General features: G+C 43.5%; 3 protein-coding genes across 7 annotated transcripts; 2 read left to right on the forward strand and 1 right to left on the reverse strand.

Moving 5' to 3' along the window:
- Positions 1 to 286: 286 nt before the first annotated feature.
- Positions 287 to 44,207, forward strand: PRKCD (protein kinase C delta). Of its 3 annotated transcripts, none has more exons than XM_072129097.1 (18): positions 287 to 466; positions 24,126 to 24,248; positions 27,328 to 27,527; positions 27,629 to 27,689; positions 29,734 to 29,893; positions 29,988 to 30,019; positions 30,894 to 30,979; positions 34,911 to 35,040; positions 37,582 to 37,682; positions 37,780 to 37,876; positions 37,981 to 38,114; positions 38,195 to 38,368; positions 38,904 to 38,995; positions 39,962 to 40,024; positions 42,345 to 42,483; positions 42,623 to 42,811; positions 42,899 to 43,027; positions 43,652 to 44,207. In XM_072129097.1, the coding sequence occupies exons 2-18, from the start codon at positions 24,134 to 24,136 to the stop codon at positions 43,808 to 43,810; spliced, it is 2,061 nt and encodes a 686-aa protein (XP_071985198.1). In that variant the 5' UTR covers positions 287 to 466; positions 24,126 to 24,133; the 3' UTR covers positions 43,811 to 44,207. The 3 variants fall into 3 exon arrangements, with proteins under 3 accessions (XP_071985198.1, XP_071985199.1, XP_071985200.1); XM_072129098.1 differs by having other exon boundaries at positions 37,984 to 38,114; XM_072129099.1 differs by lacking the exons at positions 287 to 466; positions 24,126 to 24,248; positions 27,328 to 27,527; positions 27,629 to 27,689 and adding an exon at positions 28,944 to 29,082.
- Positions 44,208 to 49,748: 5,541 nt separating this feature from the next.
- LOC140104876 (germ cell nuclear acidic protein-like) lies at positions 49,749 to 52,195 on the forward strand. Its single transcript, XM_072128629.1, has 8 exons — positions 49,749 to 49,867; positions 50,277 to 50,348; positions 50,473 to 50,554; positions 50,655 to 50,697; positions 50,880 to 51,030; positions 51,125 to 51,254; positions 51,344 to 51,551; positions 51,772 to 52,195. Exons 1-8 carry the CDS (start codon positions 49,796 to 49,798, stop codon positions 51,857 to 51,859), a joined length of 846 nt encoding a protein of 281 aa, XP_071984730.1. The 5' UTR covers positions 49,749 to 49,795; the 3' UTR covers positions 51,860 to 52,195.
- Positions 52,196 to 54,630: 2,435 nt separating this feature from the next.
- On the reverse strand, positions 54,631 to 113,018 carry PFKFB4 (6-phosphofructo-2-kinase/fructose-2,6-biphosphatase 4). 3 transcript variants are annotated; one of them, XM_072128628.1, is made up of 15 exons: positions 112,809 to 113,018; positions 81,176 to 81,292; positions 79,922 to 80,018; positions 78,923 to 78,989; positions 77,005 to 77,079; positions 75,612 to 75,668; positions 73,680 to 73,801; positions 73,278 to 73,485; positions 69,121 to 69,267; positions 68,820 to 68,924; positions 66,436 to 66,565; positions 65,249 to 65,311; positions 64,127 to 64,191; positions 61,242 to 61,311; positions 54,631 to 58,419 (listed from the first exon to the last, which is right to left on the reverse strand). In XM_072128628.1, the coding sequence occupies exons 1-15, from the start codon at positions 112,855 to 112,857 to the stop codon at positions 58,412 to 58,414; spliced, it is 1,380 nt and encodes a 459-aa protein (XP_071984729.1). In that variant the 5' UTR covers positions 112,858 to 113,018; the 3' UTR covers positions 54,631 to 58,411. The 3 variants fall into 3 exon arrangements, with proteins under 3 accessions (XP_071984729.1, XP_071984727.1, XP_071984728.1); XM_072128626.1 differs by lacking the exon at positions 112,809 to 113,018 and adding an exon at positions 83,896 to 84,103; XM_072128627.1 differs by lacking the exons at positions 61,242 to 61,311; positions 112,809 to 113,018 and adding an exon at positions 83,896 to 84,101.
- Between the last annotated feature and the right edge of the window lie 31,161 nt (positions 113,019 to 144,179).

The following is a 144,179-nucleotide window of genomic DNA, read 5'->3' on the forward strand; positions in this document are numbered from 1 at the left end:
GTAGTCACTGTTCACACCTGGAGGACACAGTCTGGAGGGTACTATCACTTATGTGGCGCCTTCCTCAGGTAGCACAAGGTGGTTACAGGGGAATGAGGAAGGACGGTGAGAAAGTAAAGTAGGAGGAGGGAGGAGAAGGGAGGAGGGGAGGTAAGTTTCTAGGAAACACATATGAGGAAATAGAGTTTGTAATAGTTTGTACAGTATAAAGAAAGAGGTGACGGGATCATTACACTGCGGTATCAGAGGCAGCAGCGAGGGGCAGACACCGGGGGGCGCTGTACAGCGGGTGAGCGGCCCGGGACACGGGGAGGTGCCGGGGGAGGAGGAGGAGGTGCAGCCGGCGGCGGCGGCGGGAGGAGGAGGAGGGCTCAGCCCGGACACTGCTCACACACAGCGGAATAAGGAAGCGCCGTCACCCCGGGGTCCCCCGACAAGGACTGGACCCCGACACCTGACACAGCAGGTAAGAGACCGGAGACATCCAGCAAACTACAGACGTGTTCACACAGTGCGGTGCCGGGACAGGAGACGGGAGGGACCGGTGCAGGTGATGGCAGGCTGCAAGCAAGGAGAGAATATAGACAGAAAGTGACGGGAGAGGGATCAGAAGAGGGGGAAGTGTAGGATCAGGTGTGCAGGGAGGAGTAGTGAAGAAGAGTCCCAGGGGAGAGTATGGAGGAGACGGACGATCAGAGAGGGGGTCAGTATGGAGGAGACGGACGATCAGAGAGAGGGTCAGTATGGAGGAGACGGACGATCAGAGAGAGGGTCAGTATGGAGGAGACGGACGATCAGAGAGAGGGTCAGTATGGAGGAGACGGACGATCAGAGAGAGGGTCAGTATGGAGGAGACGGACGATCAGAGAGAGGGTCAGTATGGAGGAGACGGACGATCAGAGAGGGAGTCAGTATGGAGGAGACGGATGATCAGAGAGGGGGTCAGTATGGAGGAGAAAGACGATCAGAGAGAGGGTCAGTATGGAGGAGACGGACGATCAGAGAGAGGGAGTCAGTATGGAGGAGGCGGACGATCAGAGAGAGGGAGTCAGTATGGAGGAGGCGGACGATCAGAGAGGGGGTCAGTATGGAGGAGACGGACGATCAGAGAGAGGGTCAGTATGGAGGAGACGGACGATCAGAGAGAGGGAGTCAGTATGGAGGAGGCGGACGATCAGAGAGAGGGAGTCAGTATGGAGGAGGCGGACGATCAGAGAGAGGGAGTCAGTATGGAGGAGGCGGACGATCAGAGAGAGGGTCAGTATGGAGGAGGCGGACGATCAGAGAGAGGGTCAGTATGGAGGAGACGGACGATCAGAGAGAGGGTCAGTATGGAGGAGGCGGACGATCAGAGAGGGAGTCAGTATGGAGGAGACGGACGATCAGAGAGAGGGAGTCAGTATGGAGGAGGCGGACGATCAGAGAGAGGGAGTCAGTATGGAGGAGGCGGACGATCAGAGAGAGGGTCAGTATGGAGGAGGCGGACGATCAGAGAGAGGGTCAGTATGGAGGAGGCGGACGATCAGAGAGAGGGTCAGTATGGAGGAGGCGGACGATCAGAGAGAGGGTCAGTATGGAGGAGGCGGACGATCAGAGAGAGGGTCAGTATGGAGGAGACGGACGATCAGAGAGGGGGTCAGTATGGAGGAGGCGGACGATCAGAGAGGGGGTCAGTATGGAGGAGGCGGACGATCAGAGAGGGGGTCAGTATGGAGGAGGCGGACGATCAGAGAGGGGGTCAGTATGGAGGAGGCGGACGATCAGAGAGGGGGTCAGTATGGAGGAGACGGACGATCAGAGAGAGGGTCAGTATGGAGGAGATGGATGATCAGAGAGAGGGTCAGTATGGAGGAGATGGATGATCAGAGAGAGGGTCAGTATGGAGGAGGCAGACGATCAGAGAGAGGGTCAGTATGGAGGAGACGGACGATCAGAGAGAGGGTCAGTATGGAGGAGACGGACGATCAGAGAGGGAGTCAGTATGGAGGAGACGGACGATCAGAGAGAGGGAGTCAGTATGGAGGAGGCGGACGATCAGAGAGAGGGAGTCAGTATGGAGGAGGCGGACGATCAGAGAGAGGGTCAGTATGGAGGAGGCGGACGATCAGAGAGAGGGTCAGTATGGAGGAGGCGGACGATCAGAGAGAGGGTCAGTATGGAGGAGGCGGACGATCAGAGAGAGGGTCAGTATGGAGGAGGCGGACGATCAGAGAGGGGGTCAGTATGGAGGAGACGGACGATCAGAGAGGGGGTCAGTATGGAGGAGGCGGACGATCAGAGAGGGGGTCAGTATGGAGGAGGCGGACGATCAGAGAGGGGGTCAGTATGGAGGAGGCGGACGATCAGAGAGAGGGTCAGTATGGAGGAGACGGACGATCAGAGAGAGGGTCAGTATGGAGGAGATGGATGATCAGAGAGAGGGTCAGTATGGAGGAGATGGATGATCAGAGAGAGGGTCAGTATGGAGGAGGCAGACGATCAGAGAGAGGGTCAGTATGGAGGAGGCAGACGATCAGAGAGAGGGTCAGTATGGAGGAGGCAGACGATCAGAGAGAGGGTCAGTATGGAGGAGGCAGACGATCAGAGAGAGGGTCAGTATGGAGGAGACGGACGATCAGAGAGAGGGTCAGTATGGAGGAGGCGGACGATCAGAGAGAGGGTCAGTATGGACGATCAGAGAGAGGGTCAGTATGGAGGAGACGGACGATCAGAGAGGGGGTAGGTAGAAAAATGAATAAACAAGGTGAATAGTAGTAAGTAACAAGTGGGATGAATCTTGACCGCATGGGGTAATAAATTCCTGAATAGTCGCCCCCACTGGCTGCAGTGTGGTAGAGGTGAAGCAGACCTATCTGATCGCAGGATCGGGGAGGGTATGGTGTGCTGTTGGGGTTCAGCAGTTTCTGTATGACCCCTTTGCCCTGTGTGATGTTGTCTTCCTGGGTCTGGCTTGTGTCTGCATGATCTGTACACGGTTACATTTTCCATTGCTGGCTTGTATAGTACAGTACAGTCCCGGAAGAGTTTATCTTGGGTAGAAGATCAGGTCTGGGACCAGAGTAGATTCTCTGTACAGAAGCGTCCGTGTGTCCTACAGACTATACAGCACAGCCTACTTTATATTGGAGGTCAAGAAAAATGTTTGTCATATAATAGTAAGAAATTGTACCCATGGACCCCACACAGAACTTCATATGAATGGAACACAGGTTTTTGCAGATGCAATATGGACACCTTCACCTGAAAGCACCCTCAGGCCACTTTGACACGCTTCATTCACAGTCAATGCTTACTTCAAAGTCATGGAAAACTTTAGCATTTGCTGCACATTTTTCTATCTTCCCTACAACACAAGTCAGATGGTGAGGGTTATGAAGTTTGTATCCTTGAGAGTCTGTATGACTTGATGGATGTTATGGTGAAGTGTCACTTCTACTTTTTGCTTCCTGTCTTTGCGGTGCGTAATGTTGTCATCTGTAAATGGTGACATATAACACACTAGTCACTTTGTGACGATCCTCAGGCTCCGGATCAATGTGTCACATTCTTGTAACTACTTTACTATTCCATGTCCCCGATGATATAACGTGCTGTATGTTTGCTTGATTCTTGTACGACCCATGTTGTGTAAAGTGCAATGGAAAATCCTGTAGAAAGACTCCTATGTTCTCGGCTCTTCCTGTTTTGAGTATTTTTCATTGCTAACAAGGTTTCTATTGTTATAATGAATTCCTGGATTTTTGTGTGTTTGATATTGGTTACGGCAGGCTGGACATGGCATGCGAGGAGAGTGACACCGATGTAGTGACATGGTCCTACTGCACAGGTTTACAATATCAATGGTAAATCCTTTTTTTTAGGTCATCAATATAACATGAATGTAGTTTGGGGACTTCTGCTAGCTGTTATTTCAATGGCTAGAAAATGTCCCCAAGCATTTGCAACAACCCTGCCGGTGCATATTCTCGGTAGTTGTTGCGAAATAGTCCCTCTTCTTGTCAGGAGCCTGCGCAACTCACTCAGAGGCTACTGCCCTGGTAAACTTTGTAATTGCAGCTAAAAGAGTTAAGATGTCGATTTAAAATGTTAAGAGTTAAGATGTTGATTGTCCTTAACCAATGATATCCTTTGTCTTATTGTAAAGGACACTGGTAGGACAGTGCTGTCACCTGACTAGGAGTTTATGTGCCCCCCACCTGACTTGTGGTTGGGGGCACATGGTCAGAGTATTGCAGAAGCTTCCTGACAACTTGGGCAGTCAGGGTACTAAGCCTAGAACAAAATCAGAACCCTGTTCCTACACAACCAGCCCAGCCTGAAGATACTTTACCAGGCTGTGAGCAACCACCTTCCTGCGGAGCTGCTCCAACCAGCTACCTCTGAGCACCTGAAGTCTGCTTATGTTTAAGGCATCAGGAGAAACCTATTCCATGAGGCTCTGGACAAGGCCTCTGTTCCCCTATACCAGTGATGGCGAACCTTTTAGGGACCGAGTGCCCAAACTGAAACCCCCAAGCCCCCTCGTGTATCGCAAGTTGCCAACCAAAAGTAAAGCAATAACTTATTGCTCCCTGTTCTTCAACAATGTTCAATCATACAGGCCTCCTGAGGACACCAACATATTAGAAAAAAGATGTAATTTGCATCATTGTAGCTTCTTTCCAGTGTCCCTCTGTACACAGAGAATCATGGGGCCAGTAGGAGGTCCTCCAAAGATAATTCGGCCCTGTCTACACATTCCCCTCTTCCTACAGCCCTATGTAGCCAAGTACGTATCACTTTAAAATATGATGGAAAGCAGCATCTTTTAAGTTGTTTGGAACTGCAGGAAAATTCTTTGAGTTCTGTCTGGAGTGCTGGAGCGATGGCCCGGGTGCCCACAGAAAGGGTTCTGAGTGCCACCTCTTGCACCCGTGCCATAGGTTCGCCACCACTGCCCTATACCAAGCACTGTGACCATCGCGTGCCTAAGGCCACAACAGCCAGCCACTCTGAGCCTGGGACTGGTATTTGTGGCCTAGGATTGTGGTATCTAACTCTGGACAGCACATCCCATCATCTGATCAGGGCCACATCATGGTAAATGGACCAAAGTCAACATCAGTACACCCAATATACAGGTGGTTGTTCAAGGTCAAGTGCCTATCCACATGAAATCAAAGACCTATCAGTAGCTTGATTCCTTAAAAGGGTTGTCCCAAGTTTAGAAGTTATCACCTATCCGCAGGTAATCAGTGTGGGTACTTCTGCAGGGACCCCAACATCATGATTATGGGATCACTGGAATCAAGAAAATGGGGATCCCGTTCTCACTAATGGATGGAGCAGCTGGACGATCATGTGCTCTGTCGCTCCATTCTATTTTATGGGAATGCAGGAGATAGCCGAGCGCTGTGCTCAGTGAATGGAGCGGCAGGGCACCTTGCCATTAGTGGGGGCATCAGAAAACGTACACACTCCCTTTAATCCCCTATCTACTTCTAAACTTGGGACAGCCCCTTTAAAGGCTTAGTTATATGGCGTAAAATTAACACTACAGGTTTTTTGTGCAGTTTTTGCATGAGCTTTGTCTACACCACATCCACTTTTCTTCTACTTTACATCGCAGCAGATTAGTAAATCTGCTGCGAGTACATATGAGGGATTTCATGAGTGTTTTGTTTGTTTCATCTAGTGTCCCCTAGAAGCCATATTTTGTTGTATTTCAAGTTTTTTTGTTCCACTTCTGTTTCTCTTATAAATATTGTTACTGAATAACAGTGTCAATGGAACAGTTAATAAAGAAATGCGAGAAAAATGAACCAGTTATTATTGGCATGTAAGTGGTGTATACAAGTAGTCATGGAGTTTTATAGAGGATCTCTGTGTCTGAAGTCTGTTTAATGTATTGTTAGGACTGTATATATGTGTACTGATCTCTAAATGTCACATCTCTGGGTGTCATGACTGGATACGTGGCTACTGATCTCTGGGTGCTATGACTGGATACGTGGCTACTGATCTCTGGGTGCCATGACTGGATACGTGGCTACTGATCTCTGGGTACCATGACTGGATACGTGGCTACTGATCTCTGGGTGCCATGACTGGATACGTGGCTACTGATCTCTGGGTGCCATGACTGGATACGTGGCTACTGATCTCTGGGTGCCATGACTGGATACGTGGCTACTGATCTCTGGGTGCCATGACTGGATACGTGGCTACTGATCTCTGGGTGCCATGACTGGATACGTGGCTACTGATCTCTGGGTGCCATGGCTGGATACGTGGCTTCTGATCTCTGGGTGCCATGGCTGGATACGTGGCTTCTGATCTCTGGGTGCCATGGCTGGATACGTGGCTTCTGATCTCTAGGTGCCATGACTGGATACGTGGCTTCTGATCTCTGGGTGCCATGACTGGATACGTGGCTACTGATCTCTGGGTGCCATGACTGGATACGTGGCTACTGATCTCTGGGTGCCATGACTGGATACGTGGCTATTGATCTCTGGGTGCCATGACTGGATACGTGGCTATTGATCTCTGGGTGCCATGACTGGATACGTGGCTATTGATCTCTGGGTGCCATGACTGGATACGTGGCCACTGATCTCTGGGTGTCATGACTGGATACGTGGCTATTGATCTCTGGGTGCCATGACTGGATACGTGGCTATTGATCTCTGGGTGCCATGACTGGATACGTGGCTATTGATCTCTGGGTGCCATGACTGGATACGTGGCTATTGATCTCTGGGTGCCATGACTGGATACGTGGCTATTGATCTCTGGGTGCCATGACTGGATACGTGGCTATTGATCTCTGGGTGCCATGACTGGATACGTGGCTACTGATCTCTGGGTGCCATGACTGGATACGTGGCTATTGATCTCTGGGTGCCATGACTGGATACGTGGCTTCTGATCTCTGGGTGCCATGACTGGATACGTGGCTACTGATCTCTGGGTGTCATGACTGGATACGTGGCTACTGATCTCTGGGTGTCATGACTGGATACGTGGCTACTGATCTCTGGGTGTCATGACTGGATACGTGGCTTCTGATCTCTGGGTGCCATGACTGGATACGTGGCTACTGATCTCTGGGTGTCATGACTGGATACGTGGCCACTGATCTCTGGGTGTCATGACTGGATACGTGGCTACTGATCTCTGGGTGCCATGACTGGATACGTGGCTTCTGATCTCTGGGTGCCATGACTGGATATGTGGCTACTGATCTCTGGATATATTCTTTGTACTGAATTGTCTGCACTGTGGAGAGAATAATAATAATAATAATAATAATTCTTGCATATGTAGAATTAAGGACTATCCTTAGGGCTTAGTTGTGAGCTGTAATTTCACGGTGGAGATTATTGCCTTCACAAAGCTCCCTGATGAGTGCACACAACTGGTTAAACCTGCGTATTTGAAGGTTACTATGCTAGTAAAGACTACGCTTTTGTTTGTGCCTTTGGCATACATTCACACAACATCAAAGCCACAGGCCATAGTATATATCCTTGGAAGCAGCAGGTTGTAAAAAAAGGAATCTCCTCTGCAGTCGCCAACTCGTATCTGGTGCTCCTGTGCCAGCTGTGCCACCCACTGTAACAGTATACCAGCTTCTGCAGGTGGTGCTATTCATACTGCGTATCATTATTAGTCAGATTAGTAACACGAGTTTAGCCAATGTAAACCTTCCTATGGAACAAAGATCTTGCCTTACATTTGAGATGAGGGTAGGAGAAGTGTTGTCACCATGTGGCACCTTTCTAGATGCCCCTCACAGACATATGTTTATATAGTGTAAATTGGCACAGTTAAAGGGCTTCACGACTTGCTTATTTATTCCTAGGAATCTGCTAGAATTTGATGCTTTCCTCTTGGTGTGTACTGATGGCTACTGGCTGTGAACAATGCTCATCACATTGTGTGTGTGTGTGTGTATAGTGTCCTATCTGTGGATAGCATGTTATAGAGCAAGAGTTGAACGGATTGAAGTAATCATTTTGTGAGACATTATGTAGTAAAACTTGTCATTTATCCATTTAAATCTGTGCTCTTTCTATGAAGTCCATGAGGTAGTCCTAGCAGTGGTAAACTTTATATGTTCTCCTGCTCTATAACATACTGCCTACCGATAGGATACTATGCATTATCTTCTCTTCTCCTCCTGCTCTATAACCTGCTGCCTGTAGGTAGGACACTATAATAATAATAATAATTCTTTATTTATATAGCGCACACAGATTACGCAGCGCTGCACAAAGCTTGACAAATTGGACTCTGTCCCCATGGGGCTCACAATCTAAACAACCTACCAGTATGTTTTGGAGTGTGGGAGGAAACTGAAGGACCCAGAGGAAACCCACACAAACACGGAGAGAACATACAAACTCTTTGCAGATGTTGACCTGGGTAGATTAGAACCCCAGCGTTGCAAGGCAGAAGTGCTACCCACTCAGCCACCGTGCCGCCCATATGTACAACAGCTGCTACATACAACACTGTCCTATAGGGCACTATAAAAAAAACTTTCTATTAAAAAAACTTAATTCAAACTTACTGGGAATATGGATGCTGGGCCTAGAGACATCATACCACCTGTACCATTTGGGTCATATGGATGTTATCAGTACCAAAATACATAAAATAGTAATTGGTTTTAAATATATATATATATCACATAATGAATGTGTTGCTGTGTGCTTGTGGTATGGATTATATACTGTCATCAAAATTGATCATTGATACAAAAACCAGTAAGGAGGGGGAGACATTTTTTTGGCAAATGTGATGGGTTTTTTGCATATCCCGAAACACCCTGCACTGTTTATATTAAACTTTCTTTTGATACCCTTTAATCTAAAATTAAGAAAGATCTTCTAGATTTAAGACGGGCCCTAAATATTACATTATGGAGTACGATCAACAATATTAAGGGGCAGTGGCACTTATGTGAGACGGCGATGGTGGGGACGGCTGGTGTACAGTGTATTCTTTCCACAGCTCCAGATGACAGGAAAGGAAATTTAGGAGCTGTTTATGTTTCTTACCACTGGCGAACATCAAAGAGCCAGTATCGGGGTGGAATGAAACATATGGATAAGGGGATGGTGGGCGGAGAGGCGGCTGACATGAGGCCTATGCTGTCTATTTCTATAGTAGGGATAGGAAAGTCTTTATCCCGGATCTTCCTTACTGATCATTAAGTCCCTACATGCGTGTGCTACATAACTGATAACAGTTATTATATTTTTATAGATCGGACATTTTGGGACAGGGTGATACTTAACATTTATGATTTTTACTGTTAATTTTTAGATCCGTTTTGGGGAAAGGGTGATTTGAATTTTTATTTCTTAACTATTTTTCAGGCCCCCACTAGTGTACTTTAATTCTAGGTTATGTGATTGATACTCATACGCATATGGGGATTCTACTGATCATCTATTACAACATGCCACTGACACATTGTAACAAATGATCAGAAAACATACAGCCTCGGGTCTTACAAAGGCCCAATGTTGTCATGGAGACAGATCATGGCTCCCCGATGACATCACGGGGAACGACGATCTAAGCCAAGGTGTCTTTTTTACCACAGTTGGCAGCTTTGCCGGCACTGATCACAGGGTTAATTGGTGGGTGTTTCTGCAAAATGCCCGTGAGCCTCCTCCATACACCCGCAGCCGACGTGTGACTTATTAGTAAGGGGTTTTAGGAAACATACCATAAAATCCATCATGATAAACCAGGGACACTCCCTCATAGATTCAGGCACTGTGACTGTGGTAATTATATTTGTTATCCACGGCCTTCCTCCTTCTTAAATCAATTTGTAAAATTATGCTAAAGAGCCAAAAGGTCTCCGGTGTGCTGTAACTTCACGGGTTGTTACACTGCCGGAGTATTGCCCCCTCCCCTGTGTGCTAGAACGTCCTCTACTGCAGTGAGATTACTTCAGGCAGAGGGAGGGGGAATTGCTGAGGTAGCTGGGGGAGGGTGAGACAGTATGTGAATCAGCAGCACAGAAGGGCTCAGGGAAACACCCCAAAAGCTTTTTCATCTCATTAAGATAAATTTAAAAGTTGATTTTAGAAGGAAAGAGGCCATGAATAACAAATACAAAGAAGATGATCTATGAGGAAGTGTCCCTGGTTTATCCATGCTTAATTTTGATGAAAGATATCCTTTAAGGAGTTTTCCAGGAAACTATACATTTGGAGGAATATGATGGGAATAGCAGAGGGCCCTATTATGGCTCCATAATACATCTATCTATATGAGAGCACATAGGGGCACGGTTGTGTCCTCCAGTATCTTGACACTCTGTGTTATATGCTTCTACTTTATTGTCACATGAGAATTTCTTCAAATTTCCTCTTAAAGTTTGCTTCATTTTGATTTCGGAATAGTCTCTTAGCAATCCCATTCCCCAACTTCCCCCTTGTTTCCCTCTTCTGAAGTTTGTTTGACTTTCATCAAGCGAGTGGAGACATGACATGATCTGTTGTGCACGGCACTTCCTTCACCAGCACCGTTCTGGTTTAACCAGTTTCGTCTCCATTTCTGTAATTGTTTGTGGCAGTGATTGTCAGAACTGAGATTTTGTTACAGTAGCATTGACTTTTATGTCACGTGCAGACTCTTTCAGTAAACTTATTTTGGTTGAAGTGAAGCACAGATAATTTTTGTTCTCTGAATATTGGATTGTGGATCCCAATTGGTTTTAAAGCAGTTAAAGCAGCATCAACAAATACGCCCTTACGGTGGCTCCTCTATGATCTTATGACAAGCAGCTTGATAGTAAATGCTCATCCAAATATATGGATTTGATACAAAGCCTAGTAAGATTGGCGGAAGAGCAGGGAAGTATCGGCACAGAAGCGGCAGGGGATGGTTAGGCGAGAAGAACACGAGAGGGCTGTTATACAGCAGTGATGTACAGACTATTCACTCTTCTGTCAGTATTGGAGCCACTGGTTGACCACAGAGGTTACCAGAACGCAGACACTTCTGGTGAAGCTGGGGGTGTAGTCAAGGCACCAGAGGATCACAACGCAACCATGATAATGTACCTAACCATCGAACAACAAATATAAATCAATAGTCCTTTCGGAGATGAAAAATATTACTGAACATCATATAAAGGGAATTATGCATTTTAGCAGTTTTCAACTCCCTAATCCTCAGTTGTCTCTGAGCTGGTGGATGGAAACCAGCTGCTATGTTGTCTCCCATACACTGCACATTTCACTGAAATATAGAACTCGGGGAGCAATAGAACGGTATTTTCTCTGTCTTCTCTCTCTCTCTGTCAGATGTCAGATGTGAATGCCAATTGACAACCCTAGGAGCCTCTCTGAGATTGCTGTGTTAGTGGCATTGATCCGTGCCAGCTTTGATTGCAGTTTTAGTAGCAGGTATTTGCTGTATAATACAGCAGACACCTGCCTTTTACAGAGTGGGCTTAGCCTTGAGCCCCCTCCATACAGCCTTAAAGGACATTTACCACCAGGATGAAAGACTGTATGCAAATGAGCTTGAGGGACTCCAGGCTCCATTAACACCTATATAGCCTGGAGCCCCTCAAGCTCATTTGCATACAGTCCTTCATCCTGGTAGATGCCCTTTAACCTCTCTGTAACGCACATGTAGTATGAGTGTTCACCAAGAGGTTAAAATATTTCTGTGCTAGTAAAGCTGTTGTACAATATATGTATTAGTGTATCAATGTAAAAGGCCTATGTACTGTATATTGCGTGGAGGTTAATACTAGACTACTCTTGCATTCCTCCCATGAAATAAAATTGTTCCATTCACACTGCCAGACTAATTGGTTATTTATTATAAATCTCCTTAAGTCGACACTTGGACCTTGGAATTTTGAGACACTGGGAAGACTTGCAGCTTTTCTGCATACACAATTATTTTCATGTGTATGAACTTGCATATAGTCGAAATTCTACAGACCACAGGATATGTTCATGTAGTAATTAAGGAAGAACCTTGTTACCACCTCCAACACCTCAAATGCTTTGGATTTGGATCCTTTACTAAGGGTCATTGCAGTTGTAATTCTATTCTATCTCCTTAAAGCTCCATGACAGGGGCGTAACGAGGCGAGACATGGCCACACATTTCTATGCTCATGCACATGTACAATGTATATGTAAATAATGGTGCACATCATCCATTCTTTACTGTGTCAGGTCGGATGTTGGGGTCCCCTGACACTGCGGGCCCCATAGCACCTACTAATGGCTGCTACCCCTGTAGTTATGCCCCTGCTCCATGATGTATACATGTGTCATGTAGCATTAAAAAAATATGAAGGGGGCTCACAAAGTGTCGGCGCCATCTTTGTTTCGATCGTCACTCCCTGTGAAGTCATCGCGGGGGGGGGGGGGGGGGGGGAGAGACAATCTGTCGTCATGACAGCCTTGAGCCTTTAAAAGGTCCAAGGCTGTCTTGTTCCAGTACGTCTATTACAATGTGCAATTTGCACATTGTAATAGATAATTTGGAAAATCCCTGTATACTGCCGAACTGTAGTATGGTAGGATCAATCAGACAACCTACGGTTAAAGTACCCTAGGGGGTCTGAAAATATAGTAAAAAAAAGTTCAAAAATTCAAAATTAATAAAACCTAAAGGTTCAAATCACCCCCCTTTCCCTAGAACTGATATAAAAATAAACAGGTAATCAAAAAATCATAATCATATCACTGCATCCCAAAATCTATCAAAATATAATAACGGTTATATCTGTAATGGAAAATATTTGCCAATTTCGTTGCATTTGGAATTTGTAAGGCAGAATAGAGTCCTCATACAGCTCTGTACACAGAAAAATTAAACAAGTTGTAGATTTTTGAAGGTGGGGTGCTAAAAATTAACAAAAAAAAGTGGCTATAGTCTCCTACATCCCCAAGCAATCGGCGTTCATTTCAGAACTTTAATATGCTGATTAAGCTACCTACTGTCAAATGGGCAGTCCTTCTCCAGTCTGGGACCACCCACCTGGTATTAGAGTGTCTAGTTAACACATTTGGTGCCAAAACTGATGGTTGGGGGCAAGAGAACTGCATTGGAATAAGTGAGCAACACCTATCAAAGGATGTAAAGAGTTGTCATTCACAGAGGTGGCAATAGGTTCTCTTTTAACGGGTTGTATCAACTTTGTTATCTGATTTCTGAGACCCCCACAGTTTATGAGAACAGGTGGTCCTGGATGGAATCAAAAGGACAAAAACTCAACCTTCTGTTACATTGAGTTCCATTCTTGTGAGCGAGATTAGATTTTTATTTGTCTAAAAAACACTTTAAGAGAAACAGATGAATTCAAGCAACGTAATCGCATCAACATATTGAATTGATGTACATCCACATTCTGCACTGATATGCAGATCTGAGAATACTATATAGTACTTCAGTTCTTTCCTTTTCATCTGAGATATCCCGAGATGGATGCTGTGAGATTACCAACTTTGGAAGGAACATTTGTTTTTTCCATTCCGATGTGTTCTCCGATGTGTACACTTTGGTTTCCACATTACAGATGGAAATCACTGATTTCTAATCCTGTATTGAACATTTTATGCTACAGCAGTCATTCAAATCTTGCAGTTTATTATATTGTTTTTTTTTTTTTGTTGATGATGATGTCCCCACTGATTGAGTATGGGTGGAATTGGGCACCCACACTTTCACTGACGGAGCCAGTACCCGCTGCTCATCACTCCCAGAAACAGTTGAATGTCTCCTACCTTATCAATACAGAGGTGGGGACCCTGGGGCACGCGCCCCTAGAGCCCTCCCTATAATCTGTCCCTGCTTACAGAGCTTACATGTGTATGATACAGCTCAAAGAGTATTTGCCTAAGGTGTATGACCACCTTGAGCTCCTTACATAAATACATACTAGTAACCTGCAGATAGGGTTGTCCTCTCCCGGACCTCTGGGGTCCAGTATGGGGGCCCGCTGGAAGAGTCTCTGCTTCCCTAGTGGTCCAGTCCAACTCTGTTTATGTGCCTTGGCCTTAGGTTTAGATTTTTCTTGTTTGTTATAGATAAGATACTATAGGTCCTTTATCGCAGATATCACAGGTACTCGCTGAGGCTGTGCCTGAAAATGACATCATGGTTTCTCTTAGTCATGAACTAGTTTCTCATCTCTCCCAGATGCGTAGACTTAGTTACAGTACATCTACTTGTGAAATCATTTACTTTAGAGCTTCCGGCTTTGTGTCCAAGTATATCCTTGGAGGACAATCCAGGAAGGAAAATCTCGGCTAATTGCCTTCAACTTGGAAGGAGAGGAAGCTTGTGCGACTGTAGAGCACGCTCCATGTATATAAAGTGTTCAACTACTGCAGAGAGCAGATGCCAGTCTAATGTGTTATTATTCACACGCAAGAAAAAGTCTCCAAAGTTTTCCCAAATTAAAGACACGTCATTTTCACTGACCTCAGATTTTTAGGTTTCTATCTCCTGTCACCCCCAGCGATCGGCAGCTTCTTCGTTGTTTACCAGGCACCACGCCATGCACTTAGTAGTGGTTGAGCTTGATACTGCAGCTCAACCCCTCTATTGTTAAATGGGTTGTTGGTGGTTAAAACAACATGGCTGCTTCCTTCCAAAAACAGCACCACACCTGACCTTGGTTTGTGCCAATATTGCAGCTCTGCTCCTTAGACATGGAAGGTCCTGAGTTGCAATACTGGCATAAGCCATGGTCAGATGTGGCGCTGTTTGTGGAAGAAAGCAGTTGTTTTTCAACCTCTAGACAACACCTTTAAAATGAAATTTTTTTTTTGCTGGATGAAAGGGGTTGTCCAGAATTGCGTACTTTTTTCGTTACTGGTTACAGGAGACAGGATCGCTAAAGCAGAGGCAAGTATAAGCTATTGATTATTTTTACACCACCTAAAAATGATATCAGTGATCCCGAACAACCCCTTTAAGCTGTGCATGAAGATTTTGTGCTGAGAAACGCCTATCGTGTAATCCTGGATAGTTTCCTATGCAGATAGGAGGGAGAGGAGTGAGTCACAGCAGCTATGTCTCTACCCACCAGCTCAGAGGGGACTGCACATTGCAGGGAGATGCTACAGATATAAGATAAGCTGCTAGAAAATGGAGATTACCTCTCACATAATGGCCAAGGAACACTCAATAAACGACTGTTTTCTCCAAAGTCTGTTGAAACATATGCTTGAAATGAAGTGTCCGAAAAATGACTGATAAATAAAACCTAATAAAAAATAAAGTAGGTGTTGGTTATGCAGTCAATTCTCTAATAGATACTGTCAGTGCTGTAGTCCGGTAGAACAAGGCCGGGTATCTGTTTGCTCACTCCCAGCACCTAGATATATTTATAAATGCTTTGTGTGACGTTAAAGTTTTTTTTTTTTTTTTTATTATGCCGTGGGTCTGTGTATTTTTCCAGAAAATAATCTTTTCTTTACATCTGGCCGCGCAAACAATGGAAGTCTGAGGCCTGAGTTTGCATAACACAATAGAAGTTGTATTGTTTGAGTCAGCGGAAAGATATTTCATGCTCTACGGGGAATTTGTATTCACTGGCTGGTGTTCACTGTAATGTTTTTGTGAGTGTAACTTCAGATGTCACACTCCAGTGTTTGCTTTGTTCTCGAGAGTGGATGTAAGACAATTTGTCGCTTCTATGACTTTTTAGGACAACTCTTCATTGTTTCTGTTCCATAAGTGTAAGGTCAGGCTTACGTAACAGATTTGTATGTCTTGTATGAGGCTGTCATTTTTATTTATTTTTTGACGTGGGAAAAAGAATTTAAAACACATTGGTGGATATCTCCCGTTAAAAATCTGTATTTAGTTTCTGGCTGCAATGTCCATACATGCATTTTTGACCAATATTGCTGCGATTACCGCCTCTCTCCCCCTGTAGTCTCTCTTTTTTTTATAGCTTCTATCGAATGATACAGTCTATGTTTGCCAGGAGAATACTAATCTGTCCTGGGGTTACGCCAGAATTCTGGCTTCAGTGGATTGAAACTAGAGTATTTGTAACATTTTAGGCAGACTATTATGTTGCTACATTTTATATTCCTACTTCCTCCATCATTGGGGAAACGCCCACACTTTAGGCACGGTGGAGGTTGGGGATGGATACCATACAGTGGAGTCCGTTCCCCACACCTTATAATGGCCTCTGCTGAGTGCATATTGGGGGTCATTTACTAAGGGCCCGATTCGCGTTTTCCCCACGTGTTACCCAAATATTTCCGATTTGCGCCGATTTCCCCTGAATTGGCCCGGGATTTTGGTGCACGCGACCGGATTGTGGCGTATCGGCGCTGGCATGCACGCGACGGAAATCGGGGGGCATGGCCGAGCGAAAACCCGACGGATTCGGAAAAACCGCCGCATTTAAAAAAGAAAAAATGTGTTGCAAAAATTGCACTTACCTTCACTCAGCCCAGCTCGGTGTATTCCAGTGTGTTCCGATGCTCTTCAGCGCAGCTGCGCCACCTGGTGGACGGCGGAGGAACTGCCTTAATAAATCCAGGCCGGACCCGAATCCAGCGCAGAGAACGCGCCGCTGGATTGCGAATGGACCAGGTAAGTAAATCTGCCCCATTGTGTTTACCAGCAGAAAGAAGAATCACGGTCTACTGCGCTTTTTCATCCAGTGCTTCCTGCTCTATGTGACGTTTACTGTGATACATAGGCAGAAAGGAGGCGTCAGTCTGCAAGTACAAGTCTATAGACACATTCAGAGTGGTTGGACATGTCATCAGATTTTACTTGATGACCCATAGATTCTATTCCCTTCCATGAGCCGCATCCGTGAAAAAAGTAGAGCGCTTTTCACATTTTTTTTTTCCATGGACAATGAATCGGTGAGAACAGCTGATATGTGAAAGCACCCATAGAAAACAATGGGTCAGGCATTCGTGAAAATCACTGAAAAACAGATGTGGGAACCAACGCCAGTGTGAATGAGCCCTTAGACTGCACCAAGTTTATCGATTATTTGATTGATTTACATCACTAAAGATATTTATCTAGTATCCTCATGATAAAGACCTGTATTTCTGATCTTCGGAGGTCCGAATGTTCTGCTGCTTTCCTGGAGGTTCAATGGGATTTAGTGGACACAGTTCGTTCTGCACTTCCTTGGGTTCTATGCGGCTCCTGGGATGCCTTACTGGATGGGATGTCCTTGATCTCCTGTGCATTTTCATGGAGTAATGCAGAATTTGTAGCCGGCCATTGTGTCCATTGCTAGGTTTCCCAGGGGTCAGGTCCTCAAGTGATCAGAACTTTAACCCTTCTCCTGGGGATAAAGGTCTATAAGTACAGAACTATTTCATTTAGCACAAATGAAAGAAATCCTGACTTCAGTAAAACGGACTTAAAAAAGTCTGCTAATATTAACGCCACCCCCATAGTGTATACCACCCCTATTTTTGTGGGTGCTTTATTAATGCATCTCCTTCAAGTTGCTGTGACTATTTTTCCTTCACCTTTTTTTGTTGATGCCATTATCACAGGTCAGTCTTCCTCCTGATTCTCTTATCTAGTTTGATTTTTTTAATAAAAAGAGCTCCGGCATATTATTCCGGATGCCAAAGATGCCTAAGTGTGGGTGGTAAAAGGCTGTAAACGTGTTTTTTTTTTTTTTTTTATTTGGAATTTTTTTACACAATATTAACAGTAGACACATCAGTGTAGTAAACAATATTACTCTCATAAAAGCATCAAATAACTGTCATACATATACAATATAACAACAGTAAATTGGAATAGTAAAAGAGACATCGCTGAGACCTTCAGAACCTGCACATTAGGAAAATAGCTTGTACCATAGGCAATAGCTGCACCCTGGAGATAAAGATCAGAATTTTTGTCTATAGAGATCACCACTTTGTTCTGATGGGATGCAACAAAGTCAAAGTACAGTATTTTTCAGACTATAAGGCGCACCATCAAATGCCTGCTAAAACGTCTAGGTTAACATATAAGGCGCACCGGATTATAAGGGTGAATGACCAGCAGGTGGCAGACCTGTGCACAGTTCAAGGTCTGTAAGTACGGTTCATATATAAGGCGCACTGGACTATAAGGCGCACCTTTGATTTCTGAGAAAATCAAAGTATTTTTTGTGCACCTTTATAGTCCGAAATATACGGTAGTGTTAAAATGTCTGGGACTCGCTACACTAGGGACACATAAAAGTATATTTGCCCCTATAAGTCAGTGGGGAAGGCCTTCACACAGCAGGGAGAGAGATAAGCAGGGGCGGGAGTATGTAATGACTGTGCTCTGCAGCAGCCAATAGCGGCTCCTCCTTTCTGTGGCTCCTCCTACAAAGTTCCTTCTCTTGTTTTGTGCTTTGATGTAACCACTAAGATGTACTGGAAATACCTCTGACGTATGTGAGACGTAAGGCTCCGATAAGATGTGACTTCAGCTATTGGATATTGGATATTGCTGCAGTTCTTGACCTTTTTCCTCCAGATGAGATTAGATATAAGTATTATCTAAGCAGCGATAAGAGAATTGTGGAAATCCTGACACACGTGTCATGTGCTAACACGCCCGAATCTTGCAGCTTATTTCTTATGCTGGTGTCTTCTACGTTCTTCCTCTACAACATGTATAATGCTCGGAACGCTTAGTGTAACCTTTGCGCGGCTGCATATAGACAGGATAGACAGCATGGACATTTGTTAACATAAATAGATTTTTAGAAACAAATATAGTGGTTGGAGCTTTAGGGTTAGTTTATTTCTATGCTGAAAAGTGTCATTGGACAACAAGGTGCAGGTAGCGCTTAAGCCCAAATTTATAATGTAAATTGACAACTGGGTGTTATCATTCCTCGTGTGTAATGGGTGTGTCACCGTCTGTTGTAGTACTGAATGGACAATGTTAAAGGACATCTACCACTAGGATGAAGGACAGTATGCAAATGAGCCTGGGGGGCTCCAGGCTCCATTAACACTTACCTATGGAGCCTGGAGCCCCTTGGGCTCATTTGCATACTGTTCTTCATCCTGGGGGTAGATGCCCTTTAAGCCTTTTGCATATGACTGCACTTCCTCTGTGACAGATTTCACAGCCAGACCACGGTCCAGAGGAAGGGACTCTGAACATCATAGTGATATATGATACAAGGAGTCTCTGACAATGTGTAATAATGATGCACGGGACTGTGATCGGTCCGAGAAATATGGCCAGCACATGATCCGTTATTCATGGACTGATCACGGTTGTCTGCAAGGGACCTTACACTGTGCTGGGACACCCCCCCCCACCCTCCCCCCGAAACTAGTAACACCCAGTTTACGCATTTACGCATACATTGATCAGATATACGCATACCTTTCTAGAAGGAATAATAAAATAACTGCACAATGCAGAAAAGATGATCAGACTAATAGTATCTACTAAAAGAGACAGTAACAGGTTTTATATAGATTTGGGTTTGGGCAATCCCCTTCTCATCATTGATATGGAACCCAGACATTAGACTCCCAGTAATGAGTCACTTATCCCGTATCCGAAAACCTCTATTCCCAGCAGGTGACATTGCAGGTTACAATTATTGTTTTGGTGTAATTTACTGTGTGTTACTGTCCCTAAATGTACACACCACACCATAGTGAAGCCCAACCCAGAAAGCAAATATTGACTACTGCGCACCATCTGTGATCAACCAGTGGCCAAACAGCGGAATAAACCCGTGACAACCCTGAGAATAATATGCAGTATTATGGCGGAGGCTGAGAAACCTAATAGTATGGTGTAATATTATAGAGCTGTAATCACTGGACTGATTGTCCATTACTAGAGTAGAAAGAAAATTCCTTTCATTCAATTTCTGCAAGCAGAGATCTTGAAAACTCACAATTTGATTTGCAAAGGATATAACATATGAATATGTTTTATTAGCCGAAAGCAAAATACCCATTGCTGGTAGGAAATAATTTGTGTAGTTACTTGACAAGAGATGTCACCCTCTTCTGCTAAGATTTGCATTGCAGGTCACACAGTATGTATGTGTGTGTATCTGTACACTATGTATGAATGTGTGTATGTATATGTGTGTGTTTTATCTCTTCACTTTGTGTGTGTGTGTGTGTGTGTATCTGTTCACTATGTATGTATGTATGTACAGTATATGTGTGTGTTTATCTCTTCACTATGTATGCATGTATGTATGTATGTGTGTTTGCATTTTACACCTTATCCTACAAAATATCTTGTACAACAAATTATACTAAGTGCTGTTACTGTACATTACTGCTGCAGTGAAATACGGTATACTTCTGCTGCCACCTACTGTAGAAATCCTATATCCAGACACTGATGCACAATACCAGCGGAGAGCAAACCGTAAGTATTTATTCAAGGTCTGACTAAACTTATCTTTTAATATGTGTTACCATAGATAAGATTGAGAAAAGGAAAAAAAAATAGTGAAACAAATAATTTAAAGTAAGAATTCTTTGAAAAATAGAAGTAATAATAGTTTATTTTAAAAAAATTCTCAAAATCCAGAGTATATAAATAAAACTGAAATCTAAAGCAAATCAGTCGTGACCACTTTTTGCCTTCAAAACCACATAATTTCTTCTAGGTACACACACAGTTGTAGAAGGAACTCATCGGGGAGGTTGTTGCAAACATCTTGGAGAAGTAACCACACACCTTCTGTGGATGTTAGATAATTCAAACCCTATAATCCCAGACAAACTCAATGATGTTGAGATCAGGTCTCTGGGGGTTCTATCATCATTTCAGCTTCTTCTTTATGCTAAAAACCGTTATAGAACCTGTCAGGCAAAATAACCCCCCTAAACTAAATATGTTTTCATAAACTGCCATTAGAGAACATTGCCTCTATCCCTTCATTGTCCCTCTACATACCTGTAAATTTAAGCAATGAGGTCCTAAAGCTGTATGCAGATAACCTGTGAGATGTCCAATGAGTCATTATCATATTCAAACTGTCCAGCTTATTCATGAGTGGGAGGCACAGCCACACCCCCAGTGCTTGACTGACAGCCTGTATAATGGTGTAATGGCTCCTCCATGTGCTTCCTGCTGCTGGCGGCACCCTGCAGCCTGTGTGTGTATGAGATACTCCTATACTGCTCCAACAGGTAGTAGTGACAGAGACCTGATGTTACTATGGTGTCCTTTAATATGGTGACGCCTGGTGTCCTTCAATATTCTATTCACTCCAAGGGTACTTGACTTGAATAGTAAGATTCACTATTGGAGTAATTGACTGGCCTAAGTTAAGTCCAAGGTTTAGTTTTAATAAAGAAGCAATGACATACATGTTCTAACCTTACTAACCAAAATAATTGCTAACTGGCAAAACTACCTATGCATTGGTAATAAACATGTAAACCTAATGCTGTATGTAAGGTTTTATTTTTTTTTTCCTATAAAAAAATGTAAAAACTCAAAAAAAAAATTCACTTTATGTTTGGGGTTTACCTGCTGCATTAAAAAAATGTAACACTTCTGTTTTAGAGAGCTTTCTTACTTTGCAACATTAACTTCAACTACCTAAAACAAGAGATTGTGCCCCGCATTTGTTAAAGCGCTTGCGCCAGTTTTTTGTCAGATTTTGCACTAGAAAGAATGTGCAAAATTATTGCACGTGTATTTATAAAGTTTCTGCCCAAATTTTGTGTTGCGTCTGCTCTTTGTCCGACAAGACAGAAAAAATGTGCAGCAAAAGGGGCTGTTACCGCTTAGTTGGACCGTGCGCCACAATTCTGCAACATGAACAGAGTGCACCATAAAAAAAATGGTGCGCACTTCCAGAACAGATTTATGGAGACTGCGTTCCGCACATAGTACAGTTGGCGCTGTTTTGGATAAATGTGGGCCTGTAAAAGCTTCTCGTTCCCAGGGGTGTCTATGTCCTGTTGGTCAGAGAGATTGGATCCTCACTGATAAAACACTGATATGAGGATACATTTAGTACAGTAAAAACATTCTGTACAGTAAAAACAGAGCTGCAAGTGTCTGAACGTCAATTCTTTTGTGTCAATATCCGTAACATCCTGGGATTTGCATCCTAGGAAGTCTTGTATCTACACTGGACACCATGATGAGTTGTAGGGAAAAACCTCTTTTGTTGCATGTTTGTTTCTTTTGTCTGAAATGTGCAACTTTGTAACTTTGTATCTTTGTGTCATGTTACAACTTGCACATTCCTAATGTTTGGAATTTTTCCGTTTATTGCATTGTAGCCACGAGTGAGTTGCAGTGCACGTTGTGCTCATTGTCATTAGCTGGAATAAATGCATTGATACCTTGTAAGCTTTTGGGCCATGCAGAAGTCGTGATAGGGTGGGATTTTATCATCCGTATTGTGATTATTTCAGTGCTTCCACGCCAGAAATTTGCTTAGGAGCACTGATAAATTTCCCCCATAGTGACCACAGTTTTACTAACTTAGTTTGCAGGATAACTCCTATAGGCCAAGGACACGGGTATATGAATGGCTGAGTAATGTCGGTATCAGACATCCTGCAGTGATTCTATATGCAGCAGGACATATACTGCACCTCTAAGCAGTGATTTTCTTGCGGCAGGGAGGAGGAGTTCACAATTAATATCTGCAGCAGTAACTGATATTCTGCAGATGGCAACCATCAGTGTAAATCGTGCTGTAGATTTTGGTGTAGCGCATGGATACGATTTGTTCAAATCATCATTCATGGGATGGATTTTCTCAAAATGTGTCCAAAATAAGATAGGGAACACTCTGTAAGTTGTGTTACAATTGTGTTGCAGTTGCACAGGCTGCTACAGTGTGCAGGAGCACCTCCCACTCCTGCTGTTAGATTACATCATGCAGAATGAGGGGGGAAATGCTGAAGGAGCAGGGGGCCAGCAGTGTTGCAGCCTGTCTGCTGCTGAAAAATATGTCCATTTCCAATATCTTCCAATATCTTACTACAATGCAAAAACCTAATATGTATACATTAAAGGGAACCTGTCGTCAGAAATTGGCCTAATAAACCACTACTAGTTTGTTGTCAGGCAGTTGAACATCTTTTAGATCATGTTACTTTCATGACCCAGCTTGGTGGTATCATCCAGAAAATCAACTTTGAAATTACATGTATTCAGGGAGGCGGAGAGTTTAACATTGAAGTCAAGCTCTCCCTGCCTCTAAACACCTCCTCCCCTGTGATTGACATCATGCTCCGGACTTCAGGAGATCTGATCAATTATGTCCCTGGCATAGGACCATCAATTACAGTGAAGGGGGGTTTTTAAGGCAGGGAAAGCTTGACTTTAGTGTTAAACTCTCCGCCTCCTTGACTTCATAAAACCAATTTACATCCCACAGTTAATTTTTATAGATGATGCCATCACACCAGGTCATGAAAGAAACATCTAGCAGCTTCTCAGCTGCTTGAGACGCTGCTGCTGCTGCTTTTAGTAAGTGTTGTAAGTTTACAGTAACGCTATCTAGTACTGCTATAAAATATACTCAATGCTGCTGCCACCTATGAGGGTGTTCCAAAAAAACACTCCTCTCTGCTTGATATAGGAGACATCATATAGCTTTTCCCTACCTCCTTTGAACTTGAACTGAATCTAAAATTACTCAACGGCCATTGGGTATAACTGGTATTTAATACAGAATACAAGCTTAACATCTGTCAGGTGGTATGGTCCACCACTAATATTTTACTAGTATGGTCCTTGCTATTGTGTACGATGTCCTCTATGACCTAGAGGATGTGACTAGTATAGGACAGTGGTGTGGAAGATGCTCGTGTGGCTTTTACCGTTCTGTTTATGTAGCTGTAATATAAACGGTGAACATTTTATTTCAATAGGTGTAAAGCAGGCGCTCATCTATCCATTAGGAATACATCCAGAGTAAACCTTCTCTCCGCCAGTGTCATTCACCTGATGCACCCCTGGTCACAGGAGACAAACTGTGTGGCCAAAAATGTGTGAAATAGAAGATCTTCCTGTTTTAGTAAGGGGAAGGGAAAGCCTCAGAAAACAGCAACTTCAGTTCCAGCTATTTATAGATGTGCCTTTCCCTTGAGAACCAAAATTGACCTTCATTGGAGTGTCTGTTTCCGTTGCAGGGTGCACCATGGCTCCTTTCCTGCGGATCGCCTTTAACTCATTTGAGTTGGGACCTATGCCAGGACAGTCTGAACAATGCCAGCCATTCTGTGCCATCAAGGTGAAGGAATCCCTCACTACAGGTAAGAAGAGACTTGTTATTGAATGTGCTTTAACACCTACAATGCCAGGCTCTCTCTGTTTTGTTTTGTGCTATGCCAGGCTGTCTGATGGGTTCCAAGGAGGTTTTTTTTCCAAACCTTTTAGGTCTGTGCCTTGTGTTCGGAGCTGCGATTTATCAGACTGCTCTTGGCAGGAGTTCCCTAATAAAGGAACTAAGGTATCAGGCCTGATCCGCAGCACCCCTTTACCCCATAAGGGCACAGATAATTGAGGAGTAGTGCAGGCTTGGATTGATACCAGTGGATTCTTGATGCATGATATATACCTCAATATGCACATTAGTATACACCAGGCTGCAGGCTCAAACCTTTGGCCCTGGTAATCAACAGTGGACCCTTCACCATCCTTTATTAAGGGGTTGCAAAGTATTCGTCCATGGGGACAGATCCCACAGATAAAGTAAAGGGGTTTTCCTACAGGATGGATCATTACTATGTGGTCTATAGAGGTTCTAGTCATTACAACATAGACAATGGACAGTACCACAAGCAGAATGCCAGGTTCCTGGTTCCGGCAGCATTGCGGTAGTTCTAGGACCTGCTTTAGTTAGAGAGTGGCCTCCACAAACCTGGCGACAACAAAGGATGTGAGGTCCTGTTGTCCATAGAGAGCACTCATTGGCCAAAATAATTCCTGAGAAACCTATAATTTTTCACTTGGGTGTAGCGGGGAAAACCAAGGTACTGGAGAAGAATAAGGCCCAGATCACACTTGACTTCCATTGTTCTGTTATTATCATTTACCTGACACAACATAAGTCATTAAAGGACATCTACCACTAGGAGCAAGATATGTAAACTAAGCAAACTGGTCTACAGGTGTGCGCCCCCCCCTGGCAGGATCCGCTCTTCTTATAGCTTCTTATGCTCATGTTTTTTGAGAATAAAAGGCTGTAAAACTATGTAAATGAGCATGAGGAGCTACTGGCTCCATTAAAATCTATGAAGCCTGGAGCCCATCAACTCATTTGCATAGTTTCAAAAATGTTTATGGTAAAAAATAGGATTTTTAAGAAGCTAAAAGAACAGTAGACCCTGCCAGATGTGATGCTGGGGAGATCTCAGACCTATAATTCATATGGATTTTATTTTGACGTATACCACCGACCTAATAATTGTACATACACCTCTTCATAAAGGCGATGCTCCCTCTATAAGAAAGGGGACATGTCCTAACAAACTGCAAAAATCATTCAGGAAAAATGTAAAGAACATGACCAAGTGTTTATGATGCAGACTTGGTCTCCAAATTACCCAGATCTTGCTAATATTGGTTTCTTAAAGATGAGCGGCAGATTCATGTGAAATTGTATCTATATCTCAATATATCATATATGATCTAGAAGTGCCATTAATGGAGGGAATGGCCGACCCTTCCGAAAAGAACAAGTGATTTGTTTAGAATCAAGATCAATTCATTAGAATATAATGTTAGGATGATAAGAAGCTAGACAGAGGCACGTTCCACTGTGCTAATGAGGCATTTACTAATTGAATTGATGAGTGAACAATTTCTATTAAACACATAAAGGCAGATAAGTGGACAATAATTTTTTCGGACAAATTCCAATTTATCTCATGATTTTCGGAAAATCTCTGTTTATACCTATGCAAGCCCACACTGGGGCTCATTTACTAAGGGTCGGCGGACTAAACTATCATTGGAATATCCGACGATTTCCGATGTGTGCACATTTAGAAGGGCTTTTTGTCGCACTCAATCGGATTTTGGTGCATCAGCTCTGGCTTTCACGCGACACAAGTCGGGGGCTGGGCCGTCGGACGATCCGACGGATTCGGACAACATGCAGGATTTAACATTCAAAATTGTGTCGAAGGAGGTGAACTCCGGCAGGAAATTGGACGCACGGTCTTAGTAAATCACGGTGCACCTCAGGGATCGTGACGGGACAAGTAAGTAAATATGCCCCACTGTCTATCCGTGTCAATCATCCTATACTTCCTTAGCATTTTTGTTAAGATAATATCCTATGATTTTTGAAATTGCGCCACATTTTATTCATGTAAAACTATGTGGTCATACGAAAACTCTGGAAACTTGCTTGAAATTTACGATGTAAAATAACTTTTTTTCAGGGGTTGCTTATTGTGTACAAATTGAATCAGAACCAGCATTCCTAGTGAGCAAGCATCAGTCTGTAAACCTGCAAAGTTAGTTTCCGTAAAAGAGTTGTACCAACTTTGATTGTTATCCCCCAATTCACAGGATAGGTGGGCGTCCTACTGCTGGGACCTCTGCTTATCAGGAGAAGAGAGGTCCTGTTCTCACTAGTTGAATGAAGAGCATCGCTGCTACTCCCATTCACTGTCTGAGTGTTGATTGGGGATAGAAAAGTTTGTACAACCCCATTAAGAAGGCAAATCCCACTCCTGGTAGATTTGAAATTTGCCTGTGGCATGAATACTGTTACAATCTTTGCCTAAAACTTTGTTGAAACTAAACGGATGGATAAATAGATGGCTCTTCAATATCAGGTCAGCGGGGGCTCCACCTTTGGAACTCAATCTTATGGATAGATCAACGATATTAGACTGTTGGTTATGGGCATATAATTTTTGATTGATTAATTGATAGGTTATTGTGAAGTCCACACCACTAAGACCCTCACTGATCACTTGAACTGGGTCCAAATTCACAGCAAAAACACAGTGAGGATGGGGTTGAATGCTGCATGGATCAAGCATGTGTTGTGCTGCTCCATATAACATCAGTGGGGCTCATTGGGTATAAACACCTGACTGCTGGGACCCACATTGATCAGAACAGAAGTCTTAGACCCCTGTTAGGTTAATGTGTGGCAACTAATGAATTTGCTTCTACTAAATTGATGGAGTGTCATCTGCCCCCCCTTAATTGATTTAAGCCCTCAAAGTGCCCTAATAAATGCATTATTTTCTTAATATCATAATTCTGTGTATATCCATTATGACTTTTACGATCATAAAATGTACAGGTAAAATAATAATTTGGTAACTTCTGCTCCAGAATGTATAACTTTCTTAATCCCATATATTCCAGAAAGAGGAAAGACTCTTGTCCAGAAGAAACCAACAATGTATCCAGACTGGAAGTCTTCATTTGATGCTCATATCTACGAGGGCCGGGTCATACAGATAGTACTGATGAAAGCGGCTGAGGACCCCCTCTCTGAAGCCACAGTTGGGGTGTCTGTGCTCGCTGAACGGTGCAAGAAAGGGAATGGCAAAACCGAATTCTGGGTAAGTCAAAGCCATGATGTCACCTTACATGGAGAATGTTTTATCTCTGCTTTCTTTTAGTCTTTGACAATTTTTTCTGAATATTTCCTTTCCCTTTGTAGTTGGATCTGCAGCCCCAGGCCAAGGTGCTGATGTCTGTGCAGTACTTCCTGGAGGACATGGGTATGTCATACTAAGGACACGTAGAAGCGTGTGCAGTCCCTGCGTGCTCTGCTCTCATTCTGTCTCATTTTGAGAGAAAAACAAAGTGTTCTCCCCGCAGAGGATCTCGCACCTCGCACGTGGCTCAGCTATTGGTGTGAAGTTGATAGAGGACACTGCGTACGATCTGCAGTAACCCTTACATAGCTAGATTGGTTGCCATACACTAGCTATAAGATATACAAGATCTTGTCTGGTCATTGGCATTCACCATGAAAAAACATAGTTTTAAAAAAGACTAAATCCAAAATCTAGGCAGTCCTGAATTTAAGGACACCTGACTTACAGACAACTCCTAGTCACATGCTGGTATGGATGCTGGTAATTTACTATGATTTATCCTAGGCTGCAATGGATAGCTGTAAGAGTTATTATAATAAATAATAATTCTTTTATTTATATAGTGCACACAGATTACGCAGCGCTGCATAGAGCTTGTCACATCAGTCCCTGTGCACATGGGGCTCACAGTCTAATCAACTATTTTTTGGAGTGTGGGAGGAAACCCGGAGGACCCGGGGGAAACCCACGCAAACACAGAGAGAACATACAAACTCTTTGCAGATGTTAACCTGGATGGGACTTGAAACCAGGACCCCAGCGCTGCAAGGCTGTAGTGCTGACCACTGAGCCACTGTGCTGCCCTTAGTTTTCAAAGACGTCTGTAATGAAGCTTTATTGTTAATCAAAATTAAGAAAATCCAAATGTCAATGGGACAGAAATTAGTTGCCTGGAGATACAGTTACAGAATATACCTGTTCCGACTAGCATACAAATTCAACCTAAGAACAAACCTTAGAGAACCTATTCTGTACGTATCTTGGGGACTGGCTGTAAATCCTGAACCCTCCGCATTGGAACAGCAAATATCCACATGAAAGTAAGATGTATACATTGTTTAGGATTTATAGAATGTCCCAAGATAAGATTCTTTTATAAAAGGAATCAGTACAAAGATCTTCTAATAATATATAATGTTGCCGTATGAAGGATCCATGTACTAGACGCATAATACCAGGAGCTACGGCATGCAGTGGGGGAATAGCAGTTCTATCTATGGAAGGAGGGATGAGGCTCTAACATTAGTATGTGGCATTTATAGTAAATTCAGGAGATAAATATAGTAGAGCCTGAACATCTTCTGTATTCTCTGTATGCATTTCCCTTAACACTCGCTCCCCTCCCTCCCCGTCTAAGTGTTGCCTCCTCCCTTATACACATCTCCGAGTTTCACAGTAACCCATAGCAGGTCCTCAGTCTGTGATCTGCTAATGCTGTGGACAGTCCCAGGATAGCTCTGCTGGAGGATAGCTTCAGTCGCCATGCAGGCTACCGTCTCTGCACGATGGAAGGGTCAGTGTGTAACCTGCTTACTTATTACCGTTCTGCAGACTATTTATCTTCAATTGCAAGGAAATGGTGTGGTCTGCATGATTATCTTGCATCATTCACATACAAATTGTGTTTATTGCATGTTTTTTTATGGTTTTAGAGTGTTTATTTTTTTATTTTTTTTTTTATTCCTGAGCAAAGCTGATCCCTTGTGTGACAATGTGGATGTGTTGCCTCTTCACCACATTTATATATTGCTCCTCTAATGTTGTAATTGTTCTCTACCTGGCTAACTAATTCTATTAGTATCTTTGCTGTTTTTGTATAAAATAACCCCACATTGGAGATAAAAATTCTGATTTGACTGGAGGTTGTTGGCTGCCATGTCCTACAGACACAACTGCAAGGACCAGGGACATTAGAACTGTTCATCCTTGGATGATCATCTTCTCCCAAGTGGGACATTGTTGTCTCTGCATGGTAATGACTAAGAGGCTTTCAGAAAACACTCTACGTCCCCTATTCCTGGACCAGAAGTTGAAGGATATATTTTTATTTTTATTTTTTGTAATACTTTAAAGAGGTTGTCCGTCATCCATCTCCAACCCAGTGCATTCTGTTTCTCTATTCCTGTATGTTATACTCAATGTCTAAGTAATTTTTCCCTGGCAGATTGCAAACAGTCTGTGCGTGAAGATGAAGGTCTCGTGACTATCAACAGGAGAAGAGGAGCCATCAAACAAGCCAAAATACACTACATAAAGAACCATGAATTCATTGCCACGTTTTTTGGCCAGCCAACCTTTTGCTCCGTCTGTAAGGACTTTGTGTGGTAAGACAACTTTTTCTTTGTTACCCGCGACAAGACGTACAGCAGCTAAAAAATGTCTATAAATTCTCATTACTCCTTTGTCTTCTTATTTTAGGGGCTTGAACAAACAAGGATACAAATGCAGACGTAAGTTTCTTAAGTTATCGTACTTTAAATTTCTACAACTTTTGAGAAAAGTTACACACTGACAAAGTTGGCAAATTACATCCAAGTTCAAGACAATGAAAAATCTCACTGAATCTTGTCTTAAACTGAACTTGTGGGAGATGTTCATATAAGACCTGATTCAGAAGAACATAATGGGGACCGATATCCAGCCGCACCATTTGCATCCAGATGTCGGTCCCCATTGACGCCTATGGTGCCTGGTTATGGTGCGGTTGTTTCACCACTCCGTGACCAGAGAAATATAGGACATATCCTATAATCCGCTGTATTACGGCACCAGAAGCTCACGGCCCAGCCAAGCATACAAACGTCTGAATGTAACCTTAGTTTGTAGGTTACACTGTATCTGGCCAAACTGCTTGAATTTCTGTTGAACCCATAAAGTTCACCAAACTTTTTTTGGGTATGAAGTATCACGGAGATAAGCTTAAAATAATTTATGTTGGTAATTTTAGTTTCTGGTTTGGCCAGAAATAACAATCAAAAGTTGATCAGCGGGTTCACTGATGTCTGCAGTCTTTCTCTGACTTGTCTGAGACTCAGTATTTCCCCTCCCCCCCCCCCCCTGCATAGAACTACTATGTAATCCGAGCTTCTGTCTGTCTTGCTAGCAAGTTGGCATTCAGCAGACGTTTCACAGTGAGATTAGAAGAGGGAAATCCAATTTATTGGTTCCATTCACAGACTTGCACTGGCCAAACCTTGATTTTGGCAGGGCCTTCTTAATTTTTTTACTTTGTAGTAACCATGTTCTTCCTCCTGAAAAAATTGGGTGAATACATAACTAGATGTCTATTCAAATTAATAAAAACAATCTTTCTCTTTCTTGCAGAGTGCAATGCTGCCATACATAAAAAATGCATTGACAAGATCATTGGCAGATGTACGGGCACAGCTACCAACAGCCGGGACACTATGGTGAGTTGCCTTAGCTAATCTTATACAGGCCTTTGTTAGGATAAATTCACACTACTGTTAAAACCTCCGTTAAAAGGAAAGAAAGAAGATTTAGTGTATCAATTAAAAATCCCATTGACACCAATGTTTAGGCAGGTATCCATTATCCATGTGTTTTTTTTCGGACATATAAGTACGTAATTTTTTCTCAGTTTGGTTGGATCCTTTATTTGAGAGTTTTTATCAAACAGACCATAACAGATGACATAGAATTTACAATGATGTCAACAGGACTTTTAACTGATCCGTTTAAACCTCCGTTCTTTCCTTTTTTTGTATGAACGGTAGTGTGAACTTAGTCCTATTTTACACAAATGCATGGAACTTGAGAGTGATGTCAGGTGATGTCTGCCGCCCCTTCTGAGAACATCGATGGACGGTCTGTACTGGTGCAAGGGAATCTGTCAATCCCTTTTGTGTACCTGGGGACTTGCTGTGTCTTTTTGGAGTCCGATCAGGATTTACTCTTAGTTGTCCCCTTCTACCACATCCTGCTCTTATACCCTGACCATTTTGCTTGGATTTGTCTATAGGGTATTTTTATGATTTTTGGCTTTATTCAAGTTTTTTTTTAAATTCACTCTGCCAACATTTGCCTTTTGTTATAAGAAATGTGCTATGCGGTCACTCTAGTAAATTACACTTATAACTAAACGAGGCAATTACTGCATTGGCAGTGTCGGCAGCCATTTAATTCTTGGCCTTCCTATAACAATTTCATTAAGGAATCGATACACGGGATTCTTTGTCCAAATGTCAAACCAATATTCCTCCCTCATTTATTCACATGATAAAATAAATCATTTTTTGGCTTAGTAATGTAGTATTATTCATCGTTTTAGATGGAATGTATGAATTACTAGAAATGTATTGCTCTATATCTAATGCATTTGAAAAGTTTTTAGACTTTCACATTTTGATATGCTGTAGTTAGAGATGAAGTAAGAATCTTTCAAAAGATCCGTCTCGCAATCGATTCTTTCCGAACCAATGTTGCTCCAGGTGTCCTAGAAATTAGTATATAACCTCCTCTAGTCATATAAAAGATGGATTTATTTTGTTCATTTTTCACAAATGGCTTTTAATTTTTATTTGCCCGTCCCCCCTTCCTAAGCTCTGGGATGAGTGGCAGCTGTAGTGAGCAGCCAATTAAAAAGATTTGCCTGAAAAATCGGACTCGAATCTTACAAACCTACAAATTGATTTGCTCATCTCTTCTTCTAGCCTTGGTAAAATAAAAAAAAAAAAAAACAATCACTTTTTCCTCCCATCATTCTGTATTCTATGCCCCATAATAACAGTGGCTTTTGAAGAATTTTGAAAACTTTTCTTCTTTATTGAAAAACAAAAATCTTGCATTGGTAAAAGTATTCAGACCCTTTTTCCAAACAAAGGTTTGTACTTCGATTTGGGGGGGTTTTCCATTCTGATTTGCAAACCCTTTTAGGCTCCGTCAGGTTGAATGAGGTCTTTACATTGGCAGCCATTTTCAGGTCACTTCTACATCTGTCCCACCACACAAACCTGTCTCTGAGCTCTACAGTCAGTTTTCTCCTTCTTGTATCTCTGAACTCTACATGCAGTTCTCTTCTCGTCATATCTCTGAGCTCTACAGGCAGTTGTCTCTTCCTTGTATCTCTGAGTTCTACTGGCTGTTCTATCATCTACATCACTGAGCTCTCCAGGCAGTTCTCTACACCTTGCGTCTCTGAGCTCTATGGGCAGTTCTCTCCTCCTCGTATGTGTGAAGTCTTCATGCAGTTCTCTCCACCTTGTGTTTCTGAGCTCTCCAAGCAGTTCTCTCATTCACTTGTCACTGAGCTCTCCAGGCAGTTCTTTCCCCCTTGTGTCTCTGAGCTCTACAGGCAGTTGTCTTCTCCTGAAGTTTTTGACACAAGAGCTTACAGTCTATGAGGAAGAGGGGGGTGACACAAGAGCTTACAGTCTGAGGATGAGGGGGTGACACTAGAGCTTACAGTCTATGAGGATGAGGGGGAGACACAAGAGCTTACAATCTTTGAGGATGAGGGGGTGACACAAGAGCTTACAGTTTATGAGGATGAGGGGGTGACACGAGAGCTTACAGTTTATGAGGATGAGGGGGTGACACGAGAGCTTACAGTCTATGAGGATGAGGGGGTGACACAAGAGCTTACAGTCTATGAAGGGGTGACACAAGAGCTTACAGTCTATGAGGATGAGGGGGAGACACAAGAGCTAACAATTTTTGAGGATGAGGGGGTGACACAAGAGCTTACAGTTTATGAGGATGAGGGGGTGACACGAGAGCTTACAGTTTATGAGGATGAGGGGGTGACACGAGAGCTTACAGTCTATGAGGATGGGGGGGTGACACAAGAGCTTACAGTCTATGAGGATGAGGGGGAGACACAAGAGCTTACAGTCTATGAAGGGGTGACACAAGAGCTTACAGTCTATGAGGATGAGGGGGTGACACAAGAGCTTACAGTCTATGAGGATGTGGGGGGGGGGGGGACACAAGAGCTTACAGTCTATGAGGCTGGGGGGGGGACACAAGAGCTTACAGTCTATGAAGATGAGGGGGTGACACAAGAGCTTACAGTCTGTGAGGATGAGGGGGAGACACAAGAGCTTACAGTCTATGAGGATGAGGTGGTAACACAAGAGCTTACAGTCTATGAGGATAAGGGGTGACACAAGAGCTTACAGTCTATGAGGATGAGGGGGGTGACACAAGAGCTTACAGTCTATGAGGATGAGGGGGGTAACACAAGAGCTTACAGTCTATGAGGATGAAGGAGGTGACACAAGAGCTTACAGCCTATGAGAATGAAGGGGTGACACAAGAGCTTACAGTCTATGAGGAAGAATGGGGTGACACAAGAGTTAATGTGGTGTTGTGTATATAAAATATATATGTGTGGCTATTTTGTACTGTACAACTATAATTATACACTTCTAGAAATAACTTCTTGAGAGGCAGGAAGTACAAGCTACAAACTTCCTTGTGTTTCCGTCAGTAGCTGTTGTAGCAGTTTCTATATTAACATTTGTAGCATTTTATTCACATCCATTCCAATAGTTCCATCACTTTTATTTCTTTACTTTTTGGGGCATAGAATCATTATTTATGGGGGTTTGTTTATTAACGAAAGCATTGGGCTGCTGGATAGAGAAGCCAAAAAAAGAAGCTACCATAGAGCAAAACATAGGAGCGTCTACAGGTCCATTCTACAAACCCAGAAGGACTTTGAGACCCATAATAAAAATTAGTAGGGTGATGTCATGATCATATAAATGTACTATTGTTCACATATATTAATGCTGTTGACCCTACTGGCCCCTATTTTTTTACCTGAGTTGCCAAGCAACATATGAAATACACAAGTAATAATAAGCTTATTACAGGAAAAGAATTGGATATTTGGTAATTTAAAGGGGTTTTCCCACAAATTCAAGTTGGGCCCTATCCACAGATCACAAAAACAAGGGTCCGATGGGGTCGCACGTACCTCAGTCGGACCCCTCGTCGCACCATGAGAGTAATGGAGCAGACGGCCGCGCATGACCAATCTGCTCCATTCATCTCTATGGAGCTGACAGAGATCGGTGAGCACGGCGCTCGGCAATTTCGGCCGGCTCCATTTAGATGTATGGAGCAGAACGGTCATGCGCGGACATCTGTTCCGTTACTCTAATGGATTGACAAGGGGCCCAATTGATGTGCGTGGGACCCCCTTCAGACCCCTCCTTTTTTTGTGATCTGTGGGGGTCTCATCACTGAGACCCCCACCATTCAGCAAGTTAGGCCCTATCCTGTAGATGAGGCCTAACTTGAATTTGTGGGAAAACCCCTTTAAGGCTTTTAACATGAATGCAGGAAGTGACTGGATTTTTCTTTTTTTTCTAGTTCCAAAGGGAAAGATTTAACATCGATATGCCTCATCGGTTTCGAGTTTACAATTATAAGAGCCCTACTTTCTGCGATCACTGCGGCAGTATGCTATGGGGATTGGTGAAACAAGGGTTAAAATGCGAGGGTGAGTATACAGACTTCTGTTCTGTTTCTTGTTGTCTGTGAGATGCTTCCTCTAATATTTTGCCTTAAAGGACACCTGTCATCAGGTCTGTGTCACTTGTCCTGTCACTACTACCTGTTGGAGCAGCTCACAAGGATCCATCCCATCCTTTATCTAGTCAGTTCTTACATTAATCATTGTAAAATCATCTTTTCTTTATCATATAAATGAGGCTGGTCACATGGTCGGAGGCAGTGATGTCACCCCTGTTACCCCTCCCCTCTCCTCCCCCTGCTCATGTCTGTGTGTAATGTATAGTAAAGCATTGCTAGTGCTGGTGCATTACCTGCTGACATGCTCTATCTCCTAATACACATGTGTGAGACACAGACATCAGCTACACAAGTACCTGACATGTTCTGCTACATCATGGCTGCAGCCTGGAGCTGCTGTATCTCTCCTATGCACACACAGGCTGCAGGGGGCGCCAGCACCAGGAAGCACATCATTATACAGCCTCACACCATTACACAGGCTGTCAGTCATGCACTGGGGGTGTGGCTGTACCTCCCACTCATGAATAAACCGGACAGCTTGAATATGATAATGACTCATTGGACATCTCACAGGTCATTTGCATACAGCTTTAGGACCTCATTACTTAGGTTTACAGGCATGTAGAGGCACAATTAAGGGATAGAGGCAATGCTCTCTATTGGCAGTTTATGAAAATATATTTAGTTTAGGGGGGTTATTTTGCCTGACGGGTTCTCTTTAAACTTCAGGGGCTTTAACACATACAACAGCTATAAAAGCTTGCTCTCTCCTAACAATGCTCCACTATTTAGTACATTCTTATGTTTCTCATTCATTCTTTGAACCATTAGTTTCTTTTTGTTTAATGAACAGCCAGTTTTAGTGTGTAGCCTCAGGTATAATTCTGCCATAGAATGTTCTGATTCTTTCTCACTTTGCCTTCTACATTTGTTCTAACCTGTTGTGAAGGACTCTTCAAGCTGCGCCCTCTCCATTCCCTGTAAGGTGCTCCGTCATAAAGTGTCTGCCCATCTTTTTCCACACACAGGGCATACACTTGTCTACATGTACTTCTATACCATCTGGAAGGAAGCTTTATTAAGCTTTATTAAAGGGATTTGCGTAAGGAAAAGTTAAATAATAATAATATACTTTCTGTATCGATTCCTCACGGTTTTCTAGATCTCTGCTTGCTGTGCTGCTATAGAAAGCTTATGTGTTTACTTCCAGCAGATAGAAATCTGTCCATAGTCTTGTGATGGACATGAAGTGGAGCCATTATTATCACAGAGAGTAATAGGAGTGCGATACTAACGGCTTGTGCACCTGTGTGACATCACATGACCATGGACGGATTTCTATCCAGTAGAAGTAAACATTTCTATAGCAGGACAGCAAGCAGAGATCTAGAAATCCGTGAGGAATTGATACAGAAAGTATATTGGAAAACTGTATAACTTTTCCTTACACAAATCATATGAATTATTTGCTGAAAGTGGACAACCCCATTAACTGATTGACTCTTCTTCTGAAATAGGAATACTGTGGCTTGACAGAAATTGACTTTATAAGCCTCTAACAGTTTGTGATAAAACTGGGAAACTATTTTTTGAAGTAGTTCCCAATGCATAATGCCTATTGCTGCAGCAGCTACATTCCGTTTTTGGCTTAAACTTTTATGCAGCTGCTGCCAAATTAAGCAATAAACTTTAATACCTTAATATATAAATTTCTTTCAGAGGCTACTTTGGGGCATGGCGTAGCCTAAGACATCTCTCGGGGCGAAGGCTACTCCACACCCCGAGTAGCCACTTCATACCTGCCTCCCGCTTGTCCTTTCAAACACATTGCACAGTGGCTCCTTTTCCTGTGCTGGACATGCTTCCTCCAATGCTCAGAGAAGACTCGGACCTCCCGCACAAGGCCACAGCTCAGGATAGAGAGGGACTTCTCCGGTCATGGAGCAAGTTTGAAAAGACAAGCGGAGGGAGGCAGCTATGAAGCAACTAGGGGAGGGGGAGAGGTGGAGTAGCCTTTGCCCCGGAGTCTTGGGCTACTCCACGCCCCCCATAGCCTCAGGAAGAATTTTGCAACAGCAATAGGCAACATGCATTGTGAATTACTTCAAAAAGTAGTTTCCCCACAGTAGATTTCCCTTAACACTTTTTAGATCATGTTTCTTTCTTTTTATGGCCCAGCGTGGTGGCATCATCCAGGAAATTAAGTTTGAAGTCAGATGTAGATTTGTTGCATAAAGGGGAGTTTAGCATGGAAGTCAAGCTCTCCCCACCTCTGTTGTGTCTGATGACCCTCACTAAGGGACATCATTAAGCACCTCTCCTATAGTCTGGTGCATGATGTCAGTCGCAGTGGAGGGGCTGTTCTGAGGTGGGGAGAGCTTGACTTCAGCGCAGAGCTGTCTACCTCCATGATTTTATACATCCAATTTTCATATCACTTCAAAGTTGATTTTGTAAACTCTGAAATAAAACTAATCATAAAAGATGATTTTCTTAAATTCCATAGAATGTGGTATGAACTCTCATCACAAGTGTCAAACCAAAGTGGCGAATTTATGTGGCATCAACCAGAAACTTCTAGCAGAAGCTTTGAACCAAGTCAGTGTGGTAAGTAATAGTTTCATGTAGACGAGTACTGGGGAGCAGGTGGGATTTACAGCAACACTGACCAATGTGGGGCCACAAATGTTTTCTGTTTTCTCAGAAATCCAGCAGAAAATCTGATTCCGGCTTGGACAGTATTGCCATATACCAGGGTGTAATTCCTAAAGGTCCTGGAGCTGCAGGAATGGATACAACAGGCAAGTAGAGTCTTTGGTTGAGAATGGAAGCTCTTCAGACTTCCTGCCTGGTGATCTACCAGACTTTTGTTTCGTTAATGTGTGATTTGCTTTTTTCTTTCCAGCAGACAACCAGTATGACAGACTTTGGGAAGGGACCAGTCCTCAGCCAAACATCCGAGTCTCCAGCCTAAGGAACCGCGTCACACTGGATAAATTCACTTTTCACAAGGTTCTTGGAAAAGGCAGCTTTGGCAAGGTAACCACTTGTGGCATTTGGAAGTGTTTTCTCCATTTCCTCCAATGTTCCCCACTGACTTTCATGTCCACCACTTCTAGGTGTTGTTAGCCGAGCTTAAAGGCACAAATGAGTTCTTTGCGGTGAAGGCCCTGAAGAAGGACGTTGTTCTGATTGATGATGATGTGGAGTGCACCATGGTGGAGAAACGTGTGCTCGCTTTGGCTTGGGAAAACCCCTTTCTCACACACATTTACTGCAGCTTCCAGACAAAGGTAAGAATTTGAGTCCTGGACTAGAAGTACAAGCGAACCTGTCACCAGGAATGTGGTGACCGGTTCCAATAGCCTATGCTATGCTGATTTTAAAGATGCCTTTGTAAGCATTCTGAGTAATTTCAGTACTTTATAGAAGTTTAATTCACATTACCTGGCTCCCTGCCAGCACCATGTGGGGAGTCCCCAAGGAGGACTGTTTGCATGGAGCAGACAGGGGAGGGAGGCGGATGGTGTGTAGTAGAGGAAGAATTTATGAGGAGACACAGGCACACAGCTGACATAGAAGTGGGAATTCTGGAAAGTACGTACTAACCCTAACTGTGGGGGGCTGCTAGTTTAGTGGGGTAAAAGCTGGTGACAGTCTCACTCTGGCCCTATGAATATTTGAAAGTGTATTTTCTGACAAAGTCTGACCAAGGATTAGATTATTTGTAATTTATTTGTTATGGGGGATTCTTGGAGGTTATTTTTAATGCAAATCTAATATTATTACTCTGATATTATAAGGTTTTCTATTTTCATATCTAAAAAGGAACATCTATTCTTTGTCATGGAGTTCCTGAATGGAGGAGATCTGATGTTTCACATACAAGATAAGGGTCGATTTGATCTTTTCAGGGCTACGTAAGTACTTTACAATGTTACCATCAGAAAAGTAGGCGGCTGCTATAAGGCTGATTATACACCGGAGATACCTACTGGATAAACACTGAGACAACAGCTTTCTCTCCAAACTGTGCTGGCACTTCATGTCGTGGACTATCTCCTTGTGAACGGAACTATTGGGTTTGCTAAAATCCAGCATGTCCAATTCCTGCATCCTGGGAGTAGATAGGAAGCGCCATACACAATACAGGGTCAGCTTATCCCTCAGAAATCTGGGAGATCTAACATGTGGTGGCACGACCACCCTCCATTTACAATTCAGACTGAACCATTCCCAGATTAAATTTTATTAAAATAGTTGGGTCTTTCAGGGAATGGAAAAAGTTTTTACGTATATAAACCAGAGTAGTTATGTATACACACAGTGGGGGTCATTTACTAAGGACCCGAATCGCTCTTTTTCGTCGGGTTTCCCGAAAATTACTGGTTTGCGCCGAATTGCCCCGGGTTTTTGGCGCACGCGATCGGATTGTGGCGCATCGGCGGCGGCATGCATGCGACGGAAATCGGGGGAGCGGCCATCGGAAAACCCGACGGATTCGGGAAAAACGTGGTATTTTTTTAAAAAATTGTGTCGCTTGACACGTGCTTACCTGCACCCAGGATAGGATGGTGAACTCCGGCGGACTTCAGTGCAGCAGGGCGCACTACCAGCAGACCAATCGCCGGCAGACCCGAATCCTCGTCGGAGAACGCGCTGCTGGATTGCGACAGGGCCGGGTAAGTAAATCTGCCCCAGTATATCCTTGTTTTTGTCATGTACTGGAGTGTAGCAGTCCTGTCTTATATTCTTATAGAATCCGGTTGACCATTTTATCATCATTTTATCAGTATTTAAAAATTTGACAGAAGTCAGGACTGTGGCTAAATCTATAAATAATGACTAATATTTTCCTCTCATGATGATGTATCTTTGTCCTGCAGGTTCTATGGAGCCGAAATAATATGTGGATTACAATTCCTTCACTCCAAGGGCATTATCTACAGGTAAGGTTTGTCTACAGATAATATACCTCCCGATTTACAGTAGCTTCAGCATTTTCCTGTGATAAATCTGGTGCAGTTTAAGATTATCCATTTAACATTTAGGCCCTTTTTAAAATATATACCGGTACACAAACGTGTGTCTCAATAAATTTTGTATATCCGCAAAAAAAATTTTTTTCTTTCGTTAAAAAATTAAATAAAAAAAATTATAGACATTCATTATTATTATTATAGTCGTTAAAAACGAACTGAACTCTTTCACTTCTTTATGTTAAAGTTGATGATTATGGCTTAACGCCAAGGAAAACCAAAAAGTCGTCATCTCAGAAGACTAAAATAATTAACCCAAAACAACTGTAAAGGTTTCCTAAGTATTTTGACAGGTCCTCGGAGTCTGGTTCAGTAGGCAACATAACCATGGGGGGGAAGACTGCTGACTTGACAGATGTCTAGAAGGCAGTCATTGACAATCCACAAAGAGAGTAATACAGCCAGATTATTTAGCAATGACATTTTGATGCTTAAAGTATATATAATGAAAAATTGAGTGGAAGGAAAAATTGTGGTAAAAAAGGTGCATAAGCAACTGAGATAACAGAGCCTTAATAGGCCATTCAAAATATGGGGAGATTCACAAGGAGGGGACCGCTGCTGGCGTCAGTGCTTCCAGAGCCTCCACAGACGGACGTATCCAGGATGACAGTTTAACAGTATATTTTATCCCTCTGCCGATTAGCTTTATGGAGATGGAATTTTCCAGAAGGACTTGGCACCTGTTCACATGTCCAAAAGTAATAATACCTGGTATAATAACCTCAGTATCACTGTGTGTGATTGGCCAGCAAACTCATCTGACCTTCAAGGGGTTTTCCCACAAAAGAACATTTTCACATTTCAATCACATAGTGATGTTTACACAATAAAGATCATTTTTAATCCCTTACTTTATAATTTTACTTGTAAAGTCAGTGTTATTGCGGTTTTAGCTGCTATCACTCCCTAGGCTGCTCAGTGCAAAATCCCAGGGTGTGGGCGGGGTACAGGTGTATATACACTTTCATCTGGTGTCTGACATTGTATTAACACTCTAACACATAGAGAGAAATGAGACCGATCAGAGATGAGCGTTGCATGATGCCTATTGCACAGAGGCTGACAGACTTTTACACAGTTACACAGCTCTGCTACATCTCAAAGATCTGTGCCTGCCTCCCCCTTTCCCTGGATCACTTATCTCCTTGTAGTTTGTAGCTCCTCTCTCTGCACAAGATATGCTGACAGGAAGTGATCAGTGTAAGCTCCGTGCATGGGGAACGGCATACAGGGTCAGAGCAGGGAGAGCAAGAAATCTCAAGTTAGCGGCCTGACCCCAAGTCCGAAGTACAGGGTCGTGTCTAGGGGCAATTAGATTTGTGTACAGCAGGACTGATAGACTGGTTGGACTTATATCTGTGAAATTCTGTATTTTTGTTAATAACAGTGAATTAGAGAATTGTGTTATTTTGTTATTCTGAGTATATATAAGAAACTCGTCTTCGTGGGAAAACCCCTTTAACCCCAGAGAGAATCTATGGGAAATTGTCAAGAGGAAGATGAGAAACACCAGACCCAACAATGCAGACAAGCCGAAGGTTTCTATCACACAACCTGGGCTTCCATAACACCTCTACAGCGCCATCAGCGCCCTAACTTTTGGGTTTTCCTTGGCTACAAGCCATGACCATCAACATTTGAGAAATTCACTCTGGTTCTAATGACTGAGTTGTATATATTCCAAATCAACAGATGGGATGCATTTAACATTTGTAATGCGTTTGTTAAATGGGCCTATACAGGCGGTCCCCTACTTAAGAACACTCGACTTACATACAACCCCTAGTTACAAACGGACCCCTAGATATTGGTAATTTATTGTACTTTAGTCCTAGGCTACAATGATCAGCTATAACAGTTATCACATGTGTCTGTAATGAAGCTTTAGTGTTAATCCTGATTCTTATGACAATCCAACATTTTTAAAATCCAATTGTCACAGAGACCAAAAACGTTCTGGCTGCGATTACAATGATAAAATATGCAGTTCCGACTTACATACAAACTCAACTTAAGAACAAACCTACAGACCCTATCTTGTATGTAACCCCGGGAACTGCCTGTATTCATTCAGCTTATGTGCTGCTATATCTTCTGCTGCGTAGGAATGTAGGACTCACATGTGAACAGAGTCTAAGTAACGCAGTAAGGAAGCGTCGCTCTTATGAATTGCTACAGACCTATAGAGGGCTGATGGTGACATCCGGGACTGTTTGTTTCTATGTAGGGATCTAAAGTTGGACAACGTGATGTTGGACAGGGATGGTCATATTAAGATTGCGGACTTTGGAATGTGCAAAGAAAATGTGTTTGGAGAGAATAAGGCGAGCACGTTCTGCGGGACTCCAGATTACATCGCTCCAGAGGTGAGATTTCCTCACGGTGCACACAGGGATTATCTGAGTCCTCATATTATTACACGTTGGGTCATGGCTAAGCAGATAAACCTTGAGCAACATACATAGGGACAATGATCTCCTAACCTCTCGTATTGTAACCCTACAGATACTACAGGGACATAAATACACGTTTTCTGTAGACTGGTGGTCCTTTGGAGTTCTGCTCTATGAGATGTTGATAGGACAGTCCCCCTTCCATGGTGATGATGAGGATGAGCTGTTTGAGTCCATTCGTGTAGACACTCCACACTATCCACGCTGGATTACCAAGGAATCCAAAGACTTGCTAGAAAAGGTATAGTATTATATGCTTATACTGTATATTACGTACATATTGGGTTCAATAATCAAGTCATTGCTTGTTGTCTGTTCTTCCCCTCAGCTGTTTGAGAGAGAGCCCACAAAAAGACTTGGAGTGGTGGGAAATATCAAACTGCATCCCTTCTTCAAGACCATCAACTGGACTGCATTGGAGAAGAAAGAAGTGGAACCTCCCTTTAAACCAAAAGTGGTACGTTCTTCAGTCCTTATAGCTTATAGATGTCTAAATGTGAAGGACGGTTTCCACTGCAGATTTTGCGCTTGTGCTGTAGGTTCATTTCAGGAATTGTGTTTCATCCTCAATGCGGACAATTAGTTTAGACTATATTGGTGTAGCCCTCGTCTGAATGATACATTAGGGGAAGATTTACTAACACTGTATAAAAGTTAGACCGTTTTTTAAACTGCGCCAGGTTTATCACCACTTAACACTGAACATCTGGCAGAGTTTAAGACTCTGTATTGTAAGTTTACACCCTATTGTTAGGGAATGATTGAGGCCAAGATTTTGCCACATGACCCATTTTTGGTTGCATTGTGTGTTACAACCAAATCAAGTTCCCTAGAGGAACTAGTGCCCCGTTTTTTTTAAGGCAGATATAATTGAAGAGGTTATTAAAGAGACTATCCATGATTTTGAAAAAATAGTTCTTTTCTTCTAGAAGCAGCGCCACATCTGTGGTATTGTGGCTCGGCCAAATACCAAACACAACCTGTGGGCCGGGGGATGCTGCTTCTGGAAGGGATTAAAAATGTCTCTAGTTCTATAATAAAATGTTGTTTTTAATGCTTTTTCACTCTTAATTCTCTGCAGAAATCTCCCAATGACCATAGCAACTTTGACCGGGAGTTCCTTAGCGAGAAGCCACGCTTGTCCTATAGCGATAAAAACCTCATCGATTCCATGGACCAAACGGCATTCCGCGGATTCTCATTCATTAACCCCAGAATGGAACGGATGCTGGACAAATGACAATAGCACCTCAAGTCTTTTAACCTGAACTGTAGGCATAGATTTACACTAAAGGGAATGACGTGCAAAGTAACATCCGTACAATCCTCCATGTTATGCGGAATACACCGACCGCCTCGGAGCGCCTTTATTATCTTTTTTTTTAATATACAGATCACTCCAGAAACAGATGGGATATTATTTTAAAGGGATCTCTCTCATGCCATCTGGGTACTGTACTTGAATGTAGTTTATATGTCCAAAAATATAAATATGACTTTTGCTGTATATACTGCTAGGGGGTACAAGTAGTGTAGGTGGGCAGAAGGGTTATGACAATGAAGTGACTTGGATGAAAATATTTTTTACAGTCCACTCCAGCTTTGTACAAGACAATAAATGCTTATCTGCTATGTCACCCCAGTGCTTGTGTCATTACAATTTCTACTTGTATATTACATATTTTACAACATCTACACCAGCTAATAAACACTGATGATGACCTACCCATAGAACATATCAGATAGGTCCGAAACTGGAAAGCATCAAAATCATTTGATTCCTGCTGACTCCGGTCACTATAACAGATAATGGAGCATCTGGTGCACTTCTCCAATTCTCCAGTGCTAGTGGCTCCTTAGTATTCACTATGGCCTTTAGGACGCTTAACCTCCAGCACTAGAAGCAGTGGAAAACCTCTGATTCAGACCCCAACAGATCTTCTATTGGTGACCTGTTCTAATGATAAGGCATCAATATATAGAGACTGGAAAATACCTTTTGAATCCAAAAAGTTTGTAAATGAAAGGGCTTTTAGTCTAGATTTATTTAAAATGTTTAGGAAGTGTACCTTATGGAGTCACACACTCTGGGTCCAAAATGTCCTTTTAATAATAATAATTCCTTTATTTATATAGTGCACACAGATTACGCAGCGCTGCACAGAGCTTGCCAGATCAGTCACTGTCCCCATGGGGCCCACAATCTAATCAACTAATCTAATCAGTGTGGGAGGAAACCCACGTAAACATGGGGAGAACAGCGCTGCAAGGCTGTAGTGACTCAGTGACTACTGTACAGATAGGACACAGAAAAAAGTAGCAACTAGTAACTTACAAGTGATGAGCTTCTCCATTGAGTGCAGAATATGGTGACTTCTCCCGGCTGTGACTTATCGCTGCTGCATTCACCCCCGATGTCTTCAGCTCCGCGCTGCCCATCCTCCAGACTCTGCAACTACAGACATGAGTCACTTACAGTATAATGTCTCCTGTATAACTATACTGTGCCCCTAAGTAATGCTTACCCCTCACACCACAACTGACCACACTGTGCTCCCCACAAATACATTTAGGACCTATTCATAAGTTTTATTTTATGCAGTGCCCCTTATATTATGAATCACAGGACATCTAATAATAATAATCAAATACTATAATTTAGGGGGCATTTTGTGTGCACATTAGTAGTGTTCTTAAATAATCTACAGCCCCATTATAATATTATAATAAATATTGGTCCAGATATGTGATAACTTGTGTCATCCGCCTTGGTGCACTTTGCGCCAGATAATCTAAAAGTGTCGCACGCTCTTAGTAATTCCGCTCTGTTTTCAGGATGTGACACAGTTGTGCATTTTTAATCTTTGCTTCATGCTATGTCATATCTCAGTAATAAATGTGTCGCAAACTCCGAATAAGCTCCACCACGCCCCCTGTAGGTGCACAGTTTTCATAAGTGTAGGACCATTACACACAAGTGGCGCAAACAAATGCATGTGCAAGATCCAAAGACCCTTCTTTTAAAAAAAAATATAGACAAAAAACTGGCGCATTGTTTGGCCCATTGTGTTCACTGAATGAAAGAAAAACAGGGCATAATAAAATAATTTTACTCGCTTATTTAAAAATGGGGGATGTTATATACAGTAAAATGTGATAACCTCCCCCTGGTGCAGAATCTGGGCTCTCCATTTGGGGAGGTTATCACATTATACTGTATATAATATCCCCCAATTTTAAATGAGTGAGTAAAATTATATTTTAATATGCCCCATTTTTCCTTGGTTATTAACAAAGAAAAATACTATTATAGCCCCCAAGATAAATTACAGTAAATCTCGACGGGTTTGTTCCAGGGTCCTTCATTACAGGATTTCCTTCCGCTGGCTTTCATTTGCCGTCCTAACTATACCTGACCCGGTTCTCCCGACGCGGGACTGCGCTATTCCTCAACATTACTTGTTATAGAGTTTTCCAACCATTGTACCGATCCCCCATGTTTTATGTGTATTGATATTTATTTACAATTTGCACTTGTCCATTCTGTGAATTTAGTACGGGATCTACCTGTTTTTCAAGGAACTCATGAATATTCATCAACGAACGGGAAGTGACACGCAACCTCGGGGTGGAGCGTTCCCCTTTTGTTTTGTTTGTTATTTATCTTTTATGTATCAGTCATGATTAAGAGCGGTTGACCCGCTAGAAACGTGTAGACCTTGTTATCTCTCTCATACAGTGATTTATTAAATAAAGAAGTGTGCATAGGATATTGGCTGGACCGTGAATGGATCTCTCTTTGGAACCACAGTGACCATTCACAACGCTAAGAAGAGGGGACCCTGGACCGGGAAATAGAGATGCAATCAAGGTTCTTGTGGCACCTGCACAGTGAGCAGGTGCTGGCCCGTCTCTGCTTCCGGGCCCGGTCACATCCTCTGTGACTGCTACGCCTCTGCTGCCAACATTACTGACCGCATCCCCACCTAATCACTGGCACCCTGTGACTGACACTACACATACGGATGCTGTGTCATACACTAGTAGGTGAGTCAGTGACACAGAAATTAGTGGCATCTACAAACTTACAGGTGATGATCTGCTTCATCAGGAACAGGACTTCAATATGATTTATCACTATTGAAGTCATCCGTACCACAAGCACATTTCCACACTGTGCCCGTAAAAATATCCCAGTCACTTACAGTGTAATGTCACCTGGATGACAACACGGTACTCCTCGATATTATAAATCCCAAACTACACAATATTAAAACATATATAACCTATATAAAACATACTTTGTGTGGCCCTCCCAGTGTATTTAATATATTTAATAATACACTATATTCCCCCCCGGAACAAATTATCATAGAGTACACCCGCAAGAGCGATTGATAGCCCACCTCTCTGATTTACACCTTTAATATACAGCCCCTAATAATTTAATATATATTGCCACCCAGATAAATAAATATATGAAAGCAACCAAATGAACTTGTATACAGCCCCCCATTAAATGTAATACTGCCCCACCAGTTTAACTATATACAGTACCTCATAACAGACCCCCTCAGTTTTAATATATACAGTACAGCATAACAGCCCTCCTCATAAATGCTCTCTATCCGATATAAGATCTTCCCCCACATACAATCCCCCCAGTTAAGTTATATACAGTACCCCATCAGCCCCCCCCTTATTTTATTTAATATCCATCCCTCATAAACAGGCCCACCCACCCCCAGTTTAGTTACATTCTAATACCAGAGTACTTCTATAGCGACCCCTACACCCATTTTAATCAAGGGTACCATATTCAGTCATCCGTACCCCCTGGTTTAGTCATATATAGCCCCCATAAGCCCCTAATGTTATTATTAATATTGTGGCCAGCCTAAAGATAATAAAAGTTACTTACCTCCTCCTATTCTGTGGTTGTCTCCTTCTGCTCCCGGCTCATATGTCGAAGCTGCGGGTCTGTGCATGGACCGGGCATTAATCATCCACTTTACCAAAAGCTGTTCTGCCACCCATTTTATTTACATGTGCAAGCTCCAAAGAAACTTTTTATCGGCAAACTTAGACAAAAAAACATTTTTGGTTGTACTGCTTGCACAATTATTTATGAAGTGTTTGCGCCAGTTTTGTGTTGTGGCTTCCGTGTGATCGCAGCAACACAAAACTCTGCACCTGAAGGGATGTTCCGTTCATGGCTCAGACCACCACCTTGGTCGGCCGTAAGGAGCGGAGAAATTGCTGTGCCCGGTACATGTTTATTTTTTTTAACCAACCCCCTTCCAGTCACCAATGGGTTTTTTTTAAATGCTCCTTTAATACATCTCCTCCACTGTGCTCTATAACATGCTGCAGAATTCTGGAGTAATTTGTGCCAGAAAATTGTATAAATTTGCATCAAATTTATTGAGTTTTACACCGTTTTTATCCAGTACAAAAATGTAGGGCCACATGTATGCCTGAAAACAGGCCATGATTTACAGGCCAAGTGATTGTTTATTGTATTTTATTATTATTATTTACTGTATATCTAATTCTATCCATATTATGCATTTTATTATTATTCATGGAGGAGGCTGGTTAAATGTTATCATAATAGATCTATAATATGTATGTGATACGGTGCATGATTTTGCACAGAATCAGCCTTTATGGAAAATCCTGAGGTCAGCCCTGCTCCTCCTGCTCTATAACATGCTGCTTGAAGATTAGACTGCATTTTCCAGGGGACCTTCCTATTATACATGGTTGGAAACAACTACCCACATCTTGGAGAAGCGGTGAAGGTAGTTTTGTGGACGGAGAAATCCCAAGGCCATGCCTAATAGATTGTTTGTGTGCACAAAATACATGTATGAACCTTGCATCATGTAATCAGATAGCCGCCTAAAACTACAACTACTGTGAAATTGTTTTGCTTCAAAGATGGTGTCTGTGTTCTGGACTCAACCCTTGGATGGCGTCTGTGTTTTGGACTCCAACCACGGATGGCGTCTGTGTCTTGTAATGCACCTAAAGATGGTGTCTGTGTTGTAGACTCTACCCAAAGATGGCGTCTCTGTTTTGGACTCCACCCAAAGATGGCGTCTCTGTTTTGAACTACACCCTCAGATGGCTTTAACACAAGACCTTGTTATGCAGGAATGTGTTCACCATGAAGTCTTGGATCTTCCTATGAAAAATAGACACAGAACAAAGCTGCACCAGCTACTCCTACTTCTATGTAGGAGTACATTTCCTTACAATAAAGCAGACTTGCCTGCACCTCTGACCAGGGCGGTGTTATTCCTGGCCAGCGTCTGGTGTGATTTTTTTATGCATGGACTTGGTCTTGGCAATATTGAAAACCAATCTTATACAACCATGATGATGTTAAAATAAAAAGTGTAACTGTGGAAAAATGTTGTTAAGTGTCTTTACTCCTTATAGTTCATGTTTCTTTCTTGGCCCAGCGCGGTGACATCATCCATTACATCTAATTAAGTGAGATGTGAATTGTTTGTATAAAGTCAAGGAGGAGGAGAGTCCAACACTGAAGTCAAGCTCTCCTTGCTTAAGAATGCCCAATTCACAGTAACTAAAGGTTCTGTGTCCAAGGAGAACAGTAACCAACTCTCGGGTGCAAGATTTCAATTACAGTGAAGGGGACAATCTGAGGCAGTAAATCGGATTTCAGTGCTAAACTCTCCTCCTCCTTGACTTTTTGCAATCGATTCACATCTCACTTATCATACTGAGCCATAGTGGTTAATGGGATTCATTTCTGCTGACAGGTTCCCCTTAAAACAATCTGACAATTGAGAATCAGCACCAGGATGTCACAGGCAACTTGGAGCCTGAGAGCCCAATATCTACCTCTGACTTCTATGACTTTATGACAAAATTAGCCTATTACCACATGATATTGTACCTGTTACTACCTTATATTATATAATGATATATCGCTGTTAGGTGATTTTATTACAGTTTTGCTTATATTTTTATCATCACTGTGGATGTCTATATACTATCTATCTATCTGTAATGTAAGTGTGAGTATCATGGTAACCGTGATGTAACAACAGCCATCATGTTCCAGAATATTAGTGATGTCACACAAACTATGATGTCACAATATGAAGGACCTCCAAAGGTTCTGATTCCGTCCAGACCCGCTGAGGGTTATAGAGTTCGTGGTGCGAGACATTTGCTATCCAGTTGTGTAGAAATGTCCAAGCAAAAGCGAAAACATTGCATTGTTATTTCTTCTGATTCAGAAGACAGCGGCAGCGAGGACCAGGTAAGTTCCATTTTTTGGCCAAAAATTGTGTCATTTTAATATCTTACATATAATATAAAAACTGACTACATCCACATTCCTGATATTATATCTGACTTTCCATGTTCTAGTTACATGTATACAGCAGAGTCACCCCTATCCCTAATACTAGGGCCCCCATAGGAGAACTTAGGAGTCACCGCAGGAGCTGATTCTGGAGCTTTCTGCCCCCTCTATATACTGTAGTAGGGCTCAGACTTGTCCCCCAGCCATGTATCAGGGCACATATCCTCATGATAAATCACTGCACAATCCATCATCATACATTAGTAGTAATAGTGTCAGTGTGATGTCCCCTTATACTAAACAACATGTATCTAGAATTTATCCAGGTAAAATTATGTCAATTTGTTAATATTTTCCTTCCTAGATTCTGGTCAGTAAGAAGCGCTGCACATTTATTGAGTCCAACACATTGGACGATGATGAGACTCTACATCAGGTAAGTGGCCGCTTCTCTACAGTCTTCTCTATGGCCCTGAGCGGCTCTACAGGATTTATTACACTTTTATACAGTTTCTTTTCCTTCTATATAATAATCTGTCTCTTATATTTCTTTATTCTAGTCTCATCCATTTACTCCAAGTTCTCCATGGAGCCTTGAAGAGGAGGATGGTGGCTCTGGTCCCTACCAGCCACCCATAGCAGGTACACAGGACACTTCTATAATGATCAGGAATCCCCAGTAGAATATAATAAATTACACTTTTATTACTGATATGATGTTATTATTTGTTATATTTTCCAGATCTGATTTCTCCATCCTCGAGCATTGAGCTGGTGGAGGAAAGGTACAGTATTTATATATTCCCCATGTTATCAGGTTCATATTATTTGGTCGCTAGGTGGCAGTATAATTAGTTACACATTATATTGTCAGCTTAGCGATCAGATGTGTAGAGTCTGCATGTTGTGTATGTTCTTAGAATATATTGATTATTGATCTCTGATCCTCTATTATGTTTTCTTACAGTTTTGGGAGACCGGAGCGTCCCATCAATTACGGTCTCCTGACAGATCTTGCTTCTCCTCATTCAAAATATGTGAACAACTTCCATGAGAACAAAGAGGAGCTGACAAAACTTCTTTATGAGTTTTTTAACCATACCGTCTTTGACGATGAGGTATACAATGAGTAGATTGAGTGTATGCATCATAGAATTATAGACATAAAGCTTATATTTCTATATCTATATTGTTATTCTTCCTTCTTTGTAGCTTCCTGCAGACATGGAAGTGAGATGGAACAAAAGGATGACGTCAACAGCCGGTGTCACCAGATTGCTAGGGGACAGCGGCGATCCTTGTGCCATCATAGAGATATCAGAGAAGATCTGTGATTCTGCAGGTATGTGTCTCCTTATATACTACAGCTGCTCGGAGATCTTCCATGTCTCTTTATATACTGATTGTAAGTTTCTCTCCCATTCTCTTCAGCACGACTTCGGGACACATTGATCCATGAAATGTGTCATGCTGCCTGCTGGGTCATTGATGGAGATGGAAACGCTGGACACGGCTGGCGTTGGCTGTTCTTCTGCCAGACGGCTGCACAGGCTCACCCTGACCTCCCACCGATCTCCAGATACCACGACTATGAGATCCACTACCCGTTCATGTATGAGTGCACAGGGTGCCAGTCCAGGTAAGATGCCATCTGTTATAATGTCCAGGGTTGTGTCCTGGAGTGTGAGGTTCTTGTATTCCAGGAGTTTCTCTTTATTATTTGATCATGTACAATGTGTTAGTTACCACCACTGCTTGCTTCACTGATATCTAGAGACTGTTTTCCACAGTAATGAATAAAGGAGGCTCTGTAATTGTTTATAGATTTTATCAGTAATATAATCTTTCTATCTCTCTAGGGTTGGACGCTGGAAAGCCTCTCTAGACACACAGAGGTTTGTGTGCAGCCGTTGTAAAGGAGACATCATCCTCCTAGACTCCACCTGAAGACATCAGTCAGTACATCTCCGACTCCATCATCAGTCAGAGTAAAGATCCACCCAAGATCCCAGCAGAGAGAAGTCACCCAGAAGACCCGTGATATGTAACATCTATCATCTTACCATCTGGGCAGCACGGAGGCTCGGTGACTAGCACTGTGGCCTTGCAGCACTGGGTCTTCAATTCACCATCGTCTGCATGGAGTTTGTATGTTCTCCCCGTGTCTGCGTGGGTTTCCTCCGGGTACTCCGGTTTCCTCCCACATAACAAAAATATACTGATAGGCTAATTGGCTTTAGTAAAATTTTTAATTCGGCCAAAAATATTTGCAGAGTGTCATTAATCATTTTACAAAATAACTCAAAGCCGGTAGAATTGGGAGGTAAAATGGAACAGTCCAAGTGATTCTATAACAGGTGAGGTGTATTCTAAGCAAAGTAACAACAGCAAAACTGGGGTGTGCAGGGTGTATACTTGGGTAGTGGCAACTCTAATAAGATAATGAAAAGGATACGGCACTGCACAATTTTTTGGCCTCTTGTCCATTTCCACATGACACACTCCTAAACTACAGCATATCATTCACAAACAATATATGAGCTCAAGGAGTTGTTTTTTAATGGATTGGGTGTCCATTCATCAAAAAGTAAAGTAAGTCCTTGTCTGATATGTTTTCACTGACCGTGTGTTATAGAAGACAATTTGGTCAGTGAAAAATACAAACACCACTTGGTTGGCACATGAGGCACATTTTGGCTGTGACTATTGGCTATGTAGGGATCTACTGTTGGGCATAACAGAGATCTAGAAGAGGGCAAGAACATAAAGGAGGTGATGATGCAGTAAGGAACTGAACTGCAAGGGATAATCTGCTGAGAAGAGTTGTGGCTGGAAGAAGCTGCCATGGCGACCAGTTCATATAAGAGAATGAAGGATAACTCTTTTAATAAAATATGGCATCTGTGAGATTTACAGTAAGACCTTATATTACCCCTGAGCTCACATTTCTGCAGCACATCTTCTGTACTGTTATTTCTCATATGATGGAAATGTACATTACTTTTTGTTATTCATTTTACCTATTTAACTACATCGGCAGTATCCATACACTAAGCTCCATAGAATCTTGTGCTGCTGCTGTCACTCAATAGTTAAAATTTATCAGTAGCGTTACAGTCTCTGCATAGCCCATGACTAATTGTTAACCAGGTGTAAACATTCTCTTGTCAACAAGATTGTTCCCAGGGATAATTGGACGCTGTCAGAGCGTGTAAAGAGCACAACCCTGGGATAGGAGACATTTGGGGTATTTATTATTTTTGATCGTAGGCAGGGGCGTAACATGAGGGGGCGCAGAGGTGGCGGTTGAACCCGGGCCCAAGAGGTTTAGGGGGCCCTTATGGTGTCACTTTCCCATATGAGAAGACTATTACTATAAACCACACATTATAGTCGGGGGCCTGGCACAGACTTTGCACTGGGGCCCATCAGCTTATAGTTACGCCACTGAACACAGGTGTTTTTTTTGGCACCCAATTTCAGCAGTGTTTTGCACTGTGATTATATATTGTGACACGTAGCCTTAATGTGCTAGGGGTACCATAAAATGAACAAGTGTTCATCAATGGCTGTCAGATAGTCTTTATATGGCAAGACCGACTCTAAGCCTAAGAAATTATATTTTGATACCCACAAATAAATCATATTTAAAAAATGGTAAAAAAAAAAGAAATCAGCCTAATAGTGTAAAATTGCAATTTTCACTATTAGCTGTGTATTTAAAGGATTTCTCAATGGGCATATTGAGAGCATTTCATTTAGAAGTGTCATTTCCCAGAGATTGGGCTCTTATCTATGATACCCGGCTCTATATCCGCAACAAAAAAAGGATTCCTGAGACATTGCATTTCTGCCACTCGTCAGATTATTCCCAGACTCTGGAAGTCGAGTGTATGTCCGTCAAGGGCCCAGTGGGCAGAAGCCTTGAACCATATAATGAGAATGGAGGAGATGAGGGCCATGGAGGGACTAGCGGATTCCCAGATGGATAAATACACTAAGATATGGTCCCCGTGGATCGACTTTCGTAGCTCGGCTGAATTTGCGCTCTGGATAACAGGCAATGGTGCTACACCGTGACACATCTGCATGCACTGCTCAAGTGTTACAGGCAATGAAGAATTTGATGTGAGTTGGTTCCCCCCCCCTTTTTTTTTTTTTCTCTCTTCTTATTCCCCTCTTCCTCTTTCCTTGTGTGCTCCTTCCAGCCACCCACTTCCCTTATTCCTCTGTATCCCTGCATGTTCTTCCCCATTGCTTCCCGTGACGTGTATGTTTAATGTGGTTACTGTTGATACTACCCGTTTGGTAGTGGCTTAGATTCTTTACATACCTTTTTCAGGCAATGCATCAAGGACCTAATTCTCATATTAGAATTACTATTGTGGTACATATTGAGCGAAGGGTTATATATTTGCAGATAAACACTAGATCCGTTATATTTGTACTGGACTACTTTACAATGTGTATGCTGCTTTATTTTACAATGTCTCATTGACAATGCCTTGAATATTGTTTTTCATTGCTTTCAATAAAACTTATTGAACAAGAAGTGTCATTTCCAAATGTGTTCTTATCTCAGGATAACAATTGATTGGCAGCTAAGGGGATCCCATTAAGATGTACTATAGATTACATTCCTGCATCTTGGTGCTGAGATGCTGATGCCCCATCTAGTATAAAAGTGACACAGATTCCAGTAACACGCAGACAAGTCACACTTGGATTGATTGTATTTAACTGTTTCATTCAGGTTTCAAGCAGCAATGAAATGACATTTACACAGAGCAGGTAACGCACAAGCCGGCAGAACATTCCCAGAGATATTCGGCGTTCGGTACAGTGTGAAGAATATTCTTCCCATTCTAATTAACTAAAATACATCAGATTTCTTGTACAGTATCAAACACTTTGTAACACTGCAGTCTTCTAAAACTTTGAATTGATGACCAGAATTTGGATCGAGCCATCGAACCGTCTTGAAAGTGAAGATTGTTACCAATGCCCCGGCGCTGGAAAGGTAAACCCCTCGGTCAGGGTAAGGGCACACCGTCTGGTTTTCTCGTGCAGTTTTGGATAGAAACAATTTTTAAGTCTTCCATACTCATGTTTTCGTCAAATGTCCTGGAAAATATTGCTCAGAAGGTCTTAAGAATACAAAATCATAATACAAAAAGAAAAATCATTGCAGCTCATGGTCAAAAAAAAAAAAAAAAATCAATTCACAACTTCAAATTCAGAGCTAAATGTGAAAAAACTTTAGCCGGTTATGATATGTACAGTCCTGTGTGCAGACATCTACCTTTAAAGGGGTTGTCAAAGAGTCAGATAAAAATAGCAATGTGGTGGGCACTTTTTAATTAAAATGAACCCAACTCCTCGGTTCCTCCCGAGGTCCCACACGGCGGTCCACGGTTATTTATTGTTTTCTCTCGGACAAACCCCCTTTAAAACACAACTCAAAATTGCTCTTGGTGTAAAAACACTAAGTTTTGTATTTCACACCATGCTATAAAAAAAAAAAAAAAAAAAAAAATTCTTTACAAGCTGAAATTCAAATAGAAGCCACTAGATGGCGACAGCGTGAAACGTTTAGTGAACATGGGAGATATTGAGCCTATGGTAAGGAAAGGCCTCTGTATTTATTGCTTTTCAGAATAACAATCGGCCTCCTCTGTGTATTTAAAAATATATCAAATAAAAAAACCTTGGGGGAAAAAATGAAAAGTTGAAGTGTGAATTGATCTTAAACAAGCATCCACAGTTTTAGGTCACTTGGTAGGATGGAAAAAATAAAAAAAATAATATCTAATTCACATTGTCAATAAGAGGTCTTCTGTTCCTGTGCCCCATGATAACACTTCCTGGCGCTACCCTTTCGGCAAGTTCTATATTGATACAATAGGGTCCAAGTGAAAATATTACAGAAGATGTAATTTTTTATATAGGAATTCAAAACAAGCAAAAAGAAGTTCTGGGGCCCAGATTAAACAGGTAATGGGGACACAAACATACGTAGTACACATGGGCCATATGCAGCTCCCATTTTCATGTATGGCAAGGTCTACCTCATGTTCCAGTGCATCTAAAATAAAGCAACTTTGTACATACAGAACAGTATTATAGAAATTTTAAATGAAGGTTATTTACAACTTCATTGTCTCCATGGTAACAGACCACATGTGGTTTCTGTGTAGTCAGATCCACTGCCCATATTACCACCTACAGGATCCTTTTGGTTAACTTGTCAAAAGTTGGTATAAGATAATATTACTACAGGATCAGACTACACAGCGAGTGTTCATAGTCAAATTTAAAAAATTGTCTTAATTATAGATGCAGTGAAACCGTACAAATAATGAAAAATTGCAAAATAAAACCTCTCACTTTTAGTCATTTTTACATTTATAAAACTAGTATATATCTTCCTCTTAGTTCTTCATGTACAACTCAATGGGGGAGGTAAAAAAAAAACTGTTCCAGTTGCTCATGGCAACCAATCAGAGCTCAGCTTTCATTTTATAAACCGCTGTGGGAAAATGAGAGGGGAGCTCAGATTGGTTGCCATGAGAAACTAGAACAGTTTTGCTCTCAGACACTTCTGATAAATCTCCCCCATACTTATATTAAAATCTTCTATACTGAAGCTATATAGTTAGGATAAGACTCCTAAAAAGGGTTTGTGAAGAATGGCTGCTTTCTTCTAAAAACAGCGCCACACGTGACCATGGGTAGTGGGTGGTATTGTAAATAAGCTCCATTCAATACCAGAACAAACCTTGGTCACTTGTGGTACGGTTTTGGGAATAAATCAGACATATTTGACAACTCCTTTAAATTCTCATTTTTGTGCCACTTTAAAAAAAAAAAAAAAAAAAAAAAGCAAACAGAAACCTACCTAAAAATAAAAATCATCCGTTTTCACCCGCTTTATGCAAGGATGGCGATCCACTATCTAAAAGAACAATACTATACATATTGCACATTGCTCGCGAGCCCATCTTAGGCGTCTTGAGGCGCCAAACTGGCACTGTGAGCTGCTGAAACATCCGGTCTGACACTCGAAACCGGAACTGGACATTGTGGGTCCAGTTCCAATTTTTGAGTGTCAGGGCGGACGTTCCAGCGCGCTCCTGATGCGAGTTTGACGCATCAAACTCGCTTGTGGGCAAGAAGTCTTAATCATCCAGCAGCTGAAGAGTTAATCCGTTACCCAGAAAAACGACAAGTGTTCAGATTCCAAGTATCTGTATCAGTGCTCGGCTGTATGGACGGAGTCTGTGAATGGACCATTGTGAAGAGTAATAGTGTACAGTAGGAATAGAGCACTAATGCCTTTTGTAGCCCCTTCTGATGGGGGGGGGGATAATCTGCGCGTTACGTGGAATTATCGCAGATTCTATTAACCGTTTTCGGTAACCCAATGGATTACTATGTCACATGATCTTTTTACACTCCCGCATGTTGTGCAGAAGTGTAATTAACCTGTAAACATGACCATAGAACAGTGATGGCGAACCTTTAAGAGACCGAGTGCCCAAACTATAACCAAAATCCACCTGATTACCGCAAAGTGCCAACATTGAATTTTAAGCAGTAACTTATTGCTACCTGCTCTTCAACATTTATCAGTCGTATCGGCCCCTTGAGGCCAATAATACAGTTGAACGAAGGAGGGCACACTAGCTTCTCTCCAGGGTCTCTCTGTACAGTAAGAATGTAGGGTCCAGTAGGATGACCTACAAAGATACTGCAGTTCTATCAACACATTCTCACTTTTACAGTAGTTCCCAACATCCAATGAAGTGTCGTTTTAAAATAGCACTGATTGTAGCATCTCTTAAATTGCCTGGGTCTGCAGGAAGATTTGGTGAATTTAGTGAGCTCTGTCTTGGGATCAATTGCCTGAGTGCCCACAGAAAGGGCTCTGAGTGCCACCTCTGGCACCCGTGCCATAGGTTCGCCACCACTGCCATAGAAGATGCTAGAGAATAACTCCCTACATCCTGTGGGTGCACAGATTTGTACGCAGCACCGTTCCAAGGGTCTGCCCTCTGGTGGAAGGATGGCATCATTGCCCTAGTGATCCACTGCTGACAGAACAGTAAACAATTCACAGGTCTCTTGTGCTCTTAGTAATAACCTGAATATAAGGTGACACAGTGGCCATGATTGCAAGAGAAAAATGCATTGAAATAGGAAAAAAAACACCAAAAAAAGTCATGGAAATGATAGTTTCTGATATAAAAGGAGTGTTAAAATGTGAAGCTAGAAATCACAGGATTTGCGCCTTGGTAAAAACCATTTATATCACCTAAAACACTATAGACCGTGTCTACAGCACTAACGATAAAACTGTGACCATGATCATGATTAACCCGTCAGCCGCCAGAGGGTACTGCATTGCTATAAGAGGAGGAGGGTATGGGGGGGGGTCACACCCATGGCTAGAGATGATTCGGGACAGTCTGCAAAGCTTCTTCGCTGGAGCGATGTACATCAACGTTCTGAAAGAGAACCAAAAAGAAAAATCCATTAGGACTGGGGCGGACACAAATCCTGCCTGCAAAGCGTTATTGAAACATATTCACATTTGCTCTCCATACACTCATCTGCACAAATATATACAAATGTAACCCCAATCCAACCATAAATGGGTTCTATAGGATTATCCAGTCCACGCTGTATACGGTACTGCAGCTTAGTCCTGTTTATTCAATTAAAGTCAAGTTGCAAGAACCGCAAGCGATAGACAGGACAGGCGAAGTTCGTGGAAAACGGAAGCCACGTTTTTTAACAACTCGTTTCACATCTGTCTAATGGACGTCCGCACAACTAAGTAAAGATGAACTGTAATGTAACACTATAAAGCAGAGTTATATATAGTCCTAGAAGGCGAGTTCAAGGGGTTCTCCCATGAAGAAAAGAGCCCAATTTCCTCAGCTCCATAGAGATTAATGGAGCAGAGCTGTCATGTGCGGCCGTCTGTTCCATTAATCTGACGGAGCGGCGAGGGGTCCAACGCAGATTCTCATTAATCGCAATCTGCGGGGGTCTTAGCACTGAGACCCCCACTGATCAACAAATTAGGTCCTATCCTGTGGATAAGGCCTAACTTTTCTTCATGGGAAAACCCCTTTAAAAGGGCAAATACATTGTGCAGCCCCCAATCAGCAGATATTCTCCATCAATCATACATGCAATAGCGCGGCCCAGCAATGAGACGTTCAGCACAGTCATGTTACATACATATATACACGGGTAAATAATTATTTACAGATTTGATGATTAATTAATACTGCAGATGCTTGATGCTTCAGGGGTATCATTATTATTAAATGCTCCTATTTAAGACATTTTCCCAGTCATTTTCTATTAAACATCTCTCTCCATAGCCAGATAATTCCTTTTATTAGAATCATTATCGGAAAAGCAGTCTGCTGGCTCATGCTGCGGATAGCTGCCCTCTTCGAGGTGCGATCACACATGGGGCGTTTTGAACGCGTCGAACCGCATGCATTTTTAAATGTTACAATGCGTTACTCTGAAAGAGCTTTTCTTCATTGCTGTAAGTGTAAGCATCCGTGTACACGTTTTCACAGCTGCTTACACTTACAGCAATGAAGGAAACCGCTTCCAGAGTAGCCAAACGCTTTTAAAAACGAATGCATTTCGACACCCGCATTTTGATGCATCCAAAAAGTCACATGTGAACCCATCCTAAGTGTGTGTCCACACGTTCAGTTTTGAAGCCAAAACCAGTGTTGGATGATAATGGGTTGAGACAAATAAATGAAAGGAGCTCCTCCTCCTGCTACTTTTACTGCATTCCTGGTTTGGACATCAAAAACTACATCTGAAAAACTGAAGGTGTGGACACAACCCGAGGATCATTAATGATTATTAATTGGGAGTCTACAAGCAGCTTTGATCATACAAATCTGCAGACAGAATTAAACATTGTCCCCAAGATCTGTGTAACCATACCTGTGTGTGTGTGGCTTGTTGGAACCAGGACTATGAAATATGTATTTATATTCCAGGACTGTAGCTGGACCTAGTGCACCAAAGGAGTGTACTCACACTGCTGTGCAGTTAGCTCTGTGCACTCAACTGCTCTCAGGTTGGGAAGTAAGAGTTCTCCTTATGGAGACTGCCATGTAAGGCCAACATGTAGGCGTGTGGAGTCTTATAGCCATGGATGCTCCACAAGGGGGGATTCTGGGAAAATATGCAAAGTTTTCCAGGATGGGATAAGGAAAACCACGCCTCTTTTAGCTACCTTGTAAGACCACTCCCTTGACATCAAGCACGACCTACAAGAGGCCTTATGACTTGATGTGGGATTAAAACCAAACCAGTATATCTATTCCAGAAGGAACAGACTCCCACTGTCGACAGCACTGTTCTGACCCGATTGGGTCTCCTCAGTACAGTGTAGGGAACTGGTTTGGCTGTGTGAGAGGCTTGTGACTATGGCCAGGAAGTAAGAGTTCTCCTTAAGGAGACTGCCAATTAAGGCCACCGTGTAGGCGCGTGGAGTCTTATGGCTACGGATGCTCCACCCTGGAAAACGTTGCATGTATCCCACTCAACTGCTCCACATTCTACATTTTTTGCCATTGAAATCTATGAAAAGTGGATTCAATGCACTGATTTGTAAGCTTATCCAATATATGCAGGACAGAAACAACCTAAAATCGGATTGTGGGACCCCTCAGGAAAACATTTACGCAACAGGTCTAAAAAGGGAGCAGCATGTGAAAACTTCAGTCTATAGAGGGCAAAGGGGTGAAGATGTTTAATAAAACCAATTAGGAAATGTTGTTTCAGGGTGCGGTCACACTTACTGCTAGTGCGGAGATAGCAAACGGGGGCGTGCATCAGCCCAATCGCGTATGCTTTTCTATGGAAACGCACGCGATCGGTAACCAGAACCCAGTGTCTTGCATTAAAACTTTATGTGTGACCGCATCCTAATGATAGTTGCTGTGCAATAATCAAGGTAAATTCTAAAACACCCAATTTTAAAACAGCCAAAAAATCAGCTGAACAGAATTTCACATTAATGTAGTTCAGCCGATTTTGGTTTTCGGTCATTACACGGATATAACATGCTTTGTGCAGAGCTGCGTAATCTGTGTGCGCTATATAAATAAAGAATTATTATTACACGGATTTAGTTTCATGCAGATATTCAGAGCCTTCTAGAATTTCCATGAAATATCTTCAAAATTAAAATAAAATGTGTCATTGGAATGAAGGATTGGGATTGGTTCAGACAGAAGGCAATTACTTATGGCAGCAGTAATAAAATGAATACAGGCACCATTAGTGGGTCCACGGTGGTCGGGCACAGTTATCAGGGCTGCCTCAGGTGACCGGGATATATCTACGTTCTAAGGAGCAGAATATCAGACAATGATGATGCAGAATGTGAAATCAATGCTTAGGATTATATATATTAGTAAATAAAAGGTCATTGACAAGTGGCTGAAGTGAAGGGAACCTGACCATTTGTATCCCTTTAAATTTCCATATAAAGAAGAATCAGATTTTGGCTGAACAACTGGTGTGTATGGTGGGAGGAATCGGGTTGCGGCTCTCTCCATTCATTGCACATGGACTTTCTGGATTCAGGAAAGAGTGGGCGGATGGTATCTTATGTGAATGGAGGGCTTAAAGGGAACCTGTCACCTAATTTTCCCTAAATACAGGTTGCAGAAGCCCATTACAGCTGCAGTGCAAACATGTCTTTCTGTTTTCTCTAAGCATTTGCATTACAATATGATTGTGCGTTTGCAATTACTTGGCTTCCTGACAACCCTCTTTATTTTCTCCCAGGGTTAGGGTTTGGTTTGCATGCATTTCAAGAAACATGTGACTCTGTTCCCCTGTACAGCTCCTCCCCCACTGATGTCAGGTGGGGGCCAAGCTCTGAGGAGTCTGCAGCACAGACAAGTCACATGTTGTATTTAGAAATGAATCCAAACCAAAGCCCAGCCCCTGGGACTATACAGAGGATTCTGTCAGGAAGCCAGGTCAGTTAAAAACACAATTATATTGTAATACAAATGCTTAGAAAAGGCAGAAATACATATTTGTATTTCTTTGATGGGCTCCTGCAACCGGTCTTCAGTGAAAATGAGGTCCCTGGTGACAGGTTCCCTTTAAAGGGGTTTTCCATCTTTGATTGTTAACCTCTATCCACAGACCCCTGCAATATATATGTGAACAGGGGACTTTGTCCTGCTGCTTCATTCAGTTAGTGAGACCAACACAAATCCTGCCCCTCCATTCAATTAAAGGGGTATTCTCGTCTAGGCACTCCCATTCAGTTTCACTAACCTTCCATATACAAACATTTCTTCAATTGGAAGTTATTAAAAAAAATGTTCCTGTGTGAAGATAATTTCCTATAAACATAGCCATGTTGTCCCTTAGAAACGAGGTGGCTTCCTCGGTTACGACCACGTCACACTCTGGCAGCAGTGGCTAGACATGCGCTATAAAGTCCTGCCTGACCTCCTGGTTTGAGCGATCATTACCACAGGACGGCTGTGCGACCTGCAGTAACTCCCAGACATTTCATATACAAAAACTTTTTGTTTATTTGTGCAATCCCTCCAGCAGAGGTGGTCGTATCCAGGGACGCAGTCTTGTTTCTGAGGGACCATATGACTACATTTATGATAAATTATCTTCACACAGGAACATTTTTTTTTTAATAACATCTAATTGAAGAAATGCTTATATATGGAAGATTTATCAAACTGAATGTGAATGCCCAGACGAGAATACCCCTTTAAGGCTCAATTAAGGGCAATGGAGCCACTAAGACTCATTTGCATAATTTTTAAAGCCTTATTTTGTAAAAACAAGGGCATAAGAAGCAAAAAGAAAAGCAGATCCTTCCAGAGGCAGTGTCAGTGTGCTTGGTTTACAATCCTTCATACTGGTGGTTGGACCCCCACCGATCAGATTCTTATCCCTTGGAGAGTGGACAACCCAAGTTACCCAAAACCCCTTTAACACTGGGTCATTGAATTTCAGGCTGGAGTCTTAGGCTACATTCACACTGCCGTATGGGGGACGTATATACAGCCGATATATGTCCCCTATAGACGGCAATGGGCGCACGGCGCCCTACGGGAGCGGTACGGTGCGGCACACGTGCGGCACCACTCCGTACCCCGGAAAAAGATAGGACATGTCCCATCTTTCTCCGTAGCACGGCGCCGTGCGCCATAACTTCCTATGGAGAGGGGCTGCGCTCACCTCCTCCTCCTCCTCTCCCCGTGCACTGCCGTTGCCCGCTACGGTACGGCGGGCAACGGAAGTGTGAATATAGCCTAAGAGATTTACTTCAAATATTAAACAGGAGCTTCAATAACAAATAAAACTTGGACCTGCAGGACTAAAACCGTTGTATTGCTGAGGTTTCGCTTATCTCAGGAGTCAAATCTCCACCAGGGTTTGATGTCTCCCCATCACCATGAAACACATGGTCCACTAAGGGGTTCAAGTCAAACACAATGGGGCAGATTTACTTACCCGGCCCATCCGCGATCCAGCGGCGCGTTCTCTGCGCTGAATTCGGGTCCGGGCGGGATTTATGATGGTAGTTCCTCCGCCGTCCACCAGGTGGCGCTGCTGCGCTGAAGTCCGCTGGAATGCCTCGAAATACACCGGCCTATCCTGGATGAAGGTGAGTGAAATTTTCGCGACACAATTTTTTAAAAAAATGCAGAGGTTTTTCTGAATCCACAGCCAGAAAGATTTTTTACATGGCTTATGTAAATAGTGGAATAAAGAAAGTGCCCATTAAATATCTTTTCAAAAGTCCTAAAGGCTTAATAGTAGTTTGAAAATAATTTGTAGTGTTTGCTGGTAGTGTAGACAAAAAAATTGTGAATTTTATTTAACAGTAAAATGAGTCTTTGATTAGGGAAGCACAATCCAGAGACACGGACTGCAGGGACAGGGACTGTATATTTAGGTGCTCAATTTAGGTGGTGCTATCCAATTGTGAACACCAGGTGGCGACGCACTACAAGTGACACACTAAGAATTTTTTGGCAGCAAGTAATATTTTTTCGTGATTTATAAAATAAAATTATATATTTCACACTATGAAAAACAACTCAAATAACTGCAATAACAGTGCAGAATCCATCCGATTTGTGTCCTGTACGATGCAGACAAGTGTCTTACCTCGGGTTTATTCCTGTGCGTGTTTACAGCATCCACATTTAGACTGACCGCTTCTACTTTGCAACCTGAAAGAGGAGACCAACAAATTAGCAAATTTACTAAACCAAAAACATCCATGGCATAAGAAATGATCATTGTTTAAGGTATTTCATTATATCGTATACTGAATGAAACCGACATCACCATAGCCAGAATATTGAGCGCACATCCTCCTAAGGAAAATGGTGATAAAATGGCTATGCCTGACATATTACAGCAAGTTGATGCATCCTTCAGCACCTAAAGCTATTGGATGGATAATTGAACAATTTCCTGAACTTAACATATCCACATAATAGGTCCGCTATATGCGGTTGGTGGCAGAGCACCACTCATCTCCCCTATATCAGTTCTCTGTAGCCAATAGAAAGAAAATGAAACAAGAAGCAAACAGCTCCGTTCTCTGTGTAGTGGTCAGACCAGGTTACTACCGATCATCTCCAATTCACTTGCATAAGAGCCATGCTGCAGTGACTCTGTTCAGCCAATACACCGAGAATGGAGCAGTTTGCAGCTGATCTATAGGAGTGTTAGGTGTTAGAGGCAGCTCACAGAAACCAACCCACAAATAAGTGTTCACTGTTTTCGGAAGAAAGCAGGAAGTTTTCGGGAGAAGAAGATTAAAGTCCTCAATGTTTTCTATCTCTTTGTATTAATCCTCTTGTAGCTTTTCGTATTAATCCAGCTGCACACAAATGTGCATCCACGGAAATGAAAGCATGTGCCGGTCAGCCCCTACAGACTGAGCATAGTCAGGATTTGTTGCACAATAGGGACATGTGAAGCAAGGAGTCTGGACAGAAGAGCTGACACAGTTCAGCTGACAGTCAGGGACTCCATGCATCATTTCTTTATGATGCAAGGACTCCCATTCACCGCATTGTGCTCAGTCCATGTTGTCCAAGTATGTTCACGTGCAGCCAGCCTTACTTATAGTATTCGGCAAGTTGCCGATCAACCCTTTACCCAATGGGTTTTTAGGGAGCCAAAATATATGCCATAGTCCCTCTGTGCAAGTTATTAAGGCTAATAAAGATCAGACAGAATAAATTCAAACATAGAAACTAGTGGAAAGGATCTTACCGTAAGCTATAGGTGTAAGCTTCAGGACCGTATGTAGGGGGCACTTGAGGTAAGGCAGCTGTTCTGTATAAAATAAAATTATATATCTCATCACTTAAAAGGTTAAATGATATACACTGATCCAATTTCATCAGTTATTACAGAGTGATGGAACAGAAACAGTCAATGAGGGACATTTATCATAGCCTGCGCTATGAGGCACGGGATATGACAAAGACTCCACTTGCTGTATCCGCCGCAGTGGCTCTGCCTGCTGTGGACATGCCGTAAAAGCAGGCAAACTTTCAATACTGAAAGTCTGCAGGCTATGGATAGTGATCAGTCGCGGGGCAAGATTGCCCCAAATCCTTGCACTAAGGGGGAATAAAATAAAATTAAAAATAAAATAAAATCAGGTGTTGCTTTGTGCATGAAAGCTTTTACACCACTTATCTGCCATGGAAGCGCTGACAAATCTCCTCCAATATAGTAAAGGCAACTTAGTGTGTGTGCCCATCGTGGTGCCAGCAGAGAGCTTGAAGGCATCACTGTAGATTTAGTGGTTTACTAGAAATGAATGGGAGTATGGAAACCTATACATCTGGTCTACGGAGACTGGTTTATGCTTTCACATTAAAGTGTGAAGACTGTGTGAATCAGGTTTATAGGTTTATCCTTCTGGCCCATGCAGCCCCTTCCGCTCCACTCCCTTTCACTGCCTAATGTAAATGGTACAGACCATTTGATAGACATTGATAATTTTACCACTGATGATCAATGCTATAAAAAATTTTTTATGTCCAACCATCAACTATATGAATCTTTTTGATTTTATCAAAATCCATCATGATAAACCAGGAACACTTCATAGATCCAGGCCCCGTGACTGCGGTAACCTTCTTATATTTGTTCTCCTCCTTCCTTCTAAAATCAACCTTTAAAATTATGCTAATAAGCTAGAAGTGCTATGTGGGGTGTTAAGAGCCCCTCTGTGCTGCAGCTTCACAAGGGCTCTGGAAACAACCACACAGAGCCCTTCTGGCTTTTCAGCATAATATTAATAGTTGATTTTAGGAGGAAGGAGACCATGAAAGTAAAAAAAATGTGTCACTATTTTGTATAGTTTTGATCAATTTTGCTGTGAACGTGGATGAGAGAGTACACTTTCCAAGCAAAAGTTGTCCCAGGCATCCTGTAATAGGCCTCACCTGCAGTTTTGTCCAAGAAATAGGCCAGTAGGCAGCGCATGACAGCTTGATGGCAGATAACCAGCACATTCTCCTGCCGTTCCAGCTCCATGATGACTGGTTCAAGACGTTGCACCAAGTCCTCATATGACTGAAAAGCAGACAGTTTTGTTACATATATACACACATTAGGTTTCATGCAGGCAAACACGTCAATTACAGTAACTGCAAGCGAGAACGTGTGGAGCGAGCATCTACCTCATCAGGATCTCTCTGCCATCATAGGAAATACGGAGCAAAATTTAATGTATTCTCTACCAGCTGCCAAAAAATGTGCAGCGTCTTTGACAGAAAATGTATTAGAATATTTTCCATTACCATCTTAAAGGGGTAGCACCAACTTAGCAGGTAAAACACCTATACAAAGGACAGGGGACAAGATGAATAGTGGGGGTCCGACTGCCAGGACCCCCACTGATCAAGAATGGGATCCAGAGTAATCCACTCCACTCTTGCAGAAGGACAAGGATGAGTCTTGGCGATCCATTTAATAGAATGGGAGGGTCGCAAACTCCAGCGCTGTATCTTGGATATTTTCAACACTTTGACTATTGAATGGAGCAGTAGGATGTTAGTTGGCGAGAACAGGTCTCCCAATTCCTGGAAAAAAAGGGAGTCCCGTTTTTGTGATCAATGGTGGGGTGGGAGGGTGTAGTGTAGCTGGCAGTCGGTCTCTCACCAGTCACCTCTTTGTATCCCATCCTGTGGATAGGGAATGCCTGTCTAAGTTGGTTCCTTCCTATAAAGTGGCATTCTTGATATAAAAGTCATCACATATCCTGCCAGAAAATGTCCAGAACAGGACGTCAAAAGTGAAGCAGAACTCAGAGCCCTGGTTCAATCTTCAATCTAGCAGCTCTCACACTGAATGGATAGGAGGCGACTGATTATTACTAAATACCCCCTTACAATTTTATCAATACTGTGGACAGTCCCATGATAACAGCCGGCCATGGAGGTGCACACATTACGTATTCTGTGGTTATGGCCATTAGTCAGGTCACTTAAGGGAACTGATGTTCAGTGATGAAACAACAAGCAGCTGTTACCATGTCCTAATGGACCCTAACAGGTCGTACACTGAAAGACACTTCACAAAGCTGCGTCCTCAGCATATGTGTCCGATGTGCAGAGAATAAATCACTTCACAAAACAAACTGTGCAGATCAATCTGTAACAAAAGCCTGACTATCACAGGGTAACATTTACCAATTGCAAATGACCAACACAGTAAAAAATTAAAAAAATATATTTTATATATAAATCAGTGGCAGAAGAGGTCAAGGACCATGAAGACAGACACATGGAGAGACCCCAGAGATCTCTTCAAAACTGCAAACTGGTTTACAAGATTTCCAAAACCTTGGAGGGTTGATTTTTAGGGTAAATTTAAGGGATGTTACACCCTTGGACATGGCGTATAAATGTGAAACGCCATAAATATCTGATCGATAAAGCTGCAAACCAGCACCGGCCTGAAGGATGGGAATATACTGATAATAGTATAAACACCCTACAGAAATTCATGGATAACCTTGGCCACCTCTTAATTCAACCTGGATGCTATGGTAGTCAAGTATATAAGTAACCATGGCATAAAAGAAAGCTTACCAGGGCAAGTACAATTTCCTGAAAGCGTCACCCTATTTCTACTTGCCCAGCTAAACTTTCCCGCAACCTCTTCAAGGACTTCCGGTTCTTCCAGAGGTTGAGGGGGCAGTGCGCTCATTACTGAATGCACGTCCCCTCTATGAAACCTGTGTAAAGGCAAAGGCCCCATTCACATGGGCCTGTGTGGTGACGGGCGAGGTACTATGAGCCCAATGTGTGCTCACCATACTGTGCCCGCAAAAAACATAAAGCTATTTCCTATGGAGAGGGGAAGGGTGAGCAGTGCTCATCCCTACTCCTCTCCAGCTCGCCCGATTATGGAAGGACGAGCACACGTTAATGTAGATGTACCCTTAAAGCGTGTACCAAGGATGTCAACTTTCCCCTTTTGCCCTTCAAAGTTGTGGGTCGCATCAAGTTACTGTATATACTTTGTTAACACCAAAGTAGGCTGGCCAGGACAGAGCATGACCGGGCACTATATGTCAATATGCTTAAGCCCAAGGCTAAAGTCAACATGGGCAAATCAAGGTAAAGATGAGTGGTATTAGTTCAGAGGATACCTGCAGCATTTAGGGACATGAATTAGATGCATTGAGCACCGATATGGATAACTCCATGTTGTTGTGCAATGCACACTATACATATACAAGACTATACAGGCATAAATACTATTCTATTACCAAGAAAAGTGTGTTATCATTCCATTCCTCCTATGAGCCCCTTCCACTCACCTCTCCTTTAGGATAACGGTATCTGTATTTATCTTGGTCTCGCAGGGCAAACTCCAAAGGAAAAGATTCCTGGATTTCTTCGTAACGCATCTCCTCACACACTCCCTAGTAGAAACATTGAAGAGCCCATTAAAAACCCAAAGTCTGTCAGAAGAAGTAAATGAGATGAAATACAGAAAGGGCTTCCCACATGTGCAGATATCGGCACAATTGGTGTTTAATCAAGGTGGGTGGGAATGTCCTTACAACTTAACATCATAGATGTGGTCAATCAAGTATGAACCCATTAGTGTAGACTTACAGCATCAATCTCATTCAGGGTCTTCCACTGCTCGTACGGGACGCCCAGAGCTTCTGCGGTCTGAATCGTTCTCTTCATCTGACTCGTCCACACTTTAAGATCATGGATGTTTTGCTCATGTATGTATTCAGCCAAGCACTTTGCAAACTAAGGACAGAATAAGTGAAAAGATCATTAGATTATCATGTTCCATTTCAAGGAGAAAAGAGATTATTATCAGAAGTAGAAGGGTTACTGATATCGTCTTGGCAAAGAAGTAACCGATTTTCTTAGTAAGAATGAAAGAAAAACTTCAATCAGATGCATGGATCTCTCAAAATTAATAAATTTCTAAAAAGGAAATTACAGCCCTTCAGCAGAAAATCAGGCAGGTTTAAGGAAAACTGTCAGCATTTTGGCCTATAAACAATCATTAATCTATAATCCAGGATGGTGACAGGATCAGAATTATGTCCTCCTTTATTCTGGGAGATGCAGCATTATGTAGTCAAAAGGGTGGAGAAAGTCATGCAAGGATGTCTTCTTCTGGTTTAATTGATATCCCATAGTCAGGATACATTTCCACATGTCTGGGTCACAGTATAACTTATGATGATGTACTTTACCTATGGGACATTAATCAAGCAAGGTAAGGTCATCCCAGCATTACTCTTCTCCACTGGGGCGACTCCTTAAAGGGGTATTCCCATCTGAGCATTTACATTTATTTTAATTCATTTGCCATATGTAAACATTTCTTCAATTGGAAGTTATTTAAAAAAAATGTTCCTGTGTGAAGATAATTTCTCAGAAATGTAGCCATGTTGCCCCTTAGAAACGAGATGGCTTCCTCGGATACGACCACCTCACATTTTGGCAGCGGTGGCCAGGCATGCGCTATTGAGTCCTGTCTGACCTCCTGGATTCAGCGATCATTACCACAGGACGGCTGTGGGACCTGCAGTAACTCCTGGACATTTCATATACAGAAACTTTTTGTGTCTTTGTGCAATCCTCCAGCAGAGGTGGTCGTATCAAAGGACACAGTCTTCTTTCTAAAGGACCATAGAACTACATTTCTGAGAAATTATCTTCACACAGGTAAAAAAAATTTTATCTTGTGCATGAGCATAGAACTGAGGCATCATCAAATGTCATCTCATCAGTGCCTGCCCACAGAGCCGAATCTCACACTGAGCAGCAAATGCAGCAATAGGACCAAAAGCAGCAATAAAACTGCAAAGTAAGGAGTTAAAAGTTATCTTTACTGTATAAACATCACCAGCAGATAAGGATTTTTAGGACTTCCTTTTGTAGGCAAACCCCTTTAACCGTTTACAGTCCCTGGATAGTCTAATCATCTTTCACAGATGATCAGATACACTGCTCTCTGCAGGAGAAGGTTTAGAAGAAAAAAAAAAAAAAATTCATTTCTGAAATAAAAAAAATAAAAAAATTACTATAAAAAGTTAGTTATGCTTTTACCATTCGGTCACGCTAATATCTCTCCTATTGTTGGTCAGTATATAAGATGCCAATCTATTGACATTGTCAAATCAGGCACAGAGAAAAAAAGTGACTAGTAGCACAGTATAAACATGATTGTGATACAGTTACCCACAAATCGCATTCACTTATGCAAACAATGCAGCCAAACTATACCAGACAGCGTACAATGGCAGCAAATACTCTTTAAAATGGGAATACGTCTTCCCTTTGCCTTTAAGGCAATTTCAACTTTGAACAATGAAGAAATCTTTGGAAACCACATTATTTCAACACAATGAGGATGTTACAGCAGAATGTGTCTCCTGTGCGCACACCCAAACTACCTGCACTTACATCAACAGGCCGGTTTCATCACTGCTCAAAAGCCAATCATCATGGCTGACCAGGTTTACCAACACTAAACATCGCAACCGCTTCCTTCTCCATCCGATCGTGCACAATACATTTCACGGCTTACTCAAGTTCACAGAAACGGTTATATGTTCTTCTTGCATCAACATGTTACGATGATGAAAGCTGGCTGGAACGTCCGGCCCCAACGCAGACAACTGGAACTGAACCTTGGATGCCCCAGCCAGCACACGTTGCGAGTTGGACGCATCAGACTTGCAAATGTAAGTGGCCTTACTTATTCTAAGTCTGCAGATAATCAGGGGCGTAACTTGAGGGGGTACAGAGGGTGCGATTGCAACCGGGCCCAGGAGGTTTAGGGGACCATAAGGTGTCACTTTCCCATATGAGAAGACAAGTACTATAAAACATACATTCAAGTTACACCACTGCAGATAACCCCAAACAAATATAACCAGCCCGTCAGCAGAATCACTTAGGTGCTGCAATTTTTTTTAAGTAGGTTTGATCAATCGTTCATTGGATTGTTTTGGAGGACCTACTTCCGTCGGTGTCAGTAGTGGCTTTAGGCCACAGACAAACTGTTGCCCTATAACAAGAAAACGTGGAAAAAACAAGGGCACCTGATAATGCCAATATACTCCTAGAGTCCTGTTACGAGCACCATCCTGTGACCAAAGATCAAATACAAATAATCAGATACACATATAGAGTAGGTACAGTGGGCTGAGAAGAAGGCAACACACAAAGAAAATGATAGTGGATAAGGCACCAGAGGAAACTAGTGCAAATACCAGAGAAGCTAAAAGCTCTTGTAACTATACACACAGGGTAGGATCCATTATTTTCATGACCTTTGCTCAGGGGTTAGTATTTCTATAGTATTTCTGTTTGTGGGCTCTGGGGGCTTACAGGAGCTTTTAGCTTCTCTGGTATTTGCACTCGTTTCCTCTGGTGCCTTATCCACTATCATTTTATTTGTATGTTTCCTTATCCTCAGCCCACTGTACCTACTCTAGATGTCTGTGTCTGATTATTTGTATCTGATCTTTGGTCACAGGGCGGTGCTCCTAACAGGGCTCTATAGTAGGATATGGGCATTATATAGCTCTCCAGCATTTTCTTGTTATAGGGCAACAGTTTGGCAGTTTCCCTTTTTTAATTGTTTTTATGTTTTTTGTCCGGTTAGTTGTTTTACGCGGGCTACATGGGCTAGCAACGGGTTTTTTTGGGGGGTGGGGGTGTTATTACACTTATCACTTACATTGTGGATAGATATAAATGTTTCATGTATAAGCACCCTATAATGGCACCTGGAGGCTGGTAGAGCGCCTTATCCAAATTATACCTGTGCAGACCCTCTAGCAAAAAGAACTATAACTGGCCATCAGAATATATTGAGTAACTGCATTCCCCGCACCTTCCATTCCTCAACTTGTATTGCTTAAAGTATTTATAAAGATAATCATCAAAAGGAAATAACTTCAGTATGATTAAGGTATCTGATATGCAATTTAATTATTCATGGCATAAGTTTTGGATGTGGCACCCTATAACTACCCCCCTCCCTCGCCACAGGGGCGCCTGCTGACGCCTTGGTCCTTATCTTGTTAGTTCCGCACGTCTGTCATTTCTGTCCTCTGCCTATTTCCCGTAGACGTTATATCCGATACTTAAGAGTCAATTGTTTCTATGCCTATTCATTTTCAGAATCTGTTAAATACAACAAAGCTTTGTACATTGTTTATGGACACAACGTTATCCCACCCAGGTGGTCATTTCTATGAATCTCTGATAAATAACTTTATGGGTCTTTATAATAAATAACCATTGTAAAAGTGATATATAAAGAGCAGGCACCATACAGGGCAGACTACTCCTGTGCACAGGGTTAATCTGAAACCTTGGCCGACAGCCCGAGTTCCACGTTGCAAAACAAACTGTACTATCTCCTTGGGGCATGAAAGAAGAAATCTCATTCTTGTTGAACAGACGTTCACATCCCTCCCGGTTTTGCTGAAATCAGTCCTTGAAAACCCAACTAATCCGGAGAAAAGTAGACTGTGTGATTACAGCTGGTTTCCTGATACTGGACTTCCGAATCCAAGAAAAAGTCAATCTCAGAACACTGATCCATCTGCTCTCTCATATGTGCAATATGGGAGGAACAAACTATAGACCCGCTGTCCATTTGCAGCCATGTGTCATTGGTGTTTGAGGTACGCTCTCCCACATGTCGATGATAAAAGAGGTCTACAGAGGCAGGAATCCCTGCGCTATAATGCAATAACAATGTATACACACAGTTTGTACATTACCTCCTTCCCACGGAGAGACAGGCCAGAGTCTCCTCCAATTCTCCCCTTGATATTAAGCTCACTCTCCCCGTGCCGGCACATGTAGATGGATCGTGGAGTCACATGGATATTCATGAGGTAGTAAACAATCCGACTCTGGATATGATCCATGACACGGTTCACTAGATATCTACGGCCCACATCCATGATTTTAATGTAGGACAGTTCCCTTAAAAAAATAAAAAATATAAAACATTGACCTATTTACAAATAGGTTCTACAGGTTTAGAAAAACTTGGCTGCTTTAGTGTATAAACAGTGGTGTAAAAGAAAACTTTTTCCCCTCTACGAGATCATAAATTCTGTGTTACCATGTAGTATGTTATTTCAAGAAAAGTGCAATCTGGTGAAGAAGAGACGTACTTGTCATAGCTCTCGTCCAGCGTCTCATAGGAATTCTTGTAACACTCTATCCGCTTCATGAAATCTTCGGCAGCTTCCTCACTGGTGCAGTTCAAGTAGTCCGGGCTTCCCAACTTCACTTGCTAAGAAGGAAAGGAAGAAGAAACCAAAAGGGCTCATTAATTCAGAGGCTTCTCAAGAAGATGTTCCAAAATCATTACGGAAATCTACCACTTAAGACGCTTGCAAACGAACAATTGGGGGCCGTTCAGAGACATTTATGGCACCTGGTCACCATGCAGGGAGCTTCAATTTGGGGGGCCCGGTTTCAATGGAAAAACTCAGATCCTATAGTGCAGTGGTGGCGAACCTATGGCACTGGTGCCAGAGGTGGCACTCAGAGCCCTTTCTGTGGGCACCCAGGCCTTCCTGCCAACACAGAGTTTGCCAAACAGGACTCAGGGCTTCCTCTTGTGGTCCAAGACAGCCCAAGATGTGCCATGCTCAGCGCCATTTTAAAGCAATATTCTTGGCTGCCAGCACTACAGGAGGAGTGAGAAGGTGTGGATAGATGTAGGTTGTTGTTGGAGCTCCTGCTCTGGGTCCCCTGATTCTTTCTCTTCAGGGGAGCCTGGAAGGAAGTTACAATCCAAATTTATCCATCATCTTTGTATTGTATTGGAGAACTCAGGACACCAATACGATTAAAACCTGTGATACAGCAGGGATCCATAAGTTACTACTTAAATTGTTATGTTGGCACTTTGCGACATGTAAATGGGTATTGGGTGTAGTTTGGGCACTCTGTCTCCAAAAGGTTCGCCATCACTGCTATAGTGTGATAATCTTCTTATATACATTATCCATCCTCCACTATCCAGCCTCCTTTATTCCAAAATTTTTTAAGTCACAAGCCTCTGGGGTTCTTACCAGAGCCCCTCAGTGATGCAGATTCACAGGCTGTTACATTGGGCGGAAGCACTTCCCCACTAGGTCTGTGAAATTACATAAGGAAAAACGGAAGAGTGCTCATGCACAGTGTGACAGCCTGTGAAGTCTGAGCACTAAGCGGCTCTGGTCACATGCCCAGAGCCGTTGTGGCACATAAGCATAATTTTAAGAGATGATTTTAGAAGGAATGAGGCCATGGATAACAAATATCAAAAGATTACCACAGTTACGGTGCCCGAATCTATGCGTAACTGTTCCTGGTTTATCATGATGGATATGGATGGTAGCTTTCCGTAAAACAAATCTTTGTTGAAAAAAAAGCGTTCAACAAATCCTTTGAAAAACAAAATTGTTCAGGATGGGTTTCCTAATCAGACCTTGTGGAGCCGTGCACCATTTATAACAAAAATACAGCTGTATTCCATGTACATAGTAGTGTACTATGAAGACAATCCATTCTTAAGTGGATATCGGTCCCTCTGGTCCTTCCTTACTCTAAACATCTTTTGGTAATGATGAGCCAAACTGGCGGGCAACTTTAGTCATATAAAATTCAGCAACATTGCAGAGGTTACAATAAAAGGAGTTAAAAAAGGATGGCCAAAAGTTTCCATTAATCCCCTTCAAATGAATATTCCCAACACATCCATGACTGTATGGGACGGGGATACCCATTTCAGGATTATTTAGACATCAAATATTTCTTAAGCCACCACTTACAAGCATCTCAAAAACATTCTAGACTGGGCCATTCCTAATATTTACCAATTAGACAAATTGTCTACAAAGATATCTGCTCCTTATTTCGATCTCTCCACATCTACACTAGGACAATATCACCAAACTCGGTATAGTAAAAATACAAGTTATCAGTCAGTGCAACCTTGCAATTCTATGTTTGGACCTCTGCATCTCCTAAGATCCGTCCCAAAGCCTTTTACCTGGAATTGCAGTATTCCAAGTTCAAAAACAAAACTTTGAATAATTTGAAGTGTCACTTACCACAATGTTTTCTGCTATAACCTCTGGATCCACACACACAGATTCCACAAAGAAAGTCTTCAAAAGTGCATGAAATAAAGAAACAATGGTATAAAAGACAGTTATCCTTTGATTTATTATTTTTTAACATCTGTTTGCCCTACAAGTGTATGTACAAAAGACTTAAAGTTTATCAAAATGTAATTTCAAGCCAACAAGTGAGTCAGGGAGACCTTGTGAGTCCAGTTTTGGTTGGGAGGATAGCTAAACTCAGCTAGTCATATACCAGGAAGTCCCTGAGTTACACACAAGGTTCTTTAGGTTTTTTTGTACTTAAAGGGAACCTGTCATCAACTACCACATTTTCACTGAAGACAGATGCCCATCACACCTGCATTGCAAATCTGCCTTTCTGCTTTCTCTAAGCATTTGAATTACAATATAATTGTATTTAGGCAAACTGTATTTAGGGAAAATGAAGTCCAGTTGCATTTGTATGGAAGTAGGAACTGGTATATTTTATAATTGTAGCACTAGGTAAATGTATTTTTGTCCCAATAACAATTGGATTTTCAAAATTTGTGCTGTCATGGGAACAAGGATGAGCAATAAAGCTTTACAGACACCTTACAGCTGATCATTGCAGCCCAGGACTAAAGTAACATCCAGAGAGCTTCACCAGAGGTCACAGGGGGCAGAGAGGTCCTTCTGTAACTAGGGGTCGTCTGTAAGTAGGGGACCACCTGTATGAATATACAAGTGTGTATGTTTGTTTTCTTACAAAAGATTTGCGTTAAAAAGAAAAAAAAAGTGGGCTATATGAATTGTATACATGTCAGCTGTGCTTAAAGTTTTTGGCAGGAACAGCCAACCATCTAATATGCAGGACAATCCTGACCTCCCTAAAGGCATACGCCAGGTTAGAGAAGAAGATCTGAAGTCACCTTCCCTATACATTTGTCATTTTCGCAGGAAAGGTTATACCCTTGTTCTGTTCAGAATACATGCACATTTAGCTGAGCATGCATGTACTTGAGGGGGATGGTTGTTCACCTGAAGCCAACATCCATCTAATGTGTGTGGTTAACTGAAGCATGAAGATGAAGGTGCAGAGCTCAGTTATCAGGAATCCTTTTAAGAAATGTATCTCTAGGATTTTATAACTGGAGATAAACATACATAGTAATCTAGTCTACCATATAACTGGGTTATAGTGTAGGTTCACCTTTGCATGTAAATATAAATCCCCATAAGGTGTTGCAATCCAGCCATAAAGACTGTACAGAGTACAGCAGAAGAAAATCACATTCTCACTTATGATACAGCAATGATATATTCTAGGAGATTCTGGTCTCCTGCTGCTGTACACTGGAACATTAGTTCTGTATCACATATCGTTAGTAAAAGCTCTTACCTTGAAGCCATACTGATCAGCAAATTTAAGGATGGTTTCCCGTCGCTCACGAGTTGTGTTTGTTGCATCAAAAACCTAAGGTAAAAAAAAAAAAATTGCAAAAATAATTTACCAGCTGTAATCATGGATTTTACAAGATAACGCATGGAAGTGCTTCTATTATATGCTGTGGAACGTATGCATCACCCAAATATGTTCTGTACAGGAGGATGAAATCTCATTTACATTACAGGGGCATTTTCATCATAGGATGTCACGGCAGAACGCTAGGCTGTGCTGGCTGGATGTAACCGTGATGCCAAGCCAGACTCCCACTGATCACAGAGTAACGGCATGTTCTCCATACAATAGTTTATTTCTCTGGGAGCCTGCAGGCCAGCGACAAATCTCTGTTGAATTACGGCTTTGTCTTCTAAGAGCGGTAGGGAGGGGGTGGAAGAGAATTTTTCTGACTAGGTAGATTACAGAATTTTTGATCTCCACTTCTATGATTAATTTATACAAAGTTTGTGTAACAACTTCAAGGAATATTGCTGGTATATGCCCTGACAGTATCCTCTGTGTAGTGCTAGGTGTTGGGATATGGTTTGGATGCATTTCAAAAAACAACATGTGATTTGTCTGTGATGCAGACCGCTCAGCTCTCAGCCCCCACCTTTGTGCTCCTGTACAAATCACAGAGCTCACAGCCTGGTGAGCTGGCAAGGAGCAGGAGAGAGGAGCTGTACAGGAGCACAAAGGTGGGGGCTGAGAGCTGCGGATATTTTTTTATTAAATGCATGCAAAACAAAGCCCAACCCCTAGGACAAAACGGAGGATTCTGTCAGGTTGCAAGGTAAGTTATAACACACAATTACATTGAAATGCAAATGCTCAGAGAAAGCAGAAAGGCAGATTTGCAAAGCAGCTGTAATGGGTTTCGGAAACCTGCCTTTAGTGAAAATTGAGGTCCCTGGTGACAGATTCCCTTTAAATCAGTAGAGAGCAAGACATTTCACTGTCCAAATACAACCATGTCACTGAAACCTAAAGATAAATCCCAGAGAATATAGAAGTCCAGAAAAAATGGGTCCTCGAATCCTCAAGGCAAGGCATTTGAACAAGTCCTGCAGCTCCCGCATCAAGAAGATTTTCATTATCTAGTTAGATATAAATGGTCGGCAACCTTTCCATAAATTTAGCATAAATTAATAGTACTGTACAGGTGAACACTTTGGTCTGGTAAAATCTTATCATCCCTCATCTCCTAATCTGATTTTCACTATGAAATCTCTGCTGAATTCTATCTTCCAGCAAGACGGACAGAAGCATGCCCTCAGGTTACATAGGAGGTCTACAGAGAGGGGAGGGGGGGAGTCACAGGACTCACAGGTCACAATGACAGACTGGGACTGCAGAGCTTAGAGCTTCTACGTGCACATTGAGAGGAGGAGGGGTTGAGCGCAGCTCACCCCCGCCCCTCTCCATAGGAAGTTATGGCGCACGGCGCCATACTACGGGTAAAGATAGGACAAGTCCTATCTTATTCCCGGGTACGGAGCGGTACGGTGCCGCACGTGTAGGGCACCGTGCGCCCATTGCCGTCTATGGAGGACGTATATCGGCCGTATATACGTCCTCCATACGGTAGTGTGAATGTAGCCTAACAGTGTAATTTCTCCAATTCCTCATGTACACACTTGTCTACAAAGTTTGGCAAGTTTTGTTGAACAGCAAGGTACATTGGACAAATGGCTGGATACCAGTAAAGTAATCGGTATATCGCCCCCTCCTACGCTTCACATGTCCCAATATCTCAAAATTAAGGATTTCACAGTGGAACATAAAATTTTTTTTTTTTTAATTAATTTACCTTGAAAAACCTAAAAGTTATGAAAGTAGATTTTCCTGCATTAATAGTAAAAGTATAAGCACTTACTGCTACATGTCCACCTTCTTCTGCCAGATATTTCTTGACATCATTTAAAGCCAGTAAGGCACATTGTCTGCATAAAAAATATGGAAAATTATATCTACATCTTTACATATGATGTAAAAACATACAATTATGTGTCATACAATTCAGGCTACCAAGAGAATGGGGCAAAGAATGGTATAGTAAGAGCTCGGGCACATGTGGAGGTACTCAGAATCGGGACAGAGGCAGCTTTGTCCTAAATCTGGGCCACAGGACAGGGGGCCTGAAGGCTTCTGAAGGAAACATTTCTGGTATTCTGGCTCCAGGTCCAGCAATGTATTACAAAATAAAGTTCCCATTCCTTCAAGGGTTCAATGAAAGCAGCCCTAAGTGTATGCATGTCATCTTACTATAAAATATGACAAAATATTTAATCACTTCTGCAAAGTATTATTAAAGAAGTTAATTTTTACCATGCAATAGTCTTAATATCTAAATAGTATGTATACAGTGGTTATTGGCAACTGAGGCCTCTAAATTTGACCCATCTCAAGCAAAATATGACTCTTCTGTTCTTATTTTTACAAGACTTTGGAGGAATTTTTTTAATAGGTAAACAGGTGGATTTAAGAGCAGTTTTTATTGAAATAGCCATTAATGATATTAACATTTTGTGTTAAATTTCACCACACTAAATTCCTCAAATTCCACAATAATCAGGACTTGTACACAAAGTTAGACTAGACAGTCTTAATCAGAGATCATCCAGCATCAGACAATGTAAACTTTGCACGGTCAAACGTTTAGACACTATTGGTAAATCAGTGTCTTGCAAAACTTTCTGTTTCATAATTCACTTATAGAGTTTACACGTTTTTTTTTTCTACTTTATGTGAAATGTGATCACAAACATCTGTGCCTTTGGCTACAATGACCATTTTACTACATTCCACCCAACGCCTGCATAAAATATTCTCGTTTCCTGGTATATGAAGAATCTTTTTTTTATCAAATACTCACTTCCGTATTTTCTGTCCCTCTTCATTATCAGGAAGAAAAAACTCAAAGGACCTGAAAGATTTGACAAGATCCCTGCGGTACTGCCCGACATTAAACTCTGCAGAAGAGAAAGTAGAAAACAATATAAGCAGAAAGTTCTTCGAGTGCCCTCTGCTCTGGGATGATCGGGCATATCAACAATGTCCTAACTTAAAAGGGTTTTCCCAAAAACACAAGTTAAGCCCAATCCACAGGATAAGGCCTAACTTACTGATCTGTGGGGTCTCAGTACCAACTTGTGTTCATGGGAAAATCCCTTTAAATAGTGCAGTCCTGTATCTACACAAAGTGGGCAGAGTCAGGTTTGGGGTACCATGAACATGTGAGGTGCACATTTTGTTTGATCACTGCCTGTCAATTACTGAATCAATAATAATCAGTGCCAGCCTACAAGTTCATTCTGACAACCTTTACCCTATAAGATCTGCATAAGTAAGTAATGGATAGTAAAATTTTGCTGCCTTTGATCAATGGTAAAAGGTGAAAATACAACAACTATCCAGCAAGGTACAATGTCAAGACCTGTCGCCTGGTGTGCAGCAAACACCATATGGTGGACATCCAGAGTGATTACTCTGAAGAAATGGGAGTAGGATATAGTGCAATTGTGGGATTAAGCAATCTTGACGGCTTCTCTCTATAGACATCAGTAGAGTTCACTGGCTGAAAGCCGTCTGACTGTACTGTAAAAAAAACTGTATTCTGAAATACAGACAAAAACTAACTAAATGAAACATGTCAAAAATCACTCTTGAGAGTTAGAATATATAATCTAACAGCTATCAACTGCATTTCCCATTGTCCTCGGTTTCCCCCAACTGTAGGCAGCATACGCAATGGCCAGTCACACCTAAGCTCCGCTCTAGCAGTTGTGAACACTATGGGGCACATTTACTTACCTGGTCCTTGTGCGATCCCCGATTCCGGAATGTCCGACGAAGATGAAGTCTGCCGCGATTCACTACGAGCGTGTGTCTCTTTCCAGATCATGTTCGCCAGAGTTCACCTTCTTCGTGGTGCATGTAAGTGCTTGGCTTGCAACACAATTGTCCGTTATCAAGGCAATAAATCGGGCAGATCTTCATTACCAAAAATTGGAAATTTCCCCCCTTTCATTCCTTGAACGGCCATTATATTTTACTCACATCATTCTGTCCAATAGATTTCACATTGGTAAGAGCACCGCACGTTCACACTCACATCCGGAAGACTCACCTTTGGTTGGAACTCCAATCCAGTTGAGATAGCGAGTCAATTTCTTGGAGATGTAAGTCTTGCCTCGGGCAGGAAGACCCACCATAACAATGAGGGTAGGGCAATTGGTCATACATACTGCAAAGAAAAGACAACAAGGAGAGGATATTAAAATGAGACCCTACAGAAGTTGTATCACAAAGAAAAGTAATATAAAGCCATCGATGGACATTCCCATACATAAAAATCCATAGATTGTCCACATAGATTGCAAACTTGACCTAAACAGTACAGCACCCCAGAAGCAATGGGGGACATCAGTGGTTCTACATTAGTTTCTAAAAACTGCAAACATTCACTTAAAACTACAGCAGGGCCACCAGCCAGAATGGCCAGCAGATACATCATGAGGTCCAAGCCTTCTGATGTATCCGTCGTGACGGTGGGGTTTATCGTATGCCAGCACACGTAGCTCCATTGTACAACTGTCCCCCAATATCTATCTACTGTATCACACATACCAATATTTTCATTGTGACAAAAAATGTAGAGATCAACCATCAAAATCCATCGTGATAAACCAGGGACACTTACCCATAGATCCAGGCAGTGTGACTGTGGTAATCTTCTTATATTTGTTATCCATGGTCTCCTTCCTTCTAACATCAATTTTTATAAACAATCTAAAGATTATTAACACTGTTACACTGTGCAGGAGCAATTCCCCCTCCCACGGTGTGCTGAAACTTCCTCTGCTGCTGTGAGATTACATCAGGCAAAGGGAGGGGGTACTAATGGAGCAGTGTAACAGCCTATGAAGCTGCAGCAAAAGAGGCTTTTGCAATACCTTGTTCTTTAGCATAATATTACAAGTTAATGTCAGAAGGAAGGAGGCCGTGGATAACAAATATAAGAAGATTACCACAGACCTGGTGCCTGGATCTATGAGTAAGTGTCCCTGGTTTATCATGATAGATTTTCATGGTAGATTTTACTTAAAGACAGTTTGGCCGATATGTTTCGGTTAAAAGTATGTTTTTGTTTCAATTATGTTTTATTAAAGAATATCAACAGTTACATACAAACATTTAAAGTACAGGTAATCCCCAACTTAAGAACACCCGACTTACAGACAATCCCTAGTTACAGAGGGATCTCTCTGCCCCTGTGGCCTCTGGTGAAGCTCTCTGGATGTTACTTTAGTCCCAGGCTGCAATGATCAGCTGTAAGGTGGCTGTAATGAAGTTTTATGTTTTATCCTTGTTCCCATGACAACACAACATTTTGAAACTCTAATTTTTCTGAAGCTACAATAATAAAATATACCACTTCTGACTTACATACAAATTTAACTTAAGAACAAACCTAAAGAGCCTCTCCTGTACATAACCCAGGGTCTGGTGTATACATTTTGGACATCTTCAGCTCGCCTGGGTCAGCACACAATGACTGGCTGAAATGGGCAATAACTGTGCCCACATATGAGCTCTGCAGCAGGGGGCAAAGACTGGCAGGGATCTACCAGGACAGGATCAATTCTAAAAATCCATTTAAAAAGGACCATGTAACCCATTTAAAAATTAACTATATTACAGCACAGAAAATAACAGGAAGGGGAGGATCAGGGATCTGCACCTATTATGCATTTTTGGCACATTTTGAGGGCTAAATATATATATAAAAAGGCAACCCCCTGGACTGTTATATACATTATACACCACTATATTATGTAATGTATAAATGATGGCACAATATCATCACTGAAGAGATGAACGCTACCCCAGACTGCAGCTCTATAGATCAGGCATTATAGAGGGGAAAGTGAACACACCCCCTGTCACTGCAGAGAAGATGACCGGCTCCGCTGTAACGCCATGGAGCAGGACGCGGCACCCTCCGCATCTCACCCACTGCAGGACACAACCAGGGAAGCAAGGAATAAGTAGTTTAGGTTATTATTAGCAGTAATGACACCCGGAGGAGAGGAGCCATCAGGAGCTGGGGAAGTCTGCATCACTCTGCCAACCATCTCCAAAATAATGGGACACTGCACCACCGCCACCAGGCAGATATACCACCACGCGCTGCCCTGAGATATATGCACATATATCAGTAATAGAGGAGAGGGCGTCTATAAGCCTGATCTCCTAGGTCACCTATAGGCACCCTGGAGTCCTTCCAGTACTTGTCCATGGCTCCTGTCACGCATTGCAGATTATATCCAAAACCCGCATTACCAGACATAAACTGCAGAGAAGTGTGGCGCTGCTCCTCACAGTCCAGGTACAAAGATCACCCGCCTGGCACTAAGCACATGGATGTGGGTGCTGTGAGGACGCCTGGCACCGCCACCTATGAGCTGGCACTGGTCATCTAGCTCAGCTTCATGGCACCATTGTGGGTCCTGTGCCATCTTTCTGTACCTGGCACTGTACCTGGCATGCAATCACCTTACACATAACTGGGGCTGGTATATGCAGTCATGACTCCCTGCCAATATGTGCCACCCTGGGCACAGTATGAGTGCACCACCTTCTCCTTGGCATGGCTGAGGTCAGCACTGATGTGACATGGACCATTGCCTCTATACATCACATGCCAGCCCGTGCCAGATGATGCCCATTAATTCTTGATGAGGGCACACTATTCAGTTACCCATAGACACTCCCCCTAGCGATCACTTGGTCGTATCGATCACATCGGACGATCTATAAAAGCGCCGCACACACACACGCCGTTACCTCTCCGCTGGGCGCTGTGCTGTACAGGGTGTCCATTGTTATATGGGACCCAGATTTTCTTGAGCGGGTTCTGGGTGAGCTCCCGGGGTGAGTCTGCCATCACTGGGCCGGGCACCGGGCACGCGATACAAGCAGCAAGTGCCGGTACCGCACAGAACAGTAGCCGAGAGCCCGCACAGCGCCAGCATATCCTGGGCGGGACTGAGCACCAACGCCCCGCCCCGGGGAGGGGCCAGGTACCATAAAGACACATGGAGAAGCGCATCACTCACAGACACCGGCCGTACTGCTCCTACAAGTAGCGCACGCCCTGTAATCCGCTGCCTATAGCTCACATCAGCAGCACGTGACACATGTCATTTGTGCCAGGAAGGGATACGTACAGGGGGCTGTCAGAGGTCTCCCTCCGCCTGGAATCATGAATATATATATATATATATATATATGGGGGTCTATATTCTACCTCTGACTTCATACATAAGTTTTGTTAGTGGTCTTTTCTACCTAGCAGGCTATAAGAAGTTTGTTTTTGGCATGACACAGTACATACTGCCCCAGTACACAGCCATCTGGGCTCTGCTGTGTGCAAGATGATGGGTTATTCACTTTCAGCAAACAATTGGTATTATGTTTGTGTAATGAAAAGTTATAAATAGAGATGAGCGAACATGCTCGTCCGAGCTTGATGCTCGGTCGAGCATTAGGGTACTCGAAACTGCTCGTTGCTCGGACGAATACTTCGCCCGCTCGAGAAAATGGCAGCTCCCGCCGTTTTGCTTTTTGGCGGCCAGAAACAGAGCCAATCACAAGCCAGGAGACTCTGCACTCCACCCAGCATGACGTGGTACCCTTACACGTCGATAGCAGTGGTTGGCTGGCCAGATCAGGTGACCCTGGGATAGACTAGCCGCTGCCCGCGCTGCTCGGATCATTCTGTGTCTGGATGCCGCTAGGGAGAGAGCTGCTGCTGGTCAGGGAAAGCGTTAGGGTGTTCTATTAGCTTACTGTTAGGCAGGAGTGATTCTCAAAGAACCCAACAGCCCTTCTTAGGGCTACAATAACGTTCTACTTTTTTTATTTTAATTTGCATCTAGTACCATTTTGTGAGGAATTAGCAGGGGGACTTGCTACCGTTGTGTTTAGCTCTTAGTGGCACACATATCCATAGCAAAGACCGAAGTGGGAAAATTTAGTAGGGGTTGGATTTCAATTAGGCACTAACTCAGTGTCATCTCATCTGGCATAGTAGTGTGCTTTGATACTTGGCTAGAAAATAGCCATAGGAGAATACAAAGAGCTTACTTACGCATACAGTAGCGTTCTATATATTTGATTTCTGGTTGATCTGCTGGTGGCTGTACTTTCTGCAGTGCATGTACTAGCCAATTCTGAGCAATTTGTAGTGAGACTTGCGACCGCTGTGTTCTGCGCTTAGTGACGCACATATCCATAGCAAAGACCGAAGTGGGAAAATTTAGTAGGGGTTGGATTTCAATTAGGCACTAACTCAGTGTCATCTCATCTGGCATAGTAGTGTGCTTTGATACTTGGCTAGAAAATAGCCATAGGAGAATACAAAGAGCTTACTTACGCATACAGTAGCGTTCTATATATTTGATTTCTGGTTGATCTGCTGGTGGCTGTACTTTCTGCAGTGCATGTACTAGCCAATTCTGAGCAATTTGTAGTGAGACTTGCGACCGCTGTGTTCTGCGCTTAGTGACGCACATATCCATAGCAAAGACCGAAGTGGGAAAATTTAGTAGGGGTTGGATTTCAATTAGGCACTAACTCAGTGTCATCTCATCTGGCATAGTAGTGTGCTTTGATACTTGGCTAGAAAATAGCCATAGCAATAGGATAGCATTGTTTGGTTTTAAAAACTCAAAAAAAAACAAAAAACACAAAAAAAAAAAAAAAACACACAAAAAAAAACAAAAAAAAGTAAAAAAAAAAATAAAGTTATAACTCTCATTTTAAAAATGTTTAACCCGAGGGCTAGGGGTAGAGGACGAGGGCGGGGACGTGGGCGTCCAACTACTGCAGGGGTCAGAGGCCGTGGTCCTGGGCGGGGTGAGACACCACCTGCTGATGAGGGAGCAGGGGAACGCCGCAGAGCTACACTCCCTAGGTTCATGTCTGAAGTTACTGGGACTCGTGGTAGAGCACTGTTGAGGCCAGAACAGTGCGAACAGGTGATGTCGTGGATTGCTGACAATGCTTCGAGCAATTTGTCCACCACCAGTCAGTCTTCCACGCAGTCCACCCATGTCACCGAAATCGCCACTCCTCCAGCTCCTGCACCTCAGCCTCCTCCCCCCCAGTCTGCCCCCTCCCAGGAAAATTTGGCATTTGAACCGGCATACTCTGAGGAACTGTTTTCTGGACCCTTCCCACAGTCACAAACCACTTGTCCGGTTGCTGCTGAGCAATTTTCCGATGCCCAGGTTTTCCAACAGTCACAGTCTGTGGGTGATGATGACCTTCTTGACGTAGTGGAAGTGTGTAAAGAGGTGTCCGACGATGAGGAGACACGGTTGTCAGACAGTGGGGAAGTTGTTGTCAGGGCAGGAAGTCCGAGGGGGGAGCAGACTGAGGGATCGGAGGATGATGAGGTGACAGACCCAAGCTGGGTTGAGAGGCCGGGTGAACACAGTGCTTCTGAGACGGAGGAGAGTCCTCGACCAGAACAGGTTGGAAGAGGCAGTGGTGGGGCCAGACGGAGAGGCAGGGCCAGAGCTGGTGCATCAGCGCCAAATGTGTCAACTAGTGAAGCTCCCGTGGCGAGGGCTCCTGCGGCGAGGGCTAGATCTTCAGAAGTCTGGAGGTTCTTTAAGGAAACACCGGATGACCGACGGACTGTGGTGTGCAACATTTGCCAAACCAGGCTCAGCAGGGGTTCCACCACTACTAGCTTAACTACCACCAGTATGCGCAGGCATATGAATGCTAAACACCCCACTCAGTGGCAACAAGCCCGTTCACCTCCGGCCGTGCACACCACTGCTCCTTCCCCTGTGTCAGCTGCTAGTCAGCCCCCTGCCCAGGACCCTGCCACAAAAACCCCATCGTCGCCTCCACGATCCTCCACAGCATCCACCAGCGTTCAGCTCTCCATACCCCAGACGCTGGAGCGGAAACGCAAATATAGTGCAACCCACCCGCACGCCCAAGCCCTTAATGTGCACATCTCCAGATTGCTTAGCCCGGAGATGCTGCCCTATAGGCTAGTAGAGACCGAGGCCTTTCGCAACCTCATGGCGGCGGCCGCCCCTCGGTATTCGGTCCCCAGCCGCCACTACTTTTCCCGATGTGCCGTCCCAGCCCTGCACCAGCACGTGTCAGACAACATCATCCGTGCCCTGACCAACGCCGTTTCTGACAAGGTCCACCTGACCACGGACACGTGGACGAGTGCTGCCGGGCAGGGCCACTATATATCGCTGACGGCACATTGGGTTAACTTGGTGGAGGCTGGGACCGAGCCTGACACTGGGGCTGCTCATATACTGCCGACGCCGAGGATTGCGGGGCCTACCTCGGTCCAGGTGTTTCAGGCCTACTATGCCTCCTCCTCCTCCCACCCCTCCTCCACCTCCTCCTCCGAACTACCATCCGTGGGCACGGCGCCATCAGTCGGTAGCTCTAGGCACAGCAGCAGTGCCGTCGCTAAGCGACAGCAGGCGGTGCTCAAACTGCTGAGCCTAGGCGACAAAAGGCACACCGCCCAAGAGCTATTACAGGGCATCACGGCGCAGACTGATCTGTGGCTGGCACCGCTGAACCTCAAGCCGGGAATGGTTGTGTGTGACAACGGCCGTAACCTGGTGGCGGCTCTGCAACTCGGCAGACTGACACATGTGCCATGCCTGGCCCATGTGTTAAATCTGATAGTTCAGCGTTTCCTCAAGACATACCCCAATCTGTCTGATTTGCTCACGAAGGTGCGCCGCATCTGTGCGCATTTCAGGAAGTCCAGCCCAGATGCTGCCACTCTCAGGGCAGCGCAGCGCCGCCTCCAACTGCCCACTCACCGACTGTTGTGCGACGTGCCCACGAGGTGGAATTCAACACTGACCATGTTATCCAGAGTTTACCAGCAGCGCAGAGCGATTGTAGACTGCCAGATGTCAACTTCCACCAGAACTGGTAGTCAGGTCAGTCAGCTTCCTCAAGTCTACAATGAGGAGTGGACGTGGATGTCTGATATCTGTCAGGTGCTGAGTAACTTTGAGGAGTCAACACAGATGGTCAGTGGCGATGCCGCCATCATCAGCCTCACCATCCCGCTGCTTGGCCTGTTGAAAAACTCTCTGGTCAGCATGAAGTCGGAAGCTTTGCGCTCGTCACAAGAGACAGGGGAAGAATATTCCCTTGTTGATAGCCAAAGCACCCTCAGGTCTGTTTCTCAGCGCATATCGGAGGAGGTGGAGGTGGAGGAGGATGAGGAGGAAGAGGAGGAGAATGTTGGTGAGACACAAGAGGGGACCATTGTTGAGTCCTTTACTGTTCAGCGTGTATGGGCAGAAGAAGAGGAGTTGGAGGAGTTGGAGGAGGAGGAAATGGACAGTCAGGCCAGTGAGGGGAGTGAATTCTTACGCGTTGGTACAAGCAAAATCTTTCCACTCTCATCCCTGCAGAGGAAAGGAGTGTGAGAATGCATGAATACCAGCAGGCCCTGGTGCACAAGCTGAAACAGTATTTCCCTTCTGACAGCGCTAGCGGCAGAGTGCATAGTTCTGCGGGACAAGTAGCGAGGGAGAGTAGGCGAGCAGGCAGCTTGTCCAGCACTGGCAAGGGTACGCTTTACAAGGCTTTTGCCAGCTTTATGTCACCCCAGCAAGACACTGTCACCTGTCCCCAGTCTCGGCAGAGTAGGGCTGATCTTTACAGAAAGATGGTGAGGGAGTACGTAGCTGACCATACCATCGTCCTAAATGATCACACAGCTCCCTACAACTACTGGGTTTCAAAGCTGGACATGTGGCACGAACTGGCGCTGTACGCCTTGGAGGTTCTTGCCTGCCCTGCCGCTAGCGTCTTGTCCGAGCGGGTTTTCAGTGCAGCTGGTGGCATCATCACCGATAAGCGTACACGCCTGTCGACTGACAGCGCTGACAGGCTGACGCTTATTAAAATGAATAAAGGCTGGATTTCTCAGAATTTCCAATCTCCACCAGGTGAAGGAAGCTCAACCTGAATAATTGATCCACTCCTCCTCCTCCTCATTTTCCTCCTTCTCCTCCTCTTTGTACAGTAAAGCAGAGGAAAATGGCTATTTTTTGACAGGGCCCACTGGCTCTTGCTATAGTACTTCATGCATTTAATTTTTCTGGAGGGCCACCTACCCGGTCCTCTGTTTGAAACAATTTTTGTGAGTGCCACATACAGGCACTCAATCTATTCCATTTTACTGCAGGGCCACCTACCTGCTCCTCTGGTTTGAAACATTTTTGGGACTGCCACATACAGGCACTCAATCTATTCCATTTTACTGGAGGGCCACCTACCTGCTCCTCTGGTTTGAAAAATTTTTGGGACTGCCACATACAGGCACTCAATCTATTCCATTTTACTGCAGGGCCACCTACCTGCTCCTCTGGTTTGAAACATTTTTGGGACTGCCACATACAGGCACTCAATCTATTCCATTTTACTGGAGGGCCACCTACCTGCTCCTCTGGTTTGAAAAATTTTTGGGACTGCCACATACAGGCACTCAATCTATTCCATTTTACTGCAGGGCCACCTACCTGCTCCTCTGGTTTGAAACATTTTTGGGACTGCCACATACAGGCACTCAATCTATTCCATTTTACTGGAGGGCCACCTACCTGCTCCTCTGGTTTGAAAAATGTTTGGGACTGCCACATACAGGCACTCAATCTATTCCATTTTACTGGAGGGCCACCTACCTGCTCCTCTGGTTTGAAAAATGTTTGGGACTGCCACATACAGGCACTATCCAAATTAAATTGTCTCCATAGCAGCCTCCACACGTTGTCTCCATTGCTACCTCCAAAAGTCGTCCATATAGCTGCCTCCATACATCGTCCCTTTATCAAACGAGGTGTGTCAGGCAGAAATTTGGGTTGTTTTCATGGATTACACATCAAAGTTGTTAACTTTGTCGCCACCCTGCTGTGTTATCCACAAAATATACTGGCAAACTTTTACCATTTAGGGATATTATTTCAGCGCTTCTTGCGCATCTGTTTACATTCCCCTCACCCGCCATATCCTAAACTTATAAGAACGCTACTACACTTGATCTTATACAAAAGGTTCTTAGAAGTGCTGTTTGGGGAGTAGCCTAGAGACAGGGGCTTGAATTGGCGAAAGCTCGCCTGGCAGCGGAGCGCCAGCTCCATGCGCATCATGCGCTTCTTGCGCATCTGTTTACATTCCCCTCACCCGCCATATCCCAAACTTATAAGAACGCTACTACACTTAACTTGGTGCAGGCTGGGACCGAGTCTGACCCTGGGGCTGGTCATATACTGCCGACGCAGAGAATTGCGGGGCCTACCTCGGTCCAGGTCTCAAAGGCCTACTATACCTCCTCCCACCCCTCCTCCACCTCCTCCTCCTCCGAATTACCATCCGTGGGCATGGCGCCATCAGTCGGTAGCTCTAGGCACAGCAGCAGTGCCGTCGCTAAGCGACAGCAGGCGGTGCTGAAACTGCTGAGCCTAGGCGATAAAAGGCACACCGCCCAAGAGCTATTACAGGGCATTCCACATCAAAGTTGTTAACTTTGTCGCCACCCTGCTGTGTAATCCACAAAATATACTTGCAAACTTTTACCATTTAGGGATATTATTTCAGCGCTTCTTGCGCATCTGTTTACATTCCCCTCACCCGCCATATCCTAAACTTATAAGAACGCTACTACACTTGATCTTATACAAAAGGTTCTTAGAAGTGCTGTTTGGGGAGTAGCCTAGAGACAGGGGCTTGGATTGGCAAAAGCTCGCCTGGCTGCAGAGCGCCAGCTCCATCCCAAGATCCAACTAACATAGTTGCAGCACCTTTAATCTACTACTAGTTCACTGCCTCCATAATAATAATAATAATAATCTTTATTTATATAGCGCCATCATATTCCGTAGCGCTTTACAAATCATAGGAAACAAATACAAATGTATTGTAACAGAGCACAACATTTGTATGGAACAACAGGAGTGAGGTCCCTGCTCGCCAGAGCTTACGGTTTATGAAGATGATGGGGTAACACGAGGTAAAAGAATATTTAACGGTCAAGCCATTCTTCTTAGGGAATAGAACAAAATATAATAAATGGAATTGCTGTCGCTTGAACCACTCAGCCGTCATCTTATATACCAGGTCCAGGGTGAATGGGACTGCAGAGAAGTCTGGTGCCTGTTGGTTGCTGGATAACAGATGGGAGGACGACACAGGACGGGTTAGTAGAAGAGTTAAAATTCATGCAGTTAATGAGTGTTATAGGCTTGCCTAAAGAAATGGGTTTTAAGAGCACGTTTGAAACTTTGGAGGTTAGGTATTAGTCTGATAGTCCAGGGCAGAGCATTCCATAGAATTGGTGCAGCTCTAGAGAAGTCTTGGAGACGCGAGTGGGAGGTCCGCACTAGGGTAGAGGTTAATCTAAGATCACTGGCGGATCTAAGAGCACGGGTTGGGCGATAGACTGAGATAAGAGAGGAGAGGTAGGGGGGTGCAGCATTATACAGAGCTTTATGGATGAGGGTTATTATTATTTTAAACTGTATTCGAAAGGAGACTGGCAGCCAGTGCAGCGACTGGCATGAACTGTAAGCATACATGGTCCCCTTATCAAACGAGCTGTGTCAGGCAGAATTTTGGGTTGTTTTCATGGCTTCCATGTTAACTTTGTCGCCACCCTGCTGTGTAATCCACAAAATATACTGGCAAACTTTTATCATGTACCGATATTATTTGAGCGCTTCTTGCTCACCTCCTTTGGTTCCTCTCTGACACCCATTGGTTTGAAGCCTGAGTCCAATTAGGGTATGTCGCCATGCCACTCTCTAGCCTGCTGCCGCTGCCTCTGCCTCTGCATGCCGTCCCCTATAGTGTCAGGGTCAATTATTGGATGTTTTACATGCTATCTAGCTTCATTCTGTCACTCTGTCATGGCCATGCTGTTGCCCATAATTTCGGCATAATGGTGCGATTAAGCAGCCTCAGAGGCATCCATGCATGCTGCCCCTGCTGTTTCCTGTCCATTTCCGTGGTGTTTCCATCCTTTTCTGAGGTTCCCAGGTGTTTGGCCAAGCTTCCCTGTGCAGAGCCTTGGTCCCCTTGAAAAATGCTCGAGTCTCCCATTGACTTCAATGGGGTTCGTTATTCGAGACGAGCACTCGAGCATCGGGAAAAGTTCGTCTCGAATAACGAGTACCCGAGCATTTTAGTGTTCGCTCATCTCTAGTTATAAAACTTTTCCAATATATTTACTGTATCAATTCATGTTGGTTTTCAAGATCTCTGCTTGCTGTTATTCAACAGGAAGCTTCATTTTTTACTTCCAATAGATAGAAAGCTGTCTATGGTCAGGCATATCTCTCAACCATCCGGGATCTAATGAGACATTCCTGGATTTGGGCTCTGTCCCGAGCTGTGGGAGCCCAAATCCTGAGGAATGTCCTGAGACCTCAGCTCTATAGAGCTGCATACAGTGATGATGCATAGAGCCGTCGGCTACTTTGTGCCGCAGAGGGCGATAGATGTGGTGATATGATGTCATCCTGCCTTCAGAGCAGTACACAGGAGGAGAGGTGCTGCACCGGAGCAGGGAGACATGAGTATGGAGGGTTTTTTTTAATTAAGAAACAACAATCTAAACTCGGTAAAACCCCTTTAAGTTCAGCTATAGGAGACTTGTGTTTTTCTTATCATTTAGGGTCCCAGTCATGAAATCTCTAACAGTTAGGACACAGACTGCTTATCTTACTTACATGAGTGTTGATCCTATAGATAACGCCTTTAAATGTTGTTTGGGTTTGCTGATTCCTAAAGCCCCTTCTACACTGGCGTTTTTCACACGCGAGTTCTGCGCGTGCATTTGACGCGCAGAACTTGCATTGCACTCTGTCCCATTGTATTCAATGGGTCTTTCTTCACTAGCGTTGGTTTTCACGCGCGTGCTTGCGTTCGTTTGCACGCGCGTCAAGATCGCAGCATGCTCTATTTTTGCGAGTCACACGCGTTTTTCACGCCCCATTCAAGTCTATGGAGATGCATCAAGAACGCATTGCACTCGCAATCATTGCAAGTGCAATGCGAGTGCAATGCGTTTTAAACGTAAGGGTTGCTAGGTGACCAGAATAACAGTATTTCCCCTGCTCGCGAACGATCATTTAATTAAAAAAACACAATGAAGAACAGTGAAGAATAGAATAAAAACAGTGAACACAGTGAACACAGGATCATTTAAGAGAAAAACACAGTGCAGAACACAGTGCAGAATAGATTACAGATGTTCGGCACATCTGCTTACTTGTCGGGAGATACGCGCGGAACGGTGCGGCCAAAATAGCATGTGAAGAACAATATATATGTGTGAAGAACACATTGCAGATGTATTTAAACATCTGCAATTTGTTCTTCACACACATATATATTGTTCTTCACATGCTATTTCTGGCGCACCGTTCCGCGCGTATCTCCCGACAAGTAAGCAGATGTGCCGAACATCTGTAATCTATTCTGCACTGTGTTCTGCACTGTGTTTTTCTCTTAAATGATCCTGTGTTCACTGTTTTTATTCTATTCTTCACTGTTCTTCACATCTGCTAACTTGTCGGGAGATAATATACACGGGGAACAGTGAAGAATAGATCGCAGATGTTTGCAACTTATCAGAAGACATTATTTTTCTATTAAATAACCCATTTTAATCCCAAACCATGGTCCCTTTGAAAAATGCTCGATTCTCCCATTGACTCGCGCGTGAAAAATGCGCCGAAAACGCAAAAAAAACCGCTAACAACACGCGCGTGAAAAACGCAAAAACGCTAATTACTCCAAGGAAAAATGGAACAAAAACGCAGCCAAAAACGTCAGTTTTTCACGCATTGCACCCTGGCGTGAAACGCAACGCTAGTGTGGAAGAGGCCTAACCCTAACGGCTTATGCCCAATGATTGACTTCTTCCCCAGGATACAAGCTCATACAGGAAGATGCTGGTGTAGCAGAACTGCAGGAATGAAGGGATCACCCAGAGTCCAAGATTTATTGTAGCATCAATGGATTTGTCAGGGTTCCATAGTGATTTCTGTCAAAGTTGCCAGAAACCCCATGAAACTCTGCCGTTGCTAATGTGAATAGAGCCATAGGAGTCTTAGCACCTTACATGGCACATCCTTGTATCACTTTTTACAAATCTGATGACATATTCCTGACCTATTACCCATATTACAACTGTAAGCCTTGTAAAATACCTCAACCTTTGAAGCCTTGTCTACAGTTTAGCAATACCCATGATAACATGTGAACTCATTAATAGGCTCAAGTAGCGATTACATATATAACTGAGATACCAGGCTGAGGGTTGCTTCACATGCAGAAGATTCTGAGATGGAAAAAAAGTTCCATTCATCCAACTTGGTGGATGTGGATTTCTGCAAGTGTAACTAAGCTAAAGGGATATACACAGAATATGGATGCAATTGTGGGTGGATGGAAATAACAGTAATATAGATTTCCGGATTTGTGATTAGAACATGTATATAGATATGCACTTTATTGCTTTTATTGAGAAATGTTCTAAACGTGATGGCTGCTAATCTCTTGAACTGGCTATTCTTTTGTTTACTAACATAATAATGTTATTTTATATTCACAGAAATACCATCGTGTGGCCAGTATTTTGCACTGACCCAAATAGTAGCTATCAGTCCCTGGTGAGAAGGATTACTGCAACACATTTGCCAGATGTCTACCCTAAGGGGTTAGGACCCAAAATCATTTGTTTTCCCAACGGCAACTAATGTCAGCATTGCTGTGGATGCTTGGATAGATCCATTTCTCCGGTACTGCTCTATTCAACCAGACTTACACTAATACCTACAGCATGCAGTATGTATCCTACTTCATCCCTTCCCCAATATCCTCTGACAGGTGGGGAGGTTTTTTACTTCTATATCAGAGATGAAAGCAAAGGGTGAGTGAAATCTTTAAGATGATCAGATCATAATCAGAGGTTTGCAAGAATGACAAGGATTAGGCGGTGACACAAGAGGTTGTACAATGGTCCAGCCATTTTTGTATAAGGGGACAATATAAAATAATTGAATAAATAAAAATTCTAAAGCAGTTTAAAAAAAATAAAAAATTCTGCTGCGTGAACCAGCCATCAGCCGCCATCTTATTTATAGGGTCCAGGGTGAGAAAGACTGCAGAAAAACCTGTAACTTGGTGTTAACTTTAAAAGATAACTATTAAGTGAAAAGCCCTCTGAAAGACCACCGCTTCGAGGAAACCAGTATATTGTCTGATGTCTAATAGAACATCTCAGTTTTACAATATCTAGAGGACAATGCATGGACTTTAAGAGTCTGTACACCTGCAAAGGCAATCTCCATAAGGAGTTTCATCACCCTGCACAAATGTTAAGAATGATTATTAAGTCATGTAGAATTACAGTAGGATACGATTGCCTTCTTGCACCACCTAGTGTTTATTTCCAGATGGTACAAGTGAATAGTAGGCAAGTTCTCCCTGCAGTGCCAGAAAGATACATTTATCCCTAATAAATCACTAAGGCCGGTGATTTTGAATCCGTTTTTTGGGCCGTTTTTAAGCAGTCCATTTAAAAACGCATCCGTTTTTGACCGGTTTTACCAATTATCTTAATTAAAATAGGACAAAAACTGATGCGTTTTCAAAAGACGGGTTCAAAACGCCACTTGTACCGCAGCCCTTAGGTCCGGGTGAGCATACAGCCGCCCACTGGAGAAAGGACAGGTGCCCAGGCATAGACATAGGGAAAAGATATCTTTTCCCCGCTGACGCTACGGTTACCGCACACGGCCGGGTGCCATAGGCTGCTATTCAAATTGTGCGGCCGGATATTGGTCCCACACACATTTGTGTGAAAGGGGCCTAAATATCAATAATTTCTCTCAATCATGTTAACTGAAACAGTAAATAATGCATTTAGAGGATTGCAACTTATCTACACAAGTGCATCTCACAAGGTAAGAGAAAGGAGTAATCTGGCAACTGCCCATTTATAGATCTGATGATCAGCGGGATCCTCCAAAATTTAATAACTCATGTCAATACATGAAAAGGATCTAAATAATTGATTCACGCAAAGATTTTGAACCTATTTTTATAACTTTTTTTCAGCCATTTTTTCAGGGTTACATACAAGATAGGTTCCATAGGTTTGTTCTTACGTTGAATTTGTATGTAAGTCGAAACTGTTTTTTAACTGTTTTTTATAACTGTATTTTATAATTGTAGATCCAGACAAAAAAAAAATTCGCCCCAATGACAATTTGAGTTTCAAAATTTTTTGCTGTAATGGGACCAAGGATTATCAATAAAGCTTCATTACAGACGCCTTACAGCTGATCATTGCAGTCTGGGACTATAGTAACATCCAGAGACTTCACCAGAGGTCACAGGGGGCAGAAAGGTCCGTCTATAACTAGGGGTCATCTGTAAGTCGGGTGTTCTTAAGTAGGGTACTGCCTGTCTATGAAGAGCTGGAGTAAGGCCGCTTCCACACTTGCGTTGCAGATCACGTCAGAGTTTGATCAGGGTGCGATCAGGGTTTGGTCAGTGAAAAACTGACATTTTGCATCAGAGTGCAATCAGCTTTCAGTCAGAGTTTGTTCAGTGTCTCAGTTTTTCACGCGCGTTTTCAATGCAATTTCAATGCGTTTTTCACGAGCAGATAATGCGCGTGAAATGGACTCAGGGCTGAGCTCTATCTTTTCTATGGCAATTGATGCGTGAAAAGTGCATTGCACTTGCATGTGTCTCAGAGTGCAATGCGTTTTTGATGCGTCTCCATAGACTTGTATGGTGCGTTTTTCACGCGCGTGACTTGCAAAAGAGCATGTCGAGATTTAAACACATGTTTTTTTTGTGTGTGCGTGAAAAAAAATGCAAGTCTGTAAAGACCCATTGATTACAATGGGTCAGAGTGCAAAGCAAGTTCTGCGCGTCAAAAGCACGCGCAGAAAACGTGCGTGAAAAACGCAAATATGAAAGGGGCCTTAATGGAGGTGGTTATAGGTTTTCCTTAAAACTCAACTACACAGGCCACATGTCTGACACATAAGAAGGATTCACTGGAGTCTTGTGCTTACTTCAGGCTTCGCTCACATGTGGCATTTTTAATGCGTTTTAAAATGCATTAGAAAGCATCAAGGAAACGCAAAACGCATTCTGTAATGGCATACGTGTTTTCACCAAAACTCAGGCGTTTTTTCCAATGCGTTTGCAGTGCATTTCAAAACACAACAAAAACATGCCAGAAACAGAAACTCTGCAAAACTGTTTGCTGATGGGTATGCCGGGTGTCAGAAAAAATGTAATAAAAACTAATCAAAGGGTCGCACAGTCCTTAAAATGGTAGCAATAAAAACGTAAAGCAGAGGTGTGATTTGGAGCGCACATTGAACGTTGTAAAAACTGAACCCACAAGAAAGTGATGCAAATGCATTTATTGCCAATATCACCACATTTGGAAATTTTTTCCAGCTGCCCAGTACATGTCATAGAATAATAAATAATGTCACTAAGCAGTAAAATTTGTTACACACAGAATAACTTCTCACACACTGTACACAGAAAAATAAAAAAGTTATGGATTTTTAAAAACGGAGATCAAAAATGAACGAAAAAACCTTACGTCCTTAAGGGGTTAATAATGCAACCTAAAGATAAGTGGTGAATATATGGCCTTAGGCTTGTGTACAGCTTTCTTCTTGTTAGGAAACGGTTTGTTCCTTTCATTCATTATTCCTTACGGCAGGTTGAAGACACACATGACTTTAAAAAAGGCGATGAGAACGTTCACCTTATAACTCTTATGCAGTGGAGAATTATTGTATATGGGCAGCACGGTGGCTGAGTGGTTAGCACTACAGCCTTGCAGCGCTGGGGCCCTGGGTTCAAGTCCCACGCAGCTCAACATCTGCAAAGAGTTTGTAAATTCTCTTTGTGTTTGCGTGGGTTTCCTCGGTGTCCTCCGGTTTCCTCCCACACTCCAAAACATACTGGTAGGTTGATTAGATTGTGAGCCCCATTGGGGACAGGGACTAATCTGTCAAGTTCTGTGCAGCGCTGCGTAATCTGTGTGCACTATATAAATAATTATTATTATAGTTATTTAACACTATAAAATGAAAATATGACAACTATGGCTCCGCTCATATTCAAGAGACGTTTTCTAAGCACCCTCTAGTGGAGACTGCTGGGAAGACAAACAACACTGATGTTCACATCACCTATCATTGTCATTAACACCTTAGTGACCTTAGGGCTCATGATTTACGTGGAAAAGATGTAGGTATCACTAGCCTGATCACTACAATGGGCCCTTTTTATGTCTCAGTCGATGCAGAACTAGATTGGATATGAAATAAGACGATTTCAATGCAGCTATAAATATGATACAACAACTTTTGTGAAAAAGCATTTTAGGAAACACATTAATATTATGCAGATGCTTATCCAGCGTCCAAGCCATCTAAACACTCATCAGAATTAGTTTCTGTTCAAACCAGGACTATAGAAAATCACTTTATAAACATATTTAACCCCTTAAGGACGCAGGGTATTTTCGCTAATTTCTTGCCCTCCATCTTCAAAAATCCATAACTTTTTCATTTTTCCGTGTACAGAGCTGTGTGAGGGCTTAATTTGTGCGTAACAAATTTTACTTTCCCATGATGTTATTTATTATTCCCTGCCATGTAGTGGGAAGCCGCAAAAAAATTCCAAATGTGGAAAAATTGAAAAAAACTGCATGTGCGTCATGTTCTTGTGGGCTCAGTTTTTACGACTTTCACTCTGCGCTCCAAATAACACCTCTACTTTATTCTTTGGTTCGGTACGATCGCAGTGATACCAAATTTATACAGGTTTTATTGTGTTTCAATACATTTTCAAAAATTAAACGAATGTGTACAAAAAAAATAATAATAATTTTTGCCATCTTCTGACGCGAATAACTTTTTCATACTTTGGCGCATGGAGCTGTGTGAGGTGTCATTTTTTGCGAAATGAGCCGACGTTCGCAGTATATGGCATTTCTGCTCACTATACATTACAATGAGCCACAGGCTCATTGTAATGGATATGCAGAAGCCATGTATCCTCGGGTCAAACGAAGACCAGAGGCTACCATGGCAACCGATCGCCGCCCCCCGATGATGTTTGGGGGAGCGGCGATCGGAGGTAAGATGGCGCCCATGCGCCACCAAATTCAAAGTGCCGCCGGCGACTTTGCTGGCGGCAAAGAAAAGGTTGACACCCGCGATCGGTGCAAGCACCGACCGCGGGTGATAGCGATGGGTCTTTGCTGCGATATGCAGCAAAGGCCATCTCTGTATGAAGAAGGCTCATCCCGTGAGCCTTCTTCATACAACCTTCACAGCTCCATGGCGGATATATCCGTCACGGAGCGTGAAGGGGTTAAATAAGGCTTTGGCGCTCCTATTCTTGCCTCTTGCTGGTGCCGATTCCCTCCTCTCTCCAGTTCCCTGACACAAGAGCTGGTGATATCAGCAAGAAAGAGGGAAAGAGCACCAGCAAAAGGCGTGAATTATTATCAGACGTTTTAGTTGAAAAACATATGTGATCAGGCGAGGGCCTCCCCATTTCTAAACGTAATTCAACCAGAACGTGTGAACGCAGCCTTATAGCTCTATGACACAAAATTGTCAGATTTCAAACAGCTTTTACTTTTCATACACTGTTTTTAATCAGTCTTTGATGAATTTTTGACGAGTGTGGTCTACGTCTTATATAGAAATAGTTTAGGGCAGTGGTGGCGAACCTGTGGCACGGGTGCCAGAGGTGGCACTCAGAGCCCTTTCTGTGGGAACTCAGGCCATCACCCCAATTGAGGGAAACCAAGACAACCAAACTAGGCCTTATGCCCAAAACCTGGGGTGCACAGGGGCGCGCCACAGCCCAATTGCATATAGGTTTCTATGGAATCGCATGCGGTAACCAGCACCCAATGTCTTGCCTGATCGCTGTGTGATCAGGCTGTGGCACGCACCCGGGCAATTTGATTTCGGTTCTAAACAGAGTGAAAATGGTAGTTGTGACCGCACCCTTATGGAACTAAATCATCTTTTATAACTAGGAGTACCTGAAGATGTTCTCTTGTACACCGAGCCCAACCTAGACGCAAGACTGCTGACATCATTTTATAGATAAAGATATGTGTACTCCTCAAATTACATTGTTAGGTAATCTTGCTGCAAATGCCACGTGAACATTAATGTCACATTAAAAATGTTGCATAGTAACTAATGCTACATTCTCCGTTTTTGATGTAATACACTTTTCATGTACTGAACACAGCCTATAATCCATCAAGAATACTGGATTAGCAACAATTGACTGGGGAGCAATGCACAGCACTATGGAGGCACCATGCAGTAGTCCATTCAATGCCATGCAAGCTTGAGCTGTTATTTAGGACGCGTTCACACATTCCACTAACGTCACGTTCATAATGCGATGCTAGGGCACAGGGGCCAGGGGCATTTAAATCCCATTGGCACATGGGCCGCACCATATTGGGTTTGATTGTCGTCCCCTGTGAAGTCTCCGGGCGGGGCGATCGGTTACTATGACACCTTTGTTCCCCCGACGTATTCCCGACGTTTAACCCCGTAACGGAAAATAGCGCCCTAAGTCGAAAATCCCACTTTTTTGCCATTTGTAAAAATATAAAAAATTCAATAAAAAGTGATCACAAGGCTGTACTGTCCTTTAAATGGTAGCATTGGAAACGTCATCCAAAGCCGCAAAAAGTTGCACCACACACAGCTCTATACACCGAAGTATGAAAAGTTAAAATGAAGATTTTTTTTTTGTACAGGTGGTTTTAATTTTTGTAAATGTATGAAAACATTATAAAAGCTTTATATATTTGTTATCACCGGGATCGCACCAACCCAAAGAGTAAAGCAGACATGTCATTTGGGGCGCACAGTTAAAGCCGTAAAATCCAAGACCACAAGAAAATGGCGAAAATGCATTTTTTCCCCAATTTCACTGCATTTGGAGGTTTTTTTTACCCGCTTCCCAGTACACGGCATGGAATATTAAATTCCCTCACTATGCAATGCAATTTGTTACACAAACAAAATAAGCTGGGAAATGTATTATCTAAAATTTGCTCTTTTATGTAAAATCTCACATCGTGGTTTAAAAAAAAAAATCTCCCAAAGTCATGTGAAAATTTTCAGGAAAGAGTCATACTTGCCTGACATGAGTCAAGGGGCTGCAGTTGGATTGTAACATTTTTAAAGATAAGAGTCATATTAAAGATCTCATCTTTCCGATCACATCAGACCTGTGGTTCTGTGCTCTATAGTACCTGAGATACAGACAGCTAAAGACACAAGCCTGAAGTTGGGAAGATGAGATTTTTATCTTTGATATGACACCAGCAGCATGTCTATGTGCTATAGAACCAAAGACTCATCTTAGACAAAATTTGATGAAATAAATATATTAACCGATATGAAGTGACAGCATAAAAGGGGATGTGTCAAAAATTTTAAAGCAAAAACACTAGTTTCTGGCGCACGGCCTCTCTGTCAGGTGGGAAGTCCTGCCGTCTACAATGTGCAGAGCGGTGGCTTGAAGGTCACTAGGACATGCAATGTGATTGTCTGTGTGAGCTGTCCTTCTCCAAAAGTAACAGGACCTACGAGGGAAGAGCTCCTGTCATCTCTCCAAAGCTGTTATTACATGGAATTAGAGGAAAGGTCACAAGGATCGGTGCTGGCGGAGGTCCAGACTATTATACACTAGAATATCCTAGTGTGCCAGAGACGCTCTATGTATAATTAACCAGTTCACTGCAGGAACTGGTGCCCTGCTCTAACCCCGAGGAGATGTCTAACCTAGGAATATTCTGCAGTGTGTGTGTCTTCTGCTAGAGTATTGAAGGTCACATCACAGTACTGCTACTCCTATCTATGCTTTATATATGGATTTAGAGCAGTAATATTACCTCTATTATGTATCAATACTCCTATTCTGCATATATGGACACTGTACAGTACGTGTCCTCTTGTTCTCTTTATATATGGGCACAGCACATTAAAACCCCTCCTATTCTGTATTCATGGGCACTGCACAGTACACTTATATTCTGTATCCATGGGGACAGTAGGGTACCCTCCTCCTATACTACATATATGAGCACTGCATAAATATTACTACATATATGCTGCATATATGGACATAGAGCAGAACTACTTTCGCTATTCTGCGCTAGTACAGCCATGAGGCTTCTTGGGAATGATGCAACAAGTCTTTCACACCTGGATTTGGGGATCCTCTCTAGTTCCCTCAGGTTGGATGGTGAATGTTGGTAGAAGCCATTTTCAAGTCTCTCCAGTGATGCTCAATTGGGTTTAGGTCAGGACTCTGGCTGGGGCAGACAGGAATAGTCACAGATATGTTCTTAAGCCACTGCTTTGTTATTTTATCTGTGTACTTGGGGTCATTGTCTTTTTGGAAGGTGAACCTTCGGCCCAATCTGAGGTCCAGAGCTCAGGGGGAGGTTTTCATCCAAGATATCTCTGTTCTTGGCCAAATTCATCTTTCCTTCAATTGCAACCAATGGTCCTGTCCCTTCCCCCATAGCCTGATGCTGCCCCCACCATGTGTCACTGTTGGGATTGTATTTGGCAGGTGATGAGCAGTGAATGGTTTTCTCCACACTTACCGCATAGAATTAACACCAAAAAGTGTAAAAAAATGTAAAGGGGTCTGAATACTTTTCGTACCCACTGTATGTGTACTATGCAGTTCCCATCCTCTTATTCTCTCTATATATATTTGCACAGCACAGTACTAATACTCCTATCCTGTACGTATGATTTACTTGTGAGAAATAGATGTCATGTGACCTGTACTTTATGCTCACCTTTCTATTTTTCTGTGGGCAGGTGAAGACGAGCTGGGTGTCCTGTTCTCATTAATTGATGAAGTAGTAAGACGCTCAAAGATTGTATGGGAGTTTCAGAAATTGGCAAGCACAGCACTCAGGTATCTCCCGCTCTCCCATAGACTTTGCTGATGGTTACTAAGGAGTTCTGAATTCCATGTAGCAACTGTGGTCTATGTTTAGAGGACACGGATAATAATTTATGAGGAACGCCTCATTCTGCTTCCTAATAAAGTAGTTTTTCAAAAGCTGGAACATGTTGAACTACGTCCAGGTCCTGAGAATGCAAGGGGTTGTTGTAATGGCCTGTATAGTACCTGCACTAGTAAAATAGGACCATTTGTAAGGTTATAGAAACCTTAGAGCTCATGTCATGTACCTCTTGCTTTAAGGGCCTAAAGTGATGCTATGCTTAGAGTGTTGCCATAGAGACTGCACGTAGGTCAACCAAAAACTCCTGTTCATCTACACATGACTCATCCTCAAATCTGTATGCGTCTTCCTTTTAGCACATTTTTCTCTTCCTACTCCGCCTCTCTGTTTGCATCAACCAGAATATTAACTCTGTGCAGCATTGATGGAGCAAAAGCTTGGGGCATGGGCCAAGAGTTATTTTACTGTATGGCTTGTCATAGACAAATCCTAATTTTGAGGTATAGATTGAAAAATCAGGGAGTGCAAATCCTTTCTAATAAGAGACATTACATTTTTTTTTTCATACAACTCTCTCAGCATTTACACATTTATTGAGGAGTCACAGCAAAGTAGCCAGAGATCCTTAGCACCAAGATTTGGGGTCATCTTTTCCTATTTTAGATCAAATTGCTCAAACTATAGCAACGTTGGGATACGATTGATAATCTTTGTAACAGAAAGGGGTCCCCAAACTATGGCCCGCGGGCCACATGCAGCCCGTTTTTATCCGGCCTCTGTAGCTTGGCGTGCCAGCTTCGTTCCCCCGCGGCCTTCGACAGTCGGGCCACGCAGCCGCATGACGTCATCTCGCGGCTGCACACCCCTTCCAGCTCGGACGGGTCAAGTAGATAGAAGACGTGCGTCGGGAGACTGAGGTGAGTACAACAGTTTTTTTTTTTTAAACGGCAGTAAAAGGATTGTGGCGGCCGGGGGCCCAATTTATGACATGACATAATTTACTATGGGGGCATTATAGGAAATAATGGTGGGGCCCAATTTATGACATAATTTACTATGGGGGCATTATAGGAAATAATTAATGGTGGGGTGCAACATAAGAAATAATTAATGGTGGGGTGGCATAGGAAATAATTAATTATGAAGGGCAGTCTAGTAATTAATGGGGGGGGGGGGAGGTCAGCATTATTCAATAATTAATGGAGAGGGGGTCCCAGTATATTTAATAATTAATTGACCCAATTAATTAATTAATTAATTGGGCCAATATATAAAATAGTTCACAAGGGGGTGCAGTATATTAAATAATTATTTGAGGGGGGAGGGGAGGAGCAGTGTCACATGTACCACTATTTATTTTTAAACTTCAGTCTGGCCGTCTAACGGTCTGAGAGGGACAGTGAACGGCCCCCTATGTAAAAAGTTTGGGGACCCCTGGTCAGAAAGCAGGTAGAAGGCACAATGAAATGGTGATAGATACAGATGGATTGTTTCAGTCAATCCTGGAAGATGTAGTACTTGTTGTTGTGACAGATCAGAACAATTGATATTGTCCCCATTGTCCCGGAAGTATGAACCTACCCTACCAAACAGATCCACATCTTTAGACAGTTCACCCATTGTTAGATAGATGTACAGGAGAGATAAGTTGCCTATTTTAACCAAAATCATCCATGATAAAAGTCAGAAGACACAATTTCTACCCCTAGTAGAACACCGGGAGATCCAACCTAAAAAAAAAAACATTTCGTACTTCACAACCAGTTTTGATTCGCGAGGAATTTTACCGGGCAGACATGTTTTTTTGCTCACATACTTCATATGCTGATCTCATCAAAATGACTAGTAAGGAAGAAGCAAACAACCCAAAACAAGGCACGTACACACAGCACACCTTGCTGACAGATACAAGTCATCATGTGACTGATGTGATATTCAGCTACAAGTGCACTTTTTCATTTTAACTCCTATGAGGAGTTTCTAAAGACTTATGTAAAGTTCATCCACAGCATGGATGGAAGATGGAAAGAAAAAGGGTGATAGTAAACACATGAAAAGATGTGTGCACCACATAGGGGCACATTTACTTACTCGGTCCTGTCGCGATCCCCGATCCGTACGGTTCGACGAAGATGAAGTCTGGTGCGATTCACAAACATCGTGCGCCCGAGATCCTGCATGTGTCGCTTCCCCGCTCAGGTTCACCGGAGTTCACCTTCTTCTTCCCGGTGTATGAAAGTGCATGTCTTGCGACACAATTTGCAATGTTAAATCCCGTGCATTGTCTGAATCCGTCAGATTGTTCGACGGCCCGCCCCCCGATTTGTGTCACGTGAAAGTCGGCGCCGATGCGCCAAAATCCAATCGCATGCGTCAAAAACCCCTGTTAAATGCGGCACAAAACAGAAATTGTCGGGAAACCCGACGGAAATGTGGTCCGCGGACCCTTAGTAAATGAGCCCCATAGTGTGGTAATTTTTTACCACATTTGCCCCAGAATTCTCGCGGATGTTGCCCAAAAAACTGTCCAATATGCCTTGTGCCACATTTATCATGGCTTTTAGACTTTAGGCCTTTGTTTGGCACTTTTCCGGCTTGTCTGACTAAAGCGGCATGGCCTTCGGAAAATGTGCGTTGTCCGTTAGTTAAGGCCAACTAAAACTAGATATAAAGTAGGAACCAACAGTCTAAGGCTACATTCACACAAACATATGGGGGACGTATATACAGCTGACGTATATACGGCGTATATACGCCCCCCATACACGACAATGGGCTCTCGGCACGCTATAGGAACGGTATGGTGCCGCACATGTGCGGCACCATACCGTAACCAGGAGCAAGATAGGACAAGTCCTACCTTTCACTGGAATACCGCGCTGTGCGCCATATATTACTATAGAGAGGGGCGGGGTGAGCAGCGCTCCCGGAGCCGATGTATACATCATGTGAATGTTGCCTTATACTGCACCGGAATTTATTATCACAGTGATAAATCTGGTGCAGCAAAAGACCAGTGATTTCAAGCCAAAGACTGACGAAAACTGAGAGATATTGGGGCATATTCACTAAGGCCCTTGTGCCAGTTTTCTCTCTGACTTTGCACGTTCTGTTAAGTGATAACTCCTTAAAGTGTCTACGACAGATTTGTGTTGCACACAACTCATTGGGGCAGATTTATCAAGTGTCTGAAAGTCAGAATATTTCCAATTGCCCATGGCAACCAATCACAGCTCCCCTTTAAAATATTCATGAGCGCTGGTGAAATGAAAGCTGAGCTGTGATTGGTTGCCATGGGCAACTGGAAATATTCTGACTTTCAGACTGCTTGATAAATCTCCCCCATTGTGTCACAACTGCACTATACTAGACACAAACTTCTGCACTGAAAGGCAAGTTCCGGTGCACAGTCCGAGTTTCCGACACATTTCTCATGCAGTGTCTGACAGAAGTGTGTTGCACGCCCTATGTTAAAGGTGCAGTTTGCCTGTGAAGTGTGCAGAGTGCGCTAGATTCATTAATTGTGCCGCACATTCTTTATGAATCAGACGCCCCCTGCACTTCTCCGACAGTGTGCACCAACTTTTTTTGGTGCACACTTAACATAGAGTGTGTAACACAATTCTTTCAGACACAAGAGACTGACTCCAGACCCCTGCCATCCTAGCCTCCGCCCCCCCCATCACCCTTCTCTGTTTTTTTACAAACGTATTTAGATCAGATTTTTTTTTTTCCTGGCTAACACGGTACTTCTACAATTTTCTCAACATACAATCACAATTCCTGACAGACTATCCTCAGGATAAGAGATCAATAGTTAAATTTTGGATCGGCGCCCTGCACCAATCTGGTTTTCAGTGATGCAAGAAATTGGTTCCATGTCTCTTTTGCACATGTATGCTTAGCAAAGTTTGCAAGTAGGTTTGGAGGAATAGCTGACAGCCAAATGCTATTTAATGTATATGGAATTAGATATGTTTCCTCCAAAGTTTTTTCACATTTACAACATATGGACGTCACCATGACCATGATCACTTCAGGGAATAATGCAGCTGGAGATACAGGCTGCCAAACCCATCAGGATGACCCCACATTGTGACCTTCATATTATCATCACTACTCACCAAAAGCTTCAGAGTCACAATTATAGAGGAGCATTCAGCTTTACAAGCTAAAATGTGTCCAGTTACACCATCACTATTTCTTCAATGGTAGAACTTCTCTCTTTGAGCACAAACAGGAAACTTTCCAAATAGACACAGAATAAATATCAGTAAATCCATTTGCGGAGAATGTCCTGATCTCCTATTTTACCTTCAGTTTTTAGTTGACAGGTAAATTGTATAACTGCCTGCAATGTAAAGGTTTTCTGTCAAGAACTACAGGGATGATGTGATTGCTGTATTCTTTAAGGTATGGTAACAGTAGTATATATATTTTTTACCATGAATATGGCCCCTTCTGTACCTCTATGAGAATATACAGAGATTTATTTTCTCAAGGATATTCTATGAGCACAGAAACTTTAAAGTTCCATAAGTTTCAAAGCTGCTGTGATCCGCAGAGTCTCTGCATAAATTCCAAGCAAGAAATCAGCCGCAGATCCTATAAAGATTGCAGCAAAACCTGATGACATGCGGGAATTTGACAAAACAGAAATACTGAGAATTTATTATATATAGATACTTTATATAGTAGGTAGATGGGAGTTGTATACATCCCTGTAAATCGATGCGATTTTGCTGTGGCTTACCCATAAAATTTGTGGCCAAGGGCATAACTTGAGGGGGTGCAGAGGTTGCGGTCGCACCCGGGCCCAAGAGGTTTAGGGAGCCCTTATGGCGTCACTCTCCCATATGAGAAGACTATTACTATAAACCATACATTATAGTCGGAGCCTGTACTCTGTCTGCATTATCTGGAGTACGAGGCTTTATTTAGCCTTGTGATAGTGGCAGCTCTGGGTATTAAACCTTGGTACAGTGTACAAGTAATACCACGTTGTCTGCTATCCCAGGACAGCTATTTATAGTTCCATCACACGAGCTGCTCTGCTGAGATTACAGACATTAAGATTACAACGGAAGTAGTACACAAGAAAAGAAATCCCCCATTTACAGGCCTATCCACAATGTAATCATGTAGAATCCCCAACATGGTGTCAGACAGCAGTAAACACCTGTGGTAACCGCGCAGCGTTGAGGCCTGCGCTCCACTTCCACTATAATGAAAGTTATTGTAAAGATAATAGAAACAAACATAGCGCCTTGTCATAACTATGACCCATGTGTTATAACGGCCATATATAAACTATCAATCATCTCTACGCGGAAATATGATTTTTTTCCTTGGAATTTACATTATTACATAACAGCTTTACTGTATATATGTAATCACCCAGTGTGGCATAATTCCCAGAAATCGGAATGGACTTTGCAGGATCAGCCTCCCTTGCCCAAGATCTGCATGACCCGTTTAGCTTTCCTCCAGTACCAGGAATTGGGTGGAGGTCCCTTTAAACTGTGCCCCTTCTGACATGATATCAATGACAGGTCTACAATGTAACAAATAATATGCTTGTTATGACACATAGCTGTTACACAAGCCTGACGCTGTGAGTGGGTGGTATTATCATATAATCAGGATGTGTAAATAGCCATAACTTGTAAAGAAAGTTAGTTCTCTTAGAGCAGTGATGGCAAACCCTTTATAGACCGAGTGCCCAAACTACAACCAAGTCCCACTTATTTATCGCAAAGTGCCAACGCAGAAATGTAATTTGTGATTTATACTCCCTGTTCTGTCACAGCTTTCTTTCATATCAGCACCCTGAGGACACCAATAAAGCAGAAAATAGAAGAAATTAGGATGATTATTGTAGCTTCGCTCCAGGGTCCCATAAACAGGAAGAATTGTCAGGGCTGGAGCAGGAGCTACAATGATAATCCAGATCTGTCCACACCTTCCCACTCCTCCAGTAGTCCCAGGTAGAGCTGTCACTTTACAATAGCTCTGTGCACAGCAAGTCCTGGGCTGTCTGGGACTGCAGGAAGATACCTGGAGTCATCGCTGGTGATGGCCGAATGCCCACAGAAAGGGCTCTGAGTGCCACCTCTGGCACCAGTGCCATAGGTTCGCCACCACTGTCTTAGAGGATCAAAATCCAGCATAATAAACCAGGGACACTTACTCATAGATCCAGACACTGTGACCTTCTTATATTTGTTATCCATGGCCTCCTTCCTTCTAAAATTAACTTTTAAAACTATGCTAATGACCATGAAGTGCGCCAAAGCCCCTCCATGCTCTTTCTTCAAAGGCTGTTACACTGTTTCACCCTCCCTCAATGCTCCCTTTGCGCTTTCCCCCTCCCTCTTCCTGATGTAATCTGACACAGTGGGAGAAGGAAGTGCTCCATGTTCACCTTAACAGCTTGTGAAGCTGCAGCACAGAGGCCTTCTGGCTCAGTAACTTGATTTTAAAAGGAAGTAGGTCATGGATAACAAATATAAAAAGATGACCACAGCCTTGGTGCCCGGTTCTATGAGTAAGGCCTGAGTGTCCCTGGTTTACCTTGCTTGCTTTTGATTGTAAATTTTGAAGAGAAGTAGTGGCTATTACACATGGCTGAGAAGAATAGCAGAGATTTATTTTATTATGACGGAAATTTCAAAATGTGTCTTACTGCCAGGATCCCCAACTATCACCTGATTCGGGGGGGGGGGGGGGTCATGGAGTTGGGTCTCAATGTGAATGGAGCAATGGTGTACATGCAAGACCAACTCTTCATCCATTTTATGGGACTGATACAGATTGCTGTTTATAGAGGATGACACTGAAACAATTGCTATGTGCTGCTCTAAATGCTACAACCAATCAATTTTTCCCTGATCACCGTTAGGCTATATTCAGACGAACTTATGGGGGAAATAAAGGCCAACATATATACGGCCGATATATGTCCCCCATAAATCGCTACAGACTGAAAGCGCCATGCGCCATATATTCCTCTGGAGAGGGGCGGCACTCTCTCACTCCTCCGCTCCCCTGGCACTGCCGTGTGCCCTCCGTGCTACGGTATGGCGGGCAGTGGCACTGTGAATGTAGCCTTTGGGGGCCAGCATGGGCGCACAGAGCGGTACGGTACAGTACATGTGCGCCATGTATCACTATGGAGAGAGAAGCGATCACCCCTCCTCTCCAGCGCAGTGAACATATGCCCGCTGGACCGTAGCACATTTTAGTGTGATTGTAGCCTATAGACTTGAGTTTTTGCAACATTTGTGGGCTGGAAGCCTTATCAATGGGTAAACCCCTGTCAATATAATCTTTCCTTGCATATATGAAAGGCTGTATAATACAAATATGCCTGGACCTTGTAGGGCGATGTGCATGGTCTTGGGTATGTGTGATGCCTTTAAGAACAAGTCCAGAATGAAATGATCTCATCACAGTAACCTGTCAGGAGAAGTGATTACTGTTGTATATACATCTTATATACACAATTCTTCTGCTTCTGTGACTATTCATGTTCAGGCAGTCTCATTAAGTAATATAACAATACACAATTATACCACTATTACAGACGTCATACGCCGAGCCTACCCCGGAGAATACAGACGTAATCATGGCTTCTTTTTTTTTTACAAACTTTATACAGCCTGTTGGGATTACCTGCTGTGTATCAGTAAACAAAGGCAGTATATGTATAGGGCTGGGCCATGGCGGTTCTGTTTACCATCCTATGGAGCGCACATGCTGGACCTGATACACAATAACACAATGCGTCACTGCATCCCATTGAATGACAAATCCCAGACATATTACTAAAAAAATGTACAATGTTTTCTGTGACGCCGACTGCTTTGACAGAAGGGATGGAGGTCACGTCAACAAATGCCTTTGTGTCAGACAAAATGTCACAGCTGTGTAACATATACCCGGCAAATGTCTCACAGTGACAAGCTCCATTATCCCGACATGTCCTGTGTATACGGCAATGTGACAAATATCCCACAACAGCCAAACCATCTATGTCACACTGCCCCCTGACACTGCAGGAGGTGCGCCATTTAACACTTTTTACGTGTCCTGATGTCACAGGGATTCGCCATTACTTTTGGATAAAATGTGGGAACATTGTCCAGGACTGACTGGACCTGCGGAGCTCACTACACACATTATAGTGATGTCAGGTGACATTTAGAGGATTACACCACCCAAAATAGTCAGCGACAATGCTCCGACCCGCAGGAGATTTATTATAGATATATAATATATTATAACTATATACACCACCCCATCACATGCAAGTCCTGGATATATGGATAGACAGATAGATAGTGACCTGTGAATAATATCACAAGCAGCAATCTAGTCACACAGTATAGCAGCAGTCATACATGTATGTACAGTAGAAGTCATACGTGTATGTACAGTATAGCAGCAGTCATACATGTATGTACAGTAGAAGTCATACGTGTATGTACAGTATAGTAGCAGTCACACATGTGTGTATAGTAGCAGTCATACGTGTATGTACAGTAGCAGTCAAGTGTATGTACAGTATAGCAGCAGTCATACATGTATGTACAGTAGCAGTCATACGTGTATGTACAGTAGCAGTCATAAGTGTATGTACAGTATAGCAGCAGTCATACATGTATGTACAGTAGCAGTCATACGTGTATGTACAGTAGCAGTCATAAGTGTATGTACAGTATAGCAGCAGTCATACATGTATGTACAGTAGCAGTAATACGTGTATATACAATAGCAGCCATACGTGTATGTACAGTATAGCAGCAGGCACACATGTATGTAAAGTATAGCAGTAGTCATACATGTATTTACAGTACAGCAGCAGTCACACATGTGTGTACAGTGTAGCAGCAGTCACACGTGTGTACAGTGTAGCAGCAGTCACAAGTGTGTACAGTGTAGCAGTCATACATGTGTGTACAGTAGTAGTCACACATGTATGTAAAGTATAGCAGTAGTCATACATGTATTTACAGTACAGCAGCAGTCACACATGTGTGTACAGTATAGCAGTCATACATGTGTGTAAAGTATAGCAGTCATACATGTGTGTACAGTAGCAGTCACACATGTGTGTACAGTATAGCAGCAGTCTAGTCACACACTATAGCAGCAGTCATACATGTATGTACAGTAGCAGTCATATGTGTATGTACAGTATACCAGCAGGCACACATGTATGTACAGTAGCAGTCATATGTGTATGTACAGTATACCAGCAGGCACACATGTATGTACAGTAGCAGTCACACGTGTGTACAGTATAGCAACAGTCATGTATGTACAGTTTATCAGCAGTTACACATGAATGTACAGTATAGCAGCAGTCATGTATGTACAGTATATCAGCAGTTACACATGTATGTACAGTATAGCAGCAGTCATGTATGTACAGTATAGCAGCAGTTACACATGTATGTACAGTATAGCAGCAGTCATGTATGTATGTACAGTACAGCGGGCACACAGATACATACACGTGTGTTTCCATGCACAGCAGCACGTACACATTCTGGTCCCCTCATCCATTAACCCCGTGCAGCCCGTCTCCTACCTCTCCGCCCCCTGCCGTTGGTGCTGCCGTTCCTGTTGCTGCCCCTCATGGCGGCAGTGCTGAGGACAGTTCCCTCGGGTGTCAGCAGAGCGCAGCCCCCGCCAGCCGCATGCCCCCTGTGTGTCAGTGCAGCTGCCCCCCGCCTGCCATGTGTGAGTGCCCCCTGCTTATTACTGCCAGCACAGGGGCACCCGAGGAATGTATCAGCGGGGACACGCCCCGGGGCGGCCTCTCACACGGGATTGGAAGACACAGGAGGAGGGGGAGGATCCTCTGTGTTTACACACACAGGAGGCTCGTCCGCCACACCTGTAACCCTTCCACTGCCGCGGCCAGGCGTCAGGACCCTGCCCTGGAGACAAGGCTGTGTTCAGATACCGCGGAGGAAATAATAACGCATGTGAAAGATCACGTGGATTTACTGTACAATGTGGCCAAAAGATTTTTTAATGGAGAGACAAACATTTTTTCAGATGTGATTGTGATGAGGTTTGCACAACAGCTCCCACATATGAATGGATAGAAGAGGAGGGAAAATTATCAAGAGCTTATATCGTTCAAAGTGTTTCCCAATGATGTGTCCATTGCATGTCTGCAAACCGTTTCCGATTTTACTTCATTTGGTGCCAGTAATGTATCAAAATGTGCAAATAGACAATAACGGTATGTTATGTCAATCACAGATAACACACTGACAAAGAAATTGGGGCACATTTACTTACCCGTCCCGTTGACGGCGCTGATCTGGAATTTTCCGACAAGGATTCGGAGCTGCCGCGATTCACTTAGATCGTGCGTCCAATATCCTGTATGTGTGGCTTCCCCCGCTTAGGTCCGCCGGAGTTCACCTTCTTCTTCCCGGTGCCTGTGAGCGCTGATCTTGCGATTTCACTTTTAAATTCCGTGGATTGTCCGAATCAGCCGGTTGTCCTACTGCCATGAAAGCCGGCACTGATGCGCCACGATCAGAAAGCGCGTGCCAAAAACCCCTGTGCAATTTAGGGCCAATGGGAAAAATTCGGGAAACCTGACGAAAATGAGTCCGACGGACCCTTAGTAAATGTGCCCCATTGTGCGAATGATTCCTTAGGCCAGTGATGGCGAACCTTTTAGATACAGAGTGCCCAAACTACAACCAAACCCCACTTTTATGTCGCAAAGTGCCAACATGACAATTTAAGCAGTAACCTATTAATCTCTGCTAAATTACAAGTTTCCTGAGGACACCGATACAATGGAAAGCAGGAGACATTTGATTTGTAGCTTCCCTCCAGGGTCCCCTGAAGAGGAAGAATCAGGGGACCCAAAGCAGGAGCTCCAACGATCCATCTCTGTTCACACCTTCTCGGTCCTCCTGTAGTTCTGGCAGCCACTTGGACTGCAGGAGGAAGCCTTGAGTCCTATCTGGTAAATTCTGTGCTGGGTGCCCACAGAAAGGGCTCCGAGTGCCACCTCTGGCACCCGTGCCATGGGTTCGCCACCACTGCCTTAGGCCATGGATACACATAATGGAATTCATGTGGGATGCCCATAAGACATAGGGGCAGATTTACTTACCTGGTCCATTCGCAATCCAGGGGCACGTTCTCTGCGGTGGATTCGGGTCCGGCCGGGATTCACTAAGGTAGTTCCTCCGACGTCCACCAGGTGTCGCTGCTGCACTGAAGTCCGCTGAGGTCGGCTGGAGTGCACGATCCTATTCTTGGTGAAGGTAAGCGCGTGTCCAGCGACACTTTTTTTTTTTTTTTTAAATGCGGCGGTTTCTCCGAATCCGTCGGGTTTTCATTCGGCCACACCCCCTGATTTCCATCGCGTGCATCGCGGCACCCATACAACACAATCCGATCGCGTACGCCAAAAACCTGGGGAAATTCAGGAAAAATCTGTGCAAATCGGAAATATTTGGGTAACACGTCGGGAAAACGCGAATCGGGCCCTTAGTAAATGACCCCCACATAGTCTAGACAATTGCACCTGGATGTTTCTGACTCCCATATTCCCAAATCCAGCTAAATGTATTATGTAGCTTAATTCAGTTTAAACAGTGCAAAAAGTAAAAAAATAAATAATGGTGTTCCTTATTCTCAATTCTTTTTTTTAAATTTTTTTTATAGAGACAGGACATCCATAGAGGACCCAGTTACAGGTAAAAACGTCCCCATGTCATGATATTAGTCACAGACAGAGGTGATCCAGCACCCAGCAGCTGTTAGCAGCTATAGTAGGGGAAATCTGGGAATCACATCATTGCCGGGACTAATAGAGACTGCAGAACTGTCACTCCATTTTTTTTAAATACCATTATTCAATCCATCTTCTTATATAACAGCATTTATAAAATGAACATATAATTAGAGATGAGCGAGTATAAATAAATAAATTAATTAATCAAATTAAATTGAATAAAAGTATTTTAATTGTAAAAAAAAAATATTCCAGATGTTTGCAGATGTTTTACTTGTAAGAACACATTGAAATAACACTATTCTTCACTTTCCAGGTGTGCGCGCGTGTCTCCCGCTAAGTTAGGAGATGTTCGGAACATCTGGAATGTGTAGAATAGTGTTCTTTCAATGTGTCCTGCACTTAAATGGTCCTGTATTCACTGTTTTTAATGTTTTAATTCTATTCTTCACATTGCAGATGTGTTCGGAGATACGCGCGCACAGCTGCAATGTGAAGAATAGAATTAAAACATTAAAAACAGTGAATACAGGACCATTTAAGTGCAGAACACATTGAAAGAACACTATTCTACACATTCCAGATGTTCCGAACATCTCCGAACTTAGCGGGAGACACGTGCGCACACCTGGAAAGTGAAGAATAGTGTTATTTCAATGTGTTCTTACAAGTAAAACATCTGCAAACATCTGGAATATTTTTTTTTTGCACTGTTCTTTTACTGTTCAGTTTTATTAAAAAAATGCTTGGGTCTCCCATTGACTTCAATGGGGCCCGTTATTCGAGACGAGCACTCGGGCATCGGGAAAAGTTTGTCTCGAATAACGAGCACCCGAGCATTTTAGTGCTCGCTCATCTCTACATATAATATAAATTCAAGTCTTTCCATAATTAGTCGTCACATCTTTTTTGTAATTTTACTTTTTAACAGAAGTCTTTTAAATACTTCAGTCATCACTCCGTCCTTAAAGGGTGGCATCTAGTTATCCCTATCCTGTGGAATAATTTGCTTATCTATAGGGGTTACAATGATGGGATCCCACAGATCACAAGAACGGTGGTTGATCATACCCCCAGATAAATAGAGAAGCAAGTTGCTCATGCGCCTGCTGCAACAAAGATGTCTATGCTGCTGACCAAAGTAGCTGAACACCAGTATATAGATAAAGATGGAATTCAATTTAAAGGAAAAGTTCCCTCAAAATCCATCATGATAAACCTGGGACACTTACTCATAGATCCAGGCAACATAACTGTGGTAATCTTCTTATATTTGTTATCCATGGCCTTTCTCTCAAAATCAACTTTTAAAATAATGCTTATGAACCAGAAGGGCTCTGGGGTGTTACCATAGCTGTATCTTCACAGGCTGTTACACTGTGCAGGAGCCCTTCTCTGCTCCCACTGTGTGCTGAAACTACCTCTGCTGCCGTATTATTACATCAGGCAGAGGGAGGAGGAAGTGCTGAGGGAGCATAGGGGGAAACAGTGTAACAGCCCGTGAAGCTCCATATGGTGAGGCTCTGGTATGTCCCTCAGAGTCTTTCTTTTGTTTTAGCATAATTGTAAAAGTTGATTTTAGGAGGAAGGAGGCCATGGATACTAAATATAAGAAAATGACAAAGATTACACTGCCTGGATCTATGAGTAAGTGCTCCATGCTTGATTCTGATAGTAGATAGTAGACTGCCTTATTCTTCAGATCTAGGTTATTGAATGTGTTGAAATGCAGGTGTGAACTGCGCCCAACACGTGTACAGAATATAGTCTTCAGCATCCATGTTGAATCAGAATTCTTTGTCGCTTCCTGCCTCATATCCTGATCTCTTCGTCTCTTGGAGAGGATGATATATGAAGAAATAAGGGAATTGTTCTAAATTAAATTCCCTAATATTCATCAGCACAAGCTGTGACATGTGCTTCTCCCACAGTTGCAAATCAGTATCCAAAGTTAGACTGTAATGTTATTACCCATTAGTACGTTTGCTTATCTTATAATTGCATGCTATAAAACTTACAATAAATAGATTATGTCTGATTTCTGAGTACAGAAGTTCCATCAATGTCCCATTGAAAAAAAAACTAATAATAACGTTACTGTATAAAAAGTGATGGATGAGTTTTAATTAAACTGAAATAGAAAATTCTGGATGTATCATTGAATAAGCGTTTGTCTGGCTCCTTCATCATGGAGGAGAATGATCGGGTGGTTACTGCAGGCCATACAGCTACTAAGCTGAACAATAAGTGGAGAGGGGGTAGTGCCTAGAATTGGGAAGTTTAGGAATGAGGGTCAAATGCCACAAGCCCATCCCCCACCCACAGACTGATAACTTAGAGCAATACCAGAGCATATAAGAAGGTAGAACTGTCTGTATCTCCACTGATAATTAAAAATCTCTACAGGATCCCAATTAAATGTCATTCTATGGGTCAGAAATGTTTAATATTTCTTTAATATATCTTTATATTTAGGACATTAACGAGACGTAGTGCAGATCCTTTTAAAATTTTCATATTTTATGTTTCCCAATATCAAAAGAAGGGATTGCTTTCCATATCTGGCCACATTCATTGAATGAAATAATAAATCTTTATTTCTATAGTGTCCTCATATTCATATTCTGCAGTGCTTTACAGATCACTGGGTACATATACAAATAAAACAAGAGCAATAACATCATCATATGAAGCAATAGGAGCGGGGCCCCCGCTCACAAGAGCTTACAATCTATGAGACATTAGAGTTTTCTAATTTCTAGGTAATCTAGGTAGATTTCTAGGTAATCACATCACTTCTCCCCTGTCCCCATCCCTCCCACTCACACAGAATAAAGTAACATTTCTGTATAGGACAGAAAGACAATGCTTGAAGAAAAAGGTCTACTAAGCGATTCATAGAGACATTGTACCCATTCATGCATTTACTCCCGGCCACCAGACAAAGCTTTATTATCCCACTTTTGCCAAACTAATTGGTACCTTATGGCTTATGAGGCAGCTACATGGCCGCACTCTTGTATCTCCTCTACAGCCTCTGTACTCCTTTTTTAATTATTTTCAATACTGATGCGTAGGGGGAACGAGTGAGTTATTGTTTCCTTTTCTAAGGTCCATGAAACATTGAGTTGTGATGACTGGATTTCATGAACTGAACACTTCAGGTACAGAAATGGAGTCAGGAAAACAATGATGATTACAGCTCAGCACGGTTTTACTGTTGGAAAGAAGGGACTCCTTGCATCATGTATAAATGCGATGCCTGGAGTCTTGTCCCTAAAACCGTATTCGTAAAAATGTGTCACCCCATGGTCAGTAGCCACTATTGCCACCCTGTAATCACATATCAGGGGTCCAGTAGGGTGCCCTCTCCCTCACAAATTATGTAAATACTTACTAAGGCGTCTATTGGGTAAAACAGTCCAGATGGGATCTCAATCTTTCCTCTGACTAGGACAGCCCATTGGACTCCTGAGGTAAGAAGAAAAATTGTTTAGTCATAAGAATTATACAAGTTATAATACAAGTTGAACTGAATCTTTTGCCACAAATCTAGATATCAATCTGCTCGGATCCCCCTGCTCTACAATATGCTACCTGCACTTAGGACACTAAGTACAATCTGCTCAGCTCCCCCTCAGCTCAGCTCTATAATATACTGCCTGCACTTCGGACACTAAGTACTATCTGCTCAGCTCCCCCATGCTCTATAACAGTGATGGCGAACCTTTTGGAGACAGAGTGCCGGGGCTACAACCAAAACCCACGTATATGTCGCAAAGTGCCAACATGACAATTTAAGCAGTAACTTATTGATCCCTGCTGTATCACAGGTTTTAATCGTATTGGCATCCTGAATTCACCAAACAATAGAAAGATGATGGAGAAATTTGGATTGTAGCTTCCCTCCAGGGTCGCCTGAAGAGGAAGAATCAGGGGACCCAGAGCAAGAGCTCAAATGACAATCCATCTCTATCCACAGCGTCTCGCTCCTCCTGTACTCCTGGCAGCCAAGGATGTTGCTTAAAAATAGTGCTTAGCATGGCACATCCTGAGCTGTATTGGATCACAGGAGAAAGCCTTGAGTCCTAGCTGGCAAACTCTGTGTTGGGTTGAAGGCCTGGGTGCCCACAGAAAGGGCTCTGAGTGCCACCTCTGGCACCCGTGCCATAGGTTCGCCACCACTGCTCTATAATATGCTGCCTGCACTTAGGACACTATGTACAATCTCCTCAGCTCCCCCCTGCTCTATAATATGCTGCCTGCACTTAGGACACTATGTACAATCTCCTCAGCTCCCCCTGCTCTATAATATGCTACCTGCATTAGGACACTATGTACAATCTGCTCAGCTCCCCCTGCTCTATAATATGCTGCCTGCACTTATGTACAATCTGCTCAGCTCCCCCTGCTCTATAATATGCTACCTGCCCTTAGGACACTATGTACAATCTGCTCAGCTCCCCCTGCTCTATAATATGCTGCCACCTTCATGAATGTGGAGACAGTTTTAAATTTTTTCGGTCCTGTGCCAATTCATTAACCCCTTGCGCCACAATCTAACATCCCAGTGAAAATTATAGCACAATTTATGAGCCAAAAACATGGACCCTGCACCGCAATTGATAAATGTCCCACCATATTTTTTATTAACTATAGGTTTAGCTCAGAGAAAGTATCTTTAAATCAGTCTGTCCCTAATTTTCGTATTTTCCTTCAAAGTACCAGATGGAGGCTATCATTTACAATACCTGTCATGTTGTCATATAGAATCGGGAAAGGTCCGTAACTCTCATACATACATGGAATATCTGTGATAACTTGGCCTCTGCTGCTTACTTTGCTCTTGTTTCGGCAAGTTTCTTTAACAAAATTATTGGGATTATAATTACGGTCTCATGTGATTAAACATGTTGATGCAAATTTTAATGACTCCTAAAACCTGACTATAAGTTACAACATACAACAAGCTACCTCCCAGTGAGCAAGAGAATCAGATCAAAAGAACGACACCAACAGTAAGATGCAAGAACAGATAAGATTTAGCTAAGGACGATGATGTAGTGAGAAATATGAGGCGCCTGACTATTGTCCTGAAGTTGTTTTGTCATTAAGTATATTATATTTTTTAGATAGAAATATAATATCATTTCTTTGGAATTTAGAAATTTGCATGTGTTACCAGATTTTATTGCAATTCTTCCTTGTCAGTTTACATCACTTCCTATTAGGGTATGCGTGGGCTGGTATGTGGAAATTGTGAAGTTGATGAAGATATCCTTTCTCTTCAGGTACTAAGCAAAGAAGTCACTAAGGTCACAATAGAATGACTATTGGACTGACATTCTCATGACTAAGTGTTTCATTCACAGTTCAGTTCCATTGTGGTTTTAAACAGAAATCAATATGAAGTACTGGATATATTGCACAATGAATATCAGCAGCCCTCAACATATTCTATAGGTAATGAGTATATATACTCGAGTATAAGCCAACCCAAAAATAAGTCGAGGCTCCTAAGTTTACCACAAAAACTGGTAAAACCTTTTGACTTGAATATAAGCCTTGGGTGAGAAGCACATTGGTCACAGCCTCCCTCCGTTTATAGACATTCAGCCCCCTGCGCACCAGCTAGCCAGTCCCTTGTCCCCCAGTATATAGCCAGACCCCTAGCCCCAGTATATAGCTAGCCAGCCCCCTGCCCTAGCATATAGATAGCCATGCCCTATTAAATAGCCAGTCAGCCCCAAGTATATATCAAGCCCTCAGTATATAGTCGTTCAGCCCCCAGTATATAACCAGACCCCAGTATATAGCCAGCCTATGACCCCTACTATAAAACCTGCCAGGCTGCCCCAGTGTATAGCCAGCCAGCCCATGTCCCCAGTATATAGCTAGTCCCTGCCCCAGTATATAGCCAGCCCTTGCCCCCCAGTATATAGCCAGCCCTTGCCCCCCAGTATATAGCCTTCCCCAACTACATAGCCAGACAGCCTCTGGGCCCAGTATATAACCAGCCCAGTATGCCCAGCACAAAAAAAAGAAAGTCAATCTTTCTGACACCTCATGTAAGTCCTCTTCTTCCGTCAGATTTTGGCCATATAGCATGGTAGATTTCCTTTAAACTCATAAACCTGCAGTAAAATCTGCAACAATAAAGCAACCAAAACACTATACAAGCCTGTATCATTTAATAATAATAATAATTCCATTTATATAGCGCACACAGATTATGCAGCATAAACCTTCCTTTCACCATATCAATAAAAAGTTAGTAAAATAGTGAATTTATCTAATGCATTTTGTATATCCGTGTTTGGCTACATGACAATTCTATATTATGGGATTATGTTGCACTTTGACTCTCCTGTTTGATGCTGAAATTAGTTTTAGCTAAAGTTAAATCTTAAACATAACACATTTGGGCACATTTACTTACCCGGTTCTGACGCGATCCCCACTGTGCGTTGTCCGACGATAATGCTTTCTGCCGCGATTCACCGGATATCCTGCATGTGTCGCTTCCCCGCTCAGGTCCACCGGAGTTCACCTTCTTCTTCCTGGTGCATTTAAATTTTAAAGTAAAATCCTGCGCTCAGTCCGAAATCGTCAGATCGACGCCCCCGATTCCTGACGCATGAAAGTCAGCGCGATTCCACCAAAATCCTATCTCGTGCGACACAATCCCCTTCTAAATACCTGTCATAGCGGCGCAAATCCCGAAAATTTCTAAAAGCCGATGAAAGTGCAATCCGTGGGACCCTTGGTAAATAAGCCCCATTGTTTCTACCATACATGTCCAGCTATGTCACGCAAGACCGCTTTGACGTCTTTGATGTTTCATCTGTCCAATATGACACTATTTGTCAGCATTCGACATTGTGTGAAGGTACCAAGTCAGCATTATGTGCAAGATGTCAACACAACACTGCGCCGAGCTGTTTATTCAGCCTCATGTGAATACGCGCACAGGGTTATGAGAAGTTAATAGTCAGCACTTACCTTTTGTTCAATAAAATATTTAGGCTAGAAAAGCTTAACATTCTTTGGGCATGTTCATTTCCATACTTCTGTGCTTTGATCAGTGCTGGTGCTGCCGTTTTTAAAGGTATTGGATCATTGCGAAGATTTTTTGTGTGGGTAATGTTCACCTCTTTGGGAAATACAACATTACGCTGGTGCTCAATTTCAGAAGTTTTGTTTTTATGAAAAGTCAGAGAGTTGGAAATGCCATAAGATATAGTTTTACTAACTATATTCTTGGTCCCATGTCTTTCCTTTTTTCCCTTGTACATCTTGTCGATATCAAGTTACATTGAAATGTATGGGCAGTCCTGGAAGATGTCCCACTATGTAATACGAGGCACGGTCTAGAAATAAACCCTGAATGCTCTTACTACATTAACTATGGATTGATGCCAACGTGGAACTTCTTTATCTACTTTTAATAATACATAAAGTAGTGCTTCATTGCGTCTTGAAATACTCCTATCATTGAAAGGCAGCAAATTGTGATACAACTTATAGTAGACGGAGCATTAGTCATTCTGAATCTGCTGCCTGATCATTATTATCCAACATAAACATTGACCACCTAGGGGCACATTTACTTACCCGCCCATCGCGATCCCCGAGGTGCGTTGTCCGACGAGGATTCGGAACTGCCGCGATTCACTAAGATTGTGCGTCCAATTTCCTGCAGGTGTCGCTTCCCCACTGAGGTCCGTTGGAGTTCACCTTCTTCTTTCTGGTGTATGTAAGTGCATGGCTTGTGACACAATTTTGAATGTTAAATCCCGCGCTCAATTTAAATCAGTCGGGTTGTCCGATGGCCACGTCCCCTGATTTATGTCGCATAAAAGTCGGCGCGTTTGCGGCAAAATTGGATCGTGTGCGCCAAAAACCCCAGTTAAATGCGGCTCAAAACGGAAAAAGTCGGGAAGCCCGGGGAAAATGCGGACTGCAGACCCTTAGTAAATGTGCCCCATAAAGCGGAGCTTTCTTTAATGTTGAATCATAAGGGACTGCCGTTACAGGATCTATGTTCTGCCATTGTGAATCCCCAGGTTACATCTAGTCACTGACTACTGAAGCAAATATGTCTATAAGAAGAACACTATCGCCCCCTATCCTAGAGCCAGAAATCATGGAAGAACAGACTGGACTATAAATAGTCAAAAATAACCTTGTATAATTTTATTATCTAAAAAAAAAAAAGCTACGTCTTCAGAATATTATGCTGTATACTGATATGTGATGCTATACAGTACATATGACAATGCTGTTTATGACTTCCATGTCTGCCCTTCCATCTGTAACTACTGTAATGGGAATTTCTTCAGACAAAGAACTTGGTCACTTCTTGTTAAGATCTTGCACACAAATGTGGTTTGATGCTTTTAGGAAATTAAATCTGTCCTCTTTCATTACCATCTCCTCTAATGGGCATTAGATGTGTGATAGCTACAGATGTGAAGTCCAGGCAGTCCCCTACTTAAGAACACCCGATTTACAGACGACCCCTAGTTACAAACGCACCACTGGATCCCTGGATGTTGGTCATTTACTGTACTTTAGCCCGAGGCTACAATAAACAGCTATAGCAGTTAATAAAAGTGACTGTAATGAAGTTTTATTATTAATCCTGGTTCTGATGACAATCCAACATTTTTTAAATCCAATTGTTACAGAGACCTAAAAAAATTTGGCCTGGGTTACAATGATAAAGTATACTTGCAAATAAATTCAACTTAAGAACAAACCTACAGAACCTATCCTGTACGTAACCCGGGGACTGCCTGAGGCAGTCCCCCACTTAAGAACACCCGAATTACATACTATCCCTACTTACAAACGGACCTCTGGATGTTGGTAATTTACTGTACTTTAGTCCCTGGCTACAATAAACAGCTTTTGCAGTTAACACAGGCATCTGCAATTTAACTTCATTGTTAATCCTGGTTCTGATGAGAATCCAACATTTACCTTGAACCAAAAAAATTTTGGCTGGGGTTACAATTACAAAATATACAGTTCTGACTTACATACAAATTCAACTTAAGCATAAACCTATGTAAACCTACGTAACCTACGTTACCTGTACGTAACCCAGGGACTGCTTGTATATTACAAGGGATTGCAAGTGACTAAGAAGCATCTATTGAAGGTTGGCGGATCGCAGGAGACTGAGGGAGCATTTATCCATTTTGGCACATGGTAAGTTTTTTTGGCGCACAAATCGTGCAGTAATTTGCACAGGCATGCTAGATTTTGGCGCAAGGGTTTTGATGAACTGGCACATTATCGAACTTGGTCTGAATTAACTCCACATTCATGGAAGTGAAATAGAACTCCTTAAACCAGCTTTTTGCTGCTCTAAGTGTGTGCCAAAATGGAGCCATAAAAAGTGTTGCACATGTGGACATCACCAGGGACCATTTTTCAATCCACAGGAAGTTGAACAATGAAGCTTTCCATTGAATGACAGAAAGCAGAGATCTAGAAAACTGTAAGAATAGCAACTTTTTTAGACCAAAATAGTGTGCATTGCATTTAATTATTATTTATTTTATTTTTGATTGTACATTATCAGTACTTTAAACCAGGGGGAAAGGTATGGAGCAGCGCCGTGTACAAATAAAGAAATCAGGTGCAGGTCTTCTCAGAAAGGGTTCCACAGCGACCCCTAAAACCAAAATCAAATAGCAATGAAGCAGAAGTGTATTTATTCCACCATAGTGATGCGACATTTCGTCTTTTCAGTCAAGACATTCTCAAGCATAGTGAGGTAACAGTCCACCAATATAAATAGTGGTGAGATAATCACCAACACGTGTAACAAAAAGTGACATTGTGCATATACATACATAAAATACCATAAAAATACAATGTATTTACAGTAGCATGTAAATAAAGTGCAGCAAATGCCAAATATACATGGAAGTTAATACGCGCATGCGTAGAGTGAATAGAGAGAATAGAGAGCATATAGTAGCCATCTTGTTTGCGGGAAACTCCCAAACTTGAAACTCTACGCAGCCTAGAACAAGTGAAGAACCTGGACGACCCAAACTGTGCCATAGAAGGATGTCACGGGAAGGTGCCACGTGGTCTAAAGGTAAACAAAATGCGCAAGGTACGGAAATCAACATGTTGCCGGACGGCTAGAGGAAATCCGCCTGCTATAAGTCCCATCCGGGATCGATGCTCCCTCATATGGATCCACCAGCTCCAATATATCTCTTCGTCACCGTATTCCAGGAAAGTCCACAAGGTCCAATAGCATGTCCCATAAATGCTGCAGAGTATAGAAATAGAAAAATATTAACGCAGACGGCACCAATATAGGCTCAACAGACATGAATTTATACTGTATATCCCCAACTCGATAAATAAATAGCAAAGACAGAATAAAAAGAAATATTATACAGGAAACATCAGTCACTGTACACAGAAAAAAGGAAAGCTGGACAGAATCCTGTTCGGCCTAAGGAGTCACAAGTAGAATCATAGAAACACATTTATGGGAAGATCCCTATTAAGACCACGGGGGCTAAGGGACCTTAATCTATGGATCCATTGAACCTCCCTCTGTTTTAATAATAATTCTCTGTTCCTACCCAGTGTAAGCTGGGGAATCCTGTCTATGATAGTGAATCTGAGATCATCAAGTGTGTGGCCAGCTTCAGCAAAGTGGCTTGAAACAGGTAGATCAAGTTTGTTAGTACGTATGCTGGATTTATGATTGTTTAGACATAATCTACATTGAGTTGTCGTTTCGCCAACATATAAAAGTTTACACGGGCATTGAAGAACATAAATCACATAATCACTTCTACAGATAAGTAAAAAATTAATCTTGAATATTTTCACATATAATAGGATGGACAAACGTGTCACCCTTCAGTATTAATGCACAATTGTCACAGGCCATACATGGAAAGCAACCCTGAAATGTTTTATCCTTCTTTGTGGCTACATCACTTTTAACCAACATGTCGCTAAGATTTTTGTTTCTCCTATAGGAGATAAGTGGCGGTGATTGGAAGTCCTGTACATCCTTATAGAATGTTTTTAGAATACACCAGTTCCTGCGAATAATGGAGGCAATGGGGCAGATTTACTTACCCGGTCCATTCGTCATCCAGCGGCGCATTCTCTGTGGAGGATTCGGGTCTTCTGGTGATTCACTAAGGTAATGCGCCCGATGTCCACTAGGTGTCCCTGCTGTGCTGAAGTCCGTCGGAGTTCACCAAGCTATGCTGGGTACAGGTAAGTGCGTGTCAAGCGACACTTTGTAAAAAAAAAAAAACTGCGTTTTTTCTGAATCCGTCGGGTTTTCGTTCGGCCACGCCCCCCGATTTCCGTCACGTGCATGTCAGCGCCCGATGCGTCACAATCCGATCGCATGTGACAAAACCCCGGGGCAATTCAGGGAAAATCGGCGCAAAACAGTAAAATTCGGGTAACCGGAAAAACGCGATTCGGGCCCTTAGTAAATGACCCCCAATATGTTGACTATGTGGGGTGTATGTAGTCACCATCAGTATACATGTGCCTCTATTTCTCACTTGCTTATTAGAAAGTAAAGACATACAATCAATCCAGTTTTTGTACTCTCTCAATGTGTTGACCTACAAGAGATTTGGGATACCCTCTTTTAATAAACGTCCTACCCATTTTAAGTAGCTCAGTACGCTGTGTGTCCTTATTGTCCACAATCCTTTTCACCCTCAATAACTGGCTATAGGGTAAGGAGCGTAACATGGTCCGGGGGTGTTGACTCTCATACCTGAGGAGTGTATTGCAATCCGTCGCCTTTACATGGAGATTGGTTCTCAAACCATTGTCTACTATATAGACATTAGTGTCAAGGAATTGTAAATTAGAGTTCAAAACAACCATAGTAAATTTTATACATGGATCCACACTATTGAGAAAGTCCAGGAATGCTTCCAAAGAGGTCCGTCTGATGCATTTCCGTTGGATTTTGCTTTTTTTCCAAGGTTTTTGGAGCACGCGGTTGGATTGTGGCGCATCGCCGCCGGCTTGGGGGGCATGGACGTCAGACAACCCGACTGATTAGGACAAACCAAAAAAAACAAATTGTGTCGCAAGTTCAGCACTTACATGCACCGTGAAGAAGAACTCCGGCGGACCTCAGCGGGGGAAGAGACACATGTGGGCAATTGGACGCACAATCTTAGTGAACCGCAGCAGCTCTGAATCCTCATCGGACATTCCGGATCGCCGGCGTCAACGGGAAGGGTAAGTAAATGTGCCCCACTGTATCTTGATAGTGTGTATATGAAATGGATTTAGAGTGTTAGATAAAATCAAGGGGGGATGTGAAAAAAAATAAGCCTATACTTACCTCCCTCAGCGCTCCCGGTGTCTTGTGCTATGGTCCATCAGAGCCATACCCCTGGTTGTTGCTGAGCGGTGTTAACAGATGGTGGCAGCAACAGCGAGACACCGGGGGCGCCGAGGGAGGTAAGTTTATTTTTTTTACAGCCCCCCCCCCCAGCCCTCTGGTAAAGTTTTTTAAATGTCGACAACCCCTTTAATATTTATGGTTTTTACACCAGTAGCAACATAAGCTGTGTGATCATCCATATGCTGAGATGCCTGCATTCACTTTTGAAATCTCTCTCAGGATGTTTACATAGATGAACTAAAAGGAAGTTTCAGAGATGGCAATGCTTTGCCCAATGCTTCCCTAATATGTTCATTTCTGCCTACAATTTTTCTTAACCCCTTAATAACTGCCGTACTAACATTTTACTGATCGATTAAGGGTACTTCTTCTGACTCAACACCTTTCTACAGCATTGCAAAAAGATTGCAGGACATCGGGTCCTGCAGGTGCCGGGCCGGCTCTGGTACCAACATCTGGGATCAGAAATGTTCAGACTCCGGGAGGTTTAAACCCATAGACACTGAGGTCGAACAAGGACAGTACACCATGCAGTGATGTTGCATGGCAGCCCAGGGTCCAATGAAGGACCTCAGGGCTGCCTGGGATAGTGATCTATTTTTAATAGATGCCTGTTAAATAGCATATTGTCACGGGTGGTCCCGCGACCCACATCGGGGGTCGCGGGCTCACCCGTGCCGCCCTGCCCCCGCCAGCGCGCCGCCAGCGCATATTACCCGTCCCGGCTCCTGGCTCGCTCCCCTCCGCTGTGCGCGCGCGTCCCCGACTGCTAGGGCGCGCGCGCGGCACCTTCTCCAAATTTAAAGGGCCAGCGCGCCATTAATTGGCGCTGGCCATATTGCCAAAATCTTTATAAGCCTGCCTCTTCCTGTTACCCTTGCCGGATCTTTGTGCCTCATAGCCTTAGAGAAAGCTTACTAGCGATTATTCCTGCGTTCCTGTGTATTCCTGCGCTCCCGTGTTTTCCTGTGTTCCCGTGTATTCCTGTGTGTTCCCGCTCCTGTGTTACCCGAGTTCCTCCGTGTTGCTGTGTTCCGTGTGCCTGTGTTCCCGTTCCCACCTGCCTGGACCTCCTGTTGCTGACCCCGGACTTGGACCTGACGTTGCATCTCTGCCGCCTGCCCTGACCCTGTGCCTGGACCTGTCTACGAGATTGTCATCCGCTAAGGTACCTCGACCTCGGCTGCTACCGTGGGCTAGTCACACCTGGGAACGACCTAGTGGTATCCTGCCGCAGCAAGTCCAACCCGCTTTGCGGCGGGCTCTGGTGAATACCAGGTGCCGCTAGGCTCCGGTTCCGGGTGTTGGTTAGGTACATCTCCCGCGGTGGTCCAGAGGATCCACTGATCCTAACAGTAAGATCCGGCCATGGATCCCGCCGAGGCTTCTTCTCCCAGTCAGCCTGATCTCGCCAACATCGTGATCCACCAGTCCCGGCAGATTGCTGCACAACGGAATCAACTGGAGCAAGTCACCGCCATGCTGCAACAGCTGCTAGCAACCCAGCATCAGCAACAGTCTCCTGAGGTGGCCGCTGCGACTCCTGCTACCCCGGCTTATCTTCCTGCTGCTGAACCCAGGCTACGTCTCTCTCTGCCCGGCAAGTATGACGGGGATCCCAAGATGTGCAGGGGCTTCATCACCCAGTGCTCCCTGCACATAGAACTTATGCCGTCGCAGTTTTCCACAGAGCGGTCCAAGGTGGCATTTGTCCTCAGCCTCCTTTCCGGGAAGGCCCTGGCCTGGGCTACTCCTCTTTGGGACAGGGATGACCCGGTTGTCGCTACCCTCTCGGAATTTCTGGCAGAGTTCCGGTCAGTCTTCGAGGAACCGGCCTGAGCTTCCTCTGCGGAGTCTGCATTATTGAACCTGCGCCAGGGTAACTCATCTGTGGGAGAGTACGCAGTTCAGTTCCGCACCCTGGCTTCTGAACTTGCCTGGAACGATGCGGCCCTCATTGCTACCTTCAAGAAAGGACTTTCTGCGCAGGTCAAGGACGTGCTGGCAGCACGGGACCTGCCGTCAACTCTGAGTGGTCTAATCACCCTGGCCACTCGAATTGATGTGCGGTTTATGGAGCGTGCTGAGGAACTACGCTCTGAGTACCCCCAAGGCCGTGTTAGACGTCTTCCTCGCCTGGCACCTGTATTCCAAAAGCCGCTTCAGCCCCCAGCTGAATCTTCTGCTGATGAACCTATGCAGGTGGACCGAGTCCGGCTTTCTCTACAAGAGCGTTCCAGGCGACGTCAGGAGAACCTGTGCATGTATTGTGCCAGCCCAGGGCACTTCATCGGGGCTTGTCCTGTCCGCCCCCAACGTCCGGGAAACGCCAGCACCTAGGCTTCTCAGGAGAAGCGTCCCTAGGTGAGAATAAAGCTTCTCCACGCTTGACTCTCCCCGTACTCCTCAGCGTTGGCACTGGCACCCAGATCCAAGTTTCCGCCTTCCTGGATTCGGGCTCTACAGCGAACTTTATGGATGCTGCCCTGGTCGCCCAGCATCACTTCCCGGTGGTTCGTCTCAGGAAGCCATTGTCCATTGCCTCGGTCAGTGGCCAAATTCTCTCCGTGCCCATCCGGTTTCGCACAGAACCCCTGCTCCTGCAAGTTGGAGCATTACATAGAGAAAGACTGTCCTTTTTTGTGCTGCCCCAGTGCACTTCCACTCTCCTGCTGGGCCTCCCCTGGTTGCAACATCATGCCCCTGTTCTGGACTGGTCTTCTGGGGAGATTCTCCGCTGGGGTCCGGATTGTTCATCGCACTGTATGAAGGTTCTACTTCCGCTCCCTGTTGGGACTTCTACCTTGTCTCCTAAGCCTTTGGGGGGGCTTCCCGCTCCATACCAGGACTTTGCGGATGTGTTCTCCAAGAAACAAGCTGAGACCCTTCCTCCACATCGTCCCTACGATTGCCCCATCGACCTGCTGCCTGGATCTTCTCCTCCTCGGGGTCGGGTGTACCCGCTCTCGGTACCTGAAACAGCCGCCATGTCCGAGTATGTCCAGGAGAATCTACAAAGAGGCTTCATTCGCAAATCCACCTCTCCGGCAGGCGCCGGCTTCTTTTTTGTCACCAAGAAAGATGGCTCTCTTCGCCCCTGTATTGACTATCGCGGTCTTAACAAAGTCACCGTTAAGAATCGCTATCCTCTGCCGTTGATCACTGAGCTGTTTGATCGCCTACGGGGTGCGAGAGTCTTTACCAAGTTGGATCTTCGTGGGGCCTACAATCTTATCCGCATCAGGAGGGGCGACGAGTGGAAGACCGCCTTTAACACCCGTGATGGGCATTTTGAATATTTAGTTATGCCTTTCGGACTCTGTAATGCGCCAGCCGTTTTCCAAGAGTTTGTCAACGATATCTTCAGGGACTTATTGTACCGCTGTGTTGTGGTTTACCTGGATGACATCCTTGTGTATTCTGCTGACCTCGAATCCCACCATTCCCATGTACGGCAAGTGCTCAGCCGCCTCAGGGCCAACCATCTCTACGCCAAACTGGAGAAGTGCCTGTTTCATCAAAGAAGCCTTCCATTCCTCGGCTACATTATTTCCGATAAAGGCTTGCAAATGGATCCTGACAAGTTATCTGCGGTTCTTCAGTGGCCACGCCCAGTGGGACTACGGGCTATTCAAAGATTCCTGGGCTTCGCAAATTATTATAGACAATTCATTCCTCACTTCTCGACTCTGGTAGCTCCTATGGTGGCGCTAACGAAAAAAGGTGTCAATTCTCGTTCCTGGCCCCCAGCGGCTGACCAGGCCTTCACGAGGTTAAAGTCTGCTTTTTCTTCTGCATCCGTCCTTACCAGACCAGATACCGAGAAGCCATTTTTTGTGGAGGTTGATGCCTTCTCCGTAGGAGCTGGAGCGGTCCTTACTCAGAAGGGGCCTAGGGGCCGTACTCTATCTTGCGGCTTCTTCTCCAAAATTTTCTCCCCTGCAGAGAGGAATTATTCTATTGGAGATCGTGAGCTTCTGGCCATCAAGCTTGCCTTGGAGGAGTGGCGTCATCTGTTGGAGGGAGCCAGATTTCCAGTCAGCATCTACACTGACCACAAGAACCTCCAATACCTACAGTCGGCTCAGCGGTTGAACCCGCGTCAAGCCCGGTGGTCTCTCTTTTTTTCCCGTTTCGACTTCCAAATCCATTTTCGCCCTGCCGAGAAAAACATCAAGGCTGACGCCTTGTCCCGTGCTTCGGATGTTATGGGGGAGGACTGTGCCCCAAGATACATCGTTCCTCCTGAGAGACTTGTGTTGGCAGCGCCGGTGGACCTCCGGCAATTACCTCCCGGCAAGACTTATGTGCGACCTGGACTTCGAAAGAGGATTCTGACCTGGGGACATTCCTCTCGTGTGGCTGGGCACCCTGGGGTGCAGCGCTCTGTGGCCCTAATTTCCCGATTCTATTGGTGGCCTGATTTGGTCAAGGACGTTCGGGATTTTGTGCGGTCCTGTACCTCTTGTGCTCGTAATAAGCCCTCACGACAAAAACCAGCTGGTCTTCTGTTGCCGTTACCCGTGCCTAGCTGCCCGTGGTCTCACGTGGCTATGGACTTTATTACAGATCTGCCACCATCATCTGGCAATACCGTTATCTGGGTGGTAACCGACCGCTTTTCCAAAATGTCTCATTTTGTTCCTCTGCCAGGCCTGCCGTCTGCTCCACGCCTTGCCAGCCAGTTCTTCACCCACATCTTTCGTCTACATGGACTTCCGTTGCACATTGTCTCGGACCGAGGGGTCCAGTTTGTCTCCCGCTTCTGGCGAGCCCTGTGTAATCAACTGCAGATAAAACTGGACTTCTCTTCTGCGTACCATCCTCAGTCTAATGGACAGGTTGAAAGAGTTAACCAGACTTTGGGCTGTTACCTGCGTCACTTTGTCTCTGCCCGTCAGGATAACTGGTCCACTTTGCTACCTTGGGCAGAGTTCTCATATAACTCCCTGGATTCGGAGTCTGCTGGTGCATCACCCTTCTTTGTTCTATATGGAAGACATCCACGTCCACCCCTACCTCTCTCCGTGTCTGCTGATGTTCCTGCTGTGGAAGAGTTGGTAACGGACCTCAAAGCTATTTGGGAACAGACTCGTCAGTCCCTGCTTCAGGCCTCTGCCCGCACCAAGACTCAGGCCGATAAAAAACGCAGGTCTCCTCCCATCTTCTCTCCAGGGGATAAAGTGTGGCTGTCTTCAAAATATGTCCGATTGAAGATCCCCAGCTACAAGCTTGGCCCTCGCTATCTGGGTCCATTTGAGGTGCTGAAACGTATTAACCCTGTGGCCTATAAGCTGCGCCTTCCTCCCACCATGCGCATCCCGAACTCCTTTCATGTCTCCCTGCTCAAGCCTGTCATCTTGAATCGCTTCTCCAAGCAAGATCCTCCTCCTACTCCAGTGGCGGACTCTACCAACACCTATGAGGTAAAAGAGATCTTGGACATGAAGACGGTGAGGGGGAAGCGGTTCTTCTTGGTTGACTGGAGGGGGTTCGGGCCTGAAGAAAGGTCGTGGGAGCCAGAGGACAACATATTGGATCGTAGTCTTCTGCAGAGGTTCCTCCAGCCCAGGAGGAGGGGGAGGCCGAAGGGGGGGGGTACTGTCACGGGTGGTCCCGCGACCCACATCGGGGGTCGCGGGCTCACCCGTGCCGCCCTGCCCCCGCCAGCGCGCCGCCAGCGCATATTACCCGTCCCGGCTCCTGGCTCGCTCCCCTCCGCTGTGCGCGCGCGTCCCCGACTGCTAGGGCGCGCGCGCGGCACCTTCTCCAAATTTAAAGGGCCAGCGCGCCATTAATTGGCGCTGGCCATATTGCCAAAATCTTTATAAGCCTGCCTCTTCCTGTTACCCTTGCCGGATCTTTGTGCCTCATAGCCTTAGAGAAAGCTTACTAGCGATTATTCCTGCGTTCCTGTGTATTCCTGCGTTCCCGTGTTTTCCTGTGTTCCCGTGTATTCCTGTGTGTTCCCGCTCCTGTGTTACCCGAGTTCCTCCGTGTTGCTGTGTTCCGTGTGCCTGTGTTCCCGTTCCCACCTGCCTGGACCTCCTGTTGCTGACCCCAGACTTGGACCTGACGTTGCATCTCTGCCGCCTGCCCTGACCCTGTGCCTGGACCTGTCTACGAGATTGTCATCCGCTAAGGTACCTCGACCTCGGCTGCTACCGTGGGCTAGTCACACCTGGGAACGACCTAGTGGTATCCTGCCGCAGCAAGTCCAACCCGCTTTGCGGCGGGCTCTGGTGAATACCAGGTGCCGCTAGGCTCCGGTTCCGGGTGTTGGTTAGGTACATCTCCCGCGGTGGTCCAGAGGATCCACTGATCCTAACACATATTATGCTATGCATAAGTAGTACAGTGCATTATGTAAAGAAAAAAAATAAAGTGTAATAAAAAAAAGTAAAATAAGACACTACACAAATTTGCCCACCCCTTTAATAATAAAAAGCTAAATCACGCACATTTTGTACCTTCATACCCGCCCTACCAAGCCAGGTTACCAAATGATAAATGATAAACTTAAACTTAAATTACAAACTATGCCCAAATTGACATTTTTTAATCATTACAAAAAATAATATTAATTGCAATCAAAATACTTTATACTACCCCAGTGTGTACAAATAAAATCTACAAGTCTTTTCATAAAAAAATAAGCCCTCACACAGCCACAAAACTGTGGCGATGCAAAATGTTTTTTTTTCTCCCCCAAAACTATTTCATTATGCAAAGGTAATTAAAAGGCAACCTGTCATCAGAAATTGGTCTAGTAAACCCCTACTAGCAGCTGAAAACCTTCTAGATCATGTTTATTTCATGGCCCAGTGTGGCTTTATCATCTGGAAAATCTATTTTGAAGTGAGATGTAAATTGGTTGTAAAAAGTCAAGGAGGTGGAGAGTTTAACTCTGAAGTCAAGCTCTCCTTGCCTCAGAATAGCCTCCTGCATCCAGAGACATCACTAACCAGAGCTCCTGAATTCTGAAAAATGATTCACAGGGAAAGAGGCGAGAAAGAGGCGGGAAAGGTGGGGAAAGCTAGATTTAGTGTTAAAGTCTCCGCCTCCTGGACTGTGTTAAGGAGATTGCACTGGTTTCGGACGCCATCTTGACTTAAGAAATCCCAGAATAAGGCACTGTCCGCCATCTTAGATACAGCGGCCATGTTCCCTGACCATTGTCAAGTTAATGTCATGATTCAAACTTACATTTTATGTAACCTGTTTGCTCGCCTGTCAGCTAATACCCTTTGACATTTAATGAGAAGCCAGTCTGTCCTTGATGCTACATTATATTATGATTCTGGAGTCAGCTTATCTTCTTCTTCTCAGCAAATTAGTATAAACAATATCTGTGTACAAGGTCTCTGAGAACTGAGCACAATTAACTTTTTTCCCAGAATGTGCTGATGTCCAATAGCTTTACAGTATACTATTCACGCCCCTTTGATGACTCTTCTGTCTGTGATATTATGCATTTTGGGATATTAAACGGGAGAAGATCTTTACATACACTAAGAGACTGACGTGTGTCTTAGTTTTTATGTTCAAGTTCCTGGTACCAGGACAACCATGAAAGGGTTAATTAGGACTCACCTTACAAAAGTCAAGAGGGCTGTTGGGGCCCTGCATAAAAATCCCTATCAACTGTATACAACTACACTTCAAAGTTGATTTTCTGGATGATGTCACGACACTTGGTCATGAAAGACACATGATCTAGAAATTGTTTGGGTGCTTGACAACATACTGCTAATAGTTTTTTAGGCCATTTTTTGATGACAGGTTCCCTTTAAAAAAGAAAACCTATAAATTTGGGTTATTCAGGTTCGATAATTACTATTAGAAAAAACTTCAGATTTGAGTTCTTTTTTAAATATGCCACATTAACCCACATTAAGGGTAAATAAAACTTCATCACAATGAATTATATTAAAACTATATTTTGTCCCGAAAAGTCAAGACCCCATACAACATTAAGGACAGAAAAATATAAAAGTTATATCTTGTATAAGGAATTAACAAAATGACCTGGGCATTAACGTGGAAAACAGGTGCGGAGATAAGGGGTTAAGGTTGTTCCTTCTTAAGTACTATTATGTTTTGCAGTATTACTGTGGAACTCATCAGGGTTTGGACACTTTGCCAATTTGAAATTGAGCAATGTTCAGCCTGGATGTCCAAACAGTGTATCCTTGTATTGAATACAAAGGCCTAATAGATTACTGTATTTTTATACAATAGGACTCACTTCAAAATAAGATACACCCATAATTACAAGCATAAAAGAAGATAAAAAGTTATTATGACAGTACAGTTCAGGTGGGTAGTATTCAGCCCATACAGTCAGGTTATAAAGTATAAATTTAATACTATAATTCCCTCTTCTCATCCAATGCCATAGGGAATGACTTATGTCATGGTATCAGATTACTAGATGAAACAATGGGGCTTATTTACTAAGGGTCCCGCGGCCACATTTTCGTTGGGTTTCCTGACTTTTCGGGGATCGCGCAGGGTATTGTGTCGCTCTCGATTGGATTGTGTCAAAATCGGGAGGTTGGGATGTTGGACTTTCTGACGGATTCGGAATAAGCGCAGGATTTAACATTCAAATTTGTGTCGCAAGCCATGCACTTACATGCACCGGGAAGAAGAAGGTGAACTCCTGCAGACCTAAGCGGGGAGCGACACATGCAGGAAATCGGGCGCAGGATCTACGTGGATCACAGCAGATGTGCATTCCAGCTTACATTCTGGATCGGGGACCACGACTCAGACGGGTAAGTAAATGTGCCCAAATATGTTGGGATTTACTTTTTTCAGTTGTGCCATAGGAAAAGAAAGATTCAAATTCTGACAGGGATTAATTTATCATATGGATCCCAATTGATTCCATTAATAATAATTTTTTCTTGGATTTCCATAATATTGACCATGATTTTGACAGGCAAATAAGTGCAGTGTTCTCAGTACTTTTTCATCTATGATTGTTGACAGAATCCAACACAAAGACCTATAAGGTCTGGTGTGCCTTGTAGGATCCTAGCCATGTAACTTGTTTGGTATAATAAATCAGTCTTATGTAATTACTGAAATACAAATTCAACTTGAGAACAGACCTACAGAACTTGTATGTAACCCGGGGACTTTTTCTTTTTCTAAAAAAGAAAAGTGCCCATATTGTGGTGGTGATTTATGATCATTTATGCCAGAAAGAGGTGTAAGGCTACATACACAAATATTAAATTTCCGGTTGGTCCCCAGCCACAACCCAATACCGGTCCCGGGCTGAAGCTGTACCCTGTCAGTAAAAAAAAAAATCAATACTCACTTTCCCTGTTCCCCTGCTGCAATCTTCTCTTCCTTCACTACTGTTAGGTGTGAATGCACAGCTCTATTGCCGGACGGCGTGATGATGTCTTCCTGGGGGAGGAGGACAAGGAAGAAACTAAAAGGGTAGACAGGCTACAGTGGGGGCAGTTTACGTTTAAACAAATAACTGTGGAAAATTAAAGTGTATGTTCACAAATGGCAGAAGTATCACAAGCGAAATGGGTGATACCGGGTGATAATTTGTGGCGCACCTGCTCGGAAAGTTTATGGTGCGGTGAGACATGATGCTTGCACAGAATCATGGACGAGCACCACAGAAGTCATCAATTAGCTGCTGTTTGTGTGTCCAGCTCATGGCATTCATTTACCATTGTGTGCATAATACCTAGGTTATATCTTAAATCTACCCCAGCTCCTTGCTAATCCTGCTAATATCAGTAAATTGTATCTGATGTGTGAAGGTCTGTATATGTTCCACACCTGTTTATTGTCTATGGTTCTCTATACGCCACCACCAGGGTTGTTGCTGGGTGAAAAGATCCAGGGCTTGTGCCCAAGATCTTTTGGCTGGAGCCCGAATGTCACAGGACATTCGTCCCGCCGTCTGGGAATCTCTCCCCACTCTCATAACCACCTGCGTCCTAAGGATGCGAATAGTGATGAGTACTGTAGTGGAGAACAAAGAACTCATCACTGTTCACCACTTCAGAGAGCAGGAGACACTGACGCCATCACCTCAATACTGTATATCTATAGCTGTAGCTGCCGGGAGCAGGAGACGTCACTGTGCCTCGGTCCTGCAGTGAACAGCGAGAAGACAGAAGAAGAGGGAGGTGAGTATAAGTGTTTTTTTTTTAATTGTGCATTATGGGGACCTTCTTAGTGGGGGCTGTGGATGGCATTAGTGGGGGCTGTGTGGGACATTACTGGGTTTTGTGGGGACTTTCTTAGTAGGACTGTGGGGGACATTACCTAGTGAGCAGTATTAGGACATTACTGGGTTCTGTGGGGACCTTCTTGATGGGAGCTGTGGGAGACATTATTGGGGACTGTGGGGACATAACTGGGGGTTGTGGGGACATAATTGGGGGTTGTGGGGGACATAACTAATTTCTGTGGGGATCTTCTTAGTGAGGGCTATGTGGGACATTACTTGCTGTGGGGTCTGAGGGGACATTATTAGTGTAGGGGTCAATGGAGGGTGAATTATTGGGAAGCCACAGTCATTGTGTGGCCTGCATTCTTGTTAGGTGATGTTTAGCCAACATTATTTCGTGGGTTGCACATTTAGTTGGGTGTAATATAAAGTATGGGACTATATACTGTGGAGGGGGGTAGTAATTGTCAAGTTCATCATGAAGTATGGGGGCCACAATAGGGACATCTTGAAAACGCTTGAAAAAGGTGGGTGACACCACCGAAATGTTGCAATGGAATAAAACTTCACCCTTGATTTATTTGACTTCATCTCGGAGTGCTGCCTATTTTTGGCTGGAAGAGGAGACATGGTGATGCCGGGCCTATTTGAGAAGATGTAGAAGAATTACAATCTGAGGACACATCACCTGCAGTCACTGGAAGTAACACGTACGGATTTCTGTTGTGTTTTCTGTAGCTGTTATTGGCTGAAACATATGTGAGAGGGGTGGACACTACTGAAAATTTGGTACATATGCATTGGGGCCATTGCCCCAGGTCCTTTACGACCCTAGCAACGCCCCTGGCCATCACCAACAGTTTATAGCTAGATTATATTTACAGTTATACAAGTATTCATACCACTGATGTAATAGTTCTCTCTCCAACTGATGGAGCAATTTTGGAAGAAATTTACAAATTCACTTTTGAAAGAAAACCACTGAAAACATTCCTTCAGCTTCTTCTTTTACATGAGTTTTTGGAGCTACCGAACAAGTGGTGACAACCAAGTTTTGTGTAAAATATAAAAAGAACAGGGATGTGGGTGAGCTTCCAGGTACATGTACAAGGCCACGGAATCAATCAATATTGATTCTGTTTCTGTCTTTTTCATTGAATAATTTTTATTTATACTAATGAAAATGACAACGCGTTTTGACACTGAACTAGGTTCTTCATCGGGTCAGAGGTTTTAGATGCAGTGGGACAGGTGACCTATCAGATGTGCAGTCTGTCTTGTCCACAGGTCATACGCAGCTGGTAACCTTTGCATGACTTTTTGGTTTCAGCATTGAAACGTGTTGACATTTTATTATTATAAATAAAAATTATTTAACGAAAAAGACAAAACAGAATCAATATTGATCAATTCAGTGGCCTTGCACATGTACCTGGAAGCACACCCATATCCCTGTTTATGTTTTATAAATTACATTGGATCTCTTCAGGCTTTCCTGCCTGAACACAGGGGGGTTCTAGCAGTATGTGAGAGGTACTTTCAATCTACAACGAAAGCATCTCCAATGCTAATGTAAATTTTAATGTAAACAAGATTCATCATCACCTATTTCCGATTTCCTGCAACCAACGTTTTTTCTCAGACTTCATAGTGGCAAACCAGTCTTGGTATAGGAGGGAACAAAAATCCTTTACCACATCAGAAGAGTGGAACCTTGCATTGTGAGCACAATTATTGGCCTGCATTCTTATTAGGTCACGTTTAGGCAACATTCTTTCATGGGTGGCACAATGAAGGGGTTGTAATATAAAGTATGGGACTATATACTGTGGCGGGGGGTAGTAATTATTAAGTTCATCATGAAGTGTGGGGGCCACAATAGGGATATCTTGGTCCCATAACAGTTGTTGTCACGGTTACACCCGCGATCCTCGGTACGGATTGTGGGTGTACCCGTGCCTGCTGCCGCGGTCCCCGCTCCCCCAGCCCTCACTTACCTCTCCTGGCTCCGGCCTGCACTCTGGCTCCCAGCGTGTAGGCCACATGCTACTTCCCTGCAGTCGTGTGCTCCCGCCACTAGGGAGGGGCGCGCGCCAACTTCTCCAAGCCTTAAAGGGCCAGCGTCCTCCTTATTGGCTCTTGCATTCCCTACTCAGTTATATAGCCTGGCGACTCCCAGCATCCCCTGCCAGATCTTCATGTCCTGTTACTGAAGTGAAAGCCCTTGTGTTCCCGAGCGTTTCCAGACGCCTCCGTGGATTCTGTGATTCCCGTGTTCCGTGGTGTTCCCGTGTTCCGTGGTTTCCCCGTGTTCTGTGGTGTTCCGTGGTGTTCCCGTGTTTCTGTATCCTGTGGCGGTCCTGGTATCCTGTGGCGGTCCTGTAATCCAGTAGCCATCCGAGGTCCTGCCAGCCATCTGAGGTCCTGCCTGCCATCCGAGGTCCTGCCTGCCATCCGAGGTCCTGCCTGCCATCCGAGGTCCCTGGGGCTTCCGCCGTGGGCCTAGTCGCACCCGTGGAGCGACCTGGTGACTCCCCTCCGCAGCAAGACCATCCCGCTTTGTGGCAGGCTCTGGCGAAGACCAGCTTCTAGGTGACCTTCCCAGCACTATTGCCCAGCAGTCCCAAGAGACTGCTGCGCAAAAAGAACTCTTGGACAAACTCTCTGCCACCCTGCGGATTATTGCCTCCCAGCAGCAGGCTCCTGCGACTCCTCCTGTTGTTTCTGTCCCCCAGCCAAGTTTTTCGGCAGCGAACTCTGGATCAGATTTTTTGATGCCAAACAAATTTGATGGCAACCCCAATTTTTGCAGGAGTTTTGTTGTCCAATGCTCGTTGTACATCAAACTGACGTCCTCCCAATCCACCCCCGAACGCACTAAGTTGGCATGTGTCTTTTCTTTGCTCACTGGAGAGGCGCTGGACTGGGCTACTCCTCTATGGGATAGTGGTGACCCTGACATGGTTACCCATACCAAGTTCCTAAGACAAATCCAGTCCAGGTTTGAACCACCTCAAGTTCAGCTACTTCGCCCCTCCTGCCTGGTCCCAGTGTCTCCAGTGACTCTGCAGCTTCCCAGAGCTGCTCCCGTGACTCCACAGCTTCCCAGAGCTGCTCCCGTGACTCCACAGCTTCCCAGAGCTGCTCCCGTGACTCCGTGGATTCTGTGATTCCCGTGTTCCGTTGTGTTCCCGTGTTCTGTGGTGTTCTGTGGTGTTCCCGTGTTCTGTGGTGTTCCGTGCTGTTCCCATGTTCCTGTATCCTGTGGCAGTCCTGGTATCCTGTGGCGGTCCTGGTATCCTGTGAGGGTCCGGTAATCCAGTAGCCATCCGAGGTCCTGCCAGTCATCCGAGGTCCTGCCTGCCATCCGTGGTCCTGCCTGCCATCCGTGGTCCCCGTGTCCCTACCTTGGCTGCCGCCGCGGGCCTGGTCGCACCCGTGGAGCGACCTGGTGACTCCCCTCCGCAGCAAGACCATCCTGCTTTGCGGCGGGCTCTGGCGAAGACCAGGAGTTCACTTAGACTCCGCTCCTGGGTTGCGGCTAAGGTTGTTATCCCCCGCGGTGGTCCATGGAGTCCACTGACTATTCCCCTGAGATTGTGACAGTTGTTTTCTCTCTCTCTCTCTATATATATATATATATATATATAAGTCCAAAAATAGGCAGCACTCGGAGATGAAGATGTAATTTGTAAAATTAACGAAAATTTTAATTTAAACAAGATTCATCATCACCTATTTCCTACAACCAACTTTTTTTTCTCAGACTTCATAGTGGCAAACCAGTCTTGTTATAGGAGGGAACAAATATCCTTTACCACATCAGAAGAGTGGAACACAATTGTGCTCATAATCCGATCCACTTGTATAGCAAAGCAAGATTTCTCCAAAGAAGAATATATGAACACAGACAATACACTCCACAATGAAAGAATACCTTGAATTATGAACATGTGTATTTATTATCTGTGTGCACCACTTTTGTATCGCGGTTGCATTTTGTGCCCCTAAAGGGGCGTGGTGGTGTGTGTGTTCCTAGATTGCGTCACACATTTTACTGCGCCCAGCCACAATTGTGTTGCAACAGCATGGAACAAAGTGCACCAAGAGAAAAAATACCAGTAGGTGCAACTGTGTCACATCCTGAAAACGGACCAGATTAACTAAGAGCCTGTGACACTATGAAATAAAGTGGCACAAAGTGCACTTTAGCGATGCAAACTGTGAGAAGGCAACTTGCACCAGATTTCAAATATCTAGGTAGCTAGACCAATATCTTGAGAGAGGGAGATACAGTGCAGTAGAGGTTGGGGATGGGGGGGGGGGGGGTTACAAAATGCTTAGATAGCAAACTTTTCCTCATCAATCAAATTTCAATTTTTGTAAAAAAAAAAAGCTTGACTTGCAAAACGCTCATAGCCTGGGTTACTCATAGCCCAGGGTTCCACTGTATTATAAATTATACCTGGTAGGTAAAGGGCCATTGCATAGGTTGTGAACTGATAACCAGTAGCTCAAGTTATTAAAGAGTGGAAAGTCTTGAAGATAACTAACCATAGTTGGAATTGAATAGTGAACCAAAGCTCCCAGAAAATTAAGTCTGCATAAGTGGTGTTCTTCTGGATGAGGTGGTGCACTGGGCAGGTTTTCCTATAGGTAATAATCCTTGTGGATATCATTAAAATTCCTATTTTGTTGCATACAAACATCCATTCCTGTCCGATCCATAAAACCTTCTCTGTCTCACAGCAAATCTTTTAATAAGATCAGAATGATGAGCCCTGTTCTGTCCTGCAATAATGAAGCTTCCCATAATCCGGTTAATGTATTGCTCTGGCTTTCTTCATTCATCTGGATGTCTACTGACGTAGATGTATATATGCCATAGTCACTGCATAGAAGTTTTATGGCCCGACAATGCTGTGAGCTTCATACAATACAAAGAAGACATCCATGACAGTGAAATGGTCTCAAATCATTTAAAAATGTCTTAAATTTCAATAGGCATGCAACTGAGTCTGAACTGTGTCTCTGTTAAAGAGATTTGCCAATTATGTATATCTTTTGCATAGCTTAGTAGCATCACCTATTAATAGCTGTGTTGTATGGTGAAATGATATTGCTGATGACTAGCATAAAAAAAAAAAGCCAAATAAGATATAATATGGGGGGAGGAGCATGTGAGCAGGTGAGATTACCTGTGCGGCGTCCCCTCGTGCTCACAGCCACGCCGTGATGTTTCCCCGAGGAAGTGAAGGTGCTGACCCCAGGAACAGGCGGTAGGAGCCGGCTTCTCCAGAGAGACCGATGCCGGAATAGGACCGGGTGGTGGATGAGTGCGACCGGAGGTCTCTAGCGAGTGAGCAGCGTCTCTTCAGGATACCGGCGTGCTCATAGGAATGCTGAGCGCTGATCCCTCGACAAAGTGACCGGAGCGCAGGAGCCAAGCGGAGCACGGAAGCTATTTTCATACGAGGCTGCGGTGTGTGGTGCAAGCGACATCCGTGTGGGAAACAGGCCAGTGTACTGTGTACGGTTCCAGGTTATCCTGGTTTATGCATTTTTTTTCTCCCTCTTGCCCAGCGCTTTTGTGTAATACACAGTGTTTGGAGACCGAATCGCTTATCGGGGTGCCTGGTCCCGTTGGTTGCTGGACCCCCGACTCGGCAGAGCCGGGGCTCCGGTGAGAGGGGGAGTGGGGCCCGGAGGCGTACAAGGTTGAGCAACACAGGAAAAAGGGCTTGAGGAACAGCGTACCTAGCGCCGCAAATAATCGCTGATGACTCAGGATTAAGAGTTAAAGCTGGCTCCTCTGTGGACTATTGTGACTAGTCTGGCTATCTGTGAGACAATTTAAAAAAAAAAAAAGGGAACTGTGTGCTAGGAGCATCGGGGTCGAGAGGACAGTGTAAGAAAAAAAAAAAAAAAAAAAAAAAAAAAAAACTATCTGCCTTTTTTATGGCCTAGATAATTGCATTCATTTTTGAGATCCCCGGAGCGGACTGGGCTCTTCCTATGTTTAAGGAAGCAAGTAACAGTAAATAGCCGCAAGTAGGCTAATGTGGGGGATAATACCACATCATCATAGTTTATCTGGATACTCCTCTTGGTCTTTTTTTTCTTTTTTTTTTTTTTTTTTGTTTATTTCTTTTCCCTGATGGTTGTTTTACACACTGTATTTCCAGGTGATAACTGAGACAATGTATTAACTGCACCTGTGTATCAGTCCTGTGGGGTCAAGTCAAGGGAGACATTAACGGCCAATAATAGGGTAACAATAGGCCTGGAATATTTAATATACAAAATGGCTAGTAGGACTAAAAAACTAAAGGATGAGGGGAAAACCTCCCAGAAAAAGGAGGAAAGGAGGTCTGGAGGAGGCCAGATATCCATGTTCTATGGGACACAGGGGAAAGGAGGCACATCAGGGAAAAGGGAAGATCAGGACATAAATAAGAAGAAAAGAGAGGGGAACAATGAGAGAGAAGGGGAAGGGGGAGTAGGGGAAGAAGATTCCTATATGGAACCCCAGGACGGAGAA

The sequence above is a fragment of the Engystomops pustulosus genome, chromosome 10 (assembly GCF_040894005.1).
Source record: "Engystomops pustulosus chromosome 10, aEngPut4.maternal, whole genome shotgun sequence".
Lineage (NCBI taxonomy): Eukaryota > Metazoa > Chordata > Amphibia > Anura > Leptodactylidae > Engystomops > Engystomops pustulosus.

What these genes read in the sequence shown, in the direction of transcription:
- LOC140104876 (XM_072128629.1), top strand. Translation starts at nt 49,796, where the DNA reads ATGTCCAAGCAAAAGCGAAAACATTGCATTGTTATTTCTTCTGATTCA. An exon ending in CTACCAGCCACCCATAGCAG is followed by an intron (nt 50,555 to 50,654) that starts GTACACAGGACA and finishes TATATTTTCCAG; the next exon opens with ATCTGATTTCTCCATCCTCG. An exon ending in ATACCGTCTTTGACGATGAG is followed by an intron (nt 51,031 to 51,124) that starts GTATACAATGAG and finishes CCTTCTTTGTAG; the next exon opens with CTTCCTGCAGACATGGAAGT.
- PFKFB4 (XM_072128626.1), bottom strand. Translation starts at nt 83,995, where the DNA reads ATGGCAGACTCACCCCGGGAGCTCACCCAGAACCCGCTCAAGAAAATC. An exon ending in GCACAGCGCCCAGCGGAGAG is followed by an intron (nt 81,293 to 83,895) that starts GTAACGGCGTGT and finishes TTTTCTTTGCAG; the next exon opens with TATGTATGACCAATTGCCCT. An exon ending in TGTCTCTCCGTGGGAAGGAG is followed by an intron (nt 69,268 to 73,277) that starts GTAATGTACAAA and finishes TTCTGTCCTTAG; the next exon opens with TTTGCAAAGTGCTTGGCTGA.
- PRKCD (XM_072129097.1), top strand. Translation starts at nt 24,134, where the DNA reads ATGGCTCCTTTCCTGCGGATCGCCTTTAACTCATTTGAGTTGGGACCT. An exon ending in TGCAGGAATGGATACAACAG is followed by an intron (nt 37,877 to 37,980) that starts GCAAGTAGAGTC and finishes TTTTCTTTCCAG; the next exon opens with CAGACAACCAGTATGACAGA. An exon ending in TTTGATCTTTTCAGGGCTAC is followed by an intron (nt 38,996 to 39,961) that starts GTAAGTACTTTA and finishes TTTGTCCTGCAG; the next exon opens with GTTCTATGGAGCCGAAATAA.